The following is a 144179-nucleotide window of genomic DNA, read 5'->3' as shown; positions in this document are numbered from 1 at the left end:
GTTCACAACATCACTCGTTGTGATCAACACGATAATGAAGGTCCCATACCCTTCATTTATCCTTAACTTCTCCCTCAATGTAGACAAATACCCAACCTTGAGCATTTTCTAACCACTTGAGTTCCCTACTTGAAATAATGAGGATATCTACTCCCCATTTCAAGTTCAAAAGCTCATCCATGAGCATTTTCTTTAAAGAAGGTTAACCACCTTCCAAGGTTCATGAAAAATAATTTTCATGTCTTTAAAGAGTCTCTCCCCCTAAAGACATGGTGGTAACTTCTGTCATTGCACCAACAATGACTTGGAATCCCTAAACCTTTAGGAAACCCAGATTTAGAAGTTTTGAGGTTCAAATGTTCAAGATTTGAAACAAACCTCAACCTAAACTTCAATGAAGTCTTCCTTAACCATTCCATCCTTGTTTTCAACACGAAAACACCCTTTTTATGTATACAAATGTATTTTAAGGGTTTGGAATGGTTACCTAGACTAAAATAGGTTTAGAGTGCTGAAATCAGACCTTCCCAGCCAAAGACAGCATCCTGGATCGATTGGAGTTGGGTTCCAATCGATTCAACCTATTTGAATCGATCCACTGATCGATTCAGGATGTGTGGATCGATCGGCTGATCGATCCAGCGAGCTTCTGCTCGCAAGAGTTTCCTTCTGAATCGATCCACGGATCGATTCAGAAACTCCAATCGATCCATGGATCGATCGGAGCTCTGATAGTTGCTGAAATTCCATTTCAGTCAACTTCAGAAACCCCTAGAAAATTCTACAAAAATCCAAAAATCATGAAATTTTGTGTAGACATTATTTAGGGCATACTTAATCATGGAAAAATAGTTTTCTATGAAAATACATCATATTTTCAAAGATTGACACAAACTTGAAAACTTGCAAAAACTTTAGTGTTTTCTTCAAGTTTGTGTCTAACTATTCAATGGTGATTATTATCAAAAGACAGCCTTCACCAAGGTTTTCCAAAAACATTTAAAAACATTTTCAAAACCAATATCCCATCATGTTCCTTGGGCATAATGCACATGACTTGTACATTAGCTTTCCCAATGATGGGAAAACACATATCTATGTGTTTTGATGAACTTAAAAACTCAAATGAATGCACTAAATCAACATCTTAAGCTTTGTTCATCATCCTAACATCTCACTTGTATCTAATGTGCACTAAAGCACATACAAGTCACCTTATAGTCTTTGTGAGATGTAGATTTTGGTTTTGCCCTAATCTAGGGATCATGCATATCTATCTAGGCATTCTAGAGATATTAGACATCCACTTAGGGTGTCACTTGTCAATAATTGTTGTTAAATGCCATTTGTCCTTAATTACAAGGAAATAAACTAATGCATGATAATGTTATGGCATACATCAAAATAAAATAACTTTCAAAAGAAAGATTCATATAACTACATGATGTATGAATGTCATGACATGGTATTTTTGGATTTTTCATAATAGCACATGAATGCACAAATAAAACATGATGTCATGGCATATAATGGGCAAACAATCATGGCAAGATTTAGCATAAATAAAATATACCTAGATTATCTATCTAAGTATCCTTAACCACTTAGCTACCTCAAAACCACTTGTTTTAACTTAAACCGTTAAACCTAGATTGCCCTAAATGCTTCAAAGAAATGCCAAAACCTAAATTGACATTTCTATTTCTCTTGATTTGTTTATGCCACTTAAAAATTAAGCATGTCCTCAAATGTTGGCATATTTCATTTTTCCTCAAGAGTGATCACATAAATCAAGGCCCGGAGTGCCTTAAAATTTATAAGAGAATACCAAAATCCCAACTTGGTATTTCTCTAGGTTTTCCCAATTTATGTCTTTTTAAGATAAAATCAATTTTCCACCATTAGGCACATTTTACTCTTTCAAGGAGTAAATAATACTTCCATTTCATTTTCAAAGGTTAACAAAAACCTTGAAAATGCTCCTTGAGTGTCAATTTCCTCAAAGTTGGGTTAACTACCCTTCTAATCGGAGTTGACACTCTCTAACCCATCTATGGGGTAGAGAAGATGCTCCTAGGAACCCAACACCTATTGGTGCTCCTTGGATGCTCTAGGTATTCACTAGGGATAATTTCCCTAGATACCTTCCTAATGACCTTGTTTGGCTTCTTGGAGGCCTTGGTCACACTTTCTAGGTCAACTCTAGGGATAGCCTCCCTTGTGACCTTGTTTGTGACTTTCTTCGACTTCTTAGAAGCCTTAGTCACATTTATTGCAAAAATACTCTTAGGGATGACTTCCCTAGTATTTTTGGCTTGACCACTAGACCTAGGGTTTGTTCCATAACTATATGGAACTCTATGGTAAGTGGGCACATCCTTCTTAGCCTTTGGTTTGTATCCCAAACCTATATGGCCATTGGATGGCTTTTGTACCCCTAAACCTAGGTTATGCTCTTTTTGCCCTAATAGGATATTTTCCATCCTTTTTAGGGTCTTTTCCATTTTATCAAGTCTTGACCTCAAGACTTGATTTTCCATCACTAAGTCCTTAGTTTTTGTTTTTCCATTAAGTTCATGAGCATTTTTGTTTCTAGGCTTGTAGTTACAATCCTTAGAGTTCTTGCCTAGACTTTTACCTACATTCCTAGCCTTAGGTGTAGTAGTTTTGGCATGTAGGGCCACATGCTTTTCCTTAAAGCCCTCATGCTTCCTATTCTTATGGTAAATCGCATTAAAATGATAAAAGTTAGAACTATCATGCTTTTTACCATAATGTAAAGGGGTAGGCTCAATAAATGTTACCTTCTTCTTTACCTTGGAGGCTCCCCCTTGACTAATGCCTCCTTGAGCCTTGACCATCTTCTTCCCTTTGGGGCATTGACTTCGGTAATGCCCTTTTTGGTTGCAAGAAAAGCACACAATGTGCTCCTTGCTCCTTTTTGTTCCGGGGATGGTCTCCTTGGGCTTCTCCTTGCCCTTTTGTGCCACTTGGTCCTTCTTCTTGGCCAAGTTGGGACACTTGCTCTTGTAGTGCCCATTTTCCCTACACTCAAAACATATTATATGATTTTTATTTTTAATTGAAACATTTATACCTTCTTGTGTAGGGTTGGCACTTCCTCCTCCATTTGCTATTTCTTGAATTTCGGAGGTGGCACCACCTTCTTCTTCTTCACTTGACCCGGATGTCGAAGCTTCTCCTTCTTCTTGATCCGGCGTCACCAAGGATTGCTCCCCCTCAATCCTAGAGGTGGAGGCTTCATCATCTTGAACATGAAACAAGGAGTATGCTCCCTCCTTGTTCCCTTCGTTGCATTCCCTTGAGGATGAAGCTTCTTGGATTTCCTCTTCTTCGGAGGTTGAGCATCTCTCAACCTCGGAGTCCTCCTCTTGGTCTTGCTCCAAAGAGTCACCCTCTCTGGATTCTTCATGATCTTGTACAGTGGAGGGGATCTCTTTATGAAGCTTGTCCAATTTGCTCCATAATTCCTTTGCATCTTCAAATTCTCCAATTTTGCAAAGGATGGTGCTTGGCAATAAATTGACCAAAAGCTTGGTCACTTTGTCATTAGCCTCGCACCTTTGGACTTGCTCTTGGCTCCACTTGCTCCTCTTGAGAACTTTGCCCTTTGAATTTCTTGGAGCCTTGAAGCCTTCCATTAGAGCAAACCATTGCTCTATCTCCATCATAAGAAAATTTTCGATTCTTGATTTCAAGAATCGAAACTCGTGAGTGTATGGTGGAGCCACCCTTGTGTCAAATCCAAGTCCATCTTGAATTGCATCTTGAAGTTGAGCTTGATAAAGTCTTGAACTTGAAGAATTTGCTCCAACTTTTCACCCTCTAGCTTTTCTTGTTATGCTTGACCCTTCCCGCGATGATTCCGTGAAGACGGCCTTGCTCGATACCACTTGTTAGGACCAAAAGTAGCTAGAGGGGGTGAATAGCTCGTTGCGCTCCTCGGCGTTGCTTGTTTCTTCAAGGATATGCAGCGGAAAATAACGAAACAATCACACAACGCTAACAAGGTTGGTTTACTTGGTATCCACCTCACAAGAGGTGACTAATCCAAGGATCCACACCACGCACGCACCCTCCACTATGAAAACACTCCTTTTCGGTAACTACCGAGGGCGGAGAAGCCCTACAAGACTCTCAGTACAAGAAGAAAGGAAAGGGAAACAAAACACAAGCGCAAGGCTTACAATGAGTACAGAAACCCTAACCCTAGCTTCTCTTCTTGCCTTTGATCCGCCTCTTGACTTGGAAAGCTTCCAAGATCCTTCAAGAACCGGCGATCTTTGAGAGCGCCGTGGAGAAGTTGGCGAGAGATCCGGAGTGAATCGGTGAAGAGATGCAGCATATAGCACGCCTTTTAAATCGACGCCAACCGGCCGAACCCGATAGATTCAAATGTTTCCAATCGATCGGAGGCTTTGGATCGATCCACGATCGATCCAGGGCCGATCGATCCAGCTGATCTCGCGACTCCTTGCACGAGAACTCCAGGCCCCAATCGATCCAGCGATCGATTGACATCGGATCGATCCACGGATCGATCCAAGCTTCAGTGAATGGAATCCGGATCGATCCACCGATCGATCCGGCCCTAGATCGATCCGATCGATCCAGACTTGGTTTTGCCCAAAACCAAGTTCCAAGACTCCCAAACCAACATCCGCCAACCTTGACCCGTTGGTACATCATGCCTAGCATCCGTCACCCTTTGACCTGCTAGGACTTCCCACCAAGTGTCTGGTCAATCCCTTTGACCCACTTGGACTTTTCTAGTCGTGCCAAGTATCCGGTCACTCCCTTGACCTACTTGGACTTCCACCAGATGTCTGGTCAACCTTGACCCATCTGGATTTCCTCATGCCAAGTATCCAGTCAATCCTTTGACCTACTTGGACTTCCCAACACCAGATGTCCGATCATCCTTTATCCATCTGGATTTTCCCTTGCCTGGCTTCACTCACCAGGACTTTCACCTAGCTTCACTCACTAGGGTTTTCCATCTGCCTAGCTTCACTCACTAGGACTTTCCATCTGCCTAGCTTCACTCACTAGGACTTTCCATCTGCCTAGCTTCACTCACTAGGACTTTCCATCTGCCTAGCTTCACTCACTAGGACTTTCACCTGGCTTCACTCACCAGGATTTCCACCTAGCTTCACTCACCAGGACTTCACCTAGTTTCACTCACTAGGGTTTTCCATCTGCCTAGCTTCACTCACTAGGACTTTCCATCTGCCTAGCTTCACTCACTAGGACTTCCCAGTCAAGTATCCGGTCACTCCCTTGACCTACTTGACTCTTCTTCAATCAATATCTCATTGTCAAACATCTAAACCCAAACCAAGACTCAGCTTGGTTGACCAGGTCAACCTTGACCTGAGGGATGTTGCACCAACATCTGGGACTACCGACCTAAAAGGTCGTTGGGCGTGAGCATAGGGCTCACTTATAATTCTCGCATGGGAGCCGACCTGAAAGGTCGTTGGGCGTGAGAGCAGAGCTCACTTATAACTCACACTGAGGCGAGAGTCTGGGACTACCGACCTAAAAGGTCGTTGGGCGTGAGCACAGGGCTCACTTATAATTCTCGCATGGGAGCCGACCTGAAAGGTCGTTGGGCGTGAGAGCAGAGCTCACTTATAACTCACACTGAGGCGAGAGTCTGGGACCCGACCGGCCGTTGGGCGTGAGCACAGGCTCACTTATAATTCTCGCATGGGAGCCGACAAAGGTCGTTGGGCGTGAGAGCAGAGCTCACTTATAACCTCGTGACCGAGGCGAGAGTTCTGGGGCCACCGACCTGTAAGAACGTGAGCACAGGGCTCACTTATATTTCTCGCATGGGAGCCGACCTAAAAGGTCATTGGGCGTGAGAGCAGAGCTCACTTATAACTCGCACTGAGGCGAGAGTCTGGGATACTCCGGTCCGAGACCGGTGGCGATGGCGATGGCGCTGGTCCGAGACCAGTAATGATACTCCGGTCCAAGACCGATGGCGATGGCGCTGGTCCGAGACCAGTAATGATACTCCGGTCCGAGACCGGTGGCGATGGCACTGGTCCGAGACCAGTAATAACCCCCAAACGGCAAAGGCCTAGATGCATCACTCTTCTTCGCCTCCATCCGTGCCGCCTACGCCGGCCTCATTTCTTTAGTTAATCTGGTCGCTATTGCTAGCTTTGGGCGTACTCATTTGTGTCGCGTTTCTTCCTGCAATTGCATTACGCACAGTATAGAATTAAGAATGGAAGAGGGAGCGTAAAAACCCTTACTCAACCCCTGGGTCACAGTGCCCTTGCATCTTATGGTGACCCCGCAGTCCTCGCGACGCGCCCGGTTAGCTGCTCAGATCAGGGCTACCCACGCAGAGCTACTCGCTCGGCCAATCTGCACGAGGAACACCCCCGCAGACCTGCTTGCTACTTTTCTGGTCTGGCAATCGCTTCTGCCGCCCCGTCTTACCTACGACCCTTTTGAATTGCTTGGCTTCTGCAGCTTCATGAAACTTCCCGCCTAGCCTCGAGCCTTTCACGAAGAATGCTTCTTTTTTGAGGCCACGCCCCTTCATGATTACCTTGCCTTGTCGACCTTTAATGCGTTCCTTCTCGCGATGACACCTGTCCGGCGCCTTTACTGCGCACGCCCCCTGACGCCAGCATCTGACCCCCTTTTGCACCCTTCGGCACTTATCTCCCATCCGACGGCGTTGAGGCGCGTTACCCCAAAAAGATACTCGGCTCTATTCTCGAGGTTTCCTAGGAATGAATGGGCTTTATAAACCCTAAAGGTCATCCGCTTTCCTTACTCTGACGCTTCGCCATCCCCCTCCTCTCGTTCGCAGTCGTTTCTGGCAGTGCAACTCCTCGTTCCCCTGCTTGCGCCCGACCTGTGACCCCTTTCGTCTTCATTCCCCTCACCTGCTTGCTCCTCACAGCCATGGATGGTAAGGACCCCCTATGGTATTCACATTACATTTCTGATTTAGACCACCACGACCTGTCTGCCCTGCAATCCAACCTGGGGGTAGGGCCGACATATGAGTTTCGCCTTCCTTCGACAGATGAATATCCTTCCCCCCCCCCCCCCCCCGAAGAGTTTATTACTGTCTTTAAGGATCAAGTCTTAGGTGGTCTTCGCTTTCCTTTGCATCCTTTCTTCTCTGAGCTGAGTCAGTATTGCAATATTAGTATCTCTCAGTTTGCCCCCAACGTATTCCGAGCGATCTGCGGAACCATCATCTTGTGCCGCATTTACCAAATTCCCTTGACCGCCAGACTATTCCATCACTTCTATTCCTTCCGACGAGCCGAGGCGGGGGTATTCAACATCCAAGCCAAGCCGGGCCAGAAGCTCTTCGATGACCTACCCTCTTCCAATAAAGGCTGGAGATCTCGCTTTTTCTTCCTCAAACCCCCTGCCCCCGTAACAGGGCCTTCTCAATGGAGTTCTTTCTCCGCTTCGGACCTCCCTTCGCATGTTCACGAACCTGCCTGCTCCGCAGCTGCGGTTAAGCTAAGTGGTGTTGTTGTTCGCCTGTCTGTGCTGATGCTGGAAGGTATTCTGCACGCTTTTGGTCTTAGTCCTGTCTCCGCAGAAATCGGAGCTCCTTTTGGTAAGACGTTACTTTTTATATACCACTTTTCGCTAACTGAGGTGCCTTTTTCCCATTATTCTTGTAGTGGCCGCCCTACTCCGCTCTTTTTCTAGCCAAGAGACGCCTGCGGTGGCCGTTCTGCAAGCTCTAAACAAAGAGCTGACGCAAGGCCTACCTTCCGATCCCGCCGTTGCCGCCGGTTCGCAGCTTTCGGAGACCCAGTCTTCTGATGCGGAGGAGGCCCCGATGCTGGTTGAACCACCTCCGCTTAACCCTGCGGACTCAGCCCTGCCTCGCATCTCTGACCAGTTTACAACTGAGCCATCACCTGCAGGACAAGTGCCTCTTCTCCCTCCAACTATGAAGCTGCGCCTGGCACGCAAAGGCAAAAGAACGGCCCCAGTCACTGCCACTTCTCCTCAACCTCCTCGCCGCCAGCGTGTAGTGAGCTTTTCTTCCCCCCCCCCCCCCAGGTCCTCGGATACGAGCTCGGTTCAAGAGGCAAGCTTGGTCCAGGAGAAGGCCTCTGATCTGGAGGTGACAGACCCACCATTGGACCTGACCGTCCTGGTGACAACCCAGAATATACTACCTGCCCCGCCTTCGTCCTCCGGCGATCAGCCCCCGGACTTACTGCTGCCCTCCGCGTCTCCTCCTCTCGCGCCTCCGAGCTCGGCCACGCCGACCCCGAACCTGCCCTCTACAGACCCAGCCTTCGGAGCGTTATGGAGGCTCCCTTCGGAGACCGATCCGGCCTACACGCCTGCTGCTGATTCGTCGCCTATCTTTGGTAGGGTCGACTTCTTTGGGGACCTGGCCATCTCCTGGCAATCAGCCAGCCAACAGTTCTGGGAGAGCGATTCTCCTTTGGGGGAATTCGATCAAATTGTTCGTTCCCTGGTCGCGGTAAGCCCTTTCTCCTCTTTTTCCTTGTATCCGTGTATTTCTGTAACCTCCTTCCTCTTCTTCCGGCTACTGGCAGACCTGCTCCGCGAGTCTGAGTGCCGTGCAACGAGCGACCGAGCTTCAGCGAGAGAATACGGCGCTCAAGGCACGTCTTCAGGAACTTGAGCACCCTGTGGCTTCCTCCGCTCCTCCTGAGCCTTCTCTGGGAAGCTTGGATGCCTATTTGCGTGCCGTCGGGGAGTCGGCGGCCTCTGCTCGGGCCATTTCCCATGCTGCCTTCGATAAACTTCAACAGCTGGAGGCGGCTTTGGAGACAAGTGAGTCTTCCTTAGCTTCCGAAATGGATCGTCATCAGGCGACAGTTTCTGAGCTGAATGCCAAAAAGGTAGAGCTGCTTTCCCAATCAGAGGAGTTGACGCTTCTGCAGCAAAGTCAGGAGCTCTTGCAAATAAGGCTGGCCGATGCCCAGGCCCTGGCTAGTGCTGCCGCTGCCCGAGAAACAACCATGCGGGCTCAGTGGGAAGCGTGCCAAGTCACTCTCCAATCCTTGCAAGCGGATCTCTTGAAGGCCCAGGAAACAGCTACCCAGGGCCAGAGCGATTTATCCGTGGCCCGCGCCGAGGCTGTGGCGAACCAAAACAGTTTGGAGGTGTACCGGGCTGGCGAATCAGAGCGGCTGAAGACGTATAGACTGGCCTACGTCCGCTCTTCCTTTTTCCTCCATAAGCTGGGGCGATGGATGGTCCTGTTGCTTTGTCATGGGGCCGCTGGTGGGGTCAGACAAGCCTTTGAGCAAGGCTTCCTTCGTTCGGCACCTCCTGCCACCTTCTTGGACACAGCTCGCCTAACCAGGGAATTGCCGCAGGAAACCTTCCCGTCCTTCGAAGCAGATGAGGGACTTTTCCTTTTGGAGGCTCTGCCGCCTGCGGCCGATCCAGCTCCCGGGGAAATTTCTGCCCAGGCCCCTCCTACTGCTGCATCTGATGCGTCCGCTGATCCTGCGTCTTCCGATATAGCGCCAGCCGACCCCGGGCTCCTTCCTTCGGCTTCTGTTGATCCTGCGCATTCTCTCCTGGATGTTGTATGACGAGCGATGTGTTGTAATGTTCACCTTTTGGGTGTTGATGTTGAACCTTCCATGATTGTACTTGATCGTATGGTCGTATTGAATTTCGGATAATTGTCTCACTTCCCCTTCATGCATCCTTAACTTGTTTCTTTCCTTAGTAGGTCGTCCGTGGTTTCAGTAGATCTATGCTAACCTGTTCGCCCTTGCTCATTTTGCTCGCTTTGTTCGGTCACGTAGCTCTTCCTCCGATAGCTGCCTTTGTACCTAGCCCGGCCCGGGCCAACTCTTGCCTCGCATGTCCCTGAAGCCTGCTGACCTGCACTACCTGTCTCCCTGCTAGCTCTTCCTTGTACTTTTGTCTTGGTTGGAGCGACTCCTTTAGGGGACGCTTCGTGCTTCGCGCCCTCGCCTTTCCCATAATGCCCTCTAGTTATATTTTCGGGGCTCATCACAGAGCGCTCCCTGCCTGCCTCCGCCCCTGCATCCATCGTCCGTTGCGGACTTACGAAAATATCCTTCCTCCACCATACCTATAAGTATCTTCTTCCTCTCTCCCTTTTGTTATGATTCGCCATCGCCACGAAGTACTCAAACGTCGCCGCCGCCGACTGATCGTTTCTGAGACTGCGCCGCGCTTCTTCTTTTTTCTACAAGCTTCCCCTTTTCGTCTGTTCCTTTTGCCGCCTGAGATAATCTTCCTTGCAATGGCTTCTCCTTCTTGGGCTTCCTTGCTAGCGGAGCATTTCCCAGGCGCTTCAACTTTCGCTGAGTTAGATTGGGATGACCTACGGTATACTTACGAAATCCCTACTAGCTTTCGCCCCATCATCCCTACTGGTGTGAACCTGTATTTCGACCCTCCGCCTGGTTCGTGTACTTTCTTTACTGAACAATTTGTATCTGTCCTTCGTCTGTCCCCTCATCCTTTTTTGTCTGGAGTGTGTCGCTACTTTAAGATTCCCCTAGGTCAGCTAACTCCCAATTCCATAAAGATTCTATGTGGCTTTGTAATACTCTGCGAAGTTTGTGAGGTTTCCTGGTCAGCTCCCCTTTTTCATTGCTTCTTCACTCTCGTTCGGCGTGCCGATGGTCTCTTTGATTTCCAAGCCCGCAGCCAAACCACTTTCTTTTCTCCTCTTCCTCCTCCCAGTGCTAACTGGAAGAAAAAGTTCTTTTTTCTCCGGTTTCCGGAGGAAACTGACTGACCCATGCACTGGCAACCTGAACTGCCTCTGACTCCAGTGCTGGACGAATTCCACATGGACCTCCCCTATGCCACGGCTGCTGATCGAATGGAGGGTTGGCGCTTGAATCTGACGAGACTACTATCTGAAGATCTACTTTCTTTCTTCAGGCTAAGCCGCTGTACCTCTGACACACCGCGCTCCTTGGGTAAGTTCGTGTTGAGTGCCTCCTTTTTTATCACTTTCCCTGTGAGAATGACCTCTCGTGTTGGCGCCTTCAGCTGAGGTTCTGCATCGTGCGTCAGAGGTTCTGCCTCTGCCCCTCGATGACCTGGAGATAATGCGGCGCGGTCGGGCAATCTTGAACAGGAGGCTACTTCCTCATCTTGGATCCGCTTCCTTTGGGGCAGCTACTCAACCTGCTCCCGGCCTTGCCTCACACGCCGCTTCTCCTTCCACTGCCTCCTCGAACCGAGGTCGGGGCCAAGCTACTCGCCCGGCCAGACGCGCCTTCAGAGGAGCCTCGCGGGCATCTGTACGTGGTCGCGCAGCTCTTCATTGCGCAGGTCCGAGCTCATCCGGCCGGGGCACCACAGACAGGGGTGCGGCGGCCTCTTCACCGGGTCAGCCTCGCTCTGATGATTCTGACTCTGATAACCAGCCCCTGCTTCACAGGCGGCGCCGAAGACCAGGTCTGACTTCCTTAACACTTGGTTCTGTTTTTTATATGACCACACTGCCCCCTCTCTGTCGTCGTGACTGGCTATGACATCCCTTCCCTCTTCATTTTTGTTTCCTTTATATGGCAGCCTCTCCCAACCCTTACAGGGGAAGACCAGCTGCCTTGCGCTCCACCCCCGTTCCTGCAGAGGAAGACAGCCCAAGCGATCCTCCGAACCTCGCGCCAACAGAGCCCATTCTCGAACCTCCTTCTGCTCCTCCTGGTGCTGACGCCGACCCTTCTCAACCTTCCTCCTCCGCTCGCCATCGTTACAGGACCACCATCCCCTCCGAAGCTGCTCTAGCTCGGCGGCCCGACGCCCCCACGAGCCTTCTGATGATGAAAGGCTGTCTCGGCAGTTTGTGGGCAGAGAGCATGGATCAAATGGGTAGTGCGCCTCCATTAGTCCAGATGGACAGGTTTTCGAAGTCCTGGGCTAAGGTACGTACCTCTCACCTTACTCCTGCTATTGCATTGCCTTAACTGAAGGTTGTATTTTCTGCCCAGACCCACGCAGAATCTTTGGTGCTGAATCAGTCTTTTCACGCCCTCCATCATGAGAGCAAAGAATTCCGGGAAAGAGTCTCCGAACTAGAGCTGCAACTGAACGACCCTGCCCAAGCCAGTTATGCTTTGCGAGCGGAGATTCAAGCCCTAACCAATCAGACTGCCCGTTAGAAACGGTCCTTGATACAGGTGAGAGATGGGCTCCGAGTTGTAAAAGAGGAAAGAGGTGCCTCTGAGGCGGGGTTTCAGCAGCAACTAGCCCATCAAGCTCAGGAAATACAATCCAAGAATACTCTTCTGCAGGACAAGAACAATAAACTGGAGGTCCAGGCGGCACAGTTGGAGACTCAAGCAGCTGAATTGAGGTCGCTGAAAGCAGAACTGTCACAGTCCCGAGCGGCGTTAACTGGAGTATCCACCGCCTTAACCGTCTATCAAGAAGGAGAGGAGGCACGTTGCCTGCGAAGCCGAATGTCGTATCTGACTTCTCCCGAATTTCTATCCCAGGCTGGGGCACGCTTTGCTACGACCGTGCCATATACGGCGGCTGGAGTTATCAGGCAACTGCACGCACAGGGCTTCTTGAGCTCCATCCCCCCGACAGACTTCTTGAATCACGACCAAATCATTCAAGGCTTTCCGGATGAGATTTTTGCTCCTTTCAAATGATCTGTACTAGCCACTTAAACTGGGAAATTGTTACATGTACACATGTCTTTTCGAGTTTTCACTTAACTGTCCTACTGTCTCCACGCCCTTCGTCTGATCCGGCCTACGTCCACAGAGCCAGCCCCCTCAAACTCGATAGGGCTGTAGGTAGTTAGTACTCCAAGGTCAATCCAGCTTCCTTCCTTGAGCGTCCTGCAAATAATAGGCTCCTGATGCCAATTTCTTGATAACTTTGTACGGTCCGTCCCATTGAGGAGCCAACTTTGTCACTTCCCCTAAGGGCTTTATCTGCTTCCAAACGAGATCTCCTTCTCCGAAGAATCGGTTGGTCACCCTTCTATTATAGTTCTGCCTCATTCTCTGTCTATAGGCCTCCAACCTGGCCGCTGTTTGTTCATGAATTTCGCTGATAAAATCTAGCTTAGCCATCCGTCGCTTCGCGTTCCCTTCATCGTACATCATTCTTCTCACGGACGGTATCCCGACCTCCAGAGGTACCACTGCTTCATTGTCATACACTAAATGGAAAGGTGTCAGACCTGTACTTTCTCGGGGTGTCGTACGATAGGCCCATAAGATGCTCGGCAGCTCATCCACCCAACTGCCTCCCGTATGATCCAACTTGACTTTGAGCCCCCGCACTATTTCTCGGTTGACTACCTCTGTCTGACCATTGCTTTGCGGATGCGCCACCGAAGTGAAGGCCTGAGTTATGCCGAACCCCTTGCACCAATTTTGTATCTTGCGCCCTTGAAATTGCCTACCATTGTCTGACACCAGTTTGTGAGGCAAGCCGAATCTGCAAAAGATATTCTTCCATAAGAACTGGATCACCGCATCTTCAATGATTTTAGCCAGAGCTTTCGCTTCCACCCACTTGGAGAAGTAATCCACTGCTACCAGCAAGAAACGCCTTTGCCCCGTAGCCATCGGGAAAGGACCCACTATATCCATACCCCACTGGTCAAATGGGCAAGACACTATAGAAGTTCTCAGCAGCTCTGTAGGTCGGTGCGTCAGATTCTGGTACCTTTGGCATGACAGACAAGTATTCACCAACTTCTGTGCGTCCTTCTGCAAGGTAGGCCAGAAATACCCGGCCAACAGTATTTTCCGAGCCAGCGTTCTCCCGCCTGCGTGATTACCCCAGCACCCCAAGTGTATCTCTCGTAAGGCCTGATCTGCTTCTTCCGTATTCAGGCATCTGAGCAGAGGTCTGGAGAAGGATCTTTTGTACAGTTGATCTCCAATCATAACATAAGAATGGGTCTGTCTCCTGAGCATTCGTGCCTCTTCTGGGTTGGTGGGTATAATTCCTTGCTGGAGAAAACTTATTATGGGCACCCTCCAATCAATTACTTCTCCCAGATTATTTTGCAGATCGATCTGAGCTATAAGGAAGGTCTGCGCTATAGGTCTGTCAAGTACCCAAGTAGTCAGAGAGCTGGCCATTTTAGCTAGTTCATCTGCCCTTTCATTTTCAGCCCTGGGAATCTTGGTAACTGTGACTTCTTTGAAATCTTTCCTCATCTTCTCATAGGCTTCCTTGTAAACTTGCATCTTTTCGTTGTTTGCTTCGAAGTGTCCGGTCACCTGTTGAGTTACTAGCTGCGAATCTGAATGTATTACGACTTTGCTCGCCCCCACATGCCGAGCTGCTTGCAAACCTGCCAATAGGGCTTCATACTCTGCCTCATTGTTGGTAGCTCTAAAATTCAGCCGTACAGCCAGCTGCATAATATCTCCCTGTGGAGATATTAGAAGTGCGCCTACACCACTTCCCCGATGGGTAGCTGATCCGTCTACATAAATCTTCCAGACCTCCTCCGAGTCGGCCTGATATACTTCTGTCAAGAAATCCGCCAGAGCCTGTGCTTTGATCGCGGTTCAGGGCTGATACTGTATATCATATTCCCCTAGCTCGGTTGCCCATTTGATAAGCCGACCTGCTACCTCCACTTTGGTGAGAGCCCGCCCCATTGTGCTATTTGTCAAGACAGTAATAGGATGTGCCAAGAAATAGGGTCGGAGGCGTCGAGCCATGAGAACTGTTGGAGTGTATACTGAAAGCCTAAGCTTTGTAAACATTCATTATGAATAAAGAATCACATTTGGTCAAATTGTCTACATTTGTTTGTATTTGTTCATTTAATTTATATTGTAGATAACATAGTATGTGGTGTCACATACAGAAGATGATGTTATCAGTACCTTATAAATTATAAAAAGTAGCTCACGACTAAAATGGAAAGGAACAAACCATTAGAAGGTCGTAGTGTAATTAGGTATTAGTTTATCTTGACTATATAATTACACTAGTATACTCAGAGTGTATTGAGTAGGACCATTAGAGGTCGTTTCTTTTATACTGACTTTATAAAGGAACAAAGACCTCAGTTATTATGGAAGTGTGTGCTCTTAATCCTAATATAATAACAAGCACATATGTTTGATATTTATTTCTTTAATTTATCAATGGGTGAGATTTAGTTCGATGAATCAATAAACCCGATAAGTTGGGAAATGGTATCACTTATAGTGTGTGTTGTTGATTATAGAAGGAAACTGTGTCCTAGAGATACTAGGTTGATAATGTCCCCAAGAGGAGCTCATAAGGATTGTCATGTTAAACCCGGTGGACTTAGTCCGACATGGCGATAAGGTTGAGTGGTACTACTCTTGGACTTAGATATTAATTAAATCAGTTGTCAGTAACTCACTTAATTAGTGGACATTCGATATCTTAAACAGGAGACTAACACACTCATAATAAGAAGGAGCCCAAAATGTAATTTGGGATTGGTGCGGTAGTTCAATGATAGTTCTCTAGTGGAATGAATTATCATTGATAAAATTAAGTTGTGTGTTCTGGGCGAACACGGATGCTAATTTTATCGGAGACCAAAACCAATTCCTCCTCTCGGTCCCTATCGTAGCCTCTTATTTATAGAGTTCTATACCCACCTTCTATACCCACTAATAAGGGGTCGGCCAAGCTAGCTTGGGAACCAAGCTAGCTTGGGAAGGGTGGTCGGCCCTAGCTTGAACCCAAGCTAGTGGGGCCGGCCAAATTAAATTAAAAAGAAATTTAATTTTAATTTTTATTATTATGTGGAAGATATAATTTAAAGAGAATTAAAATTAAAATATCTCTCTATAAAAGATCTACAAAAGATTAAAGAAAGAGATTAGATCTCTTTCCTTATTTGTAGATTGGAGAGATGTTTTATTTTCTCTTTAAAATTATTCACATGTTAATAAAATTAAAATTATAGAAATTTCCTTTTATTAACCATGAAGAGATTTTTAAAGAGAAATTTTATTTTTTAAAATTTCCGGAAACAAATTTGGAAGTTTTAATTTGTTGATTGAAACTCTCCTAATTTGCTCCTTTTGATTATGGCCGACCATTACAAGTTGATTGGGAAATTTTATTTTATTTTTCTCAATTAATTCATGTCAAGGAAAATTAAGGAAATTTTATTGTAATTAAATTTCCTAATTTGCCTAGGCCAAGGAATATAAAAGAAGGGTGAGGTGCCTTCATGAGACACAACATCTATTATTTCTCTCCCTCTTTTGTTCCTTGGTGTGGCCGGCCATCATCTCCTTCTCTTCCTCTTGTGGTGGCCGAACCTCTCCCTCTCCCTTGGAGCTCTTGTGGTGGCCGGATACTACTAGAAGAAGAAGAAGAAGAAGGAGAGGAAGCTAGCATCTCTTGGAGCTTGGTTAGTATTTTGGTTTTTCTCCTTGGTGAAGTTTTCCTTTGTGGCCGAACCTTGCTTGGAGGAGAAGAAGGTGGTTGGTGGTTTCTCATCTTGGTAGATCGTTGCCCACACAACATCCGAGGTTAGAAGAGGAATACGGTAGAAGATCAAGAGGTCTTTCTAGAAGGTATAACTAGTAGTTTTTTCTTTTCCGCATCATGCTAGTTATTTATGGAAATAATACCAAATACAAGAGGCTTACGTTCTAGTATTTCGAATATGTTTTTCGATGTTGTGTTCTTTTGTTTCTTTCTTTTCCTTGTGATTTGATTGTTCTCTTTGGTTAACCTAAAGTTATTTTAGGAAATTAAATATTAGCTTTCTATTAAAGGTTTTGTCTAGTCGGTGGTGGTTGCTCCCATATCCAAGAAGGCCATGTGCCTCGCCACGTTAGTACTGGGAACCTTTTATGAAAATTAATATTTAATGGAATTAATAACTTAAGGAGACTTGGGTCGAACGTGTTAAGTTCCGCAGGAGATCCAAGTCAAAACCTAAAAGAACAAATAGATTAAGTTTTGGATCAAACGTGTTAAGTTCCGCAGGCGATCCAAAATTTAATTTAAAAGAACACATGGTAGCTAGGAAAAGGTTCAGACCTTTGTACAAAATTTTTGTACAGTGGAACCTATAGGTTTTCCGAGTAGCAACCAACAATTGGTATCAGAGCTAGGGTTTTGCCTCTGTGTATTTGGTATTTAGTTTAATTATGCACATGTCATGCATAATTTAGGCAGGTTAATAGTAGGATGTGCTAACTTTATGGATGCAGGATCCAACTATTATGGCTTTTAGTTATTATGTGTGTGATTGGACCCTTGGACATGTCAAGGGCATTTATATGTGTGTGCATGATTGTATTAAAATACAACAGGAGCTGTATTTAGTTTTATTAGGATTTTATTTTTGATCTAGATACATGTACATTCCTTTTATGGAATATAGGATCAAAAATGTAAAATTCTATTTATGTCGCGGATCGAATCTTGCAAAGCGTGGAACCTTCTAAGGACCAGAGGGCAGCGGAACTAGGAGGATGCAACAGTTAGACCCGGTGGCGGTGGCCAAATATGGCAGCAGCTTCGGATGACAACACACGGAGGACAATTAAAGATAAAAGCCATAATAGTTGAAAATTAGATTTTCTATTTATTGCTTTTATATTGTGCTATGTGTGCATGTTAGTTTACAAGTTTAGTAGGCTAGCATAGTTAAAATTCCTCATTTATAAATAACTAAGTGGGAGAGGGATTTTTAAGTAAATCTCATGGTCTCCATTACTAGTTTGTAAGTGATGCAAACAAGCTTGCGCGTTGGCTCTGAGTGCCTTCCTCCATAACGGATGAGCTTGTTTGCGGATCACTAGAATAGACTTCCATTTTTGGATGACTATAGGAAGTTAATTAAGAGCGTGTGATCTTCCCCAACGGAAGGGGCATAATCTTATTAATGGACTTAGTGTCAAGTAATGGTGTACACTTAGACACATCTAATAGTATCCTCCCCAACGGAGTCACTACTATTATTTGTGTGACCAAATAATACCAACTATTAATTTTATTTGTCAAAAAGTTAGGTTGACAAGATAATAAAATTAATGGGTTAAAACCCTCCTTTTACAAATGTTGAAATTGCATACGTCCACACTAACGTGGCATACAAAATTCACGGTGTTATGAGGTGTTGGTTAATTTAAAATAGTATTGTTTGAGGAATCAATATTATTCTAAATTTAGAGTTCTGACCAAAAGTTATTTGTGATTCTTAGGATGACTTTCAACCCACTGTCCATCATACTTCAACAAAATAGACTTACTGGACCAAATTACATAGATTGGAAAAGAAACCGGATATTGTCTTAACTGCTGAAAATTTGTACTGACTGAACCTTGTCCCGATGCACCCATTGGTGAATCTACCCAAGAGGAGATTGAATATCATAAGAGATGGATAAAGGGATGAGATGGCGCGGTGTTACATTTTGGTTTCAATGTCAAATGTATTGCAACATCAAGATTTACCAACTACCAATGATATTATGAACAATCTCAAGGAGCTCTTTGGTCATCAGGATAGGGCTTCTAGACAAGAAGCTATGAGAAAGATAATGACAGCCACCATGCAAGAGGGTACTCCTGTAAGGGATCATATCCTAAAGATGATGGCTTATCTGAACGAGATACAGATCCTTGGAGGAGAAATTGATGGGGAAACCCAGATCGATATGATCCTCCAAACGCTACCTAGAAGTTTTGAGCAGTTCCGCCTGAACTATAATATGAATAAGAGGATTTATTCATTAGCGGAACTACTGACAGAACTTCAAGCAGCAGAAGGATTATTTCGTCACAATTCTCAAATTCACTATGCTGAAAATGGTTCTACTTCTAAACCGAGAGGAAAGAAGAAGAAGAAACAAGCTGGCTCAGCAAAGAAAGTGAATAAATCTCAGAGTACAGGATTTAAAGCTGGAGTGAAGAAGCCGAAGGGCAAGTGCTTCATCTGCAAGCAGTCAGGGCATTGGAAGGCGGACTGTCCTCGTAGGAATCAGAACAACAAAGGTATATCTCATGCTCTAGTTGTTGAAACATGTTTAGCGGTGTTATCTACCAGCACCTGGTGTGTAGATACGGGAGCCACTGATCATGTCTGCAATTCCCTGCAGGGGTTCCAGGAAACCCGACGACTAACTGAAGGAGAGATTACCGTCTACATGGGCAATGCTACTAAGGTGGCGGCTATTGCAGTGGGAGACGTCTACTTATCTTTTAGTAGAAATAGAAATTTGATTTTAAGAAATTGTCTTTATGTACCCAGTTTTAGAAAGAATTTAATTTCAGTTTCTAAACTGTTTTTAGATGGATATTCAGTTTCTTTCAGTAACGATGTAGTTATTAAAAGAAATAAAGTGATTATCTGTTCTGGTGCATTAGTTGGCAATTTGTATACTTTAAATCCAATTTCTTCCACAAAGCAAAACATGGAAATTTATAATTCATCTTCTAACTCAAATAAGAGAAAAGAACCTTCGGAAATGAACCAAGCATATCTTTGGCATCTAAGGCTTGGTCATATTAACTTAAGTAGGATTCAGAGGCTTATAGCCGATGGACTTTTGGGTTCATTAGAGTTGGAAAATTTTCCAACTTGTGAATCTTGCTTGGAAGGTAAAATGACCAAGAGGCCTTTTAAGGCCAAGGGGTATAGAGCCAAAGAAGTGTTAGAATTGGTTCACTCTGATTTGTGTGGTCCTATGTCTGTCCAGGCAAGAGGAGGTTTTGAATATTTTGTCTCTTTCATAGACGATTATTCAAGATACGGATATATTTACCTAATGCGCCGCAAGTCCGAGTGCTTTGATAAGTTCAAAGAATACAAGGCTGATGTGGAAAAACGATTAGGTAAAAGTATCAAGACACTACGATCTGATCGTGGTGGCGAATACCTCTTAGGAGAGTTTAGGAATTACTTATCAGAGGCCGGGATTCAATCCCAACTGTCTGCACCTGGAACACCCCAACAGAATGGTGTAGCAGAACGAAGGAATAGGACTCTCATGGAGATGGTTAGATCGATGATGAGTTATTCAGAATTACCAAATTCGTTTTGGGGATATGCTCTGGAAACAGCAGTATACGTTCTGAACTTAGTACCTTCTAAATCAGTCTCTTCTACTCCCATAGAATTTTGGAATGGGCGAAAACCCAGTCTAAGACATATTCGGATTTGGGGTAGTCCAGCACATGTGCTGAAACCAGATGCTGATAAGTTAGAATCCCGTACAGAAGTTCGCGTGTTTGTAGGATATCCTAAAGGAACGAAAGGTGGTTTATTTTATAGTCCTAAAGACCAGAAGGTCATTGTTAGCACCAATGCCCAGTTTTTAGAAGAAGACTATATAATGGATCACAAGCCCAGTAGTAAAGTTGTTTTAGAAGAACTTAGAGAGGACATGTCTACTTTAGTACCAATAGTACAAGATGAAGTACCACAAGAGACTGCAACACGTGTCACACATGATACACAACCACAGGCAATGCCTCGTCGTAGTGGGAGGGTTGTAAGGCAGCCTGATAGATTCATGTTTTTGGGAGAGTCTTCAGACTTGATCCCGGGTAAACATGAACCTGATCCACGAACATATGACGAAGCACTCCAAGATATAGATGCAGCATCATGGCAAAAGGCAATGAATTCTGAAATAGAGTCTATGTACTCTAATAAGGTCTGGGAGCTTGTAGAACCACCTGATGGTATAAAAGCCGTTGGATGCAAGTGGATCTACAAAGGAAAATAGGGACAGACGGGAAGGTAGAAACCTTCAAAGCTAGGCTTGTTGCGAAAGGGTACACTCAGAAAGAGGGAATCGATTATGAAAACTTTTACCGGTAGCATGCTTAAGTCTATCCGGATACTCTTATCCATTGCTTTCATATGGATTATGAGATTTGGCAAATGGATGTCAAGACAGCTTTCCTTAATGGAAGTCTTGAAGAGAACATCCATATGAAGCAACCAGAAGGGTTCATTGAAAAAGGCAAAGAGCATCTAGTGTGCAAGCTCAATCAGTCCATTTATGGACTAAAGCAAGCTTCAAGATCTTGGAACATCCGGTTTAATGAAGTAATCCAGTCATTTGGATTTTTTCAAAGTCCGGATGAGTCTTGTGTATATAAGAAGTGTAACGGAAACGTGGTGGTATTTCTTGTACTATACGTAGATGATATTTTGCTAATTGGCAACAATGTCAAGGTATTATCAGACGTAAGGGTATGGTTGTCCAAACAATTTGATATGAAGGACTTAGGAGATTGTGCACACATTCTTGGGATCAAAGTTATAAGGGATCGTAAGAAAAGAATGTTGTGTCTGTCCCAAGTTTCATATATAGATACAATCCTTGCTCGTTTTAGCATGCAGGATTCCAAGAAAGGTTTCTTACCTTTTAGACATGGAGTAGCTCTATCTAAAGAGATGTCTCCAAAGACATCGAAAGAGATAGATGACATGAAAGCAGTTCTTTATGCTTCAGCTCTAGGAAGCTTAATGTATGCAATGCTATGTACGAGACCTGATATCTGTTTTACCGTGGGCATGGTCAGCAGATATCAGAGTAACCCTGGACAAGGACATTGGACTGCGATAAAACATATATTAAAGTACCTAAGAAGGACTAGAGATTATATGCTAGTTTACCAAGCAGACGATCTGCTCCCTGTGGGTTACACGGATTCAGATTTCCAATCAGATAGGGATAACAGTAAGTCTACATCAGGCTATGTGTTTACTTTAGGAGGTGGAGCCATTTCATGGAGGAGTGTTAAGCAGAAATGCGTTTCGGACTCAACCATGGAAGGTGAAGCCTCTGAGGCAGCTAAAGAAGCAGTATGGCTCAGGAACTTTCTAATGGACTTAAATGTGATTCCTGGTTTGCCCAAAATCATCACAATTTATTGTGATAATAGTGGTGCAGTTGCAAACTCGAAGGAACCAAGAGCTCATAAGGCAAGTAAACATATAGAGCGCAAGTACCACCTGATACGAGATATCGTGAAGCGAGGAGAAGTTGTCATCGCCAAGATTGCATCAGCGGATAACCTGGCAGATCCTTTCACTAAGGCCCTTCCGGCGAAAGCTTTCGATCGGCATGTGGAGGGAATGGGAATCAGATGTATGGTAGAAGATATGGCAGCTTAGTCATTAGTATAAGTGGGAGATTGTTGGAGTGTATACTGAAAGCCTAAGCTTTGTAAACATTCATTATGAATAAAGAATCACATTTGGTCAAATTGTCTACATTTGTTTGTATTTGTTCATTTAATTTATATTGTAGATAACATAGTATGTGGTGTCACATACAGAAGATGATGTTATCAGTACCTTATAAATTATAAACAGTAGCTCACGACTAAAATGGAAAGGAACAAACCATTAGAAGGTCGTAGTGTAATTAGGTATTAGTTTATCTTGACTATATAATTACACTAGTATACTCAGAGTGTATTGAGTAGGACCATTAGAGGTCATTTCTTTTATACTGACTTTATAAAGGAACAAAGACCTCAGTTATTATGGAAGTGTGTGCTCTTAATCCTAATATAATAACAAGCACATATGTTTGATATTTATTTCTTTAATTTATCAATGGGTGAGATTTAGTTCGATGAATCAATAAACCCGATAAGTTGGGAAATGGTATCACTTATAGTGTGTGTTGTTGATTATAGAAGGAAACTGTGTCCTAGAGATACTAGGTTGATAATGTCTGGTGTTGGCCTTTTTGCATGTCACAAGGCGCTCCAAATTAATAAAGATTGGAACCCATTTAAGCTAAAGAAAATGCGTGTAGTAAGGAGTCCCAAGTCGTATTTTTCCAAGGTTAACTAGTTAATGTGTGTGTATCCTACAATTAGTTCCAATCAAATTCCTACATCAACAAGATCAATTTAACTTTTCATTTAATTAACACTTCAAACTGAATCCTTACACAATCACAAATAGATCAAAGAATGTCCATTCTCACCTCAACATGATTAAACTTCTCCTCATCAAATTAACAACAATTAAACTCAAATTCTTAAGTATCAGCTCATCAAATAAATCAATTGAATTCCCTTCCATTCAAGTTCACAGAAATAGAGCCTTCAAGTATTTAACATTGACACTCTTAGTAGCCATAACTCAACTCAAATTCTCATCAAAGTTACAAGAACCGAAAATAACAATCCATTCTCTATCACAATCAAATTCAACACTTACTTGATCACCAAATCTTGAATTCACTCCACAATCAACAAGGTTAACAGAATTTATAATGAAACTAAACTCAAGAATTGAAACTAAACTCTAACTTGTTGAAACCAAAACATGACTTAAAAACTAGAAATAAGTTGCAAACTAAGTTAGTAACTGAACAAGATTTGGATTGCCAAAAAATCTCAAGGAATTAGAATTCGAATCAGAAATAAGAACTGGGTTTTTGCAACAAAGAAAATCAAAACAGAATTGCATAAGAAAAACTCAAACAAATTAAAATAGCAAAGTAATGGATCAGATCTGAGGATCTGAACATGAACATCAACAATTCAAAGACAAAACAAATAAATCTAAACCCTAAGCATTCCTCAATCCGGATCCCGTAGCAAAAACTCCTCCAATCTGCTGTAAAACCAACAGAAATGCTCTCGGAACCCCTATAAGCATTCAACAACATTCAAACAAACTTCCAGCTATTTCCATAGGGCACTCACAGCTCACGGAAACCTCCGTTCAAGCTCCATCCATCTGGAAACCTCATCGGCCGAAGAAACAGAGCCCAGGTCCTGTGAAGTTGCAAACCAGATCGAATGGCCAATTCAACACAGTTTGGCTGCGGAATGGAGATCGGAAAAGATCCAGTAGCATCTGAGAAACCTCCCTTCAGCTCTGGTGGATGCGAAGATCGCCGATTGAGAGACCTCCACAATCGGAATCGCGGCGATGAAACAGAACCCAAATCGCCATTCGGGAAACCTCCCTCAAGCTCTCTGATCACCGGAAGATGAACGCCGGCAGCTGATGATCTTCGTCGTCGAAGAAACCAAGCTCTCGGATCTGGAACGTGGAATGGGAACTCGGCGCCGCAAGGAAGAAGACGATGACACTGTAGCGGAAATCACGAAGCCGAGCCCAGCTACTGTAGCTTCTCACGCAGGTTTTTAAACCTCCTCAGTTCAGATCCAACGGCTGAGATTCATTTGGGCTAGATCAACGGTGGAAAGTCATCCAAAATCCGATCTGAATGTACTGATGTTGATCTAGGGTCTGGATCTACTCTCCTGTAGGTCGGATCGATCAGATCATCACTGGATGGTCCAGATCAGCCCAGTCTTCAATGAACGGTCCAGATTAATCAGGCTGGATCAATGGCTGGATGAACTCAGATCTGGATCAAAACTTCTGGATCTTCATAAATGGCTCAGATCTGCTCCCCTTTAAGTTGGATCGGCCAGATCTTCAACGGATGGCTCAGATCTACTCAATCTTGGATGAACGGCCTATAATGCTCCGAGGCTTGATCTTCTTGTTTAGCCCTTGATTTGAGCCCAAATGCAGCCTGATCTGATCGGGTCCATGACCCTTTTGATGCCTACAAAATAATAAGCAAATATTAGCATCAAATACCATGAAAATAGACTAATTTGCAATTAGGTCCAAAATTGATACAAAGTATAAAAATGTAGTGTAAATGTGGATTCTATATATGAAAACTATATCAAACCATGATTGTGTGAATGAGAATAGTATAGTAAAATCATGGTTATCAAATTCCCCCACACTTACTCTTGAACGTCCCGTGAAAGTAAAAAAAACTAAAAATCATCTCCATAGAAAATTCCCTAGCAATACCTAAAAGATAGTAAAAAGAATTTAACTAAGACCATATTAAAGATCACAACAATCATGAATACAATCCAAACAATATTCAGTAGGTATGGTAGTTTCAATCCAATTGAAAAATTAAGCAAGTTGCAATCTCACAAGGGATTTACCTAATCTATCTCTCACACTCAAGCATGTGTATAAGTGGAGCTCACTCAATGCAACTCACAACATTTTACTACCATAAGCTTGCTTATATTCTACTTCTCCACCACTATAAAACATAGCATACATGAATCAAAAGGAATTTATCATGAATAATTGAAATGGAAGCAAAAAGAACAAGGAAAGTGAATGAAAATGGCAAAAGCAAAGAATTCAATGAAGAAAATGAGAGAATGAGAGTATGGAGGAATATACTTGATGAGTTGACCAATTTGATGTATAAAGAGATGAATACCATTTGTTATTACCACTTCAAAGTATCAAGCTAACCTCTCCTTCAATTTGAATACAAACATAGAATCTTGATACTCTATCTCCAACTTTGATACTCTCTTGAATGTGCCATTTTTTCAAAAATTTTCTTTTTTCTTCACTGTTTTTCACTTCAATTTCAACATTTGGAACTAAAACAATTCAATATCACCTTATGGAAACCTTATGGAAAAGAGCTCCCTCCCCCACACTTAAAGTATTGTCCGTCTCGGACAATGAAACATATTATGACACTCTTCTAACCACTTATGTCTTCCTTCATTGATTCTGCAGTTCCTTTTCTTCTTCTTATTTCCTATTCTCTGTTTTTGTAAATCTGCTAGATCAGAATCAAATCCAGCAATTGGTACAAAACAGATTCTGAATTCATTAACTGTATATGCATCTCTATTGCATTTTTGGAAAACGAAAACAAGCTTCATTAATCACCTACAGCAACCCTTTTACATCAGATTCTAAACCAATCTCTGGTATCCAGATTAAGCAACCACATTATCAGATTTCGACATCAAACTTGTAATTGTTGATACATTAACTTCATCTCTGTAGAAATACATGTCACAGAAATCAAAGAAATCACACCACTGCACATCATTTGCAAATTCAACTAGGCATTTACAGGAATCACAGCCACTGAATTCCACATTTCATCCACAGCAATAACAATCATTCTGTTGAAAATTTTCTACTGCAAAGAAACTGGATAATTCCATAAATCTATTCCATTGTCTATGCATGCTTTAAATCATATAAGATGAATGCCAATGATCAACCAGAATTGCAAGCCAAACATGTTGAGAAACAAAAAACTTGAAAATTTTCTGATTTCAAATTAAATCACTGCTGTTTTAACTCTTAGTAAGTTGCATTTGTCACAAAAGTAAGAATTCGAAATTCAGTAACTAGGAATCAGTTTCAAGCTCTAGAAACTTCAAAAGAGTAAGAACTCTAATGTGCTTAGCTGCTGGTCAATTTTCAGGAATTCTACAGAATTTGTTCTTCTTTCTTTTTCTGTTTCTGTGTCACTCTGATTTGGCAATTTCAGAAATCCAATGCAAACTTCCAATTTCAGAACTCCAGTACTAAACAGCTCCCCAATTCAATATAAAATTCATTGCTAAAATCTGAAATCTGTAACTCAATTTCAGAACCAAGAATTCAAAGAGATCCTAAATGGATACATGAAGATTTAAACTTGGAAACAACATCATTCAACACTTAACTAATAGGAATTTAACTCTCCTTGTTTCTGATCAGCAACGGGTTTGAAATCAAATTTTTGACAATTCAAAATTCAGATTTGCAAGACAAAAACAGGATTTGCAGAAGCAGAATTCAACTTTCAGATTCTTGTTTCTGTTATTTTTAAAACCATTTGATCAGCTCCCTAATTCCTATCTTAACAGCAAGCATTTTCTCTGTTCGAACTCCAATTCTGAAGCAAAATTACTCAATTTTGAGGTCTGGAATACTTAAAGCTTCTCTTTAGATCATGCTGAGAAAGAAAGCATTATCAGTTGGCACATGGCAATAGCTCACTTGGCCTTTTGGAATCCACATTATCAGCTCCTAAGAGATGCAAGATTTTCATTTATCAATTCTCTACAGCAGTCTTGTTCACAGAAGATCAGATTTCCTTCACTAATCAGTTTCAACGAAATAAATTACAGAATCACTAAACAACTAGGATTCGACCTTCAATTTCAATTCTGATATAACTAATAATCAGAAGTTGCCAATTGAATTTACCACTTATACTTGATTCTCAGATCAGACTTGGCACATGTATTCTGTTGCATTTACAGAATTTCCAGCTCTCCTAAACAGCTTGAAAAATGCACTTGTCCCTTGTTTTTTTTTTTTTTTTTTTTTTTTTTGCATTCTCAAACATTTCTTGTATCCACTTCCTGCACATTTCTTGTCTTATAGCTCTCTTCCATATCTCTGCATTTCCAATTCCAACATCCCCTGATTTCATCGTCTAACACATCATGAGCAGCATCACCAAACTTCATCATATCCTTCCATTTCTTGAAATTGTTTCTTAGTTTTTGATACTCCACTGTTTCCACACTAGCTGAATTTGTTTCCCTTTTATTTCTGCAACTTCTCCAACTCTTCATTTCTGTAGAATTTTGCACAGAACATGTTACACAGATTTTGTAAGTTTCTGACAATTACAGCACTTAGTTCCAGTTTCCTGATTTTAGCTTCAGAATTTTCAGTTGATGGAATTCCAGTTTCTAGTTTGAATCATAAACAAAGAATCAAATTCTGTGAACCTTTCTCTGGTACTTCATCTTGCAGATTCAGCTTTCAATTCCTTGAGCTTATTGACAGAATTTCCAAGTTTGCAGCCTTGTATCAGACAACATGAAGCAAATTTGGAGCTGTTGTAACAAAAACTATCAAATTGCTCAGCTGTAAAATCATTACTGCATTTAGTCTCAACCTTGCTATCATAATACAGATCAGAATTTCAGCAACTGATTCTATGATTTCCTTTTTCTTCTCTTCACTGATCAAATAACATTATAAGAACTCAGCATCAGAATCTGCCTTTCAGAAACTCAGCCTTCAATTCTAGAGTTTCAGAGTTGATAATCCAGGTAAATTCCAGCATTCTGCAGAACCACTACTGCTCCAGCAGTAGCATAATTCAGATTCTCAGCTCGAGTGTCATATTTCACTACATTTCAACATCAAAAACTAGCACAGTTCAGCAGGTTTCAGATTTTCATTTTCCAGATTCCAGTTTCATACATTAATAGTTTTCAGTTCAGCATCAAACCTGAAACTACAGCATTTCAAATGTCAAGTAGCACTCAAAGAATTCACTTGATTATGACTTCTGGTTGATAATCTGTAATCAATTTGGCACAGAAAATTTTGAACTGTCCTACTTGAGTATCAGCCAAACAAATTCATCTTTTCTTTTCTTCCAACAGAAACCTTGGACTCAAATGGAATTGCTTCAACTTTTGAATTCTGAAACACAATTCTACAACTTCTGCATTCAGGTTTTTATAACTGAATTTCTGCAATTCTGGAATCTTTATGAACTATGGCAATCAATTGCTCACTAACAATTAACTTGAATTCAATTCATTTGGCTAAAAACTATACTCCAAAAATTAGCACAGAATACTGCCCAAAGAATAGAATTCAGCAACTTCATTGAGTTTCCAGCAACTTGATATTTTCAGAATTTAAGCTTCCCTTCTCTCTAATCAAGCCATAATCTTTAATTCTCATTTAGCTTCCAGTAAATGCAAGCTTGAATTCCATTGTTCCCTGATCAGATAGCTCCAACACAATGTTCAGATTCAGCATTTTTTAAATCTTCTTCAACCTATGTCTTCAAATAGCTTGAATGTATCACCAAAGTAACAATTTCTAGAATTCAAGACTATTTAAGCTTGCTCTATACATGAATAAACTCAAGGAATGATTAAGTTAAGCATTCAATCTAATGAACCATCAATTCACATCTTCCCTATTCAGAAAAACATTCCACTCCAATCTCAAAATTCCCAATCTCATGAACTTTGATCATATGTAATTTCTTCCCCCACACTTAATTCTTTGTCCATCTAGTCGATTCAACTCACCAAGAATTCAACCAAAACTCCCAATGAAAGAATGACAAGCAAAGATACTAAAGAATTCGAATTCTAGATGAAAATGTTTCAAGAAAATTGTGGAGAAAGGAATTAGAATTTATGATAAAATGAAAATGACAAATATCCTTCATTTCATGCATACATATGCTATTGTGACTTTGAAAAGAAGCAAAGCAAGTTCTAGAGTTTAATTTGCTATGAGTGCAAGCCACACAAAAATAAAATAGCGTATAGGCTTAAAGTGGTCCTCTCTAGGTATTTTTTATGCAAACAAACTTAATCAATCAAATTGGAATCCACTACCATTTTAACCAATATCATGTAAGTAGAATATCCAATCATGTCCAATGACCTAAAATTGATGATTAAATTTAAGAAGCTTTTACCATCTTAAAAGCATTACTTAGAAAATTTCCATGAAGACTTTTATTCAAAATGAAAATGCTATGTACTAACTAAATGCAAAGTATGAAAGTAAAATGCAAAATAAAATGCAAAGTGTAAAAACAAAGTGCAAATGCAAGGTATAAAACTAGAGGAACGTATAAAGTAAGAATTTATTAACTAAGCATGAATTAAAATGCAAGATAAAGCTAAATTAGAACCAACTCCCCTTTCATTCCGGTGGTCGAAGAAGATCTAACAAAAGAATCCACCCCGGAAGTTGAGTAATCGTGGTTGCAATCAATTTCTTTTTATTCTTCATTTTTCCCTTCAAAGCTTTTTCTGGAGGTCTGAGGCGGTTCAGTGTAAGCATCCACTCCGGAAGCTTATGTTCTCCTACAACATCAATCAAAGAAAACAACTCCCACACACATGTGGGGTAAAAAGAAAATAGGAGAATATTAGTGTGAGTAAAATATGTATCAAGAAATGAATCACATCTAATAAAGTCAACAATTGGTACCTCAATGAAATTTTCTGATAAATCATAAGAAAAACTCACCTTTTCATGTTGAAAGGTACCTAGAGTGGTGATTGTTACCTCCTTTTCATCATTATACGGCTCAAGCTCTTGTTCTTGTGAATGTTCATCCTCATGTAGTGATTCTTGGGTGCTTGGCTCCATAGCACAAGTCCCTACACTTACATCTTCAACTCTTGGTGATTCTTGAGGTAATGCTTCCAGTAAGCATTCCCCTACACTTAAATAATCTTCAACAACATATTCAGAACCTGATTCACTAACAACATCTTCAACAACAAAATCATTAGGATCAGAAATTTGCATAATTACATAATCATCACAAAAAATATTAGAAAAATCATGTGAATTAATGGAAGTAGGGTCAGGCCTGACAGAATCGCTACTTTCCATCTCTCCACTGGAGTTTTGTGCTTGCGGCTGATTAGTAGATGATGCAATTTGATCTAATTGAATCTGTATGTTTTGAATCCTTGAAAATTGTTGCTCTTGATGTTCGATCATTTGTTGCATCATCTCTCTGAGTTTCCATGTTGATTCATCCATCTGAGGTTCGTTTTGTTGAAAAGGTTGTGGGATAAAATTTGTTGAAACTTCTTGAAATCCATATGAACTCTGGTAGGTAGGATATGGCTCAACCAATGGTCCTTGTGCACTTTCATACTCGGGCTGAAAACACTGATAACTCTCTATTCCACCTCCAAAATTCTGAAAATATGGATCCATGCTAAAGAAATCTCCTGTTCTTACAAAACAACACTACAAATCAATGTTAGAAGATTCTAGAACATAAAGTTTCAATCTCATGAAAATAGGAACAGTAAAAGCAATTAATAATTCAAGAACAACCCAACATGAAAATTCAAAAGAGAAATAAGCAATCAAATCAATCAACATGCTAACAAATAAAATCAATCAATACACAATCTAAAATAAACACACACTACTAGTTAGTTCCCCGGCAACGGCGCCAAAATTTGGTGTTGGCCTTTTTGCATGTCACAAGGCGCTCCAAATTAATAAAGATTGGAACCCATTTAAGCTAAAGAAAATGCGTGTAGTAAGGAGTCCCAAGTCGTATTTTTCCAAGGTTAACTAGTTAATGTGTGTGTATCCTACAATTAGTTCCAATCAAATTCCTACATCAACAAGATCAATTTAACTTTTCATTTAATTAACACTTCAAACTGAATCCTTACACAATCACAAATAGATCAAAGAATGTCCATTCTCACCTCAACATGATTAAACTTCTCCTCATCAAATTAACAACAATTAAACTCAAATTCTTAAGTATCAGCTCATCAAATAAATCAATTGAATTCCCTTCCATTCAAGTTCACAGAAATAGAGCCTTCAAGTATTTAACATTGACACTCTTAGTAGCCATAACTCAACTCAAATTCTCATCAAAGTTACAAGAACCGAAAATAACAATCCATTCTCTATCACAATCAAATTCAACACTTACTTGATCACCAAATCTTGAATTCACTCCACAATCAACAAGGTTAACAGAATTTATAATGAAACTAAACTCAAGAATTGAAACTAAACTCTAACTTGTTGAAACCAAAACATGACTTAAAAACTAGAAATAAGTTGCAAACTAAGTTAGTAACTGAACAAGATTTGGATTGCCAAAAAATCTCAAGGAATTAGAATTCGAATCAGAAATAAGAACTGGGTTTTTGCAACAAAGAAAATCAAAACAGAATTGCATAAGAAAAACTCAAACAAATTAAAATAGCAAAGTAATGGATCAGATCTGAGGATCTGAACATGAACATCAACAATTCAAAGACAAAACAAATAAATCTAAACCCTAAGCATTCCTCAATCCGGATCCCGTAGCAAAAACTCCTCCAATCTGCTGTAAAACCAACAGAAATGCTCTCGGAACCCCTATAAGCATTCAACAACAATCAAACAAACTTCCAGCTATTTCCATAGGGCACTCACAGCTCACGGAAACCTCCGTTCAAGCTCCATCCATCTGGAAACCTCATCGGCCGAAGAAACAGAGCCCAGGTCCTGTGAAGTTGCAAACCAGATCGAATGGCCAATTCAACACAGTTTGGCTGCGGAATGGAGATCGGAAAAGATCCAGTAGCATCTGAGAAACCTCCCTTCAGCTCTGGTGGATGCGAAGATCGCCGATTGGGAGACCTCCACAATCGGAATCGCGGCGATGAAACAGAACCCAAATCGCCATTCGGGAAACCTCCCTCAAGCTCTCTGATCACCGGAAGATGAACGCCGGCAGCTGATGATCTTCGTCGTCGAAGAAACCAAGCTCTCGGATCTGGAACGTGGAATGGGAACTCGGCCGCCGCAAGGAAGAAGACGATGACACTGTAGCGGAAATCACGCCGAGCCCAGCTACTGTAGCTTCTCACGCAGGTTTTTAAACCTCCTCAGTTCAGATCCAACGGCTGAGATTCATTTGGGCTAGATCAACGGTGGAAAGTCATCCAAAATCCGATCTGAATGTACTGATGTTGATCTAGGGTCTGGATCTACTCTCCTGTAGGTCGGATCGATCAGATCATCACTGGATGGTCCAGATCAGCCCAGTCTTCAATGAACGGTCCAGATTAATCAGGCTGGATCAATGGCTGGATGAACTCAGATCTGGATCAAAACTTCTGGATCTTCATAAATGGCTCAGATCTGCTCCCCTTTAAGTTGGATCGGCCAGATCTTCAACGGATGGCTCAGATCTACTCAATCTTGGATGAACGGCCTATAATGCTCCGAGGCTTGATCTTCTTGTTTAGCCCTTGATTTGAGCCCAAATGCAGCCTGATCTGATCGGGTCCATGACCCTTTTGATGCCTACAAAATAATAAGCAAATATTAGCATCAAATACCATGAAAATAGACTAATTTGCAATTAGGTCCAAAATTGATACAAAGTATAAAAATGTAGTGTAAATGTGGATTCTATATATGAAAACTATATCAAACCATGATTGTGTGAATGAGAATAGTATAGTAAAATCATGGTTATCAATGTCCCCAAGAGGAGCTCATAAGGATTGTCATGTTAAACCCTGCAGGTGGACTTAGTCCGACATGACGATAAGGTTGAGTGGTACTACTCTTGGATTTAGATATTAATTAAATGAGTTGTCAGTAACTCACTTAATTAGTGGACATTCGATATCTTAAACACAGGGAGACTAACACGCTCATAATAAGAAGGAGCCCAAAAATGTAATTTGGGATTGGTGCGGTAGTTCAATGATAGTTCTCTAGTGGAATGAATTATCATTGATAAAATTAAGTTGTGTGTTCGGGGCGAACACGGGATGCTTAATTTTATCGGGAGACCAAAACCAATTCCTCCTCTCGGTCCCTATCGTAGCCTCTTATTTATAGAGTTCTATACCCACCTTCTATACCCACCCAATAGGGGTCGGCCAAGCTAGCTTGGGAAACAAGCTAGGGCCGGCCTAGGTATATGGTCGGCCCTAGCTTGAACCCAAGCTAGTGGGGGCCGGCCAAATTAAATTAAAAAAAAAATTTAATTTTAATTTTTATTATTATGTGGAAGATATAATTTAAAGAGAATTAAAATTAAAATATCTCTCTTGTAAAAGATCTACAAAAGATTAAAGAAAGAGATTAGATCTCTTTCCTTATTTGTAGATTGGAGAGATGTTTTATTTTCTCTTTAAAATTATTCACATGTTAATAAAATTAAAATTATAGAAATTTCCTTTTATTAACCATGAAGAGATTTTTAAAGAGAAATTTTATTTTTTAAAATTTCCGGAAACAAATTAGGAAGTTTTAATTTGTTGATTGAAACTCTCCTAATTTGCTCCTTTTGATTGTGGCCGGCCATTACAAGTTGATTGGGAAATTTTATTTTATTTTTCTCAATTAATTCATGTTAAGGAAAATTAAGGAAATTTTATTGTAATTAAATTTCCTAATTTGCCTAGGCCAAAGAATATAAAAGAAGGGGTGAGGGTGACTTCATGAGACACAACATCTATTATTTCTCTCCCTCTTTTGTTTCTTGGTGTGGCCGGCCATCATCTCCTTCTCTTCCTCTTGTGGTGGCCGAACCTCTCCCTCTCCCTTGGAGCTCTTGTGGTGGCCGGATACTACTAGGAGAAGAAGAAGAAGAAGGAGAGGAAGCTAGCATCTCTTGGAGCTTGGTTAGTATTTTGGTTTTTCTCCTTGGTGAAGTTTTCCTTTGTGGCCGAACCTTGCTTGGAGGAGAAGGAGGTGGTTGGTGGTTTCTCATCTTAGTAGATCGTTGCCCACACAACGTCCGAGGTTAGAAGAGGAATACGGTAGAAGATCAAGAGGTCTTTCTAGAAGGTATAACTAGTAGTTTTTCCTTTTCCGCATCATGCTAGTTATTTATGGAAATAATACCAAATACAAGAGGCTTACGTTCTAGTATTTCGAATATGTTTTTCGATGTTGTGTTCTTTTGTTTCTTTCTTTTCCTTGTGATTTGATTGTTCTCTTTGGTTAACCTAAAGTTATTTTAGGAAATTAAATATTAGCTTTCTATTAAAGGTTTTGTCTAGTCGGTGGTGGTTGCTCCCATATCCAAGAAGGCCATGTGCCTCGCCACGTCAGTACTGGGAACCTTTTATGGAAATTAATATTTAATGGAATTAATAACTTAAGGAGACTTGGGTCGAACGTGTTAAGTTCCGCAGGAGATCCAAGTCAAAACCTAAAAGAACAAATAGATTAAGTTTTGGATCAAACATGTTAAGTTCCGCAGGCGATCCAAAATTTAATTTAAAAGAACGCATGGTAGCTAGGAAAAGGTTCAGACCTTTGTACAAAATTTTTGTACAGTGGAACCTATAGGTTTTCCGAGTAGCAACCAACAAGAACAAGTCCGTAAACCAACTTTTCCAAGGCCGTGTACCAAGACTCAGCCCCCTTCAATAGATGACTGAAAAAATACACTGGCCGTTGTACATTGTCTTGCTCCTTAACCAGCACGGCCCCCACGGCCTCGGGGGTAGCTGACAAGTAGACCTAAAGGGGCTCTCCCACAACAGGCTTGAACAGTGATGGTAAGGACTCCAGGTACTGCTTTAGCTCCCCAAAGGCCTGTGTGCATTCTTCCGTCCACTGAAACTTGGCCGCTTTCCTGAGCACTTTGAAGAAGGGCGCCGCTCTATCTGCAGATCTGGAGATGAATCGGGACAGTGCTGTTATCCTGCCGACTAGCTTCTGCGTTTCCTTCAGATTCTGAGGGATCTGCATGTTCCGAAGTGCTTGCACCTTCTCAGGGTTGGCCTCTATCCCTCGTTCGGTCACCAAGTAGCCCAGAAACTTCTCTCCTTTGGCCCCGAACAGACATTTCAAAGGATTCAGCTTTACCCCATATTGCCTCAGAGTCCCACAGGTTTCCTCTACATCTTTTATCAGATTGGACGCCAGGGGGGACTTGATCAGGATGTCATCAAAATAGACTTCTACGTTCCTCCCGATCTGACCCCGAAAAACCTTATCCATCATCCTTTGGTAGGTAGCTCCAGCGTTCCTGAGCCCAAACGGCATGACAGTATAGCAGAAAGTACCATCAGCTGTTAAGAAACTAACCTTCTCCTGATCCTCCTTAGCCAGGGGTATCTGGTGGTATCCCTGATAAGCGTCCATCAAGCATATCCTTTCACAGCCAGCAGTTGAATCCACCACCTGATCGATCCGCGGGAGTGGGTAACAATCTTTGGGGGTGGCTTTGTTGAGGTCGCGAAAGTCTATGCACACCCTCCACTTGTTGTTGGGCTTCTTCACCAATACAACGTTGGAAAGCCAGGATGGGAATTGCACCTCTCGAACATGTCCTGCCTTCCTGAGCTGATCCACTTCAGCCCGGATAATCTTATTTTGGTCGGCGGAGAAGTTTCTCTTCTTCTGCTTGACTGGCTTGGCCTCGGGTATAGTATGCAGCTTGTGCTCAGCTACTTCTGGTTTGACCCCTGGAAGTTCTTCCGGGGACCAAGCAAAGACGTCTCTGTTGCGGATCAGGCATTGTATCAGCTCCGGCGACAGGTCACTAGCAATGCGGGTGATGCTCTCAGCTCTGTCAGGATGCAACTGAATATCTTCACAGGAGACAGGCTCCTCAGCAATAGGCAGAGGCTCCTCCTGGATGGCATGTACACCGCCATCCTGAGTCCGCCGGCTCTTGCGCGCCTCCACCCGGACCATATCGATGTAGCAGCTTCGAGACATCCTCTGCTCTCCCTTTACTTCTCCGACCTGCTCGCCAACCGGGAATTTGATCTTTTGATGATAGGTGGAGACGGCAGCTCGGAACTCATGCAGGGCTGGCCTTCCCAGGATGACGTTATAGGAGGAAGGTGAATCCACCACGATGAAGGTGCTCCTCCGGGTGCACACCAATGACTCAGTGCCCATGGAAATGGCCAGCTTGATATGACCCATGGGTTTGACTTCATTACCTGTAAACCCATACAAGGAAGTGGTTACAGGTTGGAGCTCCGCGGCGTCGATCTGCATCTCCTCGAACGCAGCTCTGAATAAAATGTTGACCGAGCTCCCGGTATCCACAAAGACCCAAGCCACTCTGTTGTTAGCAATAACGGCCTTGATTATGAGGGCGTCGTCGTGGGGCAGTTCCAGACCCTCCAGGTCTTGAGGCCCAAAGCTAATAACAAGGCCGGAGGCCTGCTCGTGGCTGCATCCCACGGCTCCCACATACAACCGCCGAACGTGCGACTTGCGGGCTCGGCCTGAGTCCCCGTCAGTGGGCCCTCCTGAGATCATACCGATCTCTCGCACAGCAATGTTGCCCCGGTTCTCCAATTCTCCGGCATCCCTTCGGTCTTCCCCGAGGCCAGCTTGGTTAGATGGGCCGGCTAGGTCGGACCGGGTCTGCCGAGCACGCCCAGCTGCAGCCCGTTCTTCCTCCATTCTCTGTATTTGGGGCGCCAACGCCGGGGGAGGCAAGCCCTGTCCGCAGCTCGCCTGGAGTCACGGGCGAATTGGAAGCAGTTACTGAGATCGTGCGTCCTGGACCGATGATATGTGCAATATGGTGCCCCCCTTGGTCCAGGCCTGGGCGCGTGTACGGCGGCGACTCACGGAGCTGGCCTGACTCCCTGAGCGGGCTGGGGGCAGGCCTGGGTTGAACGCGCTGGAAGGGCTGAGCTGGCTGCGGTGCTATCCTTTCAGGTCGGTTGCCCGGAGCCACCGTCTTCTCGGCTTTCCGCCTAGCGGCCTGCGCTTCTTCCACCTTGATGTAGCAAGAAGCTTTCTCCACCATATCGTCGAAGCTTCGGGCGGGGTTTTTTGATAAGGTCCCTAAAGAATTCCCCTTCTCGCAATCCGTGGGAGAAGGCGCTCATCAATATTTCTGAGGTGGCGGAGGGGACGTCGTTGGCCACCTAACTGAACCGGTTGATGTAGCTTCGCAAGGGCTCAGTCGAATCCTGCTTGAGAGCAAAAAGACAGTGGTCGGTTTTTTGATACTTACGACTACTGGCGAAACGGCGTAGGAAGGCCATTTTGAAATCCACGAAGCGATTGATGGACTCTGGGGGCAATCCATCAAACCACTTTTGTGCCGACCCGGACAGGGTGTGTAGGAACACTCGGCATTTGACAGCGTCACTGTATTGATACAAGATAGCCGCGTTCTTAAACTTCCTCAGGTGCTCTTCCGGGTCCTTACTCCCATCGTATTCTCTAATGTTTGGGGCTCGATGCCCTTTGGGCAGGCTTTCCCTCAGGATATGAGCCGAGAATGGTACCTTGTCATCCGGATCTTCAGGCAGATCTCCGGCAGGGATTATAGCTTTTCCCCTTCCGGAATCCCGAGGTGGATGTGTTGGTTGCTACTCAGAAAACCTATAGGTTCCATTGTACAAAAATTTTGTACAAAGGTCTGAACCTTTTCCTAGCTACCATGTGTTCTTTTAAATTAAATTTTGGATCGCCTGCGGAACTTAACACGTTTGATCCAAAACTTAATCTATTTGTTCTTTTAGGTTTTGACTTGGATCTCCTGCGGAACTTAACACGTTCGACCCAAGTCTCCTTAAGTTATTAATTCCATTAAATATTAATTTCCATAATTGGTTCCCAGTACTGACGTGGCGAGGCACATGACCTTCTTGGATATGGGAGCAACCACCACCGACTAGACAAAACCTTTTATAGAAATCTAATATTTAATTTCCTAAAATAACTTTAGGTTAACCAAAGAGAACAATCAAATCACAAGGAAAAGAAAAAACAAAAGAACACAACATCGAAAAACATATTCGAAATTCTAGAACGTAAGCCTCTTGTATTTGGTATTATTTCCATAAATAACTAGCATGATGCGGAAAGAAAAATTACTAGTTATACCTTGTAGAAAAACCTCTTGATCTTCTACCGTATTCCTCTTCTAACCTCAGACGTTGTGTGGGCAACGATCTTCCGAGATGAGAAACCACTAACCACCTTCTCCTCCTAGCTAGGTTCGGCCACAAAGGAAAAGCTTCACCAAGGAAGAAAATTAAAACACTAACCAAGCTCCAAGAGATGCTAGCTTTCTCTCCTTCTTCTTCTTCTTCTCCGAGTAGTATCCGGCCACCACAAGAGCTCCAATAGAAGAGGGAGATTCGGCCACCACAAGAGGAAGAGAGGGAGAGGATGGCCGACCACACCAAGGAACAAAAGAGGGAGAGAAATAATAGATGTTGTGTCTCATGAAGGCACCCTCATCCCTTCTTTTATATTCCTTGGCCTAGGCAAATTAGGAAATTTAATTACAATAAAATTTCCTCAATTTCCTTGACATGATTTAATTGAGAAAAATAAAATAAAATTTCCCAATTAAATCTACATTGGCCGGCCACATCATTGGAGAACAAATTGGACAAGTTTCAATCAACAATTAAAACTTCCTAATTTGTTTCCGGAAATTTTAAAATTAAAATTTCTCTTTAAAAATCTCTACATGGTTAATAAAAGAAATTTCTATAATTTTAATTTTATCAACATGTGAATAATTTTTAAAGAGAAAATAAAATATCTCACCAATCTACAAATAAGGAAAGAGATCTAATCTCTTCCTTTAATCTTTTGTAAATTTTACAAGAGAGATAATTTAATTTTAATTCTCTTTAATAAATTATTTCTTCCACATAATAAAAATTAAAATTAAAATTCTTTTAATTTATTTTGGCCGGCCCCACTAGCTTGGGTTCAAGCTAGGGCCGGCCACCCAATCTTATACCTAGGCCGGCCCTAGCTTGTTTCCCAAGCTAGCTTGGCCGGCCCCTATTGGGTAGGTATAGAAGGTGGGTATAGGTGGGTATAGAACTCTACAAATAAGAGGCTACGATAGGGACCAAGAGGAGGAATTGGTTTTGGTCTCCCGATAAAATTAAGCATCCCGTGTTCGCCCCGAACACACAACTTAATTTTATCAATGATAATTCATTCCACTAGAGAACTATCATTGAACTACCGCACCAATCCCAAATTACATTTTTGGGCTCCTTCTTATTATGAGTGTGTTAGTCTCCCTGTGTTTAAGATATCAAATGTCCATTAATTAGGTGAGTTACTGACAACTCATTTAATTAATATCTAAGTCCAAGAGTAGTACCACTCAACCTTATCGTCATGTCGGACTAAGTCCACCTGCAGGGTTTAACATGACAATCCTTATGAGCTCCTCTTGGGGACATTATCAACATAGTATCTCTAGGACACAGTTTCCTTCTATAATCAACAACACACACTATAAGTGATACCATTTCCCAACTTATCGGGTTTATTGATTCATCGAACTAAATCTCATCCATTGATAAATTAAAGAAATAAATATCAAATATATGTGTTTGTTATTATATTAGGATTAAGAGCACACACTTCCATAATAACTGAGGTCTTTGTTCCTTTATAAAGTCAGTATAAAAGAAACGACCTCAAATGGTCCTACTCAATACACTCTGAGTGTACTAGTGTAATTATATAGTCAAGATAAACTAATACCTAATTACACTACGACCTTCTAATGGTTTGTTCCTTTCCATTTTAGTCGTGAGCAACTGTTTATAATTTATAAGGTACTGATAACATTATCTTCTGCATGTGACACCATATACTATGTTATCTACAATATAAATTATATGAACAACTACAAACAAATGTAGATAATTTGACCAAATGTGATTCTTTATTCAAAACAAATGTTTACAAAAGCTTAGGCTTTCAGTATACACTCCAACAAGATGTAAAGAGCTTTCCGCTACCGATGTCGACGGCTCCTCCTTCTTCGGACTATGCTCACGGGGTTTGGCTCGATGATAGTTGCGGCGAGGCTCCCGGAACGAGGCACAGGGGGGTTCTTCCTGCTGCTTCCTCTTCGAGCCCCTGTCAGAAGCAGGAGCCGGTTCTTTGGACGTTTCAGGTGCTAGACGGGGCCGCGAAACTGTCCCTTGCTTTTCAGAGGCGACTTGCTTTCTAACCTCCTTGAAGAGCTTGTACTCCCCCGCGGTCATGGTTATGTTGATCCTCCTGCTAGAGCTTCGACCAGAGTCCTCTATCTTCACGCTCCGGAACAGGTTGTTGTGTTCCCACAGACGGCGCCAAATTTGATCCCGTCTGGAGGCTGAGTCGGACGGAGGCTAGTCGAGGTGTCCCGATGGTTGACGGAAGGTCGTAGAAGATGACTCGGCTCCCACGGGTGGCTGACGCTGCCGCAGGACCCTGCGCACACTCAGACAATCTCCCCCTTCACGTTAGAGACCGAAACCCAGGGAAAAAGTCCCCGGATCAGGTCCTCCGACGCTCAAGTCAGGTCCTTTTTCCCCAGAAAGAACAGAGAGAAGAAGAAGAAAAAATAGTTGTGGAAAACAGTGACGAGGGAGTGTGTGCGCGTACCCGCATACGAGGGATTTCTCGCCTTTTATGCCTCCTCCTTTTGGAACCTGTCATCCTGTCAGAAAAAACGTTAGACGCTGGGCTTTGTCGCCTCCTTCCGGACACCTGTCGTACTACCATTTGTTGTGCAAGCATCTTTCTATCTTGGAACCTCTGCCTTCGTACATGGATTTTGTCTTGTAGTGGGGGACAGCTGGCAGGATACTACTGGTTATGAGGGCATCTTTTCGTTTTAGGAATCTCCGCTTTCGCCCGCAGTGTTGATATGTAATGACTCTCTTCGGCGGACCGTTGAGATTCTTCGCACCCGTGCTACTTAGCTCTTCCGATCCATTGTGTCCTGCATCGGCCTGCACCCGTGGTTCGCATTTCCGGGCCTCCAACTCGCAGACCTGCAGCCCTAGCTGTCTAGACACAGCTACGCTGATCCTCAACCTGCATCCTGCGCTCTGTATTTCCTGGCCCTCAACCGCAGGTCTGTAGCTTGGGCCGCTTCTGATCAGCTCTGCCGCTTCCGACCCATTGGCCTGTACTTCCAGTTCTTTGAATCGCAGGCCTATAGATCGGACTTCCCCTAAACAGCCCTGCCGATGCCAACTTGTATCCTGCGCTTTGTACTTCATGGCCCTCAACCGCAGGTCTGTAGCTTGGGCTGCTTCTGATCAGCTCTGCCGCTTCCGACCCATTGGCCTATACTTCCAGTTCTTTGAATCGCAGGCCTATAGATCGGACTTCCCCTAAACAGCCCTGTCGATGCCGACTTGTATCCTGCGCTTTGTACTTCATGGCCCTCAACCGCAGGTCTGTAGCTTGGGCTGCTTCTGATCAGCTCTGCCGCTTCCGACCCATTGGCCTATACTTCCAGTTCTTTGAATCACAGGCCTATAGATCGGACTTCCTCGGGACAGCCCTGCCGATGCCGACTTGTATCCTGCGCTTTGTACTTCATGGCCCTCAACCGCAGGTCTGTAGCTTGGGCTGCTTCTGATCAGCTCTGCCGCTTCCGACCCATTGGCCTATACTTCCAGTTCTTTGAATCGCAGGCCTATAGATCGGACTTCCCCTAAACAGCCTTGCCGATGTCGACCCGTGACTTGTGTTCCGCTTGACGTCTTTCCTCGTCTTCTGGCTGCTTTGCCCCCTTGATCGACCAGCCTACCTGACCTCTGACTATCACACCTGCTTGCCTTTAACCGCCCCGTCAGCCTGACCATTGACTGCCACATCACCTTGACTATTGACCACCACGTCCTCTTGACTTTTGACCGCCATATAGCCTTGACTTTTCTAACCCTTTCCTCATGGGCCCCTCCATTACCAACCGTATCAATATTGATGTTCGCTTTCATTCTATTCGTGAAATGTGAAGAATAAAGATGTGGAGCTAGTCTATGTGAAGACTAAAGATCAAGTTGCTGACATCTTTACCAAGCCACTGAAGTTTGAGGATTTCATCAAAGTTGCGGAATCTACTTGGAGTCACAAAATTAAGTTTAAGAGAGGGTGTTGAAAAGTAAACTTAATTATAGATAGAATAGAATAAATGAGGTGCCAGTGGATAGAGATAGAATGAATGGGGTGACAATCATAATAAGAACAAGAGTTTCGTGGTGATAAAATAATAATTAAAAAAAGGAGTCATGATTATCTGAGATTGATGTTTATCCAATAAGTCTATAAATATGTTTTTTTTTTATGAATGAAGTAAGTTGAGTCTTTTATTTTATTCTTCTCCTCTTCCACGTAGAGATTCTCCTCCTCTTCCATATTTTTTCTTCTATAATCTTTTTATTTCTTCTCCGATAATTCTTTTTTCCAACAGCTTTATCATGTAAACGGTAAAAAAAATAAAAACAAGAGAGACGTTTTTCTTTTAACTCCTTAAAATTATTTTCCTTTTATTATTTATTTATTTTTCCATGAAGACTAGATTAGGATTGTAAATGAACCGGCAGTGGAAAAGCCCTCTCTCCCTTCCCGTTCACTTAACAATTTAAAAAAACCATAGTTCCATATATTTATTATAATAAAATAGAGATTAATTTTTAATGAATATATATTTTTGAAAAAAAATTCTTTTCATCCTTAGTCATTTGATGTTCATATAATTTAAGAACATACTATGAGGAATACTCAGGATGAATGTAATCATCTTTGTTATCGTAATAAAATAAATAAATAACTTGTACTGATTGACACAATTGATTCATGTAAATATATTGTTGTAAATAGACATGGAGTCGATTCCCAGCGGATACGTAATACCTACTAGTTGTCTCAACCCTTTTGTATATACGTAATTATTATTGAATGAAGTTCTTATGATTTACCTCCCTTTATACCACGATCATATAATAAAAATTAAATAAAATTGAACACTAATAAATTTGATTTATTATTATAAGTAAATTATGAATAAATTTATTTATTAATTTGTATAAAATTTAATTGTAATTTTTTAAATTTGTATTTATATATATGAATATTTAATCTAATTTATAATGATAACAACGTTTGTGTTGTTAGTTCAGCTATATTAAAAAACTTGAGCTCGAAAAAATATTTTATAAATAAATTTGATAAATCTTACTATTTAATTTAGAATCGGAATCATTAATAATTAATTTTGATGAAATCTAAAATTAAATTACGTTAATAATTTTTTTTTCTTTTTCATTGAAAATAATTTTAAAATTTATTAATAATTTTTTTTAATAATTTTTATATAAAAAATATTTACTGTTATAATTTTATTTAATTTCATATCTTAGAATTGATAATATCATAAATAGAGAAATTTCTATAAATATCTTGGACGGATGATGTTAAAAAATATATCTTCCTTGACTTTTTTATTATGATCAATATAATATTTATTTTATCAATTTATGAGCATGGAACACTAATTTACGCCAAAAAAATAAATAAGTTATAAGTGTATTTACCCACTGAAATTCAATCCAAACAAGTGCCCAGGTCTATTATTATTTATTTTATAATTAAGGTATTTAATTTTTTAATCCAACAAATGTGATTGATTTTGTCTTTTGAAAATTTTCTATTAAAAATTTATTCAGAATAAATTGAGAAATCTTGACAGAATAAAATTTTCTAGAGAATAGCCTTGGGACATCTATTGATACATTGTCCTTTAAATATGTTATTATTCTATTAACTTGTTCCACGTATTATTTTGCAAGCCAAAATTTATTCATTTCCAAAATAAAAATATGTTGATAAATTTGTGAGAATGAGGGATAATATTTAATTTTCTTTAGTTGAAATAAATCATCAAGGTCGAGATTAAATCTTTTGTCCCCAAATTTCTTCGTCTCTGTGTCCCCTTATCGATTGGATGGATCAGATTACATCTCAAGGATGCCTTGCACATCACGAGAATATTGCACATATCTTAAAGATGTTATGATACTTTAAAATGTAATCTGGTCCGTCCGATCGACAGGAGATATGGGAATAGATAAATTTGAGGACAGAAGATTTGATAGAAGATTTGATCTGATCAAGGTCATTACCAAAAACTACACAGATGACTTAAAATCAGATCACATTAACTAAACAATCGGAAAAAATGTTTTCTGAAAGTATCAAATAAAATGTTTAAGTATTTTTTTTTAATTTTAAAAAATAAATAAGGAGCCAATAACTTTATCACTTTGTACGGAAAAAACTCTTTGAGAATATTTTAATATTTCACTTGAGATTCTTAAATGTTTTTTAATATGATTTTTCGTTCAAAATAAGATAATATGTGCTCTCAAGGATCGTTGATAAATTTTTGTTTTTAACTTGGTAAAACCACGGACCATTTTCAATTTATTTTTTTTTATACTCACAAAAGAGTTAAACACTCGACCTCTTAAGAAATTTCTAACATATTGTCTAATTAAAATTCAAAATTTTAAAGAAGTTTTACAAAAATCATTTTTAATAAAATATTTTAATTCAAAAACACATGAATGCTCAATTTGAATCTACTAAAAAATCTCTGATATTTTTTAGGCAAAATGATATGTGATATGATTATGGATAAAAACTCTTCTATAGTATATATCAACTAAAAAAATACTTAAATGTTTTCTAGAGTGCAAGAAGCTTCTAACTTTATAGTAGCCTTGACCATTCATTTCAACTTGAAAATATCCTCCTATCACTCCTATAGGGAAAATTAAAGACCCGATTTAATCCTAAATATTGTGCCTAATGTCTGGTTCAGTTCCAAACATTTTGAATAAGTCAAATTAGTCCTAAACGTTACTATTTTTTTTAAATCAAATTGGTCCTTCTGTCATTTTTGGGATTAAGTTAGAAGAAAAATATGCACGTGACTTGCATAGGCTACAGATTTCATCATCTGACCAATTTGACGACTAAATCTCCATTTTCTCAATTTCACTCATGGAGCTCTAAATCTTACTTTCTTCTCCCTCAAAATCGTATCGGTGAACTCCAGGCTTCACGCGTCGGAAGAAAAGCCACGATGGGTTCTAACTGTTGCGCCACCTTCAACTAATGGAGCTCATGCTCCTATGTGGATGAACCTTTTAGTCTTGGGTTCGAACAAATAAAGGTAAATATTTTAATAGATGTTATAGATTTTTTGTTGTCTTTTTTGGACGTAGGTGAGAAGACCACATCAAGTTGGGGTATATATTTAGAGAGAAGATCCTCTAGTCCACCTTTTGTGGACCAGGGGATGATCCACAATGTAATTGCAGCCGGATCACAGCCGTGATTCAACTGCAATTGGTTTTGATCCTTCCTTGGATTCACCTTTCCATCCAAGTTATAGTTTGGGTCGCGATAGGTGGTCGAAAACTGCCTAGAGGCCACTCGCGGTGTACGAGTGGTCGGGCTACTCGACGCCGAGTGAGGGGCGGTCTCCGGCCATCTACCCAGACTCAAACTATAATTTTGATAGATGGTGAACTTAAGGAGGAATCACAACCAATTACGATTGAATTGCGGCTGCAATCCGATCGTAATTATATTGTGGATCATCCTCTAGTTCACAAAAAGTAGACCAAAGGATACGATCTTATATATTCAATGGAGCTCATGCTCAATATCCTTTGTAAATATAAGTTGCTTTAATTTTTTATACTAATTTTAATAGTATAAATTATCAAATCAGTTTCTATGTTTTCTAATTATTCTGTTTTGATAATTATATGTTAACCAATTAATTAATATTCACAAATTTACTTTTGTGAAAGATGGAACTAGCTTTGCAGTAGTCTCGAGGCTGAGATCTTACATAGATGCTTGACGTAGAATGGGACTATCATTGTCTTCACCAGTAGATTATGTCTTGAAGCCTAGCTCTTCTCAAGGATATATAAGGAAGAAGTGATTTTGTTTCATGTAATGGAGTTTTGGATGGTGTTACACATATCCATGGTTTAATCATGTAGTGGATTGTGGGATTATTTTTCAATAATGATTCTAATAATATTTTAAACATGCACATTGTTTAAAATAATTCCAAGTTCATAATGGTATATATAATTGAAAGAGATTCAATACAACAACCTTATATCATATCTAATAAAATTTTATAAGCAAGATAAACATGTTTAATCATCATCGCTAAATTATAATTTTTTTATCTCCTTGATTATTTTTACAACCCTAGAGGCATGCTTGTGATTCTCATTTTCTAAATTCAATAGTAAAGCTTTTAATTTATCTATTCTTTCTGATTGCTTTCTCCTTGAACTTGAACTACAAGGTACACTTGAACTTGCTTTCACACTAGAAGTAGAGGAAACACTTGAACTACCTTTGACAATAGATGTAGAGAAAACAGATGCTATTTTTATCTTCATATGCATATCAAAAGTTCTTACTGTCTCTTCCCTACTTGAAATTCAAGACATTTGGGAAGCATTGCTAAATTTGTTAACCTTGGCATTAGCTTCATTCCAACTATGATAAATACCGGATTATACTAACCGAACATAGTATCTGACTAAAAATGTTAATTTATTATTTTTTTAAAAAAAATAAAACATTAGAAATAGAACATGCGCCATCTAAAAACCAAAAAAATTTGTAATTTTAAAGAAAATTGATGTAGATTGAAATTATGTTTAATAATTTTATGTAACATAAAATGAAAAAATAATAAAAATCAAATGACAATTCAGTATATCATAAATGAGGTGAATATGTTCGAATTTCGATAAAGTCGAGGTAAATATCTTCCTTATGTGTTAGTCACTATTCCAAAGGCTAGTAGTCACCCGTGATTTACCTCCTCCGTGTTGGCCCTAGGACGAATTGGTGGGGGCACTCGGAGCGAATTAACATATTCGTCTTTTTGTCATCAATAAACGAGGTGAATATGACTTGTAAAGCTAAATTATTCTCAATTAAATTAAAAATAATTTTTTCTCCCATTGTCATTGTCATGTAGTCATACTTCTTAAATATAGACATGTAGATAAAATTTTATGATAAATCATAAATTTTCTACAATTATTTCTTTATCAAGATGTGGACAAATTTTGTAAACAAAAGTATGTTGCAACCACTATGTTAAAATAATTATAATATCATATACATTTCTTCTGATCATTACTAGATTCAGAAAAGACAATCAAAAATCTATGATATCGGTAACAATATTAACCTTTACTTGTTCGAACACAAGACTGAAAGGTTCATCAACATAAGAGCATAAACTCCATCGACTGAAGGTGGTGCAACAGTTCAAACACATCGTGACTTCCCTTCTAACGTGTGAAACCGAGGGAAAAAAAGTGAGATTTAAATTTCCATGATTAAAATTGGGAAAATGAAGATTTAGTTGTTTAGTGTCAGATGATGAAATCTATGGCTTGTGCAAATTATGTGCACATTTTCCGACTAATTTAATTCCAAAAATGACGAAAAGATCAATTTGGTGGTAAAAAAAATATTGAGGACTAATTTAACCCCTTAAACAGACATTAGGCACAATATTTAAGACTAAATTGGGTCTTTTCTCCACTCCTATAAAAATAGAAAAGTTCAACACTCCATAAAGATTAGCAAATGTATAATGCACTTTAGAGAATCAATTTTGTTAAGAAAACATGCTCCTTTTAATTGAGCTTGATTATTTGCTTATTTGTCCTGGGTCGTGATACCATAGTAGAACATCCAAATTGTCAATTCAAATCCTAAACGATATATTTATAAAAAAATTTCTTCCAAATGAAAAATATAATAAGAGATACTGAACTCCGTATACACTTCCTAATTTATCTTATTGGTCAACTGATCACCTAAGAAAAAGAATTATATTTGCTTATTTACGTTCTTTCACCGGTCAATTTTGAGTTCGGATCCTCTGTCTCTGAATTTCTTTGTCCCTGTGTCCCCTTATCGATCGGACGAATTAAATTATATCTCAAGAATGTCTTGTACATCACAAAAATATTACACATATCTTAAAAATAACATGATATTTTAAAATATAATCTGATCCGTTCGATCGATAGAAAATACGTGAACAGATAAATTTAGAGACAGAATTCGAATTGATCAATTTTATGAGAACAATAATCATATCCAACGACATCCTCATCACCAGTGGCCGGCTGACACGACTTAGCTTCCAGCACCTTCGCCGTGCTAAGGCACTTATAGAATGTGACGGCCAAATCTAGTGGGCAACTCGCTGGCCAGAAAATTGGCTATAAGAATTCGGCTGAAGAACTTGCGCGGCGTGGATTTGGGAGCTTGCTGGAGCTCGATGATCACGAATTAGAATAGCAGAATTCACAAAACATGCTTGAAATAAGTTCCATCTCACCGAAAACAAAATAAAAGATTAATGTACAGGCATATACAGATGAGTATAATATACACATACATCCACGCAAGAGAAGCTACTACAGCAGCGTTTCATCGATTTTAACACAGCTATATCATTCAACGTTCTTCAGAAACAAGCTAAGCCAACCATTTGATCTTATAGATGTCGGAGTGCCTGCTGGATTGACGATTAAAAGCATCAGAACTAGTGAGGTTCCTCGGTTTTCTGCAAGAATCACATACACAATATCAAGGTGACCCTGCCGTGATGAATGAAATAAAGACAGAGGAATCGGAACACGAAAGATTATAAGACGATATTATCCACACAGTTGCCACTTTTCAGTAAAGATTGATCGCTCGATCCGTGTGGTAACGATCAATCTCGCCGATCATCGCAAATTAGAAACCATATTCGAACAAGAAAGACGGAGAAAGTGGAAGCCCTAAATTGTACTCACTATCTCGGACTTGGCCTTCTCCGCCTCCAGCCTCTCCTTCTCGGCCTTTCGCCTCAGCTTCTCCAACCGCTCCCTCTCCATTTTCTACACAACAAGTGCGCGCGCCGATGAATCGAAAGCCAGAGCCTACGCTAAAAACATAAAAGAGGTGAATTCGACAAGCTGCCCGGTCGGTGCGGTGCTTACCTGGATGTAGACGTTCTCGGCGGCCCGTTCCTCCTCGCTGAGTATGCGGCCTTTGCCGTCGCTGAAGTAACGAGGATTAGCCCGAGCAAGCTTCTCCATCGTCGCCGGACACAGACGAGTCATGCGCGCCGCTGCAGTTCTCGCCGCCATTAATTATTGACGTCTAGTCGAGTCTACCCTAGTCTTGCTCACCAAGAAAGGAGCCGTCATTTATATGCGTCTACAAAACGGATAAGGATGGGAATAAAACGGGAATCCGTTACGGCATCTCACAGATTTATAAAACCGGTATCATTCTTTCATGAGAATTCTTTCTTTTAGGTCTATCAAAAAAATCCCGACCCAGGCGTTTCTCAATCTCAGTAGAAGGTGTTGAAATAGCGGACCGGGCCAGATCGATTTTGGATTGGATCATGAAGAAGCTGAGCTCAGGTCGAATATGAGAGCGCGTTAGGCACTGTCTCGAAACAATTGGAAAAAGGACACTGTGCTTAAATAAAATGACTCCGAAATTTACTTGTGTATATCTTATCATGAAACTAATAATACTGGATCACTTTTCTTCGTAATTAATGTGGAGGTTTTTTCTATACCTATGTGTCCCGTAGTTCAAGAGTCGTATTGATCTCAGTCAAAATCAAAACCAGTCAAATTGAATATAAGGGACATCTAACTTTGCTCAGATAGGAGTCAGTATATTCATCCACGTGATTATAGGACAAAGTCATTGATCATATATTAGTCTTAGACTCTCTCTTAGTCTCAGCCACATTCTCTACTTTTCATTCCTTGCTACACCCACCAATATCATTTCTCTCTACCCCAACTGCTATTGCTCTCCCTCAAAGGGTGGATCAGTCTTCGATCCTAACTTTGAATATTCCTAAGGCCACTCCACATTAATGTAACTTTTTTTCATTCCTAAATTAAGCCTATGCCATACGTGGCCTTGTTAGCAGTATTTGCGAATATTTTAGAACACATAATATCTTGGGAATGGGAGAGCGATTATGATGTTATCAGATTCGGTCCCCTAGATATCCCCTACTAGCATGTAACGTTAGATGAATGGGAAGGTAATCAACGGTTGTCGGATCTGGTCCCCTCCTCGACTCCTATAATGAAGATATTCCAATTTATATGAATATGTTATTAGGAGGGTCATGTAAGTACTCACGAAGAAAAGGACAAAGAGGAAGGAGATTTCTTCAATGCCACTAGGTTGACTCTCCATCTTCGTTCTTTTATACACCATCTTAAGAAAATCTTAATTTGAGCGTCGAAGTAGCCCTGAAATATGTCTCTCAGCCAATCTAACTCTCCCTTTGAGTGTGTATCAGGTCCTCTCATCTCCTTCACCGACGATCTCTGGAGCGAGCACACTTTAGCAAGTACATTGACTGGTAGCTCAATTGCCCACAGTATTTATCGGAATAATAATCATCCTTCATTTAAAAAAAAAAAATCAAATATCTAATTATTTGAATAGGTTAATTCTGAAGTTGATCGATCTCGATTGTATATAAATTTTTCATCTGTTATCAGAGTAAATATGAAAATAGTACATAAGTCTTACTGGAAGGCATAATATCATGAGTGATTTGAATACAATTATAATATGTCCTTTGAAAAATTTGAATCCTAACATGTGAGTCTATCTATCTCTTACCATTATTAGCGGGGCAAGTCTTCGTACTCTTTTTTTAAGCTCTAGATCAGCATGTAAATTGTGAAACATTTCCCAACCATGTTAAATTCATATTAAATACGACATTGTTATATAGTTTTAAAAATTAATGAAATTAAACTTTTAAAAATAACATAATTATTAGAAATTTAAATTAAATCTATTAGTTTATAAATATAAATCATCGATATAAAATCAAAAGAGCATCCTAATTAGTGCCTTTTTGACTATATGAATAAAAAAGATACCATTTTAATTTTTGTAACTACTTTAAATTGTGCTTAATCTTTAGACGATATAACATGGAATTAAAGAACAAATAACTTAAAGAGTTCCATAATAATTTATAAACATTTTTTATAACGCATAGATGAAAAGGCTGTAATAACCCAATCAAGCCATATATTTGACAAATTCATCTCTAAGTTTTCAGTCGGCATAACAGTTTATTTGATGTGCTGAGTATGTGATTCACCGAAACAGTTAATGTCGATCAGTTTGACCCAACCAAACTCTACTAGTCTAACTTTGATGGTTCTCTGGATCAACTATATATTTGGATTCCTGTGACAAAGCATATATCATAACGATCGTGATCTCACTCAAAATTAACAATCAAACATTACTTCATAAGATACCGACAAGATCAAAGCAGAGTTGGAGTCACTGATTACTACATCACAAATGAATACGTTAGGATATGTTGCATTGCAGAGTTGGAGTCATAATTAAAGAAATTGCACTGCCATTATACGATGGAGTTGTTTTAAAAATGAGATCTCTCCCTTTCTTCCTCTTGTTACGCCACGGCTACTTCCTTTTACCTTCGTGCCACGCCACTGTAACCTACTTTTTCACACATAGAAAATCAAGTGGCACGTTGGTTCTTGAGTTCTACGACCACGCAAGCGATTAGCTCATTGTTCTTCCAGGTAAGGGAAGCTTTCTCGCATGGAATTAATTAATCATATATTTTAAACCTTCTAGAGACACAAAGGAGCTGAGTCACACTGAATCGTGCATGCAAATCTGGTGCAGCCCTGTTGGGATGAAAGTCCTATATTAAAAAAATTTAATAAAAATCATATATTTAAAAGCATATAAGATATTTTTATTGAGATGAGAGTTTTTGAGAAGTGCTCACAAGTAAAATCATAAGGGCCTAAGTTTAAATTAAATAATATCATATTATTATGGAGATATGTAAATATTTCTTGGACATAATAAATGATATCAAAGTCATCATCCAGGTCATATGCCACTTTGAATGAAGTTAAGGATAGGTCCGGATAGGTTAGATTGACTGGATGTTTGCAGGAAGGTCTCGAAGTATATCAGGATGATTGAATACTCGTGAAGAGGTCCAGAACCAGTCATGGTCACTGGATGCTTGCGGGGAGGTATGAAACAGATCAGGGTAACCGAATATTTGCTGAGAGACGAATTGATCAGGGTAATCATATGCTCGTAGGGAGGCCCAGAATAGTGATTGGAAGCAAATACTTACGGGGAGATCTAGAATAGATCAGGATGATCAGATATTTAAGGAGATATTCGGATTATGAGAATAATTATGGTCCTTCGTTAAACGGAGAATGATTAAGATTTAATTAAAGTTTTACATTGAAGATGTCATGGAAGAAACAAAACTTAGGGTTTTCTTGTAATATCAAACAACGAGAGGGTCATTTGATCCAACTCTCCTTTTAAATACTGAAATCTCCCTCCGTCCCTCCCTCTCTCCAACTTTTGTATCCTTTCACCCAACGCTAGCTCTTGATTCTCAAGCATGGGGAATTGCCTAGTTCTTGAGGAGAAAGTGATCGAAATAATGAAGACGGACGGGGAGACACTTCGGCACCAATCACCATTGAAGGCCCAACAAGTGCTGAATATGTTCCCTGGGCATGCGATCTCTGAGACACTTCCGAGGATCACATACTCGGATCCAACCATGTCGATGAGGCATGGGAGACTCTGCCATCGTCTACCACCCGAGAAGCAACTAGCCAAGACAGGTGCTGATGAAGATGGATTTATCAGAATCAAGATGGTCATAACGAAGCAACAGTTTCGGGACATGCTAAGGAAAGGAGGTGTTTCCCCTGATGGCATGCTGAGGAGCGCTCGTGGTGCATCAGGTGAGAAGACAAGGTCCATGGAGTGGAGGCCTACTTTACAAAGCATACCAGAAGGAGATGATCTCTGCCTGGAATAGAGATTATATATAGACTGGTTTAGCTGAAAGATTTGTAAGTTTACTAAGTTTTAAGCAGGTATAAACATATGTATTAGGGAAAATAGCCCATGAAACAAACGATGAGCTACCGATGGTCTATATGAAACACACATGAATTTTCCACGAGTCATGCTTTGCTTTCTTTCTTTTTTCTTTTAGTATTCCTTTTTACCTATGGATATATTGATGGGCAAGTTACACAACCCCAATAACTGTAATTCGAATACTGATATTTATGCCGGTTTACTCCATGGGTGGACGAAGAAGGGAAAAGAATCAATTGTGAAAAAATGTCCTCAACACAAGAGAAAGGGAAAAGTAAGGTGAAGGAGATGAGAGAAAGAAAGGAAACGCTAAAGAGAGAGGGAAAGGAATACAAATAGGATCGAAAATACAAAGATTTATTTTTTTTTAAGGACGGAAAATTTGTTCTGCTCAATTGTAGATGAACATCAAAATAAGCCAAAACCAATCTACAAATAGAATTAGAATCCATATGTTATTATTGTTTTGATACATAAACAAAGAAAACTGTCTCAAATCTAGTTCATCCTTTCTCTCATTCAAACCTTAAGTAAACACGACATTACAGACAGGAGTGTATAATAATGACATTTACTTTTTATGTTGACATGATGGGACATGTTAGATTTTTAATGACGTACAAATGGATTCTACAAATCTCATTCAGTTTGAGAGCAAGCAAATATGAATTTGCATTAACCTCAACCTACTAAGCCAAAAATATTTTAAGCTTTCTTGCAGAGTGATTACCGCACCATGCAAATCGATATAAACCACGTGGGCCCTCCTCCTTTTCTTATGCTCTGTTTTAGAAATATGGAGAATGAATTACGTATGGATGAAATAAATTTAAGGATATGGAATAAAAAGAGATAGAATTTTTTTTTTATTTGTTTGTTTATCTTGATTAAGGAAGATAGATATATATAGTATAATTTTTATAATAAAAAAGGTATATGTATCATGTTTTTTTATATATAGAGTAATTTTATGAGTTATATATATATATATATAGTGTAATTTTGTGAATCACAAGGGATACACGTGTTGTTTTTTTTTCATCCGTTGTTTTTATTTTAAAATTTTCCCTCTTAAAATTTTAATAAAATAAATGATGAAAAAAAATTTCCTATGAATTTTTTTTTAATTTTACTTTCTACTCTCCCAGATAAACATCGCATAAGGGTATTCATAAGTCATGAACCTTCCAAGAACTTCCTTAATGTTACATCAGTACTATAAAAAATAAAAAAATCTCATATCCCTTTCCACTATAAAAGCATTAGCAGTCATAGATTTATGCTCTATCATATTACTATGACATCAAAAGTTAAAATTTTCATTATGATAAATCTTTTCAATAACTTTTTTTAATGACCCCACTCTCAATTTACTTATTTATCTATATTTATAATTTTATTTACTATACATAATATTAATTAATAATTTAATTTAATTTTTATAATTATATTAGTATTTTAAATTTTATACTGATTTTTGTAAAAATAATAATTCAAATAAATGTTTAAAAAATATAAATTAAAAAAATTAAAAATATTAAATAGGGCAGCAAACTCTTGCTGCCTTCACGCACATATCAAGAGGGAGACCATAAACCCTTTTGTATTTCCTTTTTTAAAGGACAAACTGGTCCCAAAATCTTAGGACTAGCTGGTTAGAGAAAAATTATAAACTCCATCCTTATAGTAGAAGTGGGGTTTACAATGGAAAATTCATAGCATAAACCTCATGCTATAAACCTCCATGGCTCCATCACAGGTGCCTTAAAAACCTCAAAACAACTCCTTTATATATTGCCTATTTTCTTACAAATTATTATTTTTTGATATATTATTATTATTTAAATCTTTTTTTAAAACAAAATAAAACTAAATTTTAAAAAAATAATAAATTCTTTTATTAGAAAAAAAACAGGGAAGAAACGGCTCCCTAAACAGGGAGGAGCTCACTCAATTGAGCCGCGTAGAAGAGCCGATTGCGGATGCTCTAACGTAAAAAGAAAAAAACGTGTTAGTTTCAAGGAAGTTAGCATCCCATTTATCTGGATTGCATAGTGCTCCGGCCATGATCCAATTTGTCTGGTCACACATGTTTTGTAGCGATGTGAGATTCCAATTCAGTTCAGTGGAGCACTATGAGATGCATGAAAGATACGGGTACATCTGTTGCAATTTGACCAGCTCAATTAGCACACTTGAGATTGTTGTGCAAGATTAAGTAAGTATACATAATAAGTTCCTACATGTAGGATGGCTTTTCACTTTTGTCATCTATACCGTGTAATTTTAGTTTTCACAAAAGAAAATACATACTGAATAATTTTGTTCTGATTCGATCGATATACACAATAGAGAAATATAACTAGCAATTGAAGTGTCAATTCCAGGATCGTCTCTTCAAGTGAAGATGCATATTTTTTTTATCATCCAAGTGAAGGTACTTACAACTGTAAATTCTTACTTACAAGGAGGTTAGGTTTTGTTACATTTGTGACGATATGCTGTCCATTAGTGTTTTACAAATGCCTGCTTTTTCAAAAAGATAAAAAAGAAAATCACTAGATTTTCCTTTCGACTTCAATTGCTATTTCATTTCGGCGGGTAAAAGGAAGTGTAAATGGCGGATTGAACTGCAAAAGCACAAGGAACAATTATCTTAATCTTCCATAAAAGCAAAATTGGTTAAATAAGTAGTACCTGTGCAACCTCCACTGATGCACCAACTTTTAGCTGGAAGTCAGTTTCTCTCTTTAAATCCTCACGCAGTTTAGATTCTCTTCTTCTAACATCTTCATCGGTGACGAAACCTGATAATTGTAGGAGTGATAATCAAACAATGATACTCCCGGTCACATAATTAAGGAAAGATAGGATAATATGAATATTGAGTAATGGCATATTGTTTGTTCGTGCTGCAATGTATCATGTTCATCGTTAAATAAGAAGCTATACAATTTGTACAAGCAAACTTGAGGAATCTATGAATACAATATAAATTGACTTCTTCCAATATGACAACAATCTAAGAAATTTCCAACTAAAAATGTTTCCATAATCCCTACCATGATTTTTAAAAAGAAGCAAGCTACATAATTTCAATGCCAAATTACTAATGTCCCTGCTCGGATTATAAGAACAAAGCAATCTATAAATGGTGAGGGGACAAACAAAAAACAAAAAAGATACATGAGATGATCAATCCATTCTTTATAGAATTACACACCTTTTTTGAGGAAAAACAAAAGACGTACCTGAGAAAGCAGTAACAGCTAGTATTTTCCTTGGCACTTCTTTGATGTTGACTGACTGATCTTTTGGTACTGGCAAGTTAGAACCGTATTTGGATGGCATGACAAATGACATCGTCCATTTATCTCCATTGGGAGACTGGACAACGAAAAAAACTTAATTCAATTGCATTTTGCATACAGATTACCAGCAAACCAGAGTAGAAAATGAAATTGACAAAGGAAAAAAAAAACCTAATATCTCAAGGCAACTTGCCTTTTTGGTGATTACAGGGGTTGTCATATCCATTGTCTCTCCATCAGACTGAGATTTTCGAGTATAAACAGGAGTACTCATCTCCATTTGTTCATTGGCAATATTCTGCCCAAACAAAACTCTAGATTAGAATCAACTCTAACAGAAAAGAAATGAATTTTTTTTTTTGTTCCTTCTTTAAAGTAAATGAGGCTTGTACCTTACCAAATAAGTATGATGCCAGGACATTGAAAGATTGAGATGCACCATTGAAATCAAATCCAGTCTTTCCTGGCATTGTTGTTTCAGCGATGAAATAAGGCTGTTTATTGGATACACAGATTGGTTACATTGATACACATGAGAAAATTACCAAGTTTTAAAGAATCAAGAAATCCTACTGCCAACTGTTGGTGCAAGAGAACCTGGATAACAAGAGAATTCACCAGTAATCAAACATGACATCCTAGTAGAGAGCTACATAGAAGATTCATGAAGAATTTTCCAGCCATAGATGGAAAAGGAAATTTGTAAATCGTAGTAGAAATCTACTTAGATGATGAATATAGAACTTCCCAGCAACAAATGCCAATAAAAATACTCTAATCCTGGTTGTAATCTTCCAAGTTCTTTGATTACACAATTCCTATTTCTTTTAGAAATAGAACAATGGAAACCTATTTGTATTGCACACTTTCATGTGGCAAAATGTTCAATCAATTAAAATGATCAATCTCTCCAAAATTTTGAGTTCATCAAATTTTTGTGTTAATGTCAATTCATTTGGACCCTTTGATATCTTCCTTCAAGTTAAATAAATAATTTCTCTCAACTCGTATAAATAATTGTATTTCTGAATTTTGATATCTTTTTCTTCATAAGATTGTCGTAAGATGTCTATTGCTTACTCAATCTACAAGTGATAGAACTCCTGGTGAAAGAAACAAAAAGTTCATAGTGCAACGATATATTCAGAACCAAACAGAGGCATTTACCTCGACTTCTCTAATCTCGTATTCCTCCGTCCGTTTGAGAACCCTAAATTTGACGGTTTCGAGATCCGGAACTGACCAAAAACGAAGGGAAATAAACCGTAAAAATCAAGATTAAACGCAGTAGCCACGACACGAAGAAGACATCATAAAAGAACTGACACCTGACATCAGAGCCTCCTCCAGATTCCTCGCTTCAAAGTTCCTCCGGGGTAAAGCATACTTCGCGGTTTCCGTCGCCAGCTCCACTAAAACTGTCACCGCGAACAACAAAGGACCAGTCACACACAACGATTTCTCCAAAACTGCGACTTTGATCCCAAATCTCTGGATCCTTACCCCGTCGGGAGACGGACGAGGCCTGCGAAGCTAGAGCAAGCACAAGCGAGAACCGGGTACCCCAAGCCGACGTGGTTCTACAGGGTGCATCGTCCCTTCCTTCCGCCGAAGCTTTGAGGGTCGTCGACGGCCCGGAGCACGAGCGTCGCCGATGGCCCGGAGATCTGGAGACGGTAATTGGATAAGGAGGTTTCCACAGCGTAGCCATCTCCTCCACTTCTATGCTTTGAATTTTGATCGATGGATTTTATTTTCTACTGAAGAGCTTGATTTTATTTTCTTTGGTGTTTATCTTTTAATAATTAATTATTCTGGCGATCCTAGATCAACTTGATTGTATTATTAAAATTAATTCTCTTTTTCTCAAAAAAAAAAAAAAATTTATTAGATCAAGATTTAGTCTTTATGAGCATAAAAAAAATCGATTAAATACGGGGTAAATCGACAATTGACAAATTTATAAAATTCACAACTCAAACAAAATGTTAGATATTAGATGACACGTGAGAAATGTAATCAGAATATAAATAAATTTGTATTACTTCCAACGTCAAAACAAAGCCTAAGATAAACACTCAATTTTATATTGAAATGCAATTTTGGATTGAATTATAATAAGAAATCTTAATTAATTACAATGATAAAAAATAATTGCAACAATATAAATAATTGATTACAACGATAAAATCAGTAAACAACACTAATAAGATTTGTTAACCTTGTTCGAATGCCTAATGCCACACTTTCTCAATTAAAGATTGTACTATCAATTTTGTAACTACACTCACAAATCTTAGTTATGATCTAAGAGAATAATAATCTGTAGATTAAAATTTCAATCATCAATCAATCGAAAATTAATTAAACTATTTGCTCAAAAGATGTTTTTTTTAAGTCATGGAGAAGGTATGTACTAACTAAAGACCCTAAAAAGGGATAAATAATTTCCAGTAGTTAAATTGAATTTAGATTTATAAACGAAGAGAAGGAAAAAATTAATCATATTATTTGATCTTAAAATTGATATAGAGTATAAGATTTTATATAGTTAAGTTAAGAAACTCTAAGCTCTATAAAAAAAGGAAAAATCTAAATTATCCTAAAAGCTATAAACAAATAAATATATAATCTAACATCCTCCTCAAACTTACGATACTACAGCTAGAAATATTGAGAGTTTGTTAGATAAGAAACGAAAACGTGAAGCGGAATGTGCCTTGGTAAACATATCAGCAATCTGTAGTTTTGAAGGAATAAAAGACAATGCAATTTGAAGATGGTGACAAGTAATGTGACAATCAATTTCAATATATTTCGTCCGCTCATGAAAAATTGAATTACGTGTAATTTGAATAATACTCTGATTATCACAATATAACGGAGTAGGTTGATGAAGAGAGACACCCATATCTGCAAGTAACCAACGCAACCAAACTATCTCACAAGTAGTTGAGGCCATGACACAATACTCAACTTATGTGGAAGATCTAGAAATAACATCTTGCTTTTTTACTCTTCCAAGAAATGAGGTAATCATCTGTTGAACCCCGTGGTAGTTTTGATGTGATCAACCAAGTTTAGGTTAGGTCCTGCTTTGTGTTTGATCCCTGTGTCTAAGTGTGCAGGAGCTTAGTGTTAGGATCGATGATCGCGGCTAGAGAGGGGGGTGTGAATAGTCGACCCCAAATTGCTCGTTTCTTCCTACGATTAGGGTTAGCGCAGCGGAAATAACTAAATAGGAACGCAAAAAGGAAAGATCAAACCTCAAACTCGAACTCGACGATGTAACGAGGTTCGGAGATGAAACTCCTAGTCCTCGGCGTGTCCGTAAGGTGGATGAAGCCTATCAATCCGTCGGTGGATGAGTCCCCGGAAAACCGGCTAATATAAACTCCTTATGGGTGGAGAAACCTCACCACAAACTCTTGCAACAGCAAGATCAGAGTACAAGTACAAGAAGCATAGCAAGATACAAATATAAAGATGAATGTAACAACTCTTGCTTGCCTTCTCGTCGTCGACTGAAATCTGTAGATGAAGCACCAACTTCACAGAATCACAGCAGCAGCTGAAACCAGTCGAAGAAGTCGAGGAAGCTCACGCGAAGCTTCGGAAGCGAGCTTAACAAAGCTGTAGAACAGCACTTGCAGAAGCAAGAAGAAGATCAAGTAGAAGCAGAAGCTTCGGAGAAGTTGAAGAAGATTAACTGTAGCAGCCCTCGATCTCTTCTTATAACCTCTGATATCCTGAGCCAACCTGCGTGCGAACCTGCAAGCAAAAAGATCAGAACACAGAAGCCCGAAATAACCTAGCCGTTGAGTCACAACGGCTAGGGACAGACCGATCAAGCATCACCCTGATCGGTCTGGGGCTGATCTGATCGGTCGTGGGGACCGATCAGAAAGCTTTCACAGAGAGTTGCCCAACTCTCTGTGCGTACCCAGATCGGTCCCGGGGACCGATCAAGCTTCATGCTGATCGGTCCCCAGACCGATCAGTAAGCTCACAGAGGCACACTGATCGCTTTCTGATCGGTCTCCAGACCGATCCAGGTCTTGGTTTTTGCCCAAACCAAGTCCAAACCAATATCCGGTCAACCTTGACCTCTTGGTACATCATGCTTAGCATCCGGTCACTCCCTTGACCTGCTAAGACTCCCCACCAAGTGTCCGGTCAATCCCTTTGACCCACTTGGACTTTTCTCTTCGTGTCAAGTATCCGGTCACTCCCTTGACCTACTTGACCTTCTCAACACCAGATGTCCGATCACCCTTGATCCATCTGGATTTTCCTGCCCGGCTTCACTCACGGGACTTTCACCTAGCTTCACTCACTAGGGTTTTCACCGGCTTCACTCACCAGGACCACCCGCCTTCACTCACGGGACTTTCCAACCGCCTAGCTTCACTCACGGGACTTTCCCATGCCTGGCTTCACTCACGGGACTTTCACCTAGCTTCACTCACTAAGGTTTTCACAACGGCTTCACTCACGGGACTTTCCCACCGCTTCACTCACGGGACTTATCCGTATGCAGGCTTCACTCAGGACTTTCCACATCCGGTCTAGAGCGAGCTACCGAGCCCTCTCGACCTAGTCCGGAGAACGAGCTACCGAGCCCTCTCGACTTCCATCCGGTCCAGCGAACGAGCTCCGAGCCCTCTCCTAGTCCGGAGAGCGAGCTACCGAGCCCTCTCCGACTTCCATCCGGTCCAGAGAACGAGCTCCGAACCCTCTCCGACAGTCCGGAGAACGAGCTACCGAGCCCTCTCCGACTTCCCATGTGCCAAGCTTCCATACTTGGACTTCTCCGTGCCAAGTCTCCATACTTGGACTTTTCCCGTGCCAAGCTCCCTGCTTGGACTTTTCACCATGCCAAACTCCCTGCTTGGACTTTTCCCATGCCAAGCTCTTTGATTGGACTTTTCCCGTGCCAAGCTCCCTGCTTGGACTTTTCCGAGTCAGGTCAACACACCTCGGGTCAACCAAGTCAACCTTGACCACGGGTTGCACCCACAATCTCCCAAGCTTGTATCCTTGTAAAACATCAAGATACAACTTTTCTGTTCACGTCAAACATTGTCAAACATAACTCGTCAAACATCAAAACACAACTCGAGTCAAGTCAACTCGAGTCTGGTCAACCAGGTCAACCTTAACCTAAAGTTGCACCAACAATCTCCCCCTTTTTGATGTTTGACAAAACCCATAATCAAGTTAGGTTAACCCGATAAGCTAACTTAGGTTTTCCAATGTTCTTCCCTGAACATTCTCTAGACATTCTCCATTCTCCTTTCTACTCTCCCCCTTTTTGACACACATCAAAAAGAGTGAATCAAGGTCAAGAGTTTCTTCCTAATGAAAGTTTCATACCTTTCATTGAAACTCTTAATTTCCCCCTTGATACTAAGGTCCAACAATTAACTTAGTGATAATCCCATATCACTCAAGTCTTTAGAAGTAAAAACTCCCCCTAAAAGTCAACTCCCCTTGACTAATAGGTAAAATTCCCCCTAAAGGTCAACTCCCCCTTGACCATTGCACCAACAATGTCTTGGAGAGTTTCAAACCTTCAAAATGCCTAAAACACCACTTTCCGAGCTGAAATTTCAGACAACCAGTCGAATTTCAGCAAGTTGGCACGCCCTGATCGGTCACCGAACCGATCAGAAGTCCCCTGGATCGGTCACCAGACCGATCCAGCCTTCCCTGGATCAGTCCAGGGACCGATCCAGGTACTGATAGGTTCTGATTTCTGATTTTCCTTCAGCGAAATTCAGAAACCCCTAATAAATTACAGAAAATTCCAAAAATTGTGAAATTTTGAGGATACATTCCTCATAACATATATTATCATGGAAAAATAGTTTTCTATGAAAATAACTTCCATTTTCAAATCTTGATACAAAGTTCAAAAGTCTTTGAAATAGCTCAAAGTTAACTTATCTTTGTATCAACTTGTTCAATGATGAATGCTATCACTAGAAAAGCTTCATCAAGGTTTTTCAAATCAATTTTGAAATGATTTTAAACCCTTCAATTTAGGATCATAATCTTAGGGCTAAATGTACATGACTTGTACATAAGCTTTCCCTATGATTCCCAATTAGAATTAGGCTAATCTAGGTACAAGAACTATGCACCTTGATCCTAACTCACAATCCTAATATCTCACACACATCTAAGGTGTATCAAACACATCCAAGTCAATTTTGATGTGAGATATGAGTTTAGGTTAGCTTAATCTAAGTTCTCATGCATTTTTCTAAATAACAATTTGATCTCCATATCAAATTGTGTTTCAGTCCTTAAATCAATTTCATTGATCATTAATGCACAAGATGATGACATGGCATATAATTGTATCATAAATGGAAACATCATGATGTCATGGCATAAAGTATGAAACTTAAATAAAGCATGACATTTAACTAACCTAAGCATTATCATGACATTTTAAATAATCATAAAATAAATATGATGTCATGACATGGCATATGGCAAACAATATATGGCAAATAGCACATAAAGGTATAGAAAATACCTAATTCTAGCCTTAGTTACAATTTTTGATAATTTTGATCATTTTGCCATAAATTCTATATTCCTAAGTGTAATAGACCTAAAATCATATTCTCAAGACTTTTAGATCACTATGTGTCAACTAGATTGACTCTAGAAAATTCCACAAATGTGGTTGGCACATCCTAATTATCTTAAGAATAATTTTCACTTTCATTTTCAAGGCTTGATTAGACCTTGAAAATTCCTAAGGTGCCACCTTTTGCCATGATTAGGTTAACTACCTATTCAAGTAAGGTTAGCACACCCTAACTCATCTAGCGTGATGAAATCACGCTCCTAGGAACCCAATACCTATTTGAGCTCATTGGGTTCACTAAATATTCACTAGGGATGACTTCCCTAGCAACCCTCCTAATGACCCTCCTAGGCTTTGAAGCCTTGGTCATTTGGAACTCATCAAGATCAACTCTAGAGGTGACTCCCCTTGTGACCTTGGTGATGGTCTTCCTAGTCCTAGGTTTTGTTCCATAATCGAATGGAACATTGTGATAAGTGGGCTTGACCACTTGGGACTTAGGTTTGTGACCCAAACCTTTCTTGTCCTTGGACATTGGTTTTTGACCCTTAAACCCTAGAGATAACTTCTCCAAGTTCTTAAGAGCCTTTTCCAAAGTATCAAGTCTTGACCTCAAGACTTGATTCTCCTTCTCTAATACCTCAATTTTTAATTTTTCATTTTTCTTTGAGGTATTCCTAGGCATGTGTCTAGTTGTTTTGGGATTCCTACCTTGGTTCTCCTTAACCTTAGATGAGTTAATCCTAGGGTTGACATTTCTAGTATTTTCCTTACCTAGGTTAACATGTTTTGCTCCTAAGCACATGTATTGATTTCTAAGGTTATCATGCTTATTGTTGTTAACAATTGCAACAAAACTACTAGCATGTGTTCTATTTGAATTGCAAAAATGAGCCTTAGAGATTACGTTAGGGTTTGCCTTAGCTCCCCCTATCGATGTGCTTGGTTTCTTGTCCTTGTGAGGTTGCCTCCCCCTCGGACATTGGCTCTTATAGTGTCCCTTTCGCTTGCATTGGAAGCACACCATGTGCTCCTTGCCCTTGCGTATCGGGACTCCGGCTTCCTTGATCTTTGGTGCCGGTGGAGACTTTCTAATCCTCTTTGCACATTTACTCTTGTAATGTCCAAATTCCCTACACTCAAAGCACATTATGTGTAATTTGCTAGAAACTAAATGGCTTGAGTTACCTAGAGTTGAGGATGGAGGAACGCTCTCTCCTTCATCCCTTCCGGAGGTAGAAGCTTCTTCTTCTTGCTCCGAACTTGAAGAAGAACTCTCCTCCTCTTCTTCTTTAGATGTTGAGTGGCCATCAACTTCTAAATCCATGCCTCCATGAAGTGAGCTACTTAGCTCACTTGACTCCTCTTCATGACTTGAAGTGGAGTTCCTCTCATGGAACTTAGCCAAGTTGTTCCACAACTCCTTGGCATTGTTGTATCCACCTATCTTACATAGAATGTCATTAGGTAATGAGAATTCAAATACTTTCATTACCTCATCGTTGATTATGGAATGGTGGATTTGTTCCCTTGTCCACTTCTTCTTCTCGAGTGGTTTTCCTTCCTTATCCATTGGAGGCTTGAAACCTAATTGAACACAACTCCAATTTTCAAGGTTAGTCATAAGAAAATACCTCATTCTTACCTTCCAATATGTGAAGTCGTCGCGATCGTAGAAGGGTGGAATGGTGATGTCTTCTCTGAGTTGATCCATCTCTAGCTTATGCTCCCTCGGGTGTTAATCCAACGAAGAGCGACCTCGCTCTGATACCACTTGTTAGGATCGATGATCGCGGCTAGAGAGGGGGGTGTGAATAGCCGACCCCAAATTGCTCGTTTCTTCCTACGATTAGGGTTAGCGCAGCGGAAATAACTAAATAGGAACGCAAAAAGGAAAGATCAAACCTCAAACTCGAACTCGACGATGTAACGAGGTTCGGAGATGAAACTCCTACTCCTCGGCGTGTCCGTAAGGTGGACGAAGCCTATCAATCCGTCGGTGGATGAGTCCCCGGAAAACCGGCTAATATAAACTCCTTATGGGTGGAGAAACCTCACCACAAACTCTTGCAACAGCAAGATCAGAGTACAAGTACAAGAAGCACAGCAAGATAAAAATATAAAGATGAATGTAACAACTCTTGCCTGCTATCTCGTCGTCGACTGAAATCTGTAGATGAAGCACAAACTTCACAGAATCACAGCAGCAGCTGAAACCAGTCGAAGAAGTCGAGGAAGCTCACGCGAAGCTTTGGAAGCGAGCTTAACAAAGCTGTAGAACAACACTTGCAGAAGCAAGAAGAAGATCAAGTAGAAGCAGAAGCTTCGGAGAAGTTGAAGAAGATTAACTGTAGCAGCCCTCGATCTCTTCTTATAACCTCTGATATCCTGAGCCAACCTGCGAACCTGCAAGCAAAAAGATCAGAACACAGAAGCCCGAAATAACCTAGCCGTTGAGTCACAACGACTAGGGCCAGACCGATCAGGCATCACCCTGATCGGTCTGGGGCTGATCTGATCGGTCGTGGGGACCGATCAGGTTCTATGCTGATCGGTCCCCAGACCGATCAGAAAGCTTTCACAGAGAGTTTCCCAACTCTCTGTGCGTACCCTGATCGGTCCCGGGGACCGATCAGGCTTCATGCTGATCGGTCCCCAGACCGATCAGTAAGCTCACAGAGGCACTGATCGCTTTCTGATCGGTCTCCAGACCGATCCAGGTCTTGGTTTTTGCCCAAACCAAGTCCAAACCAATATCCGGTCAACCTTGACCTCTTGGTACATCATGCTTAGCATCCGGTCACTCCCTTGACCTGCTAAGACTCCCCACCAAGTGTCCGGTCAATCCCTTTGACCCACTTGGACTTTTCTCTTCGTGTCAAGTATCCGGTCACTCCCTTGACCTACTTGACCTTCTCAACACCAGATGTCCGATCACCCTTGATCCATCTGGATTTTCCCTTGCCCGGCTTCACTCACGGGACTTTCACCTAGCTTCACTCACTAGGGTTTCACCTAGCTTCACTCACGATTTCCATCTGCCGGCTTCACTCACCATTCACCATCCGGCTTCACTCACCTGATCATTCACCAGACCACTCAGGACTTTTAGCTCACTAGGGTCTGCGGACCGATCACTCATCCAGAGTTTCACTGCATCGGTTTGTGACCGATCCAACGCCTTGTGATTCCACATCGGTCCGAGAACGAGCTACCGAGCCCTCTCGACCACAGTTCGGAGAATGAGTTACCGAGCCCTCTCAGACCCAGTTCGGAGAACGAGCTATCGAGCCCTCTCCGACCCAGTCCGGAGAACGAGCTCCCGATCTCTGACCACGGTCAGGAGAATGAGCTACCGAGCCCTCTCCGACTTCCATCCGGTCCGGAGAACGAGCTCCGAGCCCTCTCTAACCAGTCAGGAGAACGAGCTACCGAGCCCTCTCCGACTTCCATCCGATTCAGAGAGCCCTCTCCGAGTCCTTTCGGTCCAGAGAACGAGCTACCGAGCCCTCTCCGACTTCCCATGTGCCAAGCTTCCATACTTGGACTTCTCCGTGCTAAGTCTCTATACTTGGACTTTTCCCGTGCCAAGCTCCCTGCTTGGGCTTTTCACCATGCCAAACTCCCTGCTTGGACTTTTCCCATGCCAAGCTCTCTGCTTAGACTTTTCCCGTGCCAAGCTCCTTGCTTGGACTTTTCCGAGTCAGGTCAACTCACCTCGGGTCAACCAGGTCAACCTTGACCACGGGTTGCACCCACAATCTCCCAAGCTTGTATCCTTGTAAAACATCAAGATACAACTTTTCTGTTCACGTCAAACATTGTCAAACATAACTCGTCAAACATCAAAACACAACTCAAGTCAAGTCAACTCGAGTCTGGTCAACCAGGTCAACCTTGACCTAAAGTTGCACCAACACTTAGGAGCGCAGGAAGTCGAGCGGAAGACGCAGCTAGCGAGAAGGACGGCACGGGAAGGGAGCCGACGGGCTCAGTGCGTCCGAAGGACGAGAGAGCTACGGAAGAGTACACCCGGTGGGCGTGAAGAACATGCGCGGTGTTCGAGGGACGTAAAGCCGGGACGGAAGACTGCTTGAGGAGAAGGCCGGGAACTGGGTTCGGGCGAGCCCTATTTCGGATGGCCGAAATCACCCAAGGAAGTCGAACCAGAACAAGTCAACTGGAAGTTGACTTGTCAATGGTTCGGTCGACCTAACACCCTGATCGGTCGACCGAACCCTTTGCATCAGAGCACAGCCGTTGGTGACACGTCAGCATCACATCAGGCAGCGGTGAAGTGATCGGTCAACCGAACTTCATAATCGGTCGACCGAACCCAAGTTTATCCAGAGACTCAGTCGAGCATTTTGATCGGGCCAACTCAGCTGGAGACCGTTGGCCGATCGGTCGACCAAACATAAGGATCGGTCGACCGAACCCAAGCTCGATCCACAGAGACTGCACCTGGACGGAAGACTGGGCAGGTACAGCAGGTACAGCAGGTTCGGTCGACCGAACCTGGGGATTGGTCGACCGATCCCTCTCGAGTCAAAACCTGATCCCGAAGATCAGGTCATCCGATAAGCTCTAGAACTCCTATATAAAGGAGGCTCTTGGGCAGCTTTAAAATACAACGAACACGAACGAAATAGCAACTCTTGTACTCTCATTCTCTTAGCAACTACTGTGCTGTCAAAGTGTAAAAGGCTTCTCCGCCTTCAGAGAAGGAGTTTTCTTACTGCCCTGGATTAACAACCCTCTTGGTTGTAACCAGGTTAATTTCTGTCTCCTTTTATTTCTGTTGTTAATTTTATTATTGTTGCTTTATTTTACGAGTTAAAAAGCTTTGAGGAGGGTATAATATGTATTGCAGGCAATTCACCCCCCTTTTGTCGGTCCCCGCTGCACCAACAAGTGGTATCAGAGTCTAACAGCCTCAGAGGGACTAACCACCATCTGAAGCACAAAGATCAGAACAATGGCCGGCGCGAACATTCATCCCCCGAAGTTCGACGGAGATTTCGCTACATGGAAGCGAAAAATGGAGCTATTCTTTAAAACGAATTTTGATATTCTTATTACAATGAAATATGGTTTTGCAGCGCCGAAAGATAAAGAGGAAAACACGTGGAACAAGAAGGAGCAAGCCGATTTTGTCGCCAACGGAAAGGCTGAGTTTCACCTGCTCAGCGTCCTCCCACCTCAGGAGGTAAATCGGATCGTAAGCTACGACTCCGCGAAAGATCTCTGGGAAAAATTCCTGGAGTTTCACAAAGGTACTTCCGAGGCGAAGCTAACAAGGCGCGACATCCTCCGGACCTAGTTGACGAACCTTCGGATGAACCAAGGCAAAAAGGTAGCGCAACTCCAAGCAATGATCAAAGAGCTGATCATGCAATTAACCAATCTTGGAGAAGAAGTAACGAACCGGGACTCGATCCGATACGCGCTCAACGCCTTCCCGAGAACTCCCAAGTGGGCCTCCTTAGTAGATGCATACTACATCTCTAAGGATTTCGAGGTAAGTACTCTAGAACATTTGTTTTCTACTTTTGAACTTCACGAATCTCGAGTTGCAGAGCCCAATGGAGTAGAAAAGATTAGTCAGAACATCGCTTTGAAGGCAAGAACAAACGGTTCTGACTCCGAAGCCTCGATCGACGGATCGGAAGCGGCACTATTGGTAAGACGCTTTAATAAATTTCTTAAATCTAATAAATTTAGATCGCAGTCGAAAAAGTTCCAGTAAAAGAAAAGAGTGGTTCGTTGCTACAATTGCAACGAAGAAGGACATATCAAAGATAACTGCCCAAAACTGAAGAACAAAAGTAAAGAAAAGAGTAAGAAGCTAGCTCGACCCAAATACAACCTAAAGGCCACGTGGGACGATTCATCGTCCTCCGAATCCGAAGTCGAAGAATTCTCGGGACTAGCACTGATGGCCAACCATCAGCTAGAAGAAACGTCTAGCTCAGAAATGAGCATAGATCAAGGGGGAGGAACAATAGAAGAAGAAAAAAGCTATGATAAAGGGGGAGCATCGCAAGACGAGGTAAGTAAGGTACGTTCCCTAAACCCTAAACAGTCCTTTCGTTTTATTAAAGCTCTTTCTAAAGAATTAGATAAAGTAGAAAAGGAAAATGAATGTTTGAAATCAGAAAATGAAGCTTTAAAATTAGAAATTAAAAAAATTGAAAACTGATGCATGTTTTAAAAATATTTTTCCACATTCAAAAATAAAGTTATATGGAAAATTAAATTGGTACATAAAGAAGCATCAGGGTCAACTTAGGAAAATACCAAGAAACTATGTACCTCCTAAGTTTTTGACCAACCCTGTAGGTAGGAACCTTTATTGGGTTCCAAAATCTTTACTTGTTTAAATTTCTTTTTTAATTAAAAACTTACAGTGAAAAAATTAAACATTGAGGTTCTTTATGGAAGTTTTGTCTAAAGAAGTGGTTGTTGCTCCAATAACTAAGAAGGCCTAGTGCCTCGCCACGACCTGGAAGCCGAAATATCAAAATAAAAATATTTAATTAACTTTCTGATAAAAACATTAAAAAATTAGATTTAAACAATGCTCAGAAATTCTTTAAATTTTTTTCTAGAAAAAGTGTTTCTTGAAATTTTTACTTAGATTTTTTTTTAAAATTCTGAAAATTCATTTTCACTTATAAATTTTTGAAATTAAACCTAACTCATTTTTTTTTAAAAATTTATTTTCACCCCATTTTTGCTGTGATCAAAGGGGGAGAATAAAGATAAGTTCAGTTAGGGGGAGTTACTTAAAAAGTTTTTTTTTTTATAAATTTTCATGTTGCAATTTATTTTAAAGTTGCAAATTTATGCCTGAATTGTTAGTTTAGTAATTTCTTTAAATTACTATCTGTTTGTTTTAACCCTAACCTGAATTTGGGTTGATGCACATCAAAAAGGGGGAGATTGTTGAACCCCGTGGTAGTTTTGATGTGATCAACCAAGTTTAGGTTAGGTCCTGCTTTGTGTTTGATCCCTGTGTCTAAGTGTGCAGGAGCTTAGGAGCGCAAGAAGTCGAGCGGAAGACGCAGCTAGCGAGAAGGACGGCACGGGAAGGGAGCCGACGGGTTTGGTGCGTCCAAAGGACGAGAGAGCTGCGGAAGAGTACACCCGGTGGGCGTGAAGAACATGCGCGGTGTTTGAGGTACGTAAAGCAGGGACGGAAGACTTCTCGAGGAGAAGGCCGGGAACTGGGTTCGGGTGAGCCCTATTCCGGATGGACGAAATCACCCAAGGAAGTCGAACCAGGACAAGTCAACTAGAAGTTGACTTGTCAATGGTTCGGTCGACCGAACACCCTGATCGGTCGACCGAACACCCTGATCGGTCGACCGAACCCTTTGCATCAGAGCACAGCCGTTGGTGACACGTCAGCATCACATCAGCCAGCGGTGAAGTGATTGGTCGACCGAACCTCATGATCGGTCGACCGAACCCAAGTTTATCCAGAGACTCAGTCGAGCATTTTGATCGGGTCAACTCAGCTAGAGACCGTAGGCCGATCGATCAACCGAACATAAGGATCGGTCGACCGAACCCAAGCTCGATCCACAGAGACTGCACCTGGACGGAAGACTGGGCAGGTATAGCAAGTTCGGTCGACCGAACCTGGGGATCGGTCGACCGATCCCTCTTGAGTCAAAACCTGATCCCGAAGATCAGGTTATCCGATAAGCTCTAGAACTCCTATATAAAGGAGGGTCTTGGGCAGCTTTAAAATACAACGAACACGAACGAAATAACAACTCTTGTACTCTTATTCTCTTAGCAACTACTGTGCTGTTAAAGTTTAAAAGGTTTCTCCGCCTTCAAAGAAGGAGTTTTCTTACTGCGCTTTTCTTACTGCCCTGGATTAACAACCCTCTTAGTTGTAACCAGGTTAATTTCTGTCTCCTTTTATTTCTGCTGTTAATTTTATTATTGTTGCTTTATTTTAAGAGTTGAAAAGCTTTGAGGAGGGTATAATATTTATCGCAGGCAATTCACCCCCCTCTTGTCGGTCTCCGCTGCACCAACATCATCAAGAAAAATTCAGAAGTCAGTGGTAGATTTGCGATCCATAGGATACCAGCCCAATCCGTATCAGAGTATGCACGCAGCTCAAGAGATGAAGTAGAAGGAAATAAAAGGCTTTGAAATTGAGTGTCCCGAAGATACCTGAGAATACGAAAAATAGCAGCCCAATGAACTGTAGTTGGTGCAGCGACAAATTGACTAACCACATGAACAACATACGCAATATCTGGACGAGTCACGGTGAGATAAACCAAGCTTCCAACAATAGTTCTGTACAAACTAGGATCCAGCAAGGGTGAGCCATCAGATGAAGAATATCGAGCATTTGTCTTAATAGGAGTATCAACAACTCTATTACTAATAAGACGAGCACACTCAAACAAATTAGATATATACTTTGATTAAGATAAAAGATAACCTTTAGGGGAATAAGCAACCTCAATACCCAGAAAGTAGCGTAGTATACCCAAGTCTTTCATAGCAAAACAATGAGCCAATTTAGACTTCAAGGAAGCAATTCCATTGGAATCATCACTAGTAATAATCATGTCATCAACATATAATGATAAAAGAATACAACCTGCACTCGTACATCTGACAAACAATGCTGAATCATGATTACTAGGATGAAAACCAAACGAAGTAATCACTGTAGAGAACTTCTCAAACCAAGCATGAGGTGCTTGTTTAAGACCATAAAGTGCTTTACGAAGCTGCAAACTTCACAAGGTTTGTGTGAAATACCAAGAGGAGGTGTCATATAAACTTCTTCATGAATATCACCATTTAGAAATGCATTCTTGACATCCATCTGGGATATTCTCCATCGACAAATAGAAGCAACAACAATCAGAGTATGAATAGTTGTCATTTTTGCAACAAGAGCAAATGTTTCTTCATAATTCATGTCATACTCCCGAGAATAACCTTTAGCAACAAGACGAGCTTTGTATCGTTCGATAGATCTATCATATTTAGTTTTTATCTTATATACCGAATGAGAACCAATAGTATATTTTCTTGGTGGCAATGGAACCAAATCCCATGTATGACTCTGATGCAAAGCAGTTAGTTCCTCAGTTATAGCACTTTAGCAAAGTGGGTTACAAATATCTTTTCTATAGGATTTAGGCTCAGAAAGACAATGAATAGATGCAACAAATGAAGCAAAAGAATGAGAATAACAAGAGTAAGCAAAATTTGGTAGTTTAGTAGACTTACGAACACGAGTGGATTGACAACGGTGGAGAGAAAGATCATCCACAACCTCAGAATATAATTGGGTAGTGGAAGAAGAAGGAACATGTCGAGCGGATATCTTGGGAACCAAAGTACCAGATTCAGTTGAACTACCAGTAGAATTTGTGGGTGAATCTTCCTCAGTATCGGTATTGAAAAGATCAATGCAAAGCAGATATGACTTTGTCATATTATGCGAACTAGCCGGAATAGAAAATAATTGAATATACTCAAGAAACACAACATGACGAGAGACATATGATTTTTTACTAATGAGATCAAAACAATGATATCCTTTTTGACTAACACCATAACCGAGAAAGACACAAAGAGCAGATCGAGAGGCTAACTTATTATGCTTTGCATGTGGACGAAGGACAAAGCAAGTATAACCAAAAACACGTAAAAAAGAATAGACAGGAGCATACCCATACAATTTTTTGAAAGGTGACAAACCTGAATTGTGTGAGGTTGGAATTCTATTAATGACATGAGCAGCAGTAAGGATTGCTTCCCCCCAAAAGGCACTAGGAACACTAGCAGACAATAAAAATGAACGGGCTATTTCAACAAGATGTCTATGTTTTCATTTAGCCAACCCCTTTTTGTTCAGGAGTATCTGTACATGAGATTTAATAAATAGTACCATCAGAAGTAAGTAAATGTAAAAATTGATTCGAAGTGTATTCACCCCCCAAATCACAATGAAATACTTTATGACACTAGATTGTTGAGTTCTCACAAGAACTCTAAAGTTATTTAAAATTGTAAGATAATCAAACCTGTGTTTCGTAAGATAGACCCAAGAGTAACGAGTACAATCATCAATAAATCGAACATAATACCTTGACCCCCCCCCCTTTTGTAGGAATAGAAGAGGGTCCTCACACATCAGAATGGATAAAATCAAATGGAGTAGAAGAAAAAGAAAGACTTTTAGAAAATGGTAAGGTAGAAAATTTGACCAGTTTACAACCACTACAATCAGAAATATCAAAACTTTTTAAAGGTCCTAATGCTTCTGTAGAGGCTAAAAACTGCAAACGAGATGTTGAAACATGACCTAAGCGATAGTGCCACAAATAAAAATTAAAAGATGAACGACTCAGATGAAAAGATGATAAATCCACACTTGAAGCTACAACTTCTGGTAATTTGAGTTGATCTAAAACATAGAGTCCTCCTTGCTTATGGCATGTCTCAATCAACCTCTGAGATTGCGAGTCCTGAACATAACAATTGAATGAAAAAAAAGAGATTAGATATTTAGACTTATATAATTGATTAACAGAAACAAGATTTAAAGTAAGACTCAGAATATACTAAACATTAGTAAGAGATAAAGAAGATATAACAATTAAACTAACACCTACTAATGACATAGGAGTACCATCAGCAGTCACAATAGATATAAATGAACTGGGTGAAAAAGAAACAAAAGATGACAAATTGGATGACATATAATGGGAGGCACCAGAGTCCAAAATCCACAAGGATGAAGATATACTTGAAATACCAAACGACGACAAACCTATATAAGAGGAAGCTGACATGACAGAAGGCTGTGAAGCAAGGAACTGTTAAAACTGCTCAAACATATATAAATCAGATTTTCATGAAGCATCTGCACGATTAGGCATGATGACAGAATGAATAATTCTCAGAATAACCAAACTGTAAGGATACACATTTGTATGATCCGTAAAAACTGATGTTAGGATAACTTGTGGTCACACAAAGAATCTGAGACAGAAAAAGATGTGAAATGTAGAAATCAGTAACACAGGGCGTCGGTGTCGAAATCAGTAGAAAAGGATATCAGTGTCGAAATCTACAACATAGGGCTTCATCACGGAAATCGGTAGAAAAGAATGTTGGCGTTGAAATTGACAGCATAGGACGTCTGTGTCAAAATCGACAGAAAATAGTGTCGGCGCCGAAATCGACAGAAAATAATGTCGGCACTAAAATCGGTAGGATAGGACGTCGACGCCAAAATCTACAAAAAAAATATATGTCGACGCCGAAATTAATAACAGCAGTAGGAGACGACAGCGGCAACGGGAAGCAATAATAGGAGCGGTAGAAAAAATTAGGTCAGAGAAGGAGAACCGCTCTGATACCATGTAGAAATTAAGAGAAGGAAAAAACTAATCATATTATTAGATCTTAAAATTGATATAGAGTATAAGGTCTTATATAGTTAAGTTAAGAAACCCTAAACTCTATAAAAAAAAAAAAAGGTCCAAATTACCTTAAAAATTATAAACAAACAAGTATATAATCTAACATAGATGACCATTCCAAGATTTAAACTACTTTTAAATTGATTCATGGATAATTATCATGCAATGATCCCTCAAGATTAATGGATAGCTTATGAAACTTACTCTTTGGATTTTTCTAATTAACTCATTTTAATTAAACACATATTTATATACTGTAATATATTCTATTCAAATTTACAAATGCTCCCTTATCTATCTACTCGTCTAAAGTCGACTTATAAACTAAACAAATACGTGACGTTCCATTGTGATTTTAATTATTATCATTTTATTTTATTGTTTCTTTGATCCTTATCTTCCTTAAGCGATGCAATAGTTAAGACATAGGGTATTGTCATATAAAATCTTGGGATCGAAACTTGGTATATCCGAGCATGTCTTCCCTTATGCCTTAGTTACTTGCACTAATAGCTAGTAGTCACTCATGATTTATCTCATCTGTATTGACTTAGGGACAAGTTGGTGAAGACATTAGGAGCGAGTAAATCGCCTTTTTTTCCACATGTTTTTATCATCTTAAATATGTATCATACATGTGCATACATATATGTTGATGTGGGAGTTAATCAAAGGCGGCCACGTGGCACCATAAGTCAATAATCCTACTGAGATGACAATCAAAGTTAATAGAGAGTCGTTTCCTGATTCTGTAGCTCCCTAACTCCAAAAAGGACCTGGATCCACACAACCCAAACTCCTTGCAAGGTTCCTCGACTCCAAAAGGTTCCTCGATTCTGAAGGGATCTCCGACTCCAAAGTGATTCCCAACTCTGAAGGGACCCTCTACTTCTAAGAGATCCTGACTCTGAAAGGCTCCTTGACTCTGAAGGTTCCCCGACTCCGAAGGTTCCCTGACTCCGAAAGGACCCCTAACTCCAAAGAGACCCTCGACTTCGAAGGGACCCCCTACTCCGAAGAGACTCCCAATTCCGAATAGGTCCCAGACTCCCTAAAAGATTCCTCGACTTCGAAGGGAACCCACTCGAAGGTGAACGTTAGCCATCTCTCATGGAAGATGCGGATAACGTCGCCATTTAACCTGAAAGTCATGGGTAATGCCTTCATTTGTTTTAAGAGAACTGGAAATCATGGGAACGCAGCCGTCACTCTATAAAAGGTAGCCCACTCCTGCGGAATTTCGGCCGAGCGGACGAGGCACAGGAACGACAGGATTGTTGCCGAGCGGACTAAACACAGTGGAGCCCCGCCGAGTGGACGGGACACAGGAACAACCGAGCTCCAGCCGAGCGGCCAACCCTCTCGGCCTAACAGCATACTGTTGGATCAGATAAGTGTGATAGAGGGGGGGGGGGGTGAATATTGCACTCTTTTAAAACTTTTCTTTTTCTTTGGAAATTAGAATCGTGCAGCAGAAATTAAAATAAAAGACCAATTCGTTTACTTCGTTCGGAGTCTAGGTCGACTCCTACTCGAAGGCCCGCGGCCCTTGACCGCACCGATGGGCAATCCACTATAACTCTTCTTTCCGAAATCCTCGAAAAGAAGCAGATCGTACAAATGAGCAAGATAGTAACAATCCTACTATCTTACTAATGAAATAATACAATGCAAGCTAAAAATTAATATACCGATTAAATGTAGAATTTGAAGCTCGGTTGGTACTTCCGGATGGAGTAGTTTGAAGAGTTGCAGTGAGCTTGCAATACGAACAGCTTGCGCAGAGGTGAGCCTTTTTGTAATCAGAAAAGTTATTTTTTTGCCTTAAACCTCGAGCCCCTTTTTATAAGTGCCTTTGAGGTTCGATCGACAGATCCCTCTGTTCGGTCGACCAAACCAGCTCCCTTCCTTCCTGGCTGGACTCTGATGTTGGCTCAATCTTTTGCATTAACTGCTCATTAAGGGTTCGGTCAACCGATCTCTACTTTCGGACAACCGAACAGGCTCCTTCCCTGTTCGTCGAGATTTGCCAAGATCCTTATTTAATGGTGCTTTAATGTTGATTGGTTCAGTCGACCGATCCTTTGGTTCGGTCGACCGATCAACTCTTTTTTCCTTTTGCTTCTGATCGATGCTGATGAATTGGACTGTGTTGAGTCATCATAGTTCGTTCGACTGATCCCTACGTTCGATCGATCGATCCGGCCGAACCTGTAACACAGAGTTAAACAAAGTATCCCTACAACACAAAAGTTAGCACAGTAATATATATAATGCATGAGTAATATTAGACAGTAGAACTGTCTTGATCTCAACTTGGAAACCCTCCCGATTTCTTCAGTTGGATCAACGACCTTAGGTTGTTCCCTTCAGGAACCCGACCTCACTGTCGCTCCTCTAATTGTTTATCTCAACTTACCTGCCAAACATGGTTCTCTAGACATGTTTGGACCTTGCCTGCTCAGTGTTTGATCGCCTGATCCACTAAGACTTTTCCTGCAATACTATATTAGCCAACAACAATAATAGTAATACAGAATATAATGGTAAACCTAAACCTAGATTTACCGAGATTCGCTGGTCCGGTCGACCGCGCGCGGCCGATCGGAAACCATCCGATCAACCTTGCTTAGAGTTCACTCCTCCAAGACTTCCCGTTACCTAAGGTTACCACCCCCTAGGGTTTTCTCAACCTGGCTTTACTCACCGGGACTCAGTATTCGGCTACCCAGGGATCAGGTCCTCTAGACCTATCCACATGGCTTCCACGATATACCGAGATTTCCCTTGCCTCAGTATTCTGCTACCAAGGGAGCAGGTCCTCCAGACCTATTCACCTGGCTTTCACGATATACCGAGATTTCTCTTGCCTAGCCTACAACTAGGACTTCCCATGATCAAGCTCCATTAAACTTAAACAAATTTGTCGGACATTAAAACCTTGGAGATAGATTGCACCAACACATACTCTCTCTCTCTGGTATCCATTGACATCCTTTTGGGAGTTAGTGTCGCCGACACCAGGCATGTACAACCAGAAGATCGTACAGTGGAAGCTTCTACTGTCACTTCAGAGATATGCTCGGCCCGTTGCGGTACTATGTCAGAGATACTTTACTGACAAGTCTTTTCAGGGAAAACTTTGGGAAGTATGCTCATTTTGGGGAGCGTGCACGCGCGCTATAGAAGCTCTATATAAAGGGGGGGGTCCAAGCATCGGCAGAGGTATGCAATATTCACTGTTTGCGCTACAGTCTTCTTGTTGCTCCACCTTATACTTCATCATCGGTGACTAACTTGAACGTCGGAGGGCCAACGCCGGGACCCCTTCCTTGGCTCGGCACTGACGTAGTTTGTGTTGTAGGTCCGAGCAGAGTCTATAGGTGGTCAGCGGGAGCGCCACATCCCTAGCATTCCATCTCATCGACTTTCAGACAGGATCAGTCGAAAAGAAGATCGTACGACGGAAGCTTCCACTGTCACATCAGAGATATGCTCAGCTCGTTAAGGTATGGTGTTAGGGGCACTTTACTGATAAGTTTTTTCAGGGGAAACTTCAAGACGTGCACCCGCCTGGGGAAGCATGCATGCGTGCTACAGGAACTCTATATAAAGGGGTGTCCAAGCATCGGCGGAGGTATGCTGGATACACTATTTGCGTTACAGTTTTCATTCTTGTTGCTCCGCTTTCTACTTCATCGTCGGTGACTGACTTGAGCGTCAGAGGATCAACGTTGGGGACCCCTTCCCTGGCTCCGCATTGACATCATCTGTCTTGCAGGGCGGAGCGGAGTCCATAGGCAATCAGCGGGAGCGCCACATCTCCAGCTTTCTACCTCATCGACTTTCGGATAAGGTCAATGTAATAGCGCAAAATAAGGGTAACGTTAGATAATCACAAAAGCAAATTATTATAACAAACTCTCTTTTATAAAAATTTAATTTAATTTAATTTAATTTTTATATCAGATATTAAACTGATAAAAATAGATACTACACTTGATCTTAGCAAAGATTGAAAAAATTATATTTTCTAATGTCGTCGGGGTATTTATAGAAGCTTCTCTATTTACGTTGTTATCAATCCTAAGTAGTGAGACTAAAGAAAATCATGAAAGTACATATTTTTCATATAAAAAATAATTAAGAAAATTACTAATAAATCTTAAAATTATTTTAATAGAAAAAAATATTAACATAATTTAATTTTAAATTTCATCAAAATTAATTATTAAATGATTCATATTCTTAATTAAATAGTAAGATATTTTAGTATCTAATTTTATTTTTTAAACTTATATATATAATATTTTCACGTGATTATAATATATTATTTTTAAATTTTTAGGGATCGAACGAGGTGATATCAGATTCACCGCCAACAGCATCAGTTTTTGCAGTATTAAAACTTTATATAAATTGAATTGATTGTAAACATGGAAAGTACTTTAATTATATTATGGTTCTAAGAATATTTGATGAAATATAAATTTAAAATTTATCCTTCGATAATTCGAATTCTAATATAATATTGGAAATAGTTAACTGAATACTGAAAATAGTTAATTATCTTGAGGTGAGGTTTCCATATACATGGGGTCGGTACTAGGGGCCACTAAGGTAGCGGATCTATTTTTTTTTAAAAATATATAATATAATTAAACGACATAATTATAATTGCAAGTAAAACACCAAATAATATTGACATATATATGGTAAAGATATATATAATTGACTAATGAAATATTTAAAATACACGAATCATCTTCTGACCACCGGCGGATTTACATGGAGACTAGGGGCCATGGCCACGAACACCCCCGACCCGACATGCTGAAGGAAAAGATCAAGCGCAGTGTCGAGATCGTCGTCCCGTCCAAAAAAGAGGAAGGTGGCAGTGAAAAGAATGAGGAGAAGAAGAAGGGCGGGGAGACGGATAAGGTCGGGGTGAGAAGAAAAAGGAGAAAAAGGATTAGGTAAAGTGATATTGTAGGTTCTATAATACGATACATATTGTATCTTTTGAAAATTAATCATAAAATTTAATTTATTGTAGTTAACACTCGTAAAAATGACATATGTTAAGAGAGAAATTACTAAAAACCATGAGCATAAAAATTATTAAAGATTTAGATAAAATAACAAAATCTCAAATTTCTTTTAATTAGAAAATTTTATTTGATATTTAATTGAATATATCTATTAAAAAAATTTACTTTTTTTTATAATATATTAATATTAATTTAGAATATTTTATTATTTTTTAATTATTATATTTTATATTGAAAATTATATATCATGTATAATAATTATGTTTATCACCAAATATGTGATTCTCCAGATCTAAAATCCGACATCGGTTCCACATAAAATTTACTCTCTCACTGGTTTCTTTGGGCAAAGTTCTAAAGAATCTAATGAATTATTGAACTTATTTTAAATGAATAGTTAAGTAATGGATGAACATATGCCTGGCGTAAATTAAATATCACGTACCAATTAAAAAAAATAAATGAACTCGTATGTGAACCCTGGGCCACACTTGCATATAAAATTCTTGCCCACGGTTGGTGCACCAAATTAATGTGGACGTGAGCGGTACCTAGGAGAGGCAGTCAAAGTTGGACAACTTTTGTGCCATGTTCCCATTCTTTGTATTAAGGAAAACAGAGAGAAACTTCCCATCGAAGAAGCTGCAGGGAAACTACACTCTCTGGGACACAACTGTGGCCGACAACTAGATCATCCATCTATCTTTTAATCTTTTAATTTCCCAATTGAACCCGTGAAGATTGAACTGAGTGCCAAGTCAAACTTGTTGATCTTATTAGTAAAGAAGCAGAAGTTTGCAGGAAGACCGGGAATGATGAAATTAAAGATGGAGAATAAATTATGATCCAACAAGTTAAGAACGGAGATTAAGCTGAGATTTTGAAAAGAAATGAATATCCTACTCTAGATCTTCTGGATGATCACTACACATCAATGGAGTTCGATTACAAGAGCTAAAGTAAAAAAAAACTGAAGAAAGCACTTTAATTACAATAGAAGCTGATTTGAAAAAAAAAAAAAAACAAGTCATGCAATTTAGTCAAATTAACTATCTAGTCTGCATAGATTTTTTCTAAATGGACTTACTTTTTTTTTCATTAGAATTTATTAAGGTATGCCTTATTGATGTTTAAAGAATCATCAATTTTTTTTAAAAAAATATATATTATTTTTTAAAGTTTATTATGGGCCGGGTATTATGGGATTTTTTTTTTGTTGGATTCACATGAGTTTCTCATGGTTGTTGGCTAGTTTTAAATGGCAATGAAATCATAAAGAATAAATTATTGACAGACAGAGTCGCAGTTTGCATGTGACAACGGCTCCAGCTGACTTTGGGTCTGCATCCTGATTCCGACGTTAAAAAAATAAAATTGATAAATTCCCTTAGTTGTTGAGTGGCCTAATGGTTAGCGTATGAGGTGTTATCATTATAAGGTTTGAAGTTTGAATTTCGATAAAGTCGAGGTAAATATCTTTCTTATGTGTTAGTCACTATTCCAAAGACTAGTAGCCGTCCGTGATTTACCTCCTCCGTGTTGACATTGGGACGAGTTGGTGGGGACGCTGGGAGCGAGCGTATTCATTTTTTTTTTTTTTTTTGCCACCATAAGTGATCGATTTAATTCTATAGAATTTTTTCATCCGTTATTAAGATGAATAAAAAAAATGCTGGAGACGGTTAAGAAGCTTAATATTTTTTAATTGTGTGTCTTATTTAGAGAATCTTTTTTTATAAATTTGTCATAGATGCCCTGTCGCTGCATAGGATTATAAACGAATCGAGTCGAGTTTTGGGTTGTTCAAGTTTATTTGATAAAGTAACTAAGATAAGCTGAACCGAACTTAAAATGAACTAAACCTTTGAAATGATTGTTCAAGTTTAACTTACTTTATTTTTTATAAACTTGAGCTTGTTTGAATCTTGGTTTGAGCTTGGTTCTTTTAGATGTTATCGAACTCTCAATTCAAACTTGACTTAAGCTTGATTCGAACTTAGTTTATATAGATGTTATTAAGTTCTCAATTCATTTTTTTTTTAATTATTTAAAACTTTTAGCTATCTATCTAATTAATTATTGAGATTGATAATTCAAACTTATTTATTTATTTTATTTTATTTTATTATTTATTTAGTAAATTGATACGAATTTTATTAATAAATATGATTTGTGAATATTGTTTATGAACGTTGTTCATGAATATTGTTCACAAACATTATTTACGAATATTAACGAGTTGAACACATGTGTTCAAACTTATTTATTTATTTTAACTAGCTATTTAAAATTTATTTGTTTAATTCATCTTTTATATATATATATATATTTATTTATTTATTGAATAAACATAAATAATATTTTACCAAACTAAATACTAAATTTATTCATAAATATTTAATTTATTTACACTCGTACAGTACCATATTCCCGCGGCCCGATTCCTCATGTTAGACCCATAATGGAGGCGTAAGTTAATAAATAATCACTATCCTTCGGGATAAAAATTAAAAGGATAGTCCTAATTATTACCGTCATTAAAAAGATATTTTTTATAAAAATAATTAAAAATATTTCATCATATTGCTAATATCAAAATATCTAACAACTATTAAATAACTATTATAATATTAAAAAATTAATTTAGCTCGAGCAAAAAATATTATGTGGGATAAAAAACCTCCTCCCATCCTCTAAAATTATTTTAATTTTTTAATTAATTTGATAAAAAATATATAAAATATGTAAATTTTTAGTAGATTTTATTTTGAGCTTATTCATTATTTGAATATATATATATATATATATATATATACATATATGTATTATAAAATAATTTAGATGCTCGGACTTTAATCTAGATTTATCCACGGGCTGAGTCCTAATCAGACCCAATTCAACCCATACTACATCCTAATTGGATGAGTCAATTAAGATTCAAGGTCCATTAACCTGTCATATGTTTATATATATATATATTTTAATAAATTTAATTAGTGACTATATGTAGGATGGTTGATTCGGTCCTATAAAATTTTTTCATTTGTCATCAAAATAGTAAGAGATCAAATTATGAATACTTAGGTGACGATATAAATATTCTATCGTAGCACCAGCCCAAGACAAAATAGATCATTATCAAGTATTTTAATCAACGGGACTATAATTATTAATATCTTTGTATTAATTAGTTATTTAATAATGAATAAATATTTTTTTATTATATTATTATTTTTAATAATTAGACATTATTAAGTATCTTAATCAACGGGACTATAATTATTAATGTCTTCATGTGTTAATTAATTATTTAATAATGAATTAATAAATTTTTATTATATTATTATTTTTAATAATTAGAACATTATCAAGTATCTTAATCAAGGGACTATAATTATTAATGTCTTTATGTGTTTGTTGGTTATTCAATAATGAATTAATAATTTTTTTATATAATTATTTTTAATAACTAGAAAAGAGTAAGGGAGATATTTATTTATTTATTAGTTAATTTATAACAGTTTATTAGTAAATGATTTTTAATTAATAATTTTTTAAATTCTTTTATGAATTTATGATTTTAATTGTTTTTAATATAATAATTTTGAACAAGGATAAATCATGATGAATCGTAATCGAACTGTGAATCGGTTATTTTGAATCGTGAATCAAATCGTACGTGGATTTATCAGGCATCGTCTAGTCGAACCGATAGTCTCAATTCGTCGATTTCGAACCGGCATTTCGAATGAGTCTACTTGAATCGACCAAGATGACCTAATTGCTTTTGTCGTCCTCGACATGCGTCACCAGCCAGATTTAAGAATTGAGCAACCACAATAAATGGCTATCCACCGCCCTCTTTTTCTCCATTGTCTTCTTCCTCTTCAATTATAAGAAGTGCAGCCATCATCTCGACTCAGCTCAACTCAACCACTCTTCGCCAAGTCTCTCCAGAAGAAACAGTCTCCACTGCGTCTCTGTTCTTCCACCGCTGAGACATGCAAGTGGAGCCACTCTCCATCATCCGGAGCAGCCTCGATCATGCTCCGCCGGCATTCCAGCTTCCCGAGGAGCCCGAGTCTCCGGGATCCGGCCGAGATCCGGCCTTCATGAAGGGAATGGAGGTCTCCGATGACGGAGGATGTCGCTCTTCCAACCCGCCAAAATCGGCGGCGGCGGCTACCAAGCTCCAGAAGGTATACAGGAGCTACCGCACCCGCCGCAGGCTAGCGGACTCCGCTGTCGTCGCCGAAGAGCTATGGTAATTTGATTAAAGAAAGAGTTTCATTTTTGGCTCTCTCTATCTTTTTCGGATTAAGATGGAGGATGAAAATTTTGCTCTTTGTCTGTCGTCGGCGAATTTGGAAGGTGGCAGGCGATAGAATTTGTTCAACTCAACCGTAGTACGGTGTCGTTCTTCGATCACGTGAAACAGGAGTCGGTGATCTCGCGATGGAATCGCGTCAAATTAAATGCTTCCAAGGCTCGTTTGCATATCCCTTGGCCGTTTCTTCCTTTTTTTTCGTTCCTTTTTTGTGATCTAGATTTTGATAGCAACCGAATTAAGTTTTGGCTTGCAAATACAAACAAGAGAATCGAGTTATGTTTTGGTGTTTTTTTTTCAGGTTGGTCAGGGCTTATCTAAGGACGCCAGAGCCCTCAAACTCGCTTTTCAACACTGGATTGAAGCCGTACGTATACAAAATGTTCATTTTCCATCTCTCTTTTATTGCTATTTTCATTCTTCTGCTGTGGATTATCGACTAGCTCTTGGTGTTCAGACACTTTTAGCCTTTTTGCTCCATGATCCTGTCCGAACGCTGAATCAACGGACGCTGGGCACGTGGCGCTCTCCTAGTTGCTGACGTAGATCTCCGGCCGGTCGTACGGAGCTTCGGCGAACCTGCAAAGAAGTCGGGCCGGGGAGGGGTTCCCGACGACGACCCTCCGACAAGTCAGGCGAATGGACAACGAAGAAGTGGCTCCCAAGATGCTAGAATGCGTACCTCCGGCAAAGTGTGAAGCTCCTTATATAGAGTTGGGAAGGGGCTCACGTACACACACACCGAGGCTAATACGTGTCCTCAGCCCATACCTCAGTATGGGCTTGTCAGAAAAGTTTACCTGACACCATACTGCTACAGTCCGAGCACGTCTTTGATGGGACAGCGGAACCTTCTGTCATAAGATCCTGCGTATGACCTGCTCGTCGAACATACCCGCTGTCAGAAGATGTTCCCTTGTCCTTTTGTCTCTTTTTACCTCATGCCGAGCGTCCTGCCGGTCGGCAGTTCCCTCACGTCCGGCCGGTCGGTCCGCTCGGGAGAATCCCAGTAGTGTGCTCCGTGGACTATTAGCAGTATTGCTACTTTATGCCTTCGGCTGAGCGAGCCTCCCGCTCGGCCATACGACCTTGTTCAACATGAGCGTCGGAACCCCGACTCCCGCTGGGGTGCCTTTGCTTTCAGTTAGACTCCGGTCGGCCGGTTGGTCCAACCCTTTTTCGGTAGGCCGGTCGGCCCACCCTTCTCCGATAATCCTTTTAACTTTTTGACCTCCACGTGGCGTTGACTTCTCGGAAAAGGGGTCCCTTGTTCTTACCGCCGGATCACTCCACATATAGACTGATAACTGAAGACTGGAAAGTCATCCTTTCCCTTTTGTTCTTATCTCTAATTATCGAACCTTTTATTTTATTTATTTATTTTTGAAAACTGAAACCAAGGAACCTTTTATATTCGCTTAGGGATATGTCTAACTTTTTCTATTTTATTTTTATTGACCAGTGGCATTCTGTTGAGAGTTTTCCCAGTGTCCATCCCTTCGAAGTCATTTGAGTCCTATGATAATTTGAGCTTAAACAAATGGATTTTCTTCTTGAGTGTTCACTCCTTATTTAATTTCTGTAGATTGATCCAAGACATCGATATGGCCATAATCTGCATATTTATTATGAAGAATGGCGCAAAAGTGAAGCAGGTCAACCTTTCTTCTACTGGTTAGTGATAAACTCCTTCCTATCCTCTCTCTTTTCTTGATTACTTTTATTTTATTTTTTTTAATTTATCTTCTTTTTGTAATGTAAAAACCTTTTACATATTCGCAACAACTATCTTTTGTTTTAAAAATATGATATTGTTTAAAGTGTCTCATCCAGCATAACAAAGTCTCAAGAACTTGAAGCTTTACCATGAGTATCTTTTGTTTGGCCTACTTATCCACCTCTAGGGATGAGCGTCTATAACCTTAAGCATCCAAACCAAATCAGTTTGGATACTTGGTTAAGTTATTGGTTGATGTTTAATTTTGGTTTGAATTTACACAAACCTTTAAAACTGAACTAAACTGTTAACGTTTTCATAGTATATGTTTGTAGGTAAATTAGTATTTTAATTATTATAATATCTTACCATTATTGACCCTTTATGTTCCTTAATCTTTAATTATAATATTTGTATTATAAACTTTAATAGGATTTCTGATTGTAAACTAATTTTAAAAGATGTTTGATTGATTCACATTTATTTTTTTCACATAACAGTTTCAAACTGAACCAAATCTATATCAAATTGAAAGTTTCAGTTTGATTTTAAACCGAACTAAAACTGCTTTGGTTCTAGTTTGGTTTGGTTTTTCCAACTGAAATATTTGTTTTTTTTTCATTTTCCTCACTAAATCAATTAACCAAACCATGCCCCTATTTCATTACCTAGTTTTCTCACATGATCTCTGATCAAAGACCATTAATTGCTGTAATTTACTGTATGCTAACACATTATATTGTCGAAGAATGATAAGTCCTTCAACGTTCTATTCTTTCCCTTCATTGATGCTAAGCTAGATTAAGTAATTTATTCAAGTGAGACAGATTGTTGTAATGGCCTACCTCACAGTGTGTAATACTTTTATGCAGGTTGGATATTGGCGATGGCAGAGATTTGGATCTCGATCAGTGTCCGAGATCATTCCTTCGGAAGCAATGTGTCATATATCTTGGTCCTGTAAGAATCTCTATCTTTAATCCTTTAGGAGAAATTTTTTGAACATTTTCTACCCAAAAAGAAGGTAAGGCTGCATACAATAGATCCCAAAGGCAGCTGCCTTGAAGATAGATGCAATATGGCAATATCTCAATAATCCCAAATAACACAAAGCACTCATGTCCTATCTTATTTGGGTGGTGCATTTTGTGCGTAAGTTGCTGAAAGGCTGAAGCTTCTTATATAAATTTAAAATGTAAACAAATATTTCTTCATTTAGGAGGATAATATGTGAAACATTCTCAAATAGTAAGGTGTATTTCTACCTTTAATATATGTACATTTTTTTTTTTTGAGAGAGTTTATTGGGTGCTAGTTATTTCTCCCAATGTAAGGCAATTTTGTCTAATTTTAGTAGCTGATGGAAGATAGATAAATAGTTATCTAATTTTAGTAGCTGATGGAAGATGGTTAAATAGCTTTTCTCAGACTAATGTTGCTTGATGTTTATGGAACACAATTAAACATTACCACGAGCTTAGGTTATCTGAAATGCAGCTCCAAACTACAAGCTTAACCCCTTATATCTAACATTCTTCAGCAAGAACGGGAACACTATGAATATGTTCCACTAGATGGCAAACTGGTGCACAAACAAACTGGAGTTCTTTTAGACACAACTTCAGCAGCCAAAGGAGGAAAATGGATTTTTGTCATGAGCACATCCAGGAAATTATATGCTGGTCAGGTAATTCATCTAAAATTGCTGGTTTTGATGTCTTTCAAGCCGGATTTGCAGTATTAAAGTTGGTCATAATATCTTTCTAATGCTTTCTCTCAAGTCAATAAGGAATAACTTTTAATTGCAGAAAAAGAAAGGAATATTTCACCATTCCAGCTTCCTTGCTGGGGGAGCTACTGTAGCAGCTGGAAGGTTCACTGCTGAAAACGGGATGCTCAAGGTAGAATATGCAGTTTCTTGCAAATGATGTTAAGTTCAATTGCAGGTTGGGCTGAATTGGGCTCCCTCCTGGACTTTAACAATAATAAATATTTTTTATGTTCACCGATTCTTCCATATCATCAATAGCCCATACGTCTTACAAAAGATGTGAATTCATTTATTTGTTTAAATGCTAAGGTTGTTTGGCTTGCAGCGTATTTGGGCTTATAGTGGGCATTACCGTCCGACTGAGGAAAACTTCAACAACTTTTTAAGCTTCCTCAAAGAAAATCATGTTAATCTGGATGAAACTGAGGTAATGCTACTTGTGATTCCTTTTTATGTAGCATTGTAGTGCTGGCTTGCTCTGCAAATGTATGTATCTGTGGAGTTTACAGATCTCTTCTCAATAGAATCTTGCCAATCTTTTAATCCCCAGATAATGTCATCATCCAATGAAGATTATTATGAGGATGCAAAGAATCCTCGGCTCGAAGAGGTGATTGAATCAATGAAAGTTTCTAGAACTCCTCGACTAGCTCTGCCTTTAGAAGTAACAGGGATGGCAGCTTCAGAACCAACTGCAGAATCTAAATCAGCTGTAGGCCTTCAAGTCAAGTACCAAAGAACTTTATCTGGTGGCCTTCAGAGTCCAAGAGCTGATGTGCCTAAGAAAGCCATTCTAGAGAGGATAAATTCAAAAAGGAAAGCTAGTTCTTATCAGTTGGGTCATCAGCTTTCTTCTAAATGGTGCAGTGGAGCTGGTCCTAGAATTGGATGTGTTGCAGATTATCCAGTTGAGGTCAGATTACAAGCATTAGAGTTTGTAAATCTCTCACCAAGGATGGTCATGCCACCAAAAGGCCAATCAAGCAAGAGCTTAGCAAACCCCGTGATATAACATCACATATCGGCTATATTTTTGAATCAGGTTGTGTGTCTTATCCATATCTGAAGTACCCCGTTTCAGTATTAGCACTCTTCTTATCTGTATGTTTTGCAACTGTGGTTGTATTTTTATGTCAGTAACAAGTTCATTTACTAATTATGAAGAGAATCTATAGTTCTCATACTCTAGATACTAATTATGATAGTTGAGAATGCCCAATTTACTGAAAAATTTAGGCTTAAAATTCAATAAGAAGATAGTCTATTTTTTGTCTACTTCAACAGGAGTGGAAACCTATCATAAACCTATAGAGATTGAATACTTCAAACATAAGAGAACTCTTGAGCACTCTTATGCATAGAATATGAAAAATCAGAGGCACAAACTCAACCTAAAATGAAAATAAATTTTATACAAAAAAAGTGGCAGTTACCTTAATTTCGAGAATCTTTTCAAGGTTCACATTATTGGAGATAAGCAAACCCTTAGTCATTTAAACATTTAAGGACTATAATAAAGTAGCCACCTATTGTCTCTAGCTCAAACATCTTCCAAGTTCAATTTGGCCCATCTTATTTTATTTATTTATTTATTTTTTTGCAAAAAATTAAAATGATGTTCTATACTCTTATTCCAACAGTGTAGTAATTATAATGTAGGTGCTATAATGTGTTAAAGTAGTTGGTATAATATAAACCAAAATTACTCCAATTATCAATATTTTTTATTAATTTTGTCAAGATGATCTAAACTCGATTGAAATTATTTTAATTAGATCAACATTATTATAGCATTTATTGTTTAATATGTTATAATAGTTACTACAATAATAATAAAATAATAATATTTTTTAAATGAGAAATATGAAAAATATCCTTGAAATGAAAACGATAATGAGAGGTAATCTATCAAATTTTACCTTCTAACTTCAACCCACAACTACCAAAACCTTTCTTGATTATAAATCCATCAACTTTTAATGGTAAACTCTCCGACTCATCTAGTGTAACCATGAAGCTAAACTAAACAAACTTGACCAAACCCCATCAGTTCTCCTCCAATCATGGCTTCCAAGGTGCCTCAACCGGTGCGGTTGGCCAAGAAGTTGACATGATCCTCTATTGTATGATTGCGATGGCCAGTGAGATGTTGGATGTTGATTTGGATTCAAATGCACATGCTCTTCTAATTCAATTCAATTCAATTCTTGCCTTTCGACTCTATTCAACTGTTTGGCTTATAATCAGCTCACTTGGATCCATCTATTACGGCCTCTCCTAGATATCATCATCGACCGGAGTTGGATTGAAATCACATGGACTGATTTCAAAAATAAATCCTCTAATATTGAAATGTTTTAAAAAAAATTTTATTAAAATTCTTTCAAATTTTCCTTTGCAAACGATGGTCTTCCAAATGTTGGTTAAAGACTAATTTGTAAATCAGTTTTTAATTATAATTAGTAGATTTTTGTTAGAATATTTTAATTACTTTTTTTTAAAAAAAAATCTCAGTAGATCATATTATTGAGAGTATTTACAAGGTTAAAATGGATAAAGCATGCATTTTTAGATTATATCTTGATTGACACAAACTTGATATCAAATACTCCAAAGTTACAAATAAACTTATGATGGATTTTTTTGTAAAATAGTTTTTTTTTAAAATGATTTTTTTACTAATTGTACTATGAAAGTCTTCATGATTAAAATTATAAGACTAGATCTCCTTGTCCATATTTTTATGGATCAGGGAATGAATCACATAAAATTATGATTGAATCGTGGCGGTGATCCGGCTGCAATTGATTACGATTTCTTCTTGGATTCACTGTCTCTTCAGGTTATAGTTTGAATTAGGACGAGTGATCGGAGGCTGTCTAAAGACCGCCGGTGGTGGGCAAGTGACCAGATTGCTTGTCGCCGAGCCAGGATGGTCTTCGGACGACCTCCGACCACTCACTCTGATTTAAATTATAATTTAGAGGGGACGGTGAACCCAGAGAGAATTCGTAATTAATTGTGGTCAAATTTCCATCATGATTCGATCATAATTTCATATGATCCACCCTCTAATCCATAAAAATATAAACCAGGAGATCTCCTCCCAAAATTATCACATGTGAATATATTTTTTTAACAAATGTAATCATGAACTTGTGATTGATTTTTTTCACATTCACAATTAATCAACCAGTTTGAGTTCAGGTATTATTGATTGATAATCCCAATGAGCTTGCTTAGGTGATTATAGTTTATGTTAACAAAATACATGTTATTTTTTTTAAAATTCAGATAAGTATGAAAGTTTCCCATCAGTAAATCCGGAAGAGTCTATACATTGGCTGCCCCAATAATATACATGTTTTTTTTTTTTTGATAATTCAAATATTTAGATTTTACGTTTCCATTAATTTATACTGAGCTGTCTCCATGAAAATTTTCCAATGACTGTCCCAATGATTTAAATACGAGAGATCATTTTTTTTAGCTTCCTGAATTTTGATAAATAATGAGTATTATAAATTTAAGATATATAATAATTAAAAATAAATAAATAAATAAATATGAAATTAAATGAATAACGTGTAGAAAAAGAATCCATAAACAATGCCAAACCTGAGTGAAAAAAAATTAAATCGGGGTTGAAAATTTTTTATGTTCGGATTAGATTTGGATTAAAAATTTTAAGGCGGGTCTCGGGTTGGATTCGAGTTGATTTGAATTTAAGATTTACTAGATTTTTTTTAGTTAAATTAAATTTTATTTTAAAAATTAATATACTTTTATGTACGTATATTAATATAATGTCAATGAAATATGAAGATAAAAATAAAGAGTTAAAATTTTTTGAAAAAATCATTTTAAATAGGTTTTTTTTTTTTTTTTTTTTTTTGAGTTTTTCGAGTTATTGTGATCGGGTTCAGATGAATCGGATTCTTGGATTCGAATTTAAGGTTTCAGGTTCGGATCATCAGATTGAAATTAAAAAAAAAAAATTATCTCAACCATCCGAATTGACACCTTAAAAACCCCAGTGATATATCAAATCAAAGAGGTAGGACGATGCCCTTGCCCGCCGATGGCTCCAGCTCCATTCTCCTCGCAGCACAAGAACCTCCGCAGCGGCCGAGCGGAGCGGGGCGCGGCGCTAGGCATGCGTATACGGCACCGCACGGCCTCATTCAACGGCCGCACCCCGACGCCGGAGCACCGCCCGCTGCGGAGGCCCGAGACTCAGCCCGAGCTGCTCCCGCGCGGAGTGGAGAAGTCGCCGGCGGAGGAGCGGAGGGTGCCGGAGAAGCTTCTGGTAAACGTGACGGTGCAGCGCAGCCTGGGGCCCGTGCAGGTGGTGGCGCCCACCGACTGGACCGTCGGCGATCTGGTGGCCGCGGCGCTGCGGCGCTACGTGGAGGAGGGCAGGCGGCCGCCGGTGCCCGCGGACGTCCCCTCCTCCGCCTTCACCCTCCATTACTCCCAGTTCAGCCTCGAACGTGAGCAGCTAATTTAATTAACCACATTGAAATTAACCTTCTCAAAATTGGAGAAATTTACATCGATGATTAATTAATCCTCTTAATTAATTAATTAATCACCAGGCTTGAATTCCCAAGAAAAGCTTATCAATTTGGGATCGAGAAGCTTCTTCCTCTGCCTCAGGCCTGCCCTTGTTTCAGAAAGAATCGAAGCATCCGCAGTAGCTGAAGCTTCTCCGTCGACGTCGACTGCTTCTTGCTCGAAACAAACCTAACCGAAGCATCTCATGGTTAAGTTTCCTGAATTACGCGCTAGAAAGAATAAAATAAACACATATTTGCTGCTGAACGAGGCAACTACTGGTGCATAATTCATTTAATATTTTATCACCAATCAATCTTCTTCAGGTTATCCAGAAATCTTTGCTATCTATCAGAATTCCATCTATGTTTTCCTTGTATCATCTGGTTAATCTGTCTCTCACTAGGCATATAGATGGAATTCTCTATTTCTCTTCTCTATTTCTCTGTCAAAAGACCAATGCCTTTCCATTAGACGTCAACTTTTGCTTGGACCTGTGTTTTTTCATTATGGATCGATCGTTTGTGGAATGTGGATCACTAGAGATATTATCGATCGTTTGTGGATCACTATAGCCATTATTGTGATGGCTGGCCACTGTCCTTGCATTAGATGCCAACCTTTTGTTTTGTTTTTTTTGCAAAAATCAAGAACACTTTTTTTAAAAAAAAAAAACCAACCCACCTTGATTTCTTTTTTCATAAAAAAGACGTTTTATTTTATTATTCAATTGTTTATAATTACCCAACCGTTCTCAAGACTGTTCAATATTATTTAATACGGTTATTTCTATCTAAATTTTTTATCTAATTTTTAATCGATCGGGCACATTATAACTACTATAACATCATAACTATTATAATATTTATAGCAATTACAATTTTATATCTGCTACAATATGAATATTAAGTGAGCAAGTCGAATTCACATTATAACCATTATAATTTTGTAACTGCTACAACGTGAGTGTTGAAACTGCATTGTAGCAGTTATAATTTTGTATCTGTTACAATATGAATTCCTACCAATATTGAATATATTAAATATGTATTATAACAACTATGAAATCATAGCTGCTATAATGTATACAAGCTATAAAATCATAGTTGTTATAATGCATCCGACCGGTTTAAAATTTAGACGGAAAATAACAATATTAAACTGTATTAAAAGATAGTTATATAATTTTATATCGTTAAACAATAATTATGGTATCCAGATTTATCCCCAAGCTAATCCTCTTTGACTCAGGACTTTTAGTTGGACTTCATTTGACTTCGCTCTTCAATCTAACTTAAAGGAGGGACATATTATAGTATCTAGATTTATCCCAGAACATCCCAGGTCGATAGAATCTCCTCCCAAGTAATTACATTATCAGATACTACAATAATAACATTTGTACAATAATACTATAGTATTATGAAGTCAAAGGACCCATCTAATCACCTGAGCATCACAACTACAATACTGCTACAATAATTGTAACAGTAGACCGTATTGTTTTCCCGAGCAAATCACATGCTTGTAGTTATAGTAACAATACTGTTGCAGTAAACACTATAGAACTAACATTTCTATAGTACCCACATACTACCATGCAGAGACGGAGCCACCCAGGAGCTGTCCTGGGCTATAGCCCAGCCTTCCTAAGTACAACATCAAGGGGAAAAAAAAGTAATCGATCGATTCTCGCACACAAGTAACTACTATTGTTTAGAAACAAAAAAAAAAAAAACAAGATTAGTGTTTCTTGTTCTTTAGCTTACGATGGCAAGCAACCAACCATGAAGAGTCGGTAGGCTTTGACAATGTTCAGCGATAGTAGATCACTGGATGTTGTTACTATGTTCATCCAGAAAACAAAGGAAGAGAATTAGAGTCGACTATTTTGGATTGGGAGAAAAAAAAAAGAAACTAAATGGAAGAAGAGAATATTACTATTGTTGTTGCTCTTGTTAAATAAAATGACAGTGAAACCTGTTGCTTAAGGCTTGAAGGAAACTTAGAAGAAACTTACTGTTGAGCTGTTGGTCGGCCTACCGAAAGATGACTGCTGCTATGGTTAAAAGAGGACAGTAAGTTGCTGCTTTTGTTGTTGAGAAAGGGTAACAATGACTGCTATTCTAGATGAAGGATGAGAGAACATCTAGGGTTTCTATGGTTGAGAAGAGGAGAGTTGGAGAGGGAAAGGGTGGCTAAAAGAAGAAAAAGTAACAGCAAGGTTGCTGCTGTTGCAAAGAAGAACAGAGCAGAGGCTCACTTGGGAAGAACGGAGAAAAGAAAAGCGAAATCAACATTGTGAGTCGGTGAGGATGGTTACGGCTGCTGTGTACGTGGAGAGCATAAGGTTAAAATGAGTTTAAAAAAAATAGCGTACGTCATTATAAATTGATAATTAATCCATATATTTAGTCCGATTATAATTTAACTAAATTATATTTAAATTAATCTTGATTTAAATCAATATAATTTTTATTTTGATGTCTATCTATGGATTTAGATTTTAGATGCAACATTTTCACTGTTGGACAATTCAAATTCTCTTATATAACGAGATGGTAATATGCTCACTTAAAATTAAGTCGGACCTCTTCTATGATATACTTGGCGGACTCAATCAACTTAAGCTCAGCCTAGTCCACATTGAATTTCTGGATCCGTCCCTACTACCATGGGATCAGTATATTCTCTCGAGTAATTACATTCTCGGATGCTATAGTACACTACAATAATATTGCTACGGTGCCTTGAAAAATTAAATTAATCCCAAGCAATCGCGTTACAGTACCTTTACTCCAAACTAGATTGCTCTCCCAAGCATTCTTATTCTCGGTGCTGCAGCACCTACTATAGTACCCTTTGCTCCACAAATCAAATTGCTCTGATCCAGAGCATCTCATTCTCGGTGTTACAGTATTATAGAGCTACAATGCTTCAGAAATTAGATTAATCACCCGAGCATTCACATTCCCGTATGCTCCAAAATACATTGCTATAATATAGCTATAATAATGTGAAGTTACGATACTCAATTTATTTATCCCGAGTATTAAAACAGGATCCCCAAACATAAAAATCTACTTCTACCAGTATACGCCCACCAAGTACCAAAATCATCTTCCCTTAATAATTAGTTATGTAGCCTTTGGTTATAAGGAGGGTCAAAAGGCTCATTCTCGCCAATTCATTCGAAAAAAATAAAGGGGCACCCAACATATGATGTGGGAATACTTTTTACACATCTATAAGAGTGCGTTTGATTGGAGATTATTCTTGATAACTTTGATTATCCATCTAAGGTTATCAATGAAAACTCTGTTTGATTTAGATAATCGATGATTCCCGAGTAATGTTCCATGCCCGATACGTCAGCAAAAGGGACATGTAACCCGGAATCGAAAAATCTCAAAAAACTGAGATTTTTCTTGATTCCGGGATTAACGATTTTTTTATATTTAAAATACCCTCAAATAAGAGAAGAATGTGATAAAAAAAAAGAAAAATGTAAAGAAATAAATATAAAATATAAAATAAAATAAAATAATAAAATAAAAAACTTTTAAAAAATAAAAAATAGAAAAAACATTAAAAGTTTAAAAAATAATTAAAAAATGGGAAAAATAAAAACAAATATAAAAAATGTAAAAATATATATATATAATTTAAAATAGACAAAGCGTAAAAAGAAAATAAAAAAAATGAAAATAGAAATAATAAAAAAATGTAAAAAAAATAAAAAAACGTAAAAAAATTAAAATGTAAAGTTTTATATATATATATATATATAGTTGGTTTTGTAACTAAGGGTAATATAGTAAAATATTAAATTAGGTTATTCATTAAAACCTTCAAACAAATAAGTTTTATTATATTACGTTGAATCAAACAACATTTGATTATGTTTTATTCACCATAACCTTCGTTATGTCACATAATTAAGGTTATACATGATAACTTGAACCAAACACATCCTAACCCTCTGTTTGGATGGAGTGAGAGAAGATTCATTAACGGAAGGGAAAGGGAGGGGAAGTGAGGAAAAGTAAAGTATTTAACTTCTCCTTGTTTGGGAGGGAAAGAAGGTTCATTAACATGTGTTATTTTGTTTGGAAGGAAAGGAAGGGAAATGAAGGTTAAATAGATAAAATTATAAAAATACCCTTACTTTTTAAATTATACATTTTTCATAATATTAATATTTATTTTATAAATATAAATTAGATATTTTTAATGATAAAATTATTTTTTATATTATCATTTAAATTAGTTATTTTTTAATAAAATATTAATTTTTTAATACTATTTATAATAAAATAATGAATTATCGATAATTAAGTAATTAAATGAGAAATAATGAAAATAATAATTTTAAAAATTTTAAATAAAAAAAAATTGAAAGATAATGTTGATAATAAAAAATTTTATTTTTTAAAAATTTATTAAATTTTGATGATAAAATTAAAAAATAATAGATATTTTCTTAAATTTTGATGGTACGGAGATCTGTCACGATAGATTCATGCCTTGGCCGTCAAAAGAGGCCTCTCCGCTTCATCTATCTTCGTTCAGCGATCTCTCCTCCGGACGAGCTGCGATATGAAGGCAGCACCCTCCTCTTTGGCGATGTTGCCGTCTCTGATAGGGGCCTCTGTAAACTCCAGGACCTTTCCTTTTCTACCCTCTTCAACAATTGCACCTCCCTCGGCGCCGTCTGACTCGACCGGGAATTGAACGACTACTTGATAATTATAAGACACATCGGAGGGAATGCTCACATCTGCTGCTCTTCGAGCTCCTCGTGAGTTTCTACCCCAAGTGTGGTTTTCTGTTGCAAGCACGGAAGGTGTTCGACCAAGTGCCAGGAGATATTCAAGATCCTGACCATGCTGCAACTACTTGTTCAATGTTTAACAAATGTGCAGCAGATCTAATGTGCTATCAGGATATTTACCTGATTGTTGAAGTGCTAAAGGTTAATAATACTGTTGTCTCTAGCATGATACATCATGCTGGAAAAAACCTTCAATCACTTATGTTTGGAATTCGTTCCAATCCTGCTTCAACAACAGAACTTCGACCCCTCTCCTATTCCACAATACATTCTACGGAAGCAAAATTCTGCTTGAAAATTTTGATGTTCTATATGGCTTCACATGGTTATGGTCTCAGTTACAACACAGAAGGCCTCTAACCCAATTCACAAGTGTTCTGATCAAGAATGTTTGGATGCTCAGGGTATTTCAAAATCTAGAAAGACTGCTTACCTTCCTTCCCTAGAAGGTCTGGAGGTCAAATGGACTTGAGAACTTCAATTTCAGGTTTAAAATGGGTTAATTAAATCTTGAAAATCTCTTGCTGCCCCTACCAATTTATATCTGGAAGCTCACTCATGTCATATTACTGAAAATGGCCATTCATCTTCTTCCTATGGAAATGTAGATACATCTTTTGCAATTTCTGACCTGAAGTAGAGGTAATTACATCCTGCTTTCAATATACAAGCTAAGGTTAGATAAGCCGGACCACATTGTTGACCAGAACTTAGTTCCTATCTAACAACTTGGAGCTTCCGCTAGTAATCTCAAGGGGGGTTTTCACTCACAAGATAAGTCTCCCACCTCTCACTACCATATTTATCTTTTATAGTTATTTTGTCTTCCTAACTTAAGTCAATAGTCATATCACCTAGTAATTTATACATTTGTTTGCTGCACTTATTTATTCCTACTTAAAGCATCATTAGCATCAATTTTAAGGACCCTCCGATGCTCGAGGAGTTCACAGAACAAGGAACCTAATGAACACTATGGGAGTACTTGGTTGGAGGGAATGGAAGTGAGGAATGGGAAAGGGATTGAAAGTTAGTGTTTGGAATGTTATGTTTGGAATGGGAATGGTGGGGCCCACGGATTCAAACCCCCAAATATGAGATTTGGCCATTACCAAGTAAAATGGGGGGAATGGGAATGATGGGGTCCACGGATTCAAAACTCTTCATTCCCATTCTTACTTCAATGAATCCCATTCCTAATCTCATTCCCTTCCACAAACCAAGCACCCCCTATATAAATATACACCTCCAGACATATTGACACTCACTGAAGTGAGCTAGGGTATTCCCAAACACTCACTGGATTGGACGAAGATGTTGACAGCACACAAGTGATGAATAACCGATCAAATCAGATGAAACGCAGCTAGAATTAGTAATCGATGCAGAAAACAGAGAAGTCAGAAGCAAACACTAAACAGAGCTTCGAGGAAGAAGGTCGCCGGTTGGAAGACGGGAAAGAAATCGGCTGAAACCACCGGATTGCTCCACTTCTCCGTTCTTCTTCTTCCTCTCAGAATCGCGGCAGGAAATGAGAATCAGATGGTCGATGTGGCATCGCTGGCTTGAAGATGGAAGATCACCGGAGGAAGGGAAATGCCCTTGACCTCTCTTGCTCGTCGGCGGTGGATGGAATCGAGATCGCCGAAGCCGATTGCGCTCCTCTGTTTCTTGACGCGAAGCTACTGCCAAATTGACGATCCTCCACTGTAGCTTCTCATGTGATTTAAATCAAATCTCAGATCTGTGATGAACGGCTGTGGTTTCCTCAGATCGATCCAACGGTGGAAATTGCTCCAAATCTGTTCCAAATATTCAGATCTCGATCAATGGTTGTGATCTACTACCCTTTGGCTTGGATGGACCAAATTCTTCACAGATGTCTTAGATCTACTCCGATCTTGAATGAACGGCTGAGATTGTTCTAGAGCTTGATCTCCTTATTTAAGCTCAGATTTGAACTCAATCTGCGTTGATCAAACTAGAGTCCTTGCCCTTTAATGCCTACAAAGAATATAACCAAATATTAGCATCAAATACCTCAAATATGATATAATTTGTAATTAAGTCCACAAATGAATGCAATTCATAAAATATGATATAAATGTGGAATTAACACATGAGAAGATCAAATGATATGCTTATATGAATCAAAATATCAATACAAAATGATGGTTATCACTACTCTCTAGGACAACCTCCAGGCTACTCTTGTGACAATCTCCGAGTATCAGTATAACGACCTAAGTGTAAGGTAGCTAGTACCTCCGAGCCATAATAACTACCAATGTGCCATGTATTATTACTCTGACAGCCTCTAGAGGCTACTCTTGTGACAACCTTCAAGTATCAGTTTAACGACCTAAGTGTCAGATAGCTAGTGCCTTCGGACCATAATAAGGATCAATATGTCATGTATTATTACTCTGATAGCCTCTGGGCTACTCTTGTGACAACCTCTGGGGATCAGTATAACGACCTAAATGTCAGGTAGCTATTGCCTCTCGACCATAATAACGGTCAACACACACACACACATATTATCTTTTGAAATCACAGTCCAGGTTGTATTATTGAATCATATATCAAAATGATGATTAGTTTCATCAAATTTCTTCAATTACCTTCCCAGACAGGAGTCAATATTATTTCTATCAACATCACTCAATATTTTTAAGTGGAACTAGATTTTTGGTCATCTTAGATTTCTTAGTAGTATCCCCCAAGCGAGAATGGAATTCTTTTCTTATTTGACTTTGTAGTATTTAATTTTCTGTTACCATTAACATATCCCCTAGCGGGATCGGATTTCTTATCTTATCAATATGTTCAGTAATATCCCATGGCGGGGTAAGATTTCCAGTCTCTCTAGTGGAATCAGTTTTTTGATCTCATGATTCAATTCATAAATATCCCCAAGCAGAACTTGATTTTTAGTCTTCTTAGAACCTCTTGGTTCCATCTTGATCCGGTGGTAAAGGGGGGGGGGGCCCACCCAGCAGGAGGTCAAGGTGGTCAACACCCTGTAGGCGTCCGACCGGGCGAATCACCTCCCCGATCGGCGGGGGGAGAGCCGACCCGACATTGCGATAGCTCAGCTCGACTCGGGTCCGAGCTCCTGGAGCCCGACGAGTGACTAGCACGGCTTAACAGCAGGGGACGAAGGCTGAGCGGTTTTTTCGTCTCGGCCGAATGGGAACCATGGCCACCGAGGTTCTCCCGTTCGGCCGAGCAGCGCCGGGGCCGCCTTATGATTGGTTGAGCAGATGTCCCGCTCAGCCAATTGCGACGTTAGCCGAATGGTTCTTCCGTCTGGCTTGGTACGAGACAAAAGGGGCAGGTAACTCTATCTTCCTCGAGACAAGCATCGTCGACAGACAGTATGGTAGGCGGTCGGATCAGACAGAGAATCGTATGACGGAAGTTTCCACTGTCACGTCAGGGATATGCTCGCGCTATTGAGGTAGGGCGTCATGCACGCTTTTCTGACATACTCATTATAGGTATGCTTTGAGAAGCGTGCACGTCTCGGTAAGCGTGCATGCGCCTTCAGGGAGTCTTATATAAGGACCCCCAGACTCCAACGGAGGTATGCACTATTCATTACTGTAGCTACAGTTCTCGCCACTCTATTTCGATTTCTTGCCGCCAGAAGCTGATTTGAGCGTCGGAGGGCCGTCGCCGGGAACCCTCTCCCGCCCCGGTTTTGTGCTTGCAGGTTCTCGCCGGAGGTCTACGTCACTCGAAGGGCCACGCGGAGTCAACGAGAGCGCCACGTCCCCAGCGACCATCGACTCAGCACTCGGACAGGATCACATCTTTAGGCGGAATTTACTCCTTTTATTTTATAAGAACTTCTTAATATTACCTTGGGTGAGATTATATTTTTGTTCTTCTCAGTCTTGCTACTTACCATCATAACCAAGAGATTGGACACCTCTCCCTAATCTGGACATTAGTCTTTTGATTTTCATGATATTCTCGTTATTATCCCTAGGCAGGATTGGTTTTTTATCATCTCGGATTGGGTTCAGTTATTCATGACATTCTTATTCTTCCCAGTTGGGGCTATCAGACTTTGGAATTATTTTTGGTCTTTTTATGTTCCATAATAGTGTTTCTATTTGGTATTGCTATCATGCTTATTTTATTCCTATGTCATTCCTTTGTTGGATACTAAACATTGTTGGTTGGTCCTAGGAAGATCGTATCGGTTCCACGGTACAAAAAATTGTGTACAAGTGTCGAACCTTTCCTAAACAACCTATTGTGTTATTTAGAAGTTAAATTAGGAATCACAAACGGAATTTAACATTATTGATTCCAAATTTAACTTATCTGTTTTTAATGGTTTAGACTTGGATCGCAAGCGAAACTTAACACTATTGATCCAAATCAACCTATGTTATAAATTCAATTAAATATTAATTTCCAAAATTGGCTTCCAGGACTGTATGGCGAGACACATGATCTTCTTGGGTATGGGAGCATCCACCACCGTCTAGACAAAGCCTTTTAAGGAAAGCTAATATTTAATTTCCTTATATAACTCTAGGTTTAACAAAAAAGAACAATCGAATCACAAATTCGAAAAACAAAAAGAAAACACAAACTCGAATTACAATTCGAAAAACTAGAATCTAATGCCTCTTGTGTTTGGAATTCTAACAAAGAAAAATAACTAGCATGATGCGGAAGAAAATTACTAGTTATACCTCTTCTTTGTATGCTAATAACCTTGAGATCTTCTGCCGTATTCCTCGCCTCGCCTTGGACGTCGTGTGGGCGACGATCCTCCAAGATGAACACCACCCAAAAGCCTTCTTCCTCCTTATCTAAAATCCGGCCACCACCACAAGAGAACAAAAGAGAGCAAGGGGAAAGGAAGAGGGAGAGGGCCGGCCATAAGAGGGAGCACCAACTTGAAAATAAGAATTGATATGTCATGAGGCCTCTCCTCCCTTCTTTTATATTACTTGCCTAAGACAAATAAGGAAAGACTTTTTACAAAAATTAAAATCTTCCTCTTGTTTTCCCTTTTTCCCTTTTATTTTTCTTTTTTTTTTCCTCTTGATTGAATCAATCATCAATCATAGATTGGATGATGATTTAATTTGGCCGGCCCCTTGCTTGGGCACCAAGCAAGGGTGGTCGGCCCCTTAAAAAGGAAGGAAATAATTTTTATAAAATTTTATAAAAGAAGAAATCCTCTCATAAAATTTTACAAGCTCTCTTACCTATTGTGGATGTTAAAAAAAGAAAGTTTTAAAAAATTAAAACCAAGTTTTAAAAAATTAAAACCAAGTTTTAAAATTTAAACTTCTCTTCTAAAATTTCCTTTTTTCACATGGTTACAAAATTAAAAAATTTTAATTTTAAAACTTCTCTTCCTTTTTTCTAAAAACCATGAGGATGGTTAAAAAAGGAAAGTTTTAAAACTTTCTATTAAATCATGTGACCTAATTCAAATAAGGAAAGTTTTATATTTTAAACAATCTCTTTTAAAACTTGTAGTTTTCTACAAAGAGAAGATTTTTTTTAAAAAAATTCAAAACACCCCTCCTTATTTGACATATTATGGCCGACCCCTCTTTGCTTGGACACCAAGCAAAGGGCCGACCCCTTTGTGAAGGAGATTGGTCGGCCCCTTTGGCTTGGTCACCAAGCCATGGGCCGACCTCTTCTTGGACACCAAGAAGGGTTTTATATGGGTGGACTTGAGGCTTTAATGAGACTACGACAGGGACCTAGAGGAGAAATTGGTTTTGACCTTCCGATGAGCTTGAGTATCCCATGTTCGCCCCGAACACACAACTCAAGTTCATCAATAATAACTCATTCCACTAGAGAGTTATTATTGTACTACAACACCAATCCCAAATTACATTATGGACTCCTTCATATATGAGTGTGTTAGTCTCCTGTGTTTAAGATAACGAATGTCCACTAATTAAGTAAGTTATTGACAACTCACTTAATTAATATCTAGCTCCAAGAGTAGTACCACTCAACTTCATTGTCATGTCGGACTAAGTCCACCTGCAGGGTTTAACATGACAATCCTTATGAGCTCCTCTTGGGGGCATTCTCAACCTAGATTACTAGGACATAGTTTCCTTCTATAATCAACAACACACACTATAAGTAATATCATTTCCCAACTTATCGGGCATATTGATTTATCAAGCTAAATCTCACCATTTGATAAGTTAAAGAAATAAATACTAAATATATATGCTTATTATTATATTAGGATTAAGAGCACACACTTCCATAATAACTAAGGTCTAGTTCTTTTATTAAGTCAGTATAAAAAGAACTTACCTAAAATGATCCTACTCAATACACTTAGAGTGTACTAGTGTAATTTATTAGTTAAGATAAACTAATACCTAATTATACTACGACTATTCCAATGGTTTGTTCCTTTCTATCTTAGTCGTGAGCAACTGTTTATAATTTATAAAGAACTAATAACATGATCTTCTGTGTGTGACAATACACACCATGTTATTTACAATATAAATTAATTGAACAACTACACTTAACAAATAAATGTAGACATTTGACCAATGTGATTCTTTTATTTTAAAAATAAATGTTTACAAAAGCTAGACTTTTAGTATACACTCTAACAAACATAACCTTCAATTCGTTCAAAAAGTTTTCATTATATAGAGAGAAAGTATTTCTCCTTGTCAAAAGAAAAGAATCAAGTGTGGCATGTGCATGAAGTTTTTTTTTACTCTTATTGGAATATTAATACATGTTCTTAGTCTTGGTGTATGATGACATCCAGGTTTCTCTTCAGATTGATCTCGTTCAACTTAGCAATTTTAATCGGACTTCATTCGATTTCGCTCTTTCGTTCAACATGAAAGAGGGATATTTGATGGTATCCAAATTTATCCTCAATTAATCCTCTTCGACTGGACACTTTTAATTGGGCTGACTTTACTCTTAAGTCCGACTTAAAATAGGGGCATATGATGATATCCAGATTTATTCCTGAGCATCCCAAATTTGTAGAATTTCCTCCCGAACAATCACATTTTCGGTTGCTACATTGACAACATTTGTATAGTAATACTATAGTATTATGAAGTCAAAGGACCCATCTACTCTTCCGAGTATCATAATTAGAGTACTGCTACAGTAATTGTTATGGTAGACTTGAGCAAATCACATCCTCATAGTTACAGTAATAACACTGCTATAGTAAAGGCTACGACACTGCTACAGTACCCACATGCTACTATGGAATCAATATATTCTCCCGAACAATTACATTCTATAGTAGCATCACTGCTACACTACATGATAGTCATTGCTATAGTGTTCTAGAAAATCAAATTAATCTCGAGTAATGGGGCTACAATACCTTGCTCCATAAACCAGATTGTTTTGCTGAGCATCCTCATTCTTGGTGTTACAATACTACTACAGTACTTGCTACAGTACTTTTGCTCCGCAAACCATATTGCTCTCCCAACTATCCTCATTCTTGGTGCTATAGAATTATGGAGCTACATTGCTCCATAAATTAGATTAATCGCCTGAGCATTCACCTTCCCGGATGCTCCAAAATACATTGCTACAATTTAGTCTTATTGAGCATTCACATTCCCGGATGCTCCAAAATACATTGCTACAATATAGTACAATAAGAAGAAGTTATGGTGCTCAATCTATTTCTCTTGATCATCAAAACAGGATCCCCCGAGCTTCCGGTTATACATTGCTACAATATAGCTATAGTGATATCACCCTTAATATCATAATCAATAGTGATGATAACTTTCTGACCCTCCTTTAGTTGGATTTGTTTTCCATCATTAGGAAACCTGTATGGATCTCACGGTTTTGTCATTGGTCTCTAGTATGATTTTTACTATGATGGTACATCTTTGACATTTTCAAATAATCGAGCTCTCCTTCTTAACTCTTTTTATAAGCTTTTCATATTGTCAATTTACTTATTGGATCATTGTCATTTTGCCTCTCACCTTGGTGTTCAAAGAACATATTATTAGGATTTTTCATAAGTGGTTTTGTTTATCAAATATTTGCTGAGTTGTTATTGCTCTTCCTTTCATAATAAACATTTATTTCTTGCCTATTAGCTTGAGCAAACAAATTCAAAGAACATTCTAGGCATTCTAGCACTTTATTTGTATTATGATGCTCTCAAAGGCAAAATATATTTTTTATAGGATTGTAGCCGAAATGTTGCTATTAACTATCTTAGTTTTTCAATTATTTTAACGTTGTTTCAAGATGTGTGTTGTAGGTTATCATCATTAATGAGTTGGATATATACTCACAACCTCTGGGCAAACTATAACGGCTTATGGATTAGATATCCTACAACAACCCCTAGGCATTATAACAACGTTATATGCTGTAGTATTTACTAACAGTCTGAGATTCAACTATGACAATCTTTGGGCTACGTTTATAATAGCCTCCGGGATACTCTTGTGAAAAGAAGTCATTTCCTTCTTTTCATTGTGGCTCACTGTATTCCTATTACATCAGTCTTGTGTAGTATTAGTACACATGACAACCCATAACAACATTATTAGGCATGTTCTTCGACAAACAAAAACTGTCTAGTAGTCTAAATGAATAGCGATGTTCGCTCTGAAACTCAAATAATAGATAAAATGACTAGGTGCGAACAGATTGCCACTGGATCGAGAACCTCAGACGCAGCTGCAATGCCTATGATGCTCCTTTTCCAGTTTTAGGAACAATTATATCAAAATCGCTCAGAACCCACTCAGCCTCTGCATGATCATAGACATAGATCTCTGTTCCAACATCCAGCGAAGTCCACTTCCTCGTTGCTGGAGGTGTGCCTGGCTCCTACACCAAATCACTGAACATTCAGCCTAATATCCATCAAGCAACGAGACCCAAAGAGGCCAAAACTGAGAGACTTCACGGACCTGATAAAAATAGAGAGCCTGGGACATCCTGCCAACGTCAAGCTCCCAAGTCCTGGGATCGCCCACCCAACCATCTCCCTTCTTTGTAGGGTACCCATACTCCCCCCATACGGGATGAGGTAGTATCTGCAGTATCTCCTGTGGCTGGGGATTGCTGTAAGGATCGCAGAACCGGTATGGATTCTCCGGGTGCTCGGCGTTCCCCGGAAAGCAATAGACGTGATAGGCGCTGTATGGGAAACGAGCAGTATCAGTCCGGTGAACTCGAGTGCCGTTGGCGAAGGTGTGGTATGGTGGGCACTCGTAGAGGGTGTCGGGCCGGCACCAGGCTTGGGTTTTCGGGTTCAGGATCATCTCGCTGTATCGAGTGACGTCGGACGTCACATCGCCGTCGCAGGGGTCGCCATTGTTCTTCCAGCAGCTGCCCATGTCCATCAGGTAAAACTGGCTGCTCGGACCTCCACCTTTTTTGATCTCCAGCGTGAGCCTCACCTTGAAGTCAGGAGATTCTGGGATCTACGAATGTGGCAGCAAAAGTCATTGCGGATTTAGGAGACGACGGGAGGGGTGAATCGATTCGATTCGATTGCTTACGATTTTGGTCATGCCTCTGGTGTCATAGTGATAGCCGCCAGAGAATCCCCTCGTGGCATCAGATCGCTGGTAGAGCATGAGCCATGGGTACTTCTTGGTGGTTCTGAGAACATGGTGAAAGGTCCAGCCGCCCTTCCCCATTTCCTTCTCCCATGTCACGGAGAAGAACGATATGTCGTGCTTCCCCAATTTGGAAGCTCCGTCGAGATCATAGGTCCCGAAGAATCTGCCCCAGAGCTTGGTCCCTTGCAAGGAAGTGTAGTTGTGGAACACCAGCGGCTGGTTCATGCACCCTTTGCCAAAGCACGGAAACCTTTTCTCAGGCGGGAAAGGTCCGATCTTCTTGCCGTTGTCCGGGCAGAGGCCCGCAGAGGTGTCCAAATTTCCGTTCTTGAGCATGACCATCCAGAACTGCCACGGCGCGGGGACGTCGTCCACCTCGCACTTCGACCCCAGGAAGATCTCCTTCTCTGCGGCGTAGAGGTCGACGTTCTTGATGCATTGGAGCGAAGCTCCGTGGAAGGGATCGCCGACGCTGAGCTTGTTGTCTTTCTCGGTCACCCTGTGCGACACGTTTCCGCCAGCGTCTGCAACACGAATTCTGCAATTAGGTGAAGACCGGAATGGATTGTTCAGGAGAAGTAGGGGGGAAAATGGGAAGCAATGGGGGCCGACCGATGTCGAAGCAATCGGCCACGCGGGGGCTGCCCATTCCGGGGGCCTCTGCGCCGACCTCATTGCAGAAGTTCCAGGCCTCCAGAGCAAGCCTCAGACCGTCTCTTCTCATCCCGGGGTCTCCCACTGCTGAAATGTACTCGATTTCGCCGCCGACGAAGATCGGAAAGAGAAAACAGCAGACGGCCACCAAAAGAGGAGGGAGGGCTGGGGGGAGGCCAGCTGAAGCCGCCATTAATGTCGAGGGAAAACCCCAGTGGATCTGTGGATGTGTTTTATAGTCTAGAGGGTGATGGGGAAAAAAAAACTACGGTCAACGGGTTCATTACTAATTTTGGAAAAAATAACCTAATTAGTTGGGAAGTTATAGCTCTTTGCCCACGTGGCATATGGGAGAGGGAGCTCCTCGGTTTAATTCACGGAGCTGCTCTTCGGTTTTTCTTTATATTAATTTTTTAAAAAAATTAATTTCTCTTTAAAAAATAAAAATAATAAAATATTAATTATAAAAATTTTATGTATTTAAATTTTTTAGTTAATTAATAAAATACTTTTATATATATATATATATATATATATATATATATATATATATATATATATATATATAGAGCATAGGGGGACCCGCATGGGCAAGGATCAACGACACGTGGAGGCTAAGGTCAGTGGGGTCAACCTACGGGTTCGGCCGATCGGAAAAGTCTCATGACCGCCCGACTTGGAGAAGTCTTATGGCCGCTCGGCCAGGATAGCGCCAGGGCTGGTGTGAAGACAGCTCGATCATGGGGTCGGGCTTCCGACGCTCATAAGTTGCCAATCCCGTCCACTCGGCTGAACTACAACTCAACCAAGGAATCATTCTCACTCGGTCCGGCAAGCCTTCAGGCCCAAGCCTTACGGCGCCGAGCGACTCTTCCGCTCGGCCCAAAACGTATAATGCATAGAAGGGGACAAAGGGAGTAGCTGAGAATATCCTTCTCGAGACGTACGTCGCCGACAGGCAGCGTGGTTGGCGGCTGGACCGGACAGAGAATCGTACGGTGGAAGTTTTCACTGTCACGTCAGAGATATGCCCGGACGATTGCGGCATGATGCCAGACACGTTTTTTTATGACAAGGTCATTCCAGGTATGCTTTGAGGGGCGTGCACGCTTTGGGATACGTGCACGCATCCCCTGGGAGTCCTATATAAGGACCCCAGGCTTCGACGGAGGTATGCATTCTACATCACTGTAGCTATAGTTTCCATTCTCGTCATTCTGCCTCGATCTCTTTTCGCCGAAGTTGACTTGGGCATCAGAGGGCTGTCGTTGGGAACCCCTTCCCGGCCCAGTTTTGTGCTTGCAGGTTTCCGCCGGAGGCTCACACCAGTCGGAGGATCGTATGCTGTCACCGAGAGCGCCACATCCCCAGCGTTTGTCGACTCAGCGCTCGGACAGGATCATATATATATATATATATATATATATATATATATATATATATATATATATATATATATATATATATATATATATATATAATATGAAAAGTATAGATGTGAAGGAGTTGTTGAGAGGTTTTTTTTTTTTTTTTGATAGTGAAGAGATATATAGGGTTTTTTTTTTTTTTTACTTTTGACGTAATACGAATGTGGCAACGAAGGAGCCCTCAAAGAGTTTATGGAGCATGTTTTTCCATTTATCGTCACTTTCTCCTTGGATTCCATAGTTATAGATACTGACTCTCAGCTTTCTGTCACATCAGTCTTCTCATGGGACCCTCCGACACCAGTGTCGCAACCTACCACTAGCTGTAGCCACCCGCAACTGACTTCTTCATCGCTGTCATCTCTGCCGCCATCATCGCCTCCTGTTGTCGGGCCGTCCACGCTACCTAGTGGCGATAGAACCTCTAGCTCCTCACCTCTCTATCCTCCTCTCGCTTCTCTAAACCAACATCCCATGCAAACTCATTCCAAAAATGTCATTTACAAATCCAATCTAAAGTATCATCTTCATACTAGCCTTCCACAACCCCGTGAACCCTCCTTTGTCACGCAGATGCTTAAAGATCTGAATTGGGTACATGTTATGCATGAAGAGTATGATGCTTTTCTCCGTAATCATATTTAGACTCTTGTCCCGCCTTCGCCAGACCAAAATGTTGTAGGTAACAGGTGGGTGTGTCACATTAAGCATAATTCTAATGCCTACATTTATTGGTATAAGACTCGCCTTATTTCCAAGGATTTTTATCAGCATTTTGGTGTTGACTTTCATGATACATTTAGTTCTGTTATTAATCCAGTAACAATGCACATTGTTCTTAGTCTGGCTGTGAATTAGGGGTGGTGCATTCGCTAACTTGATGTCAACAATGCGTTTCTTAATGATCATCTTACAAAAGAGGTTTATATGGCGCAATCTTTGGGTATGTGTAGTGCTGAGTTTTCAGATCATATGTGTTGTTTGCATAAGGTGCTTTAGGCCTGAAGCATGCTCTGCGTGCCTGGTATTTGGAGCTCCATGCCTTCTTAGTCTTTCTTGGCTCTGTCGCATCTCGGGCTGACACTTCCTTATTTATTTATTTTCGGGATGGTACTTGATCCTGTCCGGAATCTGAGTCAGACGGACCCTCGGATGAGGTGGATGGAATGTTGACCGAATCGCGATATCCCGGAGGGGGAGGGGGTATGTTGAAATGACTTTTATGTTAACCAAGTCGTCAAAAGTCCTCTGGTCAACACTACCTGCATCCAGCGACCGGGTTAACTCAGTCCCTGGTACTTGATGCTCGAGGTTGATCCAACGAATATACAAGTAACATACTAAGACATAAAATAATAAAATGTGTATAGAATATGAACGAAGAATGTACCCTGGCCCAGGGGGCGCCCTCGGGTGGATCGGTGAACTGGTCGGGATGCTGCTCGAGTTGTCGTGATCCAAAAGAGTAGATAACTCTGAACAGGCTGGAGAGCTGGATCTGATGATGTGGAGTCAGACGCAATGACATGAAACCGGATGCGACCTTGGCACACAGGCCGGACTATGATATCGACATGCAGGCAAGGGTAGTAATAATGGTGTACAAGCTAAACATCAAATCAGCACGAAGACAGTAACACAACAATGACACAAAGGTCGGAGATAATGGCACGTAACCTTGAAGGTCAGAACGTGATCGCGACATCCGGACCAGAGGCATACGACGACGATGAATTTGCACCGGCTAAGCATCGAATCCCCAAAGATGGCGCCTGCCAGCCATGGCACGGAGGTGGTAGCTGGTTATAGCGTGATGCTGGCACCCTCGGCTCTAGAATGGGTTGAGAGCGACAGGCGGCAACCGCTGAAGGGCTGTCGGTGTACCGACGAACTCAGAGATGGAGGGAGGTGGAGCGTGTGCTACCGGCGCACAGAGGGGGAGACAACGTAGTTGTTCAGCGGTGAAAAGCAGAGAAGAGGCTGTCTGGCAGTGGAGGCAGCTAGCGTTAGAGATCGGCGAAAAGGGAGGCGGCTGCGTGATGAAGGCTGTGTTGAGTCCGTTTGATGGCAGCGGCAGCGTGAGGAGGAGAAGAAGAAAAGGAGACGACCGACGGCAGAGAGTCGGGTGAGCAACGAGGAGGGCAATGGACTGTCGGCGTGTTGGCGAGCTCAAGCAATGTTGGCGTAGAGGAGGAAGAAAGTGACTCCAGGCGTCGAGATAGATCAATATAGATGAGAAAAAGGGAGTTACGATGGTGCGAGGCGACCCTCGAGGGGCGATGGTCCGGTGAGCGGTGGAGGCGGTGTTCCTCGCGCCTTCGTCCTGGCGGCGGTCCAGAAAACCCGAAGAAGCTAGCCCCCCTTTCCTTCGTGTGAACAGTGCCCTAAAAAAGGGTGCTACGGTGAAATGGCTAAAATACCCCTCCCCTCTTTACATACTACATCACAAGTCTCCCCTTCAAGTTTAGTAGAAGGAGGCGCAAGTCCGACTGACTAGACCAAGCCCCACGTAAAACAGAATCATTACTGAATGTGGAATCAGATCATTGGGCTCGTCTTGTAACGTCGAACGAGTAACTGTGGCGATGCCGAGCAAGTGACTGAAATAGTATCGAGTGAGCGACGAGAAATAGTGTCGAGCGCATGTCGAGCGAGTGATCGATCAGATGCCGAGCGAGAGATCAAGCGATATCGAGCAGGCGGTCGGGCGATGCTAGGCAGAGCGATCGGGCGATTATACGAATGCTAAGCAAGATGTAAAACGGGTGCCAACCGAGCGGCAAAAAATAATGTCAAGCGAGTACCAAGCAAGCGATTGAGCGAATGCCGAGCGGGCGATAGGGTGACTGCCAAGCTGATGACCGAGAGAATGCCGACCAAGCAATCAGGAGCATGCTGAACAGGTGGAAAAATGTCGGGCGAGGTACCGAGCGCGCGATTGAGAAAATGTCAATCAAACGATAGTAAATCATGACTAAGCGGATCCGAACAAAATGTAGTGCAAATGACTGACCCGATATCAACAAGGTTATCGAGAGAATGTCGCCCGGTGTCGAGCAATGGTCGGGCGATGCTGTTTGGTCGGTTAAGAGAATGTCAACCTGGCGACCGCGAGAATGTCGAGCTTTACAAGTGAGTGGCTGAGCTGACAGCCAGGTAACACTGATCGGGTGGAAAGACAATAGGCAAGTGATATCGGGCGCATGACTGAGAAAATGTCGTTCGAGCGACAGTAAACCACGACCGAGCGATCGAAAAATGTCAATCGGGAAATTGGGAGAACACTAAGTGGGTGGAAAGACGATAGGCGAGCGGTGTCGAACGCGCGATCGAAAAAGTGTCGACCGAGTAATCGAAAAAATGCCGAACGGGTGACCGAGATAATGCTGAGTGGGTAGATAGAGGACGGGTAAGCAGAGCTAAGCGCGCGACTGAGAAAGTGCCGATTGAGCAACAGAGACAATGCTAAGCGGAACCTAAAGGTCGATGACGAGTGAGAGCAAAACCCGTGAGCTGAGCGGGAGCGAATTCTGTGAATGGAGCGGGTGTGGAGCTCGTGAGATCGAAGGAGAATTGGAGTAGAGCCCTTGAGCCAAGAAAGCGTAGAGCTGGTGAGCCGACGGGGAGTGGATCCCGAGAGATTGAAAAGCACAACGTCGATACACTGAGCGAGCGTGAAGCCCATCGAAGGCTAATGCAAGAGGGGCAAAGCCGAAGATCTGAGTGGGTGCGAAGCTCGTGAGCCGAGTGGGCACGAAGCCCGTGAGTCTAGCGGTGAGTGGGACGAGTGCTGATTGAGCGGCGAGTGTCGACCGAGCGACGAGTGAGAAAAGTATTCGGCCAGGGAGGAAACCTGACTGGCTAGTAGGTGTGCGTGTGGACAACGCGCTTATAACTCACACTGGGGTGAGAGTTTAGAACACCGACCAAGAGGTCGTTGGTCGTGAGAGCATGCTCGCTTATAACTCGCACTGGGGTGAGAGTCTGGAACCTGACTGGGTGGTCGTTGGTCGCGAGAGTATGCTCGCTTATAACTCGCACTGGGGTGAGAGTTTGGAACCCGACCGGGTGGTCGTTGGTCGCGAGAGCATGCTCGCTTATAACTCGCACTGGGGCGAGAGTATGGAATCCAATCAGGAGGTCGTTGGTCGCGAGAGCATGCTCGCTTATAACTCGCGTTAGGGCGAGAGTCTGGAAAGTTGACCGAGAGGTCGTTGGTCGTAAGAGCATGTTCACTTATAACTCACATTGGGGCGGGAGTCTGGAACCTGACCGGGAGGTCGTTGGTTGTGAGAGCATGCTCGCTTATAACTCGCGCTGGGGCGAGAGTCTGGAAAGCCGATCGGGAGGTCATTGGTCGTGAGAGCATTCTCACTTATAACTCGCGCTGAGACGAGAGTCTGGAATATGACCGGGAGGTCGTTTATCGCGAGAGTATGCTCACTTATAACTCACGCTGGGGCGAGAGTCTGGAATCTGACCGAGAAGTCGTTGGTCTCGAGAGCATGCTTGCTTAAGACTCTCGCCCGGGCGAGAGTCTGGAATCTGACCAGGAGGTCGTTGGTCGCGAGAGCATGCTCGCTTATAACTCGCGCTAGGGCGAGAGTCTGAAAACCCGACCGGGAAGTCGTTAGTCGCGAGAGTAAGCTTTCTTATAACTTGCGCTAGGGCGAGAGTCTGGAAAGTCGACCGGGAGGTCATTAGTCATGAAACCATGCCCACTTATAGCTCGCACTGGGGTGAGAGTCTGGAACCCGACCGGGAGGTCGTTGGTCGCGAGAGCATGTTCGCTTATAACTCGCGCTGGGGTGAGAGTCTGGAAAGTCGACTAAGAGGTCGTTGGTTGTGAGAGCATGCTCACTTATAACTCACGCTGGGGTGAGAGTCTGGAATGTTGATAATATAGTTCAAGACCGATGATGATACTATGGTCCGAGACTAGCGGAGATACTCCGGTTCTAGACAGGTGGCGATACTCTGGTCTGAGACCAGTGGCGATAGCTCAACCCCAAACGGGGGAGATGAAGTCCTGAAGTCCATAGAAGCGGAGCCTGTAGCAATATGAGGGACCAGAGCCTTTATCATACCTGATCGCGAAGTGGTGTCGACTGGCTGAGGATCTAACTTAATCCCTCGACTAACAAATACCCGTGAAGTCGAGGAGAGGAATAATGTCGATCCTTTGGCTCCGCGGAGTCAGGGAGAAAATAATCTGAGCCCTGACCGTCAAAAGGAGTGAGCCCATATCCATATAAGGGAGCAGAGCCTGTAGACGTAAGAGGATGCAAAATCTTATAGGTGGAGAGTGCAGAGCATATAGTAGTAATAGGGTGCAAAGCCCTATGGGTGAAGGGTGCAAAGCCTGTAGTACATCTGATCGAGGAGTTGGGCCTCGAGTCCTTGATCAGAGAGTAAGGCCCCTAGCCTGTAATCAAAGAGAGAGACCCTTAGATCCTGATCGGGAAGCTGTACAATGAGTCACTGATCGGGAAGTTGTGTCCCTAGTGTCTGATGGGGGAGTTGTGCCCCTAATGTCTGATCGGGGAGTTGAGCTCCTTGTATATGTTGATGATCTAATCATTATAGGGAGTGTGCTTTTTCTGTTGATGTCATAGTATGTAAACTTTATACAAAATTTGCGATTAAGGATCTTGGGGCTCTTTCCCTCTTCTATGGTGTTGAGGTTCGCCTAGCCTCAAATGATCTTCTCTTGTTTCAGCAAAAGTATGTCACTGATATGTTGATACAGTTTGCATTAACGGTCTAACTCAGGTTTTGATGAATAACAAATAAGTTAAGTTAGTATAATTGTGATATAACCACTTTACTAAGTGTGTAGGAGTTAACCAGATAGGTTAATGGGCCGACCGGATATCTGGTGCGAAGTCCAGATAGGTCAACGGGCCGACCTAATATCTGGTGAGAAGTCCAGATAAGTCGACGGACCGATCGGATATCTAGCGAGAAGTCCAGATAGGTCGACGGGGCAACCGGATTTCTGGCGAGAAGTCCAGATAGGTCGACGGGCTGACCGGATATCTCACGGGAAGTCCAGATAGGTTGACGGGTTGACCGGATATCTGGCAAATTGGTAAATAAAGGTAAGTCACTGGAGGAGTGTGACTAAGTGAGGACATATCTCAGTTGAGGGGACGGTAGACATCGGTCCAGGTAAGGTCCATTTCGAATTCCTAATATGAGACCTTGACTAGTTCCTGGTCCTGCGAGGACAGAAACTAATTACTACTCCTCATTATTATTTTACTAATACTTGTCTTGCAGGTCATTACTTGGTTTATTAGACTAATGTTATTTTGCAGGACAAAGGAGTATATTTGCCTTCAGATGAACAGTGTCTGAAGGCGCCTTCAAGCATCTGAAGGCTCCTTCGTACTGTTCATCGAAGTCGCCTTCCAAAAGATTAAGTTTGGCGATCAGAGTAGATAAGGTACAACATTTACGGGATAAACTTTATCTCATTAGAGACGCCTTCAATGCATATGGAAGGCGCCTTCCATGCTTTATTTAAGGCCGCTCGCCCAAAGCTTCTACAAGAACTCACATACAAGTTTCTACACATTCGATTGAGATTCCGACTGCTCCGGCCTACTGCTGTGACTTTGCTGCAATGTTGTTGCGCTTGACTACTATCGAGGAACCGACCGACACTGAGCCTAAGCTGACAATTTTCAAAGGTGTTGCGTAACGAGCTGTAATTTGTGTATTTAATTATTTGTAATAGGACAAGTACAGAGTGTTGCACTTGTTTCATCTTTTTGTGTACTCGATTCCCTTTTCCGGAGGTACTGGAAAAGGTATTTTAGTAGATTGTTCATCCATAGGTCCGCGGGATCTGGGTCTTGGAATAGGAGTCGCCAAATATTCCGAGCCAAGTAAAACCGAACGCGTGTTATTTTACTTGCTTTTCTATTTCTGTCTTTTCTCATAGTTTTTCGCAGCATACTGAGTTCTTAAAAACGAAAAGACGAGTTTTTAAAAATCACGTGATTCACCCTCCCTCTCACGTGCGTATTGATTCAACAAGTGGTATCAGAGCCGGTTCTACTCTGAATTGGTGCAGCTACCAATCAAGCCAGGGGGATTTTTTTTTATTTCAATTTTTTTTTCTAGATAATATTTTCTCATTCGATTTTAACTTGAAGCTGGTACAACACCACTCAAGTACTTTGAAATATTTTTTTAACTCTGCTAATCTAAGACCAAGTCTTGGTACCTCTCTTTACTTTTGTTTTACAGCTCTAAAATGGTACAAAATGAAGGATACCTCACCGTTCGTCCCCCACTCTTCAACGGGGATGACTTCCCATACTGGAAGAAGCATATGGAGGTGTACCTGAAAACCGATTTTGACCAATGGTTTAACGTTATCAAAGGATACAAGGCACCCATCGACAACTCCAAAATTCCAATAGACCAAGAAAATTGGAATCCAGAAAAAAAGAAGGCCCAGATCGACTTCAATGCCCTCAACACAATCCAGTGTGGGCTAATGAAGGAAGAGCTGAATCGCGTCGGCCCACACAAAAATGCAAAAGAACTATGGGATAAGCTCATAGAACTGCACGAGGGAATCAACGACGCAAAGATAACGAAGAGGGATTTGTTTTTAAATAAATTATTTAATGTTAAAATGTAGGAAGGTGAGACTGTTAGTTAGCTTCATGCGAGGATAAAAGATATTCTCAACGGGCTTCACACAATCAACCATCAGATTAAAAATTGAGACTTGATCAGGTATATCTTAAAAGTCTTCCCTCAAAATGCACTGTGGGCATCCATCGTGAATGCTTATAAAATCTCAAGGAATTTATCTAAATTGAAATTGGACGAACTTTTCTGTGAATTAGAACTACACGAACAGACTAACACCAAAATCGAGAAAGATATTGCTCTTGTTGCAGGAATATCAAAAGGAAAATCTAGAACTAAGCCGGAACCAGAAGTTGAGTCTGATCTAGACTCAGATGATGAAAAATACCTGGTGAACTTAGTAAGAAAAATGTTCACCAGAAAAAGAAGAACTTTACCAACAAGGACCTGTAGAAGATCAACTCCACCTCCAACTTTAACAACAAGAACGTGACATGCTTTGGATGCAATAAGAAGAGCACTACAAGAACGACTGCCCGAGTATGAAGAAGAAGAAAGCCCTTAAAGCGACTTGGGACGAATCGCCCGCGGAGGAATCAGACTGCGAAGAACCAAAGCACACCAACTACCTCGTCTTGATGGCCTACGGACCAGAATCGGAGAGCGAATTGGAAGACAGTTCCGAACCCGAGTCAAGCTACGAGTTCACACTCGTTTCCGAAGGTTCCGATGAGGTACATTTTAATTTAAGCAGAAAGTTTTTTAAGATCATTGCATGCTTAAATAGGAAATTAACTAACTCTGAAAATAAAATAAATGAACTAATAAAAGAAAATAAAACACTTAATGAACAATTAAAATCAAATTCAACGGCTGAGCCGATTCAACCTGAAATCCCAACTCAAGTTGTAAAACTTGCGGAGGATAATTTCAGATTGAAAAGCGAAATAGTCAAACTAAAAGAATTACTAGAGAAATTCACAATTAGATCCAAGTACCTCGACATGATACTTGAATCACAAAGAGCTATATACAACAAGTTCGAACTCAGATACAAGTCCAGCTCAACCAACAAACCTTTATATCTTTAGTAAACCAAAGTAAAAAAAATCAAATTAAAGCTTGGGTTCCAAAAGCGTGTCTAACCACGCAAGTAGGACTCAACCAATACTACGTACCTAAAGATAAAATACATTAACTAAAACCAAATAACTCAAATGCAACTACTCCCTCTAAAATAAATCCAATAAAACCACATAAAACAAATCGAACTAAACCTAGATCAAGTAAAAATAAAATTAATCCAAATTCAAACTATAATCAAGTCTATTATAACTATAAATAAAACGACACAAACCAAAATTTAAAATCTAAGCCCGATATTTCAGGGGGAGGCTCCAAAATAGTTGGCACCTTTAAAAATAACAACTTACTCGAATGGGTAATTATGACTAATCTAAAAAGGGATAAAAGTTTAATTCGACCAACGGTACTGGTGAAGTTTTGGATAATAGTAAATTAGGGAAACTCTGTCTATGCATATCTAGGAAGATATGACTTTGACCTGATGCATTTAGCTTAGTGGAACAAACTGAAGCTATCTCTTACAGATCCTAACTAGTTAGACCAAGATTTTTGTACTAAGCTCAGTGGATAGGACTATTTGGAAAACCTCGAAGGCATGATTACTCTAATGATGTCTAAGTGACTCACTATAACTCAAAAGTTTATCCAAAAAATGCCTATTTGTTGAGCCCAAAGATAAACTTGAATCTAACACAAAGTTAAATCCATCTCTGAAATTGAACTTGAATCATAGGATTTCCTGATTGAAAATATAGATCGAGTGAGATGACTAAGGTAAAATATTTATTTTAAATTAAATTAAATTAAAATTAAATTTAAATTAAATCTAAGTGAAAATTAAATTAAGATTAAAATTAAGTTAAATTAAAATCAAGTTAAATTAAATAAAATCAAGTTAAATTAACTCAAATTAAGTTAAATTAAAATTAAATTAAAATTAAAATTAAAATTAAAATTAAACTAAATTAAATTAAATCAAATCAAGTTAACATAACTCTAAATTAAATTAAATTAAATTAAATCAAGTTAAATTAACTCAAATTAAGTTAAATTAAAATTAAGTTAAATTAAATCAAATTAAATCAAATCATGTAAAATTAATTCAAATTAAGTTCAATTAAAATAAAAATAAAATTAATAACAGTAAATTAAATTTTAAAAATTATTTTAAAATCTTTTTAAAAATTCTTTTAAAATCCTTTTAAAAATTAAACATTCTTTAAAATTTATTTTTATATTTTAAAAAAATTCTTACTTAATTTAAACTTAAAGATGCCTGGCCCCGGCTGGCCGCTGCCTGGAACAATAGATTTGTAAGCTATCTTGTCATACAAGAAAAATATATATCAAAGCTGAGTAGGTGGACATAGTTGCAGAGGAAATCACATGTTATTAGAGAAGAAGAAGAGAGAGAAGGTGGATGAATTGAGGGGGGACGGATGACCTTCTAAGGAATAGAATACCTCTATTGGAACACTGTAATGCTAAAAGGGTGCTCTAATACCATGATGAGTTTGGAGAAAAAGGAGAAATTCTATTTTTCTTGTTATAAAGGGATAATTATATGTGTATGTATTGACTCCATAATAGAATTCCTAAACTTAAAATATCAATGTAATACTAGACTCACAATACCTAACACCAACTAGCGCTAATACCTTTAAGACAAGCAATCAAGTCATTTTCTTAGAAAGGATAATCAACCATATAACATAGTATATGAACAACCATTTCTGCTAAACTAACTTCTATAAAATTGCATAAACAATTCCATACTTTGAGTCACTTGTTAGTAAATGTTGCATCTATTCTAATATTATGGTAAAAGGTGAATACGCTCGTCTCCAGTGTCCCTATCAATTCATCTCAGGGCCAATACGCATCTATTCTAATATGCATCTAGACTAGTTTGTTAATTTGTTAGACATAACCAATTACATCATCTGAAGATAAAAAGATACAAATGTTTAGAAGATGCATAAGTATGCCACGTTGAGGGAAGGAGATTTGCTGTCAAGATGAAATCTCCTAATAGTTTTAACTACCGTCTTATGGTCTAAGTGGCTGGTTAGATGTATATATTTCAAAATAGCACATTGATACTTTTTTAATGCTAACCTGTAAGAATCTGCGATCGGGATATCTCTTGGAGACCACATTATTAGAGAATCGTAACAGTCTATTAAAGAATAACAACTACTTGTCAGAGAATATTATTCTGTTATTATATAGACATTCAATAGAATCTTCCTCGAAAGTGACACTACATTTTTCATTAGCCGACACATTATGAGAACATATTCCTTCAATTGTCTCATTAATTGCGTCATTTACAAAAATTTGATACACATGAGTAACAAAAGATTCCTCGGACGGTGACTATATGCCTCCCAGAATATATATTCTTTTACTCGATAACTTCTGACATCCGATATTCTCTGCCACCTCATGATTATAGAGATTATTAGTGTGGTATATAAAGAGGAGTCTTCTCCGATAGCAAGGTATGCTTTGGAACATATTTTTACTATGCACATGCTCTACACATCTAATGTTCAATTTTTCACTCGGGTATTACACTGACTTGAGCGTCGGAGAGTTTTCGCCAAGGACCCCTTCCCTGATTCTTGGCACTGACGTTTGTCTGCTCTCTTGAGTATACGCAGAAAGAATTTTCGCTCTCGTTTGTAGCCCTTATTCTAATCTAAAGTCTTCATTCAGTTAACCTCATAATTATTTACCCAGCGCGTTATCTCTCTAGTTTTGGATCAACCTATTTTCTAATATCAAATACTCTATGGACCTCAATCTATTTGGATTTTATTCAATTTCAAATATCTAATCAATGTTAATTTACTTAACATAGGCAATCAACAAATCTATTATTCAAACATTATAAACCAATTAGAACCAAGCTAGTCTGAATTTATAATTTTTAAAAATATAACCCATATAATAACTTTTAGAAAATTTATGTCAGAATTCATAATATTTTTATTTTTTCCAATATATATATAATCTACAACTCGAATAATAATATTTTATCTAAAGTATTACATAAGTTTATTCAAACGCGCACGTTAAATTGATTCCATGGTCGTCTAGTAAATTTAATTCGACATCATTCTGATAGAAGCATCACATGAGACATTGTTTTGGCAATTTTCATGGTCACAATCATGTCTTCCGACCAATAATAAAATATCTATAGAACAATTAATAATTTTAACAATTTTTTTTGGCCCCAATCGCTTCTTCTCAGAAAATATCTAGAACATTTTACTAAATTTAATGATTCCGTCTCAAAACGGAGAAGATAAAATGACCAGAATAATATGATTAAAATGCTAATTGAGTTATCATTCTCTTAAAGAAAAGAGTATGAGAAGCTATTTTCTATATTGATGAATTAGTCAAAAGGTCTCTAGTAAATAATAATATTATTTGTAGATAATGATCAGGTTGTCCTGTTCCTGATATCCTGATATTCAAGACAGATCTAATAAATATATAAGGAATAAAATAATAGTAGAATAATGAAATAAATAAAGAATGAGTACGGTGACATACCCTGGCTCAGGGGAGCGCCCTTTGATGAACTAGTGAGCTGGTCATGATGCTGATCGAGTTTTCGTGACCCGAAAGAGTAGATAAATGTGAACTGGATGAGGAGTTGAATCTAGTGGCATGTATTATAATAGTGGCTCGTAGGCTGGACCATAATAGTAACTCGCGGGCCAAAATGCTACAGTGGCACGAATAACGGCTCATAGGTCAGATAATACCAACAGCTATAATCATAATAGTGGTGCGAAGGCCGAAGCACAACCATGACATGGAGTTGGAACGGAATAGTGGCTCGATGGCCAGAACACAACGGTGGCTTGAAGGCCAAATCAGTGTCGAAAACTCACGTTAACGTGGATCGGATACTCAATTGACGTCGGAAGTGTACGACAACGTAGATCTGAGACGACCTACAATGATGGGACCGACTTTGGCTCAGAGGTTGGCTGCGATGATAGGAACCAGATGTTTCTCAGGGCTGATCTTGCACTGGCGTGGTCGGCTCGCGACAAGGCAGCGACAATAAGGTCGGCGGCAACCCTGGAGGGCAGCGTCGGCTAGCTATGGCCGGTGGAGAGAAGGGCGCTGGTAAGGAGGGAGAGGGAGGCAGCGCTAGGGGTGGCACGTGGCCTTCCTATGAGGAGGTGGGACAGGGCCACCGATGAGGCGGCGCCGGACGGAGAGGTGGCGTGAGCCTCGCCTCGAGATGGAGGAGTATGCTGTGGCAGCGCTGTGCCGGTGATGGCCAGTTGCAAGTGGAGGAGGGAAGGCTGTGGACAGGCGGTTGTGGCTGTCGACGAGAGGAGAGGGAAAGGGGGCTGCTGGCGCGTGGTGGTGTGCGCGGGAGGAGGGGGAGGCGGTAGCGTTGTCGTCAGGAGAAGAGAAAAGAAGAGGCAGCGGCGTCCTCGCGTGAGTCCGTGCAACGACGATGGCGTAAGGAGGCGATGGTGCTGCTCAGCGGCGTTAGGGTAGAGGAGGGTGTTGGTTGCTACTCGGAAAACCTAATGGTTCCACTGTACAAAAATTTTGTACAAAGGTCCGAACTTTTTCCTAGCTATCATGTGTTCTTTTAAATTAAACTTGGATCGCCTGCGGAACTTAACACGTTTGATTCAAAATTTAATCTATTTGTTCTTTCAGGTTTTGACTTGGATCTCTTGCGGAACTTAACACGTTCGATCCAAATCACCTAAGTTATTAATTTCATTAAATATTAATTTCCATAATTAGTTCCCAGTACTGACGTGACGAGGCACATGACCTTCTTGGATATGGGAGCAACCACCACCGACTAGGCAAAACCTTTTAAGGAAAGCTAATATTTAATTTCCTAAAATAACTTTAGGTCAACCGAAAAGAACAATCAAATCACAAGGAAAAAAACAAACAAAAGAACACTACATCGAAAGCAAATTCGAAACACTAAAATCGCATGCCTCTTGTATTTGGTATTATTTCCAAAAATAACTAGTATGATGCGGAAAGGAAAAATGCTAGTTATACCTTTTAGAAAGACCTCTTGATCTTCTACCGTATTCCTCTTCTAACCTCGGACGTTGTGTGGGCAACGATCTTCCGAGATGAGAAACCACCAAAGCACCTTCTTCTCCTTTCTTCAAGTTTCGGCCAAGCACAATGCTTCCAAAAGATGAAGATCTTTTTCCACCAACCAAGCTCCAAGGGATGCATGAAACAAGACTCCTTTCTCTCCTTTTCTCCAAGCTAGATCCGGCCACTTCTATGCCTCCAAGAGATGATGAAGTCTCGGCCACAAGAAGGAGAAGAGAGAAGGAGAAGGGGAACCTCTAGGGGCCGGCCACACCAAGGAAGAAAAGAGAGGAAGAAAAAGAATAGAGTCGTTCAACATGAAGCCTCCTCTACCCCCTCTTTTATAATCCTTGGTCTTGGCAAATAAGAAAATTTAAATAAAAACTTCCTTAATTATTTTGCCATGAAAAGGAAAATTTATTTAATTAAAAATAATTTTCTCTTCTCCAATTTATTTGGCCGGCCACCTCTTTCCCCAAAACAAGGAGAATTTTAATTAAAATAAAAATTAAAACTTCCTAATTTGTTTCTAGAAATTTATAAAAATTTCTCCAATAATTTTTCCCTTCATGATTGGTTAATAAAAAGAAAATTTTATAAATTAAAATCTTTCTTTTAACATGTAGATAAAAAGAAAGTTATCTCTAAAAATTAAAATCTCTTTTAATCTACAAATAAGGAAAGATATTAAATCTTTTCTTAATCTTTTGTAGAAACTAATAAAAGAGAATTTTTTAATTTTTAAACTTTCTTTTAAATAATAAACATGATTAATAGAAAAGTTTTTGCCAAAATTAAAATCAACCTTTTAATCTACAAATAAGGAAAGAGATTTAGCTCTTCTCTTAATCTTTTGTAGAATCTTATAAAAGGAAAGATTTAAATTTTTAAACTCTCTTTTAAATCATGTTATCCACATAAGAAAAATTTTAAAAAATAAAAATCCTTTTATTTAAGTTTGGCCGGCCACACCAAGCTTGAACCCAAGCTAGGGTCGGCCACCTTGAAGCACCCATGAACCAAACTTTGGCCGGCCCTAGCTTGGTCTCCAAGCTAGCTTGGCCGGCCCCTATGGGATGGGTAAGAAGGTGGGTATAGGTGGGTATAGTACTCTATAATTAAGAGACTACGATAGGGACCGAGACGAGGAATTGGTTTTGGTCTCCCGATAAAATTAAGCATCCCGTGTTCGCCCCGAACACACAACTTAATTTTATCAATAATAATTCATTCCACTAGAGAACTATTATTGAACTACCGCACCAATCCCAAATTACATTTTGGGCTCCTTCTTATTATGAGTGTGTTAGTCTCCCTGTGTTTAAGATATCGAATGCCCACTAATTAAGTAAGTTACTGACAACTCACTTAATTAATATCTAGCTTCAAGAGTAGTACCACTCAACTTCATCGTCATGTCGGACTAAGTCCACCTGCAGGGTTTAACATGACAATCCTTATGAGCTCCTCTTGGGGACATTCTCAACCTAGATCACTAGGACACAGTTTCCTTCTATAATCAACAACACACACTATAAGTGATATCATTTTCCAACTTATCGGGCTTATTGATTTATCGAACTAAATCTCACCCATTGATAAATTAAAGAAATAAATATCAAATATATGTGCTTGTTATTATATTAGGATTAAGAGCACACACTTCCATAATAACTGAGGTCTTTGTTCCTTTATAAAGTCAGTATAAAAGAAACGACCTCAAATGATCCTACTCAATACACTCTAAGTGTACTAGTGTAATTATATAGTTAAGATAAATTAATACCTAATTACACTACGACCTTCCAATGGTTTATTCCTTTCCATCTTGATCGTGAGCTATTGTTTATAATTTATAAGGAACCGATAACATGATCTTCTGTGTGTGACACCACACACCATGTTATCTACAATATATATTAATTGAACAATTACATTTATCATAAATGTAGACATTTGACCAATGTGATTCTTATTTCTAGATAAATGTTTATACCAAAAGCTAGGCTTTTAGTATACATCCTAACAGAGGGAGGAGGCGATGCCTTTTTTCTATAGTGAAAGAAAAAAACCCCTATTCTCTTGTGAACAGTACCTCACTCCTCGAAAGCCCTAGCCCTCCAAATGTGTAATGATCAACTTGCCCTTCTCCTCTATGAGCCGAGTGAAACCTGTGAGCCGAGCGAGCATGGAATCCTAGAACTGAGCAGGAGTGTATCTCGTAAAATTGAAGATGAACGGGAATGAAACCCATGAGTCGAGCGAGCATGGAACCCGAGAACTGAGCTGGAGCATAGCTTGTGAAATCGATGGCGAACGGGAACGAAATCCATGAGCCGAGCGGGTATGGAACCCAAGAACTGAGCGAGAGCATAGCCCATGAAATCAAAGACGAATGGGAGCGAAACTCGTGAGCCAAGCGGGTATGGAGCTTGAGAACTGAGCGGGAGCGTATCCCGTGAAATCGAAGGCAAACATGAGTGAAACCCGTGAGTCGAGTGGGCATGGAACCCGAGAATTGAGCGGGAGCATAGCCCGTGAAATCGAAGGGTGCAGAGCCCGTGGGATACTTTGGTTTGAGACCAGTGATGATGCTCCGGTCCAAGACAGGTGCAATACACTAGTCCAATATTGCTAGAGATACTCTGGTCCGAGACCTGTGAAGATAGCTCGACTCCGAATGAGGGAGGTTGAGCCCTGAAGAGGATATATCGATAAAGATTCTCTGGTCCGAGAGCAGACTTATAACCTGGCCAAACGACTCGGGAGTCTGGGACATGCCCAATCTAAAACTCGGGGGCTACAATTTTGAGGTGCGAGAGCATGCTCACTTATAACCCGGTCGGTGACTCGAGAGTCTGGGACAGATCTAGTCTGAAATCTGAGAGCTACAATTTTGAGGCGCGAGAGTATACTTGCTTATAACCCAACAAGTGACTTGAGAGTTTGAGACATGCCTGGTTTGAAACCCTGGAGCTATAATCTTAAGGCGCTCGACTTTGCTTCTTACTATGTTGGGGTTTAGAGTCGACGCTCGACTTTGCTTCTCACTATACTGGGGTTTAGAGCCGCTGTTCAACTTTTCTTCTCACTATGTTGGGGTTTAGAGTCGTCGCTCAGCTGTATTCTTCAATGCTCAAGGGTTTATAGCCACCGCTCGACTATGATATTTACTGTTCAATGGTTTATAGCCGCTGCTCAGCTATAATCTTCAATGCTCAATGGTTTATAGTCGCCGCTCGACTGTAGTCTTCACAGCTTAAGGGTTTATAGTTATCGCTTGACTGTGATATTTACTGCTCAAGGATTTATAGCCGCCGCTCAACTGTAATATTCACTGCTCAAGGGTTTATAGTCGTCGCTCGATTGTAATCTTCACTGCTCAAGGGTTTATAGTCGCCGCTCAACTGTGATATTCACTACTCAACGGTTTATAGTCGCCCCTCGGATGTGATTTTTACTGCTCAAGAGTTTATAGTCGTCGTTCAACTATAATTTTCACTGCTCAAGAGTTTAAGTCACTGCTTGACTGTAATCTTCACTTATTGCTTAAAAGTTTATAGTCGTCGTTCAACTATAATCTTCACTGCTGAAGGATTTATAGTTGCTGCTCGACTATAATTTTCACTGCTCAAGGGTTTATAGTCGCTACTTGACTGTAATATTCACTGGTCAAGGGTTTATAGTCGCCACTCAACTGTGATATTCACTGCTCAATGGTTTATAGTTGTCGTTCAACTATAATCTTCACTTCTCAAGGGTTTATAGTCATTGTTCGATTGTAATCTTCACTGTTCAAGGGTTTATAGTTGTCGTTCGACTGTGATATTTACTTTTTAAGGGTTTATAGTCACTGCTTAATTGTAATCTTCACTGCTCAAGGGTTTATAGTCGTTGCTCGACTGTGATCTGATTCAGTCTCTCGACTCCCGAATGGCCATAGAGTTGGAGAGATAAATAGTATTGATCCCTTGATTCTCAAATGTCCACGAAATCAAGGAGAGAGTAAACTGAGCCTCGGCCGTCAAAGGGAGTGAAGCTCATAGCAATACGAGAGATCAGAACCCGTAACAATAGGAGAAAACAAAGCCCCATGGGTGGAGGGTGCAAAGTCTAATTGAGGAGCTGAGCCCCTAGTACTTGATCAAAGAGTAAGGCTCCTAGCCCATAATCAAAGATCGAGGCCCCTAGATCCGAATCGGGAAGTTGTACCATGAGTATCTGGTTGGGGAATTGTATCCCTAGTATCTGATCGGGGAGCTGCGCCCATAGTTTGCAAAATCGCGATCCGGATCGTAGGATCGTACGATCCTACGATCCTAAGACCCAAAATCGATCCAGGATCGTGAAGAATCGAGTTTTGCAGCAGGATCGCAGCAGGATCGGTAGGATCGGTAGGATCGGAACAGGATCGGTAGGATCGTAACAGGATCGGAGCAGAATCGGAGCAGGATCGGTGGAAGCTTTGAGAGGTCATAACTTTTGACTCGGATTGAACCACGGGGCCTATAATATATCAAATCAAAGCTCGTTCAGAGATCTTTAATAAATTTCAAAGTTTATCCTTAACCACCCTATTTCAAACCCAAAAAATATTATTTAAATCCTTTTCGGATGCCTAGAAGATTTTATTTTTTATTATTATATTTTTTCATCTTGTTAGGGTTTTAAATTATTTAAACATATATTTAATTATTTTTGAGTTAGTTTTATATCAATAATATTCTGTCATTTTCCCCCCAAAATGATGAATTTTTGGATGTCTATTGTCTAGTATTGTGTGACATCAACCAATCTTTAGAAGATTATTTTCGACGTTCATATTTGAATCAAAGGATCCAATAACTTTTGTTATGTACGTTATGTGCTTTATTGGCCTTTAAATTGGATCATCTTATAAACCAAGGAAATATTTTTGACGTTGAATGTGTTATTATTATTGTGTTAATAGAAATTTTATATTCTTTCATTTTATGATATGAAAATATAAATATTATTACTATGTGAGAATAATAGTTAAATTACTAGTTAATTTAAATTTGTACATGTAGTAATGTAATATAAGGTGTTGAGTGTAAATGATTGCATATATATGCAAAATTAGTTATCTATTTATATGTAAATGAGTTTTTTAAGTATTTTTTCTAATTATTAATCATGTATGATAAGATTTTAAGGGTTTTTGGTAGGATCGTACGATTCTACGATCTGATCCTGACCGATCCGATCCTGACCCTAAATCGATTCTACGTAGGATCGCGATTCTACAAACTATGGCTGCGCCCCTTGTCTCAGATCTGAGAGTTGTGTTCCTAGTCTCTGATCATGGAACTAGACTCTTACTCTCTTATTATGGAGTTATAGTAGATCTTATGACCGTAAAAAGGGAGCAGAGCCTGTAGCATACCTGATCGAGGAGTCGTGTCGACCGACTGAGGATCTGCCTCGGCCCCTAGACTCCCGAATACTAGTGGAGTTGGGGAAAAAATATAATAGAAAAACTAATCTATCGATCATCTGAGGCTTCGAGTCAATCCCTCGACTCCCGAATACCCATGGAGTTGTTACGATTCTGCAAGTACACGGATTCGTCGTCAGTAATAAAGATTATCGATTCCACGAGGACTAGTTATAAGCACTAGCAATAGTTCACTTAAGATTAGCTAAACTATCAATGGTTGTAAGTAATCTAAAGAAAAGAGAATGAGAAATGGAAACGAGAATTAGCAAAGAAGAGGTAATGGACTTGGTTTATGAGGAGTCCTAGGAGTTTGGTTTCATTGTGGTGGTATTGATGTATCACATTCTGTCCTTTACTCATTATCCATCAACATGCATTTGCCGGAAGCTAAAATATCTATTCTTAGGTACTAAATAAAGAAGATCCCTATGAAATCCTGTTACGGTTAACCCCTATCACTAGGGCGCTTCGGTATATTACAAGAACACTACTCTAATTGGTGTCACTAGAATAGAGATAAGAAGCTTAGTTTGGGCTCTCACTTCCTTGTGAGGAGTTGTCTCTCCTTTCAAGGAAATACCCTAGATGTCCGTGAACGGGTTACCCCTGTCACTAGGGCCCCTCGGGTGTACAATCTAGGATATTCTCTCTATGAGGTTAGCAATTCCTATACAATCAATTAATACTCAACAAACAAGCATAATAGTTGAAACGAAGCAAGCAAAATCATCCAATAAATAAAGGCATAAATCTGAGTCTTACATCAAAATCGATCCACAACTACTCCCTAATTCTAGAACAAGGAATCTACTCCATAGATGTCGGAGAAAAACCCAAAGACATAATGTTAAGCATATAATTCTCAAACAAGAAGAGAGGGAGAGAAAAGACGTTTATCCAACGACGACGAGTGATCTTCGGATCCAATCCTTTGCTTCTGGAGTTGATATGGTGATGAAGGATCGCTGGACGGAGGTCCTGGATGGCGTGGAATGACACCAAGTCGATTATCTCTCTGACGGCTCGCCACCGGCTCCCTTCCCCCTTGAGAGAAAGGGTTAAAACCCTTTTATAGGCTAGGGCGCGGCTGCGGCAGCACGGTCGTGCTAGTATGGCACGACCGTTCCCTTTCTTGTCTCTAGCTACGCTGCACGGCCGTGCCAATTGGCACGGCCGTGTGAACCTAGGGCTCGGCTCTGGAGACACGGTCGTGCAGGATTGCACGGCCGTGTACTGCTTGGTTGCCGTCATTGGGGGGGCACGGTCATGCAGGATTGCACGACCATGCTCTGATCTGCCTCTGGTTGGCCGCATGGCCATGCAGGAGTTGCACGGTCATGCACTGCTCCTCTTCTGTTTGGCCACACGGTCGTGTGAGGTTGAACGGGGTCGTGCTCTCTTGCTCGTTCCGGTGCGTCGACAATCGCTGTTTTTGCTCCGAAAGTTGTCCCTGTCAACACAAAACCAAACAAAGAGCAGATATCCGAACAAAAGAGTATATATAATAAGTACATGATAAAAGAGGCGATCATGCAAAGAATATGTACGTATAAAGCAAGTGAATGTACGTTAAAACATGCATAAACGATCATAATATTTACGCACATCACACCCCTAGACTTGAACTTTTGCTTGTCCTCAAGCAAAACGCTGCAAACTATATTCATGAGCTCCTAGCAGTATTTCATAATCCCTAGTGCATTCGCCTAACTCTATCAACTAGTTTCACTGATAAGCATGATTGTGGAGTAACCTAAGTATGGCCTAATCATAAGTTCTTTGTACTCGGTGCAATAAGTAACTCAAATTCTTCAAGTTTTAATTCTCTGTCCTAGTTAAGTCATCATACAATTGAGTTCCTAATGTTCTCGGTGATAGACACTTACCTGCCACACACTTGGTTCGTCTTCTTTAAATTACACAAGGTCTCAAAGGATACTACTCGGAATCAAGAGAAACATAACATTCATTTTCCCTAATAACTTAACTCGATCTCAAAGGGGTGAATTGTTAATTTCCACTCACGACAACTATTTTTTATCCCTTATTCATTCATTTTTTTATATTTTTTTTGGTGCTATAGCACTAATCACACATGCGGGATGCATATGTTGGGATTTAGATTTTTCCAAATGAGTTTCCATGATCCGAGATCATCCAGTAATCAAAATGTAAATAAGAAATCACCATGGGAACAAAAGTACTAAACAAGTTGGATGAATCATAACTATTCCAAAAATATATATTTCTACTATTCAAGCTTAAGTATTTAAGTGCAGTGAAAATAAGATCCTTAAGGTTAGGCCAAAACTTATACCAAACTCCATACAATACTTAGCTTATTTCATGCTACTAAAGATAGAGAAAGGAGATATACCAAACATACTAACACTATCTTGACATTGTTGGATCGAGAAGCGCTAGAGGGGGGGGTGAATAGCGCTCGTGGTTATTTCGTTTGATTTAAAACGTGTCGAGTAAATACGCGGCGGAAAGACAAAGCAAACACAGAAGAACACAGGTCGTTTACTTGGTTCGGAGCTTGTGTCGACTCGTAATCCAAGGCCCACGCTCGTTGAGCGTTTACGTTGGGCAACAACTATAATTTCGTTAAAGTGTTTACAAGCTAAGTACAGAAAAAGCTGTAAATAAATTTTATACCGACAATTAAAATGCTAAATCTGAAGCTCCGGGCTGTTGGCATCGAGTTGTAGCTTTGTCGGACTGCCTCGTTAGCAGCTGGATGCAGAAAGATTGCTTGGAAGAAGATGCCCTTACTGCTACCTCGAGACATCCTTATAAAGGGTGTTTAAGGCGCCTCCATTAAGCTCCAAGGCGCCTCCAACCTAAGATTTTATCCCAATTCAGCTGTTGTCGATCAGGCTTTGACCACTGCTCGTTATCCACTTGAAGGCGCCTTCAACGCCACTCCAAGGTGCCTTCAAGCAGTAGTCCAAAGCGCCTTCAGTCTCCATGAAGGCACCTCGCAGACAGCTTCCACCTTGTACCTGAGACGCCTCCAAGCTCCATGGAGGCGCCTCGGGTACTGTTCATCCGAGGTGTAAAAATGCTCCTTTGTTCCTGCAAAATGTGTTAGTCCCAAACACATACCCTGCAAAACAAAGTTAGCACATAATAGTAAATAAAATGTTGACAATCTCTGGACTGTTCGGGTCTGACTTCGGATTTCCAATCGGAAACCCTAGGTCGACTCGACGCCTACTGTTCCCTTTGCGGGGAACGCGTCCTCACCTACTCCATTAAGGAGAGTTACCTGTTGCTAGTGTGATCCTCCAGATCGACTGAACTTTTGCTCAGCGCTCGATGCTTCCGGACTTTCTGCTGGACGCCCACTCCTCGACCCATCCAGTCTTCCACTTGGTTCGCGACACCAGGACTTTCCACCTAGGGTTACCACCCCCTAGGACTTTTGCCTGAAGCCCTCGACCCACCAAGACTTTCCGCATAGGGTTACCACCCCCTATGACCTAGGGTTACCACCCCTTTGGGTTTTCCACCTGCCTAACATCAGTTAGGACTTTTGCCTAAGTACACTTAGGACTTTCCTGCAAGCTCATTCAAACTGTTATAACCTTAACTTTGAATCGTTTGTCATTATCAAAACACTGGTTCGATCGTCGGATGCTTCTCGCACAACAGACAACACATGAACTAAGAAAATGCTAGACATTTTGCTATCGGACAAGTAGTAAAAAAAGTATAAGGTTTGATGTTCTCAAATATGCCTCAAAACTATTTTTTTTAGAAGAAAGAAAGTGCAAATGAGATGCAAATAGAAATATGAAACTAATAAAATGCAAATAAACAAAGCAAAGTAGTAAAATATGCAAAACAGAAAAATAAAATATGCAGAAAAAAAAACTCGACTCGACTCAGATTGTGCAAACACTACACCTCCTAGACTTAAACTTTTCATCGTCCCGATGAAATCAATACGGTGGCGGAGATGGGGGATAAGGGGGTCCCCGATATGTGCCAGGGGAAAATCTAGGCATACCAGAAAGATGGCCAAGGTGTTGATGATATTGATAAAGGGCATCTACTTGTTGTCTAGTAATATCCATATCATCCATAAAATTCCTCATTCTTTCCTGGTCTACCTCATAGTCCTGAACGAACCTTATCACCTGACTATGGAAGTCCCTAGTATACTGAAAATGATCCTGTACCTCCTTAAATTGGTCGTCAGATAACTTGAAGCGACCATCCAACAATCGTTGTTGGGTATTTTTCTTCTCATGAAGGGAGTCTAAGGAGGCACAGAAGTCAGAAAAATCAAATCTAGAAGATCTCGTACCGTAGGCAAAAGAGTGCCTAGGAGGTTCCAGATATCCGGAAGGGTGCGAAAATCCTGATGACAAGGGCTCTTGGTGGTACTCGGTTTCTTTTATAATGGACGGGACAGTTTCGGGATGTAAATCAGTAATCTCCCAATTTACAGGGTTGCGAATCGAAGTGCACTCGGGGTAATGGAAAACCATTGTTCCTAGGGAAAGCAAACTCATTCTCATCCCGACAAATCATCTTCATAGCAAGACAAGAATCAATGTTGATCTTGTCATTACCACGAATAACCTCTAATCCATCAAGCTCACAACTCATATTGAATGCAATTTGGGTGATCATCCACCAAACACTATCATCCCCAAAGATGTCTTAGCTGCCTTCAATAAATTTTGCAAGAAATGAAATTCGGAATCAAAATCCACTTTATTCAACATTGCCCAAAGAGAATAGAGCTCTACCTTTCTAACCACCTCATTACTCTCTCCTCGACCAAAGATCGTTTTGCTCATCACTCGGTGGAGGTATCTAAAAGTCAAATTTTGCATGTGGGATGCCTTAGCTCTAGAAGGTTCGTAAGGGTCCTTTGATCCGGTTATTGACATCCAAAACTCATTCCATCTAATCTCATCATCAAATCCATGGGCACCACCATTAGGTAAATCAAAATAATTATTAAAATCACTAAAAGTCCATCGAACTTCTTTATGCATCATCCTAAAAGTTATTACCTTTACGTAATAATCCTCAAACGAAAATTTAATATCATTTGAGCTAAAAAATTCAAGGACTAGGCGGGGTAAGTGTTGGTCCCTTTGGAGGCCGGCAAGAGGGGAGGGGTGAATTGCCCTACAAAATAAAACTCGAACCTTTCTCGGATTTCAACTATATAATGAACACTTGTAATAAATAAATAAATAAAAGAGACTAAGTAAAGAAAAGCAGACACCAGAGTTTTACTTGGTTTGCAATCAGGGGATTGCTAATCCAAGGAATGTAAGCGCACTATCTGATTCTCCTCTGGGCGGAGTAGCCTCTTTACAACGTTGACAGCACAAATGAAAAGAACAGAATTGAAAGCACAGAAGAAATTGATTACAAGTGAGTTATTTTTAAGCTTATGGACCAAGGCTATATTTATAGCCTTGGTCGGGGCGCCTGGAAGGGTTCCGGGCGCCTCGGGAGGATAAAACTTATCCCCCAACGTTCAGATCGAGTCAAAACTCGATCTGATCAATTTTACTGCTCAGGGCGCCTTGGAGGGTTCCGGGTGCCCCGGAGGGCTCTGGGCGCCCCGGAGGGCTCTGGGCGGCCCGGACTGCTCCGGGCGCCCTGGAGCCCAAAGTCAACAACGCTGACTTTTTCGCCTCTGGTTCAGCTCGTCTCGGTCCGGGTCTTGTTCGCTCCGGCTCCGCTAGCTTGGGTGATCTCGGCCATCCGGAATAGGGCTCACCCGAACCCAAGTTCCGGCCTTCTCCTCGATCAGCCTTCCTTCCCGATTTCTCGTCCCTCGAACGCCGCGCACGTTCTTCTCGTCCACCGGTGTACTCTTCCGCGGTCACCTCGTCCCTCGGACGCACCGAGCCCGTCGGCTCTCTCCCCGTGCCGTCCTTCTCGCTAGCCGCGTCTTCCGCTCGACTTCCTGTGTTCCTAAGCTCCTGCACACTTAGACACAAGGGTTAAACAAACGCAGGACCTAACTTAGCTTATTTGATCACATCAAAACACCTTGGGGTTCCAACAATCTCCCCCTTTTTGATGTGAGCAACCCAAGTTAAGTTAGGGAAAATATATGCAATAAAAATAATTTATATTCAAAATAAGTCCAAATATTTTTCAATTGAAAAATCATAGTACCTCCCCCTAGACTTAACATACTTCTCCCCCTTTGATCACATAAAAATTGGGGTTATAAACAAGTCTAAGGTAAATTCAAAATAAGAACTTTTAAGTGTAAAATATTTAATAATGTCTAAGTAAAGACACTCTTCAGAATTTTTCGTTCGAAAAAAATATTTTTCAGATAAGAACAGTCGTAAGTGTTTAAAAAGAATTTAAGTTTAAAACTTATCTCAGCATTCCCCAAATAAATTTTTCCTAATTAAAAGAATTCTAAGTGAATATTCATAAGAAACAATTCTAAGTCAATTTTTTAAAAAATGATAAGGCAATATTATCAAAAAAAAACTCTAAGTTAACTTTTATATATAAAAAAAATCTAAGTCAATTTTCATAAAAATTTCTAAGATAATAAAAAAATTTCTAAGTTAAGTTAAAATTTTTTAAATATTTTCTAACACAAATTGAATAACTCTTTTAAAGCATTAAGTAATTTGAATTAATGCTTTTTCAGTTAGTCAATTAAACTTTTCATTTCGATACTTGGCTTCCAGGTCGTGGCGAGGCACTATGCCTTCTTGGTTATTGGAGCAACAACCACTTCCTTAGACAAAGCCTCATAAAGAAATTAGTTGTTTAATTTCCTTGCTGAAAATGCTACGTCTAATTTTAATTTTAAATTAGATAGGTTTTTGGAACCCAATAGAGGTTCCTACCTACAGGATTAACCAAGTATTTCCTAAGTATATAGATTTTTGATATATTTTTAATTTGACTTTGATGAAATCTATAATACCAATTTAAACCTCTATAATTTCTTAAAGTAGAAATATTTAAACCATTAGATTTTTTCAATCTTTCTATTTCTTCTTTTAGTTTTTCATTTTCAATTTTTAATTTTTCAAAATCCTCTATAAGACATGATTTTGCCAAAATTCTCTTTGTTTCTAAAATTTCATTTTCTAATTTGGCATTTTTATTTTCTAATTTATACATGGATTTAGTCATAGCTTTGATACCAAAGTAAAGTTCATCAGGGGGTAAGAGGCATACCTCACTTACCATATCAGACCTGAAGCCTGAATCTCCCCCTGCTTCGCTACTTTCATCTGAGGTCGCTCCCCCTTCATCGATGCTGGGTTCTGATGTACTTTGTCCTTCGTGGCTTGCCATCAGTGCAATCCCTGCATATTCTTGAGCTTCTGATTCAGATGAAGAAGCGTCATCCCAAGTTACTTTTAGGTTGTGTTTCTTGGGTGTCTTCATTTTGACCTTCTTGAGTTCTGGACAGTCTTCCCTTAGGTGTCCCTCCTTCTGACACTGGTAGCACCGTACCTTTCTTCTACCTTTTTGATTCTTTTTATTCTGCATTTTAAATTTATTAGATCTAAAAAACTTTTTAAAGTTTCTTACCATATACGCTTCTTGATCGTCTTCGGAGTCTGACTCGGGTTCATCCTTGTTGGTTGCGTTCAGCGCCATAGTCTGGGTTGTGTCCTTTGATATCTCTGCATATCTAGTTTCGTGTAATTCAAGGGTAGAAAACAACTCTTCTAAAGTACTTACCTCCAGGTCTTTTGAGATGTAGTAAGCATCGACGATTGATGTCCACTCCGGAGTTCTTGGAAACGCGTTGAGCGCGTAGCGTATAGTGTCATGGTTTGTTACTGTTTCACCAAGGTTTTCGAGACCAGTAACTAGTTCTTTTACCTTTGCATGTAGACCGGCTACTTTCTCACCTTTCTCTAGACGGATGTTCATCAGTTTGTTGCGGAGGATGTCCCTTCTAGCGAGCTTTGCTTCGGACGTGCCTTCATGGAGTTCCAAGAACTTCTCCCAAAGTTCTTTAGCAGATAAATAGTTTTCGATGCGGTTGACCTCTTGAGGCGGTAACACGCTCAGCAGGTGATGTTTCGCACGACTGTTTGCTACCGACTCATTCTGCTCCTTCTTTGTCCAATCGCTCTCTTCTTTTTCTTTTCCATCTTTATCTATTGGAGCTACAAAACCATATTTCATAATAAACCGAATTTCAAAATCTGTTTTTAGGAATACCTCCATATGACGCTTCCAATCTGCGAAGTTCCCCTCGAATTTTGGTGGAACAATGCTTGGTCCGGCCATCTTTGTTGCTTCGATCGGCGGTTAGTCCTCCTGAAGCGCCTTGCTCTGATACCACTTGTTGGTCCCTTTGGAGGCCGGCAAGAGGGGAGGGGGTGAATTGCCCTACAAAATAAAACTCGAACCTTTCTCGGATTTCAACTATATAATGAACACTTATAATAAATAAATAAATAAAAGAGACTAAGTAAAGAAAAGCAGACACCAGAGTTTTACTTGGTTTGCAATCAGGGGATTGCTAATCCAAGGAATGTAAGCGCACTATCTGATTCTCCTCTGGGCGGAGTAGCCTCTTTACAACGTTGACAGCACAAATAAAAAGAACAGAATTGAAAGCATAGAAGAAATTGATTACAAGTGAGTTATTTTTAAGCTTCTGGACCAAGGCTATATTTATAGCCTTGGTCGGGGCGCCTGGAAGGGTTCCGGGCGCCCTGGGGGGATAAAACTTATCCCCCAACGTTCAGATCGAGTCAAAACTTGATCTGGTCAATTTTACTGCTCAGGGCGCCCTGGAGGGTTCCGGGCGCCCCGGAGGGCTCCGGGCGCCTGGAGCCCAAAGTCAACAGCATTGACTTTTTCGCCTCTGGTTCAGCTCGTCTCTGTCCATGTCTTGTTCGCTCCGGCTCCGCTAGCTTGGGTGATCTCGGCCATCCGGAATAGGGCTCACCCGAACCCAAGTTCCGGCCTTCTCCTCGAGCAGCCTTCCTTCCCGGTTTCTCGTCCCTCGAACGCCGTGCACGTTCTTCTCGTCCACCAGTGTACTCTTCCGCGGTCACCTCGTCCCTCGGACGCACCGAGCCCGTCGGCTCTCTCCCCGTGCCGTCCTTCTCGCTAGCCGCGTCTTCCGCTCGACTTCCTGTGTTCCTAAGCTCCTGCACACTTAGACACAAGGGTTAAACAAACGCAGGACCTAACTTAGCTTATTTGATCACATCAAAACACCTTGGGGTTCCAACAGTAAGTCGGTAAATGAGCATACATAATATCATTCCAATCTAAAGAACTAATCATCCAATCTACGTCATCCCTGATTCCTAGCATATCCAAAGTAGTGGGATCCATATATCTAGTACATATAATTTTTCTAGAGACAAGGATATCATATCAAGCTTTATGTTCATGATTTCTAAAAATAATATTGAATTCGTTTTCGTTACCTTTGTCGCGTGCCACTCTTTTTCTCTTACCTTTTGAAGAAGAAGCCTTCCCTTTGCCTTTGTCACCTCCCGACTCATCTCTTTCGCCTAATCCATCGCTTCCTCGATGAAGTCTCTTCAAAATTTATGACATGATGTGCAAGGTGTAACTGGGGATGGATCTTATGGAGGGAAGAGGAGAAGGCTTGAAGAAATGTTAGATCTAGATGTAGATCTAAGGCAAAATGAACTCTAGAGGTAGGAATTTGGGGTTTGATAAGGAGTAGTGGAGAGGAGAAAACTTTTGGAAGAGAAGGAGATGGAAACTAGGGCTTTTGGAGGAGTAAGCAGCGCACACGGGTAGAGGCACAGCCGTGTCTTATAGACACGGCCGGGTTAGGTGGGGTTCTGCATGGCCGTGCCGATTGGAACGACCTCCTCTTTTCTCCCCTCGGTCAAAGTCGTACGGTCGTGCCAATTGGCACGACCCCTTTCTTCTTCTTCTCGGCTTTGATGGCACGACCGTGCCAATTGGCACGACCTATGTCTCTTCCTCCACTGTTCTTCTTGCACGGCTATGCCAATTGGCACGACCTGTGTTCTCCTCTTCTCTGCATAGGCTACACAGTCGTGCAAGGTTGCACAACTTGTGGCCTTTGTCCCTCTGTCGACTTTGCACGGCCGTGTGGGGTCACACGGCCGACTCCTTTAAGCTCATGGTGACTCACCTTTTGCTATTCTGGTTCCTCTAACGCCTCCACGCCCATAAAATGCTCATGGCCAGCTCATGGAGGTTCTGTACATCCTGAAAGCGAATACCCAAAAATAAAGAAATAATAAAAGTACCCAACTTGAACTTACTAGAGAAATAAAACGATAAAAGGAATGATAAACTAAAATGAAAAACCCTTGGGTTGCCTCCCAAGAAGCGCTTATTTTAGGTCTTTAGCTCGACCCCGCTTCGGTCAGTGTGGACTAAACCCATGGAAGCACAACTCTCCTCCTAGGGTTAATGCTCCAGTCTGCACCTTTAGTTTCGCTCATGCAGGACAAATGTACTTCTTATTGCTTGCTAGAGGGGATCTCTCTTGAAAACTACACTTCACGACTTTGTGTATGCTCATCTTGCTCGAATTTCCCTGAGAAGAGGAGATGCAGTTAGAAGAATCAGATAAGTCAAATTCTAACTTTTCTTTGCCGATCTCCAAGGATAACTTGTGACTTTTCACATCAATGAGGGCTCTAGCTGTGGAAAGAAATGATCTTCCAAGGATGATCAGAATCTTGGGATCCACCTCTATACCCAGGATAATGAAATCTGTAGGGATGATGCATTCGCCTACTTCTACTGGCATGCCCTCCACTATTCCTATTGGGTATCTACATGAATGGTCAGCTAATTGTAATGTTATAGTAGTTAGTTTGATGTTCTGAAGTCCTAGCTTCTTGCATGATGAGTACGGAAGTAGGCTAACGCTGGCTCCCAAGTCGCAGAAAGCATTCTGTATGAGTTCAGACCCAATTTTGCAAGGTATGGAAAAACTCCCTGGATCCTGAAGGTTTGGTGGAATATTTTCCATAAGTAGAGCACTGCAATTTTCTATTAATGCTACAGTCTCGAAGTCGCCCTTCTGCCTCCTGTTAGATAAAATACCCTTTAAGAATTTTGCGAACTTCAACATTTGGTGTAGTGCATCTATCAGTGGTACTCCTATGCAAATTTCCTTGATCTTCTTCAGGAATTGGTTGAACTCTTCATCCTTTTGGGATGTTATCAGTTTCTGAGGGTAAGTGTTGGTGCGGGAAGCATCCGACGATCGAACCTAAGTTTTGATAATGGCAAAGGATTCAAAGTTAAGGTGCTTTGTTTTCTGACAGCTTTTGCTGAGTGTTTCAGGAAAGTTCTAACTGCGGTTAGGCAAGGTAAAACCCTAGGGGGTGGTAACCCTAGGTCATAGGGGGTGGTAACCCTATGCGGAAAGCCTTGGCAGGTCGATGGCTTCAGGCAAAAGTCCTAGGGGGTGGTAACCCTAGGTGGAAAGTCCTGGTGTCGCGAACCGGTGAAAGTCTGAACCAGCCGGGAGATGTTCAGTAGAAAGTCCGGGAGCATCGAGTGTCGAGCAAAGTCGGTCGATCTGGAGGATCGCACAGGCAATCTCTCCGAGAGGAGTAGGTGAGGACGCGTTCCCGTAGAGGGAAGTGGCGTCGGGTCGACCTAGGGTTCCGAATGGAAATCCAATCAGACGGTCAGAGGCTATCATAATTTCATATTCATACTATTATTTTGTGTTAACTTTGTGTTGCGGTATCTTTGGATTAACATACTTGCAGGAACCAAAATCACAAAGAAGAACTCGGATGAGCAGTGTCCGAGGCGCCTCCATGGAGCTTGGAGGCGCCTCGGGTGCGCAGCAGACTGGGGGCGCCTTGAATGGAGTTCAAGGCGCCTTGGACCGAGGTTGAAGGCGCCTTGGATAGGTGAAGGCGCCTTGAACCAGATAGAGTTCGACCAGGTCCTTGATCCACGCGGGTGACTCGGCTCGTTCAGGCGCCTTAATGAGCGATATAAAGGCGCCTTGAACCCCTATAACGGTCTCGACCAGCTTCAAATATCTTCTTCCAAGTGACTCAAGTGCTACGTCTGCTCCAAACGACGTTCGAAGTGCTGCTACTTGTGCCCGACGACCGGGAGCTCGAATCTTCATTTCTTTGTCGTTGGTATAATTATTTACTGCCGTTATTGTACTTCAACTTGTAATCGTTTATCGAGCTTATAGTTGTTGCCAAGGCGATCAAGGATCGCGGGCCTTCGAGTAGGAGTCGCCGTCTGGGCTCGTGAATTAACTGTCTGTGTTTGTGTTTATTTACATTTTCCGCGCTTTAATAACTCCGACGTTTTAACTCTTACGATTCGATAATCGTTGAAAATAGCCACGAGCGCTATTCACCCCCCTCTAGCGCGTCTCGATCCAACAATTGGTATCAGAGCGGGGTCGCTTTGAACTGGTGCAACCACCATTCAAGCATTTTTCGTGGCTTTGTCGTGTGTATAGGGTAAAAATAAAACCTTACGCCTTTCGTTTTTTCCCTCCAAAATTATTTTCGAAAAATTCATTTTCATCCTTTCACGGTTTATTAGTATTGATAAAATATTGAATTTGGCAAAATTTGAAATAATATTTTTTAAAATATTTTTTTAATAATATTTTATTATTTTTTTTCGAAACTGGTGAACTTCTATTTCTATCCTTCCATACCGCACTGCTAATCCAGGATCAAGTCCTGGTACATTTTTTTGCTAATTTTTGTGGGCAAGGTTCTTTTAAATGGCCCTCCAAGAAGGCTTTAGCACTTCTCGCCCCCCGCTCTTCTCCGGCGAAGACTTTACCTATTGGAAGAACCGGATGATCTACCATCTCAAGACGCAAGTCGAGATGTGGATCATCATCCAGACCGGTCTCGAGCTACCACTTGACGGCGCTGGAGAACTCGTTTCATGCACTAACTGGGATACCAACATAAGAAAGAAGGTCGAAGCTGATGCCAAAGCAACCTGTATGCTGCAATGCGGGTTGACAAAAGAAGAACTGAATAGAGTCGGACCATTTTCAAGTGCGAAGGAGCTGTGGAACAAACTAATCGAGCTGCACGAGGGCACGTCAGACGCTAAAGTAAGTAAGCGTGATTTAATTTTAAATAAATTATATAATATTAAAATGCAGGAAGGTGAGACGGCGAACCAGCTTCACGCACGTATCCGGGACTCAACGGGCTTCATGCGATCGGCCAAAGGTGGAAAACCGCGACGTAATAAGGTACGCGCTAAGTGCTTTTCCGAGGAACACTTTGTGGGCATCCATGGTTGATGCTTACAAAGTTTCCAAGGATTTATCCTCAATAAAACTAGATGAATTGTTTTCTGAATTAGAATTGCATGAGCAGACTAATGCACGCCCGGTCGAGAAAGGTGTTGCTTTGGTTGCAGGTACTAGCAGAACGCGTGAATCGACGTCAAGGCGCAAATCTAAAATATCAGAGGACGAAGACGATGAATCAGACGCAGAAGATGAAGACGAAGTTATTTCCAAGTTAATAAAACTCGTACGGAAGATGTGCAAGTCGAAGAAGGCAACTCAAATGAACACAAAGGACAGATCAGATGTCACCTGCTACGGCTGTAACCAAAAAGGTCACTACAAGCCAGATTGCCCAAACAAGAAAGAAGAAGAAAGTGTTGAAAGCAACATGGTCCGAGTCATCAGACGAATCTGAATCCGATGAAGATGAACAAGCAAGCCTCCTCGCTCTACCAGTACTAGCACATGTTGCCGAAACCGAGTCCGAGCTTGAATCCGAAACCGAGAACGAATCAGACACCGAGTCCGAGCGAAGCCACGGATCCGTATCCGTTTCCGAAGGACCCAAACCCACTATAAGTTCTATAATGTGTAGTATTAACCTAGATAATTCGGAAAACTTAATTCCTTACTTGCTTAAGAAGTTGGTCAAATCTAACGTCTGGGTTAAGTCACTTCTAAAGGAGGTAACAACCCTTAAAGAAGTGACTAACTCAAGTCCCTTAACTGAGTCAGTTCAAATTGGAAGTTCAACTCAAGTCCAACAACTTGAGGAAGAAAATTCCAATTTGAAAACTCAAGTTAAAGAACTCAAGGACACGTTGGAACGGTTCACCTTGGGTTTCAAGAATCTGGATCTGATTCTTGGAAAACAGCGAGCCGTTTACAACAAATCCGGACTTGGATTTAAAACTAAAAGAAAATACAAATCGTATTTATCGTTGGTAAATAGAAATAAAAGGAACATAATTCAAGCATGGGTCCCCAAGTCCAACCTTGTTAATCAAATTGGACTTGGACAATATTGGGTCCCCAAGGATCAGGTCCACTACCTCGATAGACCATATCGAGGCTATGATCCAGGGGGAGCAAGAAGGAAAACAATTTTAATAAATTAAATTCAAAATTCATAAATCTAAAATTCACAATTAAATTAAAATTCAAAAATTAAAATTCAAAATTTAATTAAAATTCAAAATTCGAAATTAAAATTCAAAAATTCAAAATTCAAAATTCAAAATTCAAATTACAAATTCAAAATTCGAATTCAAAATTAAATTCAAAATTTAAAATTTAAAATTCAATAGAAGGAGGATCCAGAATAGCTGGCACTCCCAACTAAATTACCCGACTGGGTAACCGAACTTAATCTACCCGAAATGGGTAAACAAGAGTAGACTACCCGGCAGGGTAATTAAGGTTAGATAAAATAGGCTAGGTTTAACTTTACTAACAGTACTGGTGAAGTTTTTGGATGATAGTACGTTAGGGAAGCTTGGGCATCGCATGTCTAGGAAGATATGGCTTCGACCTGGTGCATTTGGCCAAGTGGAACTGACCAAAGCTACCCTTAAATGGATCCTAAATAGTTAGACCAAGTTTTAGTATTAAGTTCAATGGGTAAGACTATTTGGAAAACCTCGAAGGCATGGTTACTTTAATGAGTTCCGTGTGACTCACCATAGCCCAGAAGTTTATCCAAAGAATGCTTACTTGTTGAACCCAAAGCTAAACCTGAATCTAACACAAAGTTAAACCAACCCCTTAAACTGAACCACAATTCATCTCACCACAATTATAGGATTACCTGATTGAAAATTTAGATCGGGTGAGATGACTAAGAAATTAAAACTAAAATTAACTTAAATCAAGTTAATTCAAAATTAATTTCAAAACTATTTTAAAAATTACTTAAAACTCATTTCAAAAATCTTTTGAAAATCAATTTCAAAATTATTCAAAAATCATTTCAAAAATCTTTTGAAAATCAATTTCAAAATTATTCAAAATCATTTCAAAAATATTTTAAAACTTAATTTCAAAATCATTTCAAAAATCTTTTGAAAATCAATTTCAAAATTATTCAAAAATCATTTCAAAAATCTTTTGAAAATCAATTTCAAAATTATTCAAAATCATTTCAAAAATCTTTTAAAACTTAATTTCAAAATCAATTCAAAAATCTTTTGAAAATCAATTTCAAAATTATTCAAAATCATTTCAAAAATCTTTTAAAACTTAATCATTTCAAAAATCTTTTGAAAATCAATTTCAAAATTATTCAAAAATCATTTCAAAAATCTTTTAAAACTTAATTTCAAAATCATTTCAAAAATGTTTTGAAAATCAATTTCAAAATCATTTCAAAAATCTTTTAAAACGTAATTTCAAAATCATTTCAAAAATGTTTTGAAAATCAATTTCAAAATCATTTCAAAAATCTTTTAAAACTTAATTTCAAAACCATTTCAAAAATCTTTTAGAAAATCAATTTCAAAATTATTTAAAAATCATTTCAAAAATCTTTTGAAAATCAATTTCAAAATTATTTTAGAAACTCAATTTCAAAATTATTTTAAAAATTATTTGAAAATTTCTTTTAAAAGTCATTTGAAAATCCTTTAAAAATTGTTTGAAAATCTTTTAAAAGTCATTTGAAAATTCATTTCAAAATTGTTTGTAAAATTCTTTTATTCATTTCAAAATCATTTCAAAATCATTTGAAAAATCTTTGAAAAACTTATTTAAAAATCCTTTGAAAATTCATGTCAAAAATCTTTTGAAAATTCTTTTCAAAATCTTTTAAAATTAGTTCAATTACTATCAAAATATTAATTTAAAAGGATTTAAAAATATTTAATTCTCAAATTAACTCTAATTAATTTTCAATAAATTCTCAAAAGTTTAGCATTTTCTCATTTGGAACTTAAATTTTCAATATTTTCAAATATGAATTTCGTCTCAAACTCATTCATAAGCTGCACATGTTTGATAATCTTGAATGGATGAGCTGGAATTAGGATAATATAAAGTTCTTCTTATGCTTGTACTCTAAGACCCTAAGAATTTAATTTGGCATTAATTAAGGGGGAATGAATAGAGTCATGCTAGTACTTTAAGGCTAA

At 40.0% G+C, this 144179-nt stretch overlaps 6 protein-coding genes across 7 annotated transcripts; 3 read left to right on the top strand and 3 right to left on the bottom strand.

The window, feature by feature from the left end:
- Positions 1–48536: 48536 nt before the first annotated feature.
- On the bottom strand, positions 48537–49421 carry LOC122023991 (uncharacterized protein At2g27730, mitochondrial-like). Its single transcript, XM_042582469.1, has 3 exons — positions 49210–49421; positions 49024–49107; positions 48537–48788 (listed from the first exon to the last, which is right to left on the bottom strand). The coding sequence occupies exons 1-3, from the start codon at positions 49357–49359 to the stop codon at positions 48768–48770; spliced, it is 255 nt and encodes an 84-aa protein (XP_042438403.1). The 5' UTR covers positions 49360–49421; the 3' UTR covers positions 48537–48767.
- A 3231-nt stretch (positions 49422–52652) lies between these two features.
- Positions 52653–53236, top strand: LOC122022351. The gene has a single exon (XM_042580315.1). The coding sequence runs from the start codon at positions 52686–52688 to the stop codon at positions 53112–53114; it is 429 nt and encodes a 142-aa protein (XP_042436249.1). The 5' UTR covers positions 52653–52685; the 3' UTR covers positions 53115–53236.
- A 2285-nt stretch (positions 53237–55521) lies between these two features.
- On the bottom strand, positions 55522–58238 carry LOC122025525 (heme-binding-like protein At3g10130, chloroplastic). 2 transcript variants are annotated; one of them, XM_042584336.1, is made up of 9 exons: positions 57994–58238; positions 57819–57908; positions 57658–57728; positions 57036–57087; positions 56883–56953; positions 56684–56788; positions 56431–56566; positions 55877–55986; positions 55522–55809 (listed from the first exon to the last, which is right to left on the bottom strand). In XM_042584336.1, exons 1-9 carry the CDS (start codon positions 58199–58201, stop codon positions 55738–55740), a joined length of 915 nt encoding a protein of 304 aa, XP_042440270.1. In that variant the 5' UTR covers positions 58202–58238; the 3' UTR covers positions 55522–55737. The 2 variants fall into 2 exon arrangements, with proteins under 2 accessions (XP_042440270.1, XP_042440271.1); XM_042584337.1 differs by lacking the exon at positions 57036–57087 and having other exon boundaries at positions 56883–56984.
- A 25257-nt stretch (positions 58239–83495) lies between these two features.
- On the top strand, positions 83496–88599 carry LOC122023948 (IQ domain-containing protein IQM3-like). The gene is made up of 9 exons (XM_042582397.1): positions 83496–83889; positions 83997–84111; positions 84254–84319; positions 85538–85626; positions 86542–86629; positions 87210–87356; positions 87478–87570; positions 87766–87867; positions 87991–88599. The coding sequence occupies exons 1-9, from the start codon at positions 83627–83629 to the stop codon at positions 88450–88452; spliced, it is 1425 nt and encodes a 474-aa protein (XP_042438331.1). The 5' UTR covers positions 83496–83626; the 3' UTR covers positions 88453–88599.
- Positions 88600–91513: 2914 nt separating this feature from the next.
- On the top strand, positions 91514–92492 carry LOC122025232. The gene is made up of 2 exons (XM_042584000.1): positions 91514–91933; positions 92039–92492. Exons 1-2 carry the CDS (start codon positions 91522–91524, stop codon positions 92188–92190), a joined length of 564 nt encoding a protein of 187 aa, XP_042439934.1. The 5' UTR covers positions 91514–91521; the 3' UTR covers positions 92191–92492.
- A 12728-nt stretch (positions 92493–105220) lies between these two features.
- Positions 105221–107303, bottom strand: LOC122022415. The gene is made up of 4 exons (XM_042580406.1): positions 107052–107303; positions 106377–106963; positions 105783–106298; positions 105221–105699 (listed from the first exon to the last, which is right to left on the bottom strand). Exons 1-4 carry the CDS (start codon positions 107284–107286, stop codon positions 105556–105558), a joined length of 1482 nt encoding a protein of 493 aa, XP_042436340.1. The 5' UTR covers positions 107287–107303; the 3' UTR covers positions 105221–105555.
- Positions 107304–144179: the final 36876 nt, after the last annotated feature.

Source organism: Zingiber officinale, chromosome 9B (assembly GCF_018446385.1).
Source record: "Zingiber officinale cultivar Zhangliang chromosome 9B, Zo_v1.1, whole genome shotgun sequence".
NCBI lineage: Eukaryota > Viridiplantae > Streptophyta > Magnoliopsida > Zingiberales > Zingiberaceae > Zingiber > Zingiber officinale.
Note: the sequence above shows the minus strand (reverse complement) of the source record. Positions and strands in the feature narration are given on the sequence as shown.

What these genes read in the sequence shown, in the direction of transcription:
- LOC122023991 (XM_042582469.1), bottom strand. Translation starts at nt 49,359, where the DNA reads ATGGCGGCGAGAACTGCAGCGGCGCGCATGACTCGTCTGTGTCCGGCG. An exon ending in CCGAGAACGTCTACATCCAG is followed by an intron (nt 49,108 to 49,209) that starts GTAAGCACCGCA and finishes CTTGTTGTGTAG; the next exon opens with AAAATGGAGAGGGAGCGGTT. An exon ending in AGAAGGCCAAGTCCGAGATA is followed by an intron (nt 48,789 to 49,023) that starts GTGAGTACAATT and finishes TGATTCTTGCAG; the next exon opens with AAAACCGAGGAACCTCACTA.
- LOC122022351 (XM_042580315.1), top strand. Translation starts at nt 52,686, where the DNA reads ATGGGGAATTGCCTAGTTCTTGAGGAGAAAGTGATCGAAATAATGAAG.
- LOC122025525 (XM_042584336.1), bottom strand. Translation starts at nt 58,201, where the DNA reads ATGGCTACGCTGTGGAAACCTCCTTATCCAATTACCGTCTCCAGATCT. An exon ending in TCTTGATTCTTTAAAACTTG is followed by an intron (nt 56,954 to 57,035) that starts GTAATTTTCTCA and finishes CAACAATGCCAG; the next exon opens with GAAAGACTGGATTTGATTTC. An exon ending in CATCATACTTATTTGGTAAG is followed by an intron (nt 56,789 to 56,882) that starts GTACAAGCCTCA and finishes TTGTTTGGGCAG; the next exon opens with AATATTGCCAATGAACAAAT.
- LOC122023948 (XM_042582397.1), top strand. Translation starts at nt 83,627, where the DNA reads ATGCAAGTGGAGCCACTCTCCATCATCCGGAGCAGCCTCGATCATGCT. An exon ending in TCAAATTAAATGCTTCCAAG is followed by an intron (nt 84,112 to 84,253) that starts GCTCGTTTGCAT and finishes TTTTTTTTTCAG; the next exon opens with GTTGGTCAGGGCTTATCTAA. An exon ending in TTAATCTGGATGAAACTGAG is followed by an intron (nt 87,868 to 87,990) that starts GTAATGCTACTT and finishes TTTAATCCCCAG; the next exon opens with ATAATGTCATCATCCAATGA.
- LOC122025232 (XM_042584000.1), top strand. Translation starts at nt 91,522, where the DNA reads ATGGCTCCAGCTCCATTCTCCTCGCAGCACAAGAACCTCCGCAGCGGC. An exon ending in CTCCCAGTTCAGCCTCGAAC is followed by an intron (nt 91,934 to 92,038) that starts GTGAGCAGCTAA and finishes ATTAATCACCAG; the next exon opens with GCTTGAATTCCCAAGAAAAG.
- LOC122022415 (XM_042580406.1), bottom strand. Translation starts at nt 107,286, where the DNA reads ATGGCGGCTTCAGCTGGCCTCCCCCCAGCCCTCCCTCCTCTTTTGGTG. An exon ending in CCAGAGGCATGACCAAAATC is followed by an intron (nt 106,299 to 106,376) that starts GTAAGCAATCGA and finishes CCACATTCGTAG; the next exon opens with ATCCCAGAATCTCCTGACTT. An exon ending in AGGCTCTCTATTTTTATCAG is followed by an intron (nt 105,700 to 105,782) that starts GTCCGTGAAGTC and finishes GATTTGGTGTAG; the next exon opens with GAGCCAGGCACACCTCCAGC.